Raw genomic sequence first — 144,179 nt, 5'->3', positions numbered from 1 at the left:
GAACGGATTCTGCAACTCTTTCAGAACTTTTAATCCATATTATAATTGGGAGGGTGAATACTTGGCTTCTTAAGCTGTAACATGCTGTTAGAGCTTTACTTCCAAAGTAGTTACAACCTTATTAAAATACTCTAAAACAGTTTTTAAAACCAAAGTAAGTGTATTTATTGTGTGGTCTGATGGGTTTTCTAATGTGGTTTTGCATTAGCTGGTTTCAGGGTCAGAGAAATATTACAGACATGATTGACTAACAGCAATGTTCGTGTTAACTGCAGTTATGAATTGTAACCATGTTTGTTCGTCATAAATGTTGATCCTTTCTCAAAGGACATATTTTATCTAAAGTCAGGTTTAGAGGTATTGTATCCTCACCGATTGATGGATTTCTTTAGTGATTAAGAACTGAGTCTGTTGATTCCTTTTTACCTGATGAGGTGCCAATTTGACTTTTAACATTGCATTTAGATTGCAGCAAGTCGAGTGAGAAATATTGGAGACAGTAATAGTTTTCTTGAACTCAGCATCTGGATCAGATAAATGTTTGTACAATGTGCTGTATTTTGAAACTGGTATTGAAGCCAAGAAATGTCCCCATTAACCTTCCTAACATAATCCCCCCCTTTTCTATAATACGTGATTGTCATTGTGCTTCATACATTGGCAATAAATGCAGCTTTGAAACTACCGTTCATGCAGAACAGAAGACTGAGTTACAAATAAAAGGTATATTGAAGGTTCCATATGAGCACAAGATTTAGCATTTCTGTGTTAATACTAGAAGATGAAAACTAATTTCATTAAATAAAAAAAATATGCAAAAGAATTTATAGACAGTTAATAAAATGACTTGAAACAGAGTTAAATTGGTGTGGAGTCTTGTAGACTGCACCATCAGGGATATTGTGTAATACATGTCCAAAATGAGAGAGTCTGGAAAGTGTGTGGAAGTGGAGTGAATGGAACCTTGTAAGTTAATGACTAGTTTTGAAATCATTGTGTCGGAGCTCATTCATTCTCCAAAGACAAACGCCTCCTTTGTTTTGTAAGTCAGAGACAGTTTCATTGGCTTAAAAATACAGACTGTAAAAACAATCTAATGGTCCAATTACCTCAAATACAGCAACATTTTATTTTGAATTAATGATTTGCAATTTTATGTCTTTTATATATTTTGCTTTTACTGCCAGAGTTAGGTAAAACCTATTTGTCTATATGTATTGTGACAATCAAAAACAGTGCGTACTAGTATGAGTATTAGCAGCCTAATTGGTGTTGTGGTGGTTAGTTGTGATATATATTTACAGTCTCAGAGTCTTCCTTCTGGGATATGCCACATAATATGCCAAGAGAGAGGTTTTAATTATGATCTCACCAGTATGCTGCATGTGTCTTGTGTTGGCTCTGATTAGTGCTTAGGGAATCAAGGCTGTAATTGTTTGTGCTAAGCGAAGTGTGTGCACGTGTGTGCGCGTCTCAGTGACGAGAGTGGTTGGTCACCCTTAAGGCTTATGTTTCTACTCTGAACAGAGGAGAAGTGATTTATTTGCTCAGGGCCACACTGTGCATCCAATCAGCATCAAGCACCCTAGGGTGACACCATCATGGTCGTCTCTTCTGCAGGAAATGATGCAAGCTCTACTGAATTACATAGGGTGTGAGACCAATAAAATGGGGCCTATTCTTGTCACAGCATCAGATAAGGACTGGCTGCTGGATGCATTGCAGCAATTACTGCAGGCCTGCGCTCCTCGGCTGTGGAATTGGGAAATGATCATCTGTGAAGCACAGCAGAGTACAACCGCCTCCAGCACAATAACTCAACATGTCCACTTGGCTATGTCAGTTCTGCATGAAGAAAGAATGTGAGGGATACATGGAGAGAAAGAGGAGATTACAAGGGGGTGAAGAAAGACAGAAAAAGGTTAATGATTGTAAAATAAAACGTATGTAACATAGTATATTTCATTCTAAATCATTGGTCTACTAAACATTAAAGAAAGCATCACTTTTTTTGCAAAGCACTGTGCCCCTTTAAATGTTTTTTCCATTTGAATACCCAAAAATGAGGCCAGCGTATTCTGTTGCCATGATTACTCTAAACAAGCTGTGTTGTAAAATTGAAAAGAATCAGTGTTTGTGACGTTAGAAATGGACATGCACGTGTATAGATGGACATACATTTCAATTCAGATCAATTTAAAAGAAAGCAGGCAGTAAAGTAATGTGTAAGAACATGTCCTGGATCGGGATGGAGCTAATGTGAAGGGATGATAAGGTCTTTTATTGAATATCCACGTTTAGCTCGAATCAGTAATTCCTTTCCGGTAAACCTACTCTCTCATGGTGACTTCTATCTTGGTCAGCAGGGTGTTCTCTGGTTGCTTTTGCTTAGATTGTGTAACATAAAGCAGAGAGCAGAGACAGAATAGGAAAATAAAAGTGGCTTTCAAAAAGTGAGAAAAATGTCAGAAGAAGTTACAGCCACTAGAATAGAGCAGATACATTTTGAAGAGCTGGGCTAATGAGGTAGATGTCTATTTGTATCACTCGAGACAGGGTGGCCAGCCATCTGCAATTCACCCTCTTTATTGCTGCATATTGGTTCATGCCAATATGATCTCATCTCCCAGCGGAAAGGTAGGCGTAGTGTTTCTGACGGGCTGACATCCTCCCTGTTCGAGAGGGTCGGTGGGAGCACAAAGGGAGGCGCAGTCGGAGAAGGTCTAAGGTCAATGACTGTATTAGACACACTGATTGATCCTGTGGAGAAAGGTGCTATCACACCTAATTAATGAGCGAGAGAGACGATTCGGTGGAGTGGCCCTCTTTCGCTGACCCGGAAAGTAAGACGTGGGGGAAGAACACTATTGCATAATGTGAGAGAGAGAAAGACTAATGATCTGATTATGCATTTATTTAGCATGTTGAATAAGCATGGTATTATATTATAGCAATTTAACTTGTAAGTACATAAGTGCATGAATATGTGGCCATTGACCTGTGGAAGGAGGGCACGGGAAGCTGTTATGACTATAGACACTTTAATGTTAGTGTGACCTATTTAACAACAGGGGCTCCACTCTATACAGAAATCTGCTATACAAGGGCTTATTAGGTTGTATCAACCGTTTAGACTTTGAAAATAAATAAAATTAAGTATCAATTCCAAGTGCAATATCACCCTGTCCAGTGACATTCATGTCCATTACTCTTACGCTAGTAAATTCACTTTCAAGTCTGCAAAACTCCTTGAGCCTGATATGTTTTTTTAGTGTATAATACTGTATACATACTAAAAAAATAAAATGGTATTCATTCAGCTGCAAAGTTAAATGCTGTCTCCACCAAGACTATAACACATCTCTTTTTAAGATTTCATGAAGTGGTGTCTCTGATGGTTTGCAATACCTCTGAATAATTTCACTTTTCAAGTCTGCTTCGCATCTAGTGAGCGAGACTATCTGGGCCGGATATGTTTGGTCGACCTTGGCAATCTGGCTGCGTGTGGGCACTGATGGCATTTATGTGTACATTTTCAGGATATGTTAGGGAAACCTAGCAGAAAGATGTTCTGGTACAGACAGAAATGGAGCTTTCTCAAGGATTCGGGAGAGATGGATAACTGATTGGACAGGAGAGAGGGAATGAGGAAACAGTGGAGACGGCACAGTCTAACCTCTCGTAGTTGATCAGACATTGTTGTTCAAGATTAAAAGTCACCATTTGAAACAATAGAGAATACAAGATATAAACAAATGTGTGCTTTGGAGGAGAAAACCAGGATAAACATTAAAGTCATAACTCAATATGTCGATAGTAAATGTACACTCCAGTTTGTGGATCCCCTTTGTAGTAATAGTGTATAATTTTAACTCTGCATCCATAGTGTTTTTTTTAATCAAGTCTTAATATGAATTATGTTCATACAGGATCATTTTTGTGAACACATTTCATATCCAATACATCTGTGAAAAGTAGTAGTACCTCTGACTTTAATGGGAGACATCAGAGTTTGTGTTCTGTCTTACATTAACAATGAATGTAACTTTGCTTTATTAAAATGTAATCATGGCATCCATAACCCAAACCACGTGCTTTCAGTTGCCTATGCTTAACCACACTTTAGTTGTTATGTATGTTGACTACAGAAATAATTAACGTGGTTGGCAAATCGTGTTGACAAACATATCTCTTGAACAGAACTGAATTGTGTGATTGCTCCTTTACAGCATGTGGCCTTGTTGGGATGTCTTCAAGTAATGACACTGCGCACCTAGATGATCAGTTCGGGCCATCATTACTGTCTGATGTGATGCCATTTTACACAGCAAGTAAGTACAGAAGGCGCAAACAGAGGGAAAAAAAGCAGCATATTCTCAGGTCGGATATCTCTGAGTCCCAGTTTGATGGCCTGACTCCTCATTCATAACAGATATCTGTTATATATATATATATATATATATATATATATATATAAACATAAATCCCATCAGTGCTCAACAGCGCAGGTAGTGAGCAGAGAAAACAGCTGCCCATCACCCCAGAGACCAACTTCAATTCCCTCGCCTCACAGTTTTAACTGTCAGAGATGGTTTTCTCTTTTTTATCTCCTGCTTCTCTTCTTTTTACGCCTGGATCATTTGTCGAAGATTGATCTTTGCTTTTGCTCCTCATTTCTCCTAAGGGGTTTAGGGGGTAGGGGAGAGGGTTAAGACAAACTACTTGGAATTCAGTAATCTCAAAATAAGAATATTATTCATTTTCTCAGGAGAAAAAAACAATTGTGAACTCCAAGTTATCCTCTGGGCACTCAAAGCAATAATGGCCTGAGTTATAAATTCGGAATTATTTTAATGCCACCATTTTTTTTTGTACTGTACTCTGTACACTGTGTTTATTTGTGGCTTTATCTTACTCCTAATATAGAAGATGTTTTACAGTGTGTTTATGACCAGCTGACAGAAATGGGGATCCTAGCTGCTCTATCACCACCTGCTCTTGCTTGCCTACGTGTGGTTATTTGTTACGTGAGTATCACAACGTCCAGCCGATACAGCTCACACATTTGAGACCTATTTGTTCATGATGTCAAAGGTCAAATCAAGAGCAGGAAGAGTTGCAGGTAATTTTGTAGGGCAAGCATCGAAGTAAAACTCAATGTGATTAACATTTTCAGATGTTTTTTTTTTTTTTTAACCAAGTTATGTTAAAACAGTAAATATTTCTTACTGAATTCCAAAATTATATATTTTAAAATCACTTCTCGGGGATCCTCTTCTCCCTACTGGGCAGGTGAAAGGTGACATGCTTGTGATATCCTGCTGGGACAGTCTCTCATTAATGCCTATGGAGGGACCTTGCAGATAACCTCACACTGCAATTAATCAAACCAGCCTTAATTATCTCATTATGAAAGCCAATTAATTCTTTACTCTGCCTGTCATGGACAAGGAGCAACAGAAAAAAAAAGCCTAGATCGCTGGTAAAACCAAAGTGAAAGATGGAGAATTTGTTTTAATAATCCCAAAAACGATGATAAAAAAATATGTTTTCTTTCGTTCTGTATTCGGCGGTGTGTTTTTCTCTTTTCTCTCTCTCCCTCCTACCTGGTTGGTTCTCCCGCTGACAGGAACTGTCGAGTGAGAGATCTCTCCAGTAGCAGACGGCGGTGACGCCTCATCAGGCTTCTAGCAAGCCCTGTGGCCCCTGATGGCGCCACAGCTGGGTGGATGGACATGATCACTCACTCACAGACAGGATTAACCCCCCCAACTGCATTAGTCTTTGCTGTCCTGTTTCTAATCTCTGTCTCCTGGCCTCTGTCTGTCTTCCCGCTTCAGCTTGTCTCTATCCCACAGAGCTCATGTATATGTCACAGGGGTGTTAAGTCTAGACAAAGTAGCCCAAGTTCTTAAGACCACTATTTACTGAGCAGGATTTCACAGTATTGAAGGATTGTGTCGGTAAGAATATAACTGTGCTGTAAGAAGACTGCTAAGAGTATTATAGCAGTGTAAAACTCTTCTGTGTAATTGTAACCATTTGGAACTCATTAACTGCCACTTTTATTTTAAGAATAAAGTTATGATTTATTGCATTATAGAACATATAAGAGAAAAAAAAGACTAAGACGAAGCTCAAACAGTCCTTATACTCCATTCATATCTTAATGATAAGGCTTTATAATTATTATTGTGACATATATACATGATCAAAGTTTCTGGGCTTTCTTTTGTCAGAAAGAGAGAAGATTATCATTTGACTTTTACGCCATTAAAAACAGGTCCCATTATAAACCCTCAGATCAGACAGTTATCTGAGCTGTTACTGAAAATGCGATCGTTAATTTCAATGTCTATTCGCAGCATCTGAATCACACTGCTGTACCAAAATCTGAGTGATCTTTCCTTACCTAACATCACATAGAAATTAACTGCATCTGAAAGACCTTTAATCTGATTTAAGTATTCTTATATAAACGGCTCTTTCCTTTGATTTTTTTTTTTCCTAATCAGATTTTAGATGCATTTTGGCTCCGTTGATCTCTAATGATTGTCCTTGTTACTGTGCCTTAACGTGACATTAAAAAACTCCCTCAACACTTTATGCAAAATGGAAAAAAAACTTTAAGACTACACACTGCACAGCTTTATTTAGCGTCAAAAGAGACACACACGGAGACAGAGTAATAATTACTGTTATCAATGCCATCTCAAGCAAAAAGGTTACTATTAAAAACTCTTAAATGTAAGGTGACAGCAGAATGCAATTATGCTTTAAAAAAATAACAACATTTAAAATCTTTTGGTTTGTGAAAAATATGCAAGATAAAAATTAATTTAAATCACTCATCTGATAACCGAATGTAAAATGAGCTGAAAAATAAATACAAAAACAAATTATAGATCCATTATGAATGCATGGAAACACAGAGAGAATCTTTAAAATAATTCCAACATAATATGCAGCGTTATCTTCAAAGCTTGTTCAGTTCATTGCCATGGTTGTTTAACTTCCAGCGACACGAGGCTCTCGCCACCCCACTGACATGCGTTTCATCTTGTTCTGTAACACACCAGCCCCGCCCACTCTGGCTGCACTATTCACACCATCTAAAGCTTTTAGGGTCCCAATGGACTCATGGAACAGTGTCATGCTGAGCTGCTATGATAGAGACAGCTTACGTTTATCACAAGCAAAAAATAAAAAAATAAAAAAATAGGGTGGGGGCCCGGAGCAATGGAGTTGACAAAACTCGACACCAAAGCGGTACCAGAATAGTTACTCACATATGACCCAGTGGTTTGTTCTCTCACTCATGCATGCACAGAGCTATTCATGTGTACGACTCACATGCATGTTATGGGTACATGTACAATGTGATATGTTCCCTCATCACTCCCCCAGAGAGTAGCTGTTCTGTCGCTCTTTCTGCCCTTTTGCTCTTATTAATGACCACCGTGCAACAAAAAAGCTCTATGGATATATCGTAACCCATAAAGCCTGTATTTGTTGCAGAAATATTTGTATGATATATATAATTTATAGCAAAGAATTGCGGGGAAAAAATATTACATTTATATTGTATCTGTGGTATTGCATTTTAAGTCACTTCTGCATTGCCTTTGCCTTTCAAACCCAAAAATGGCATCCAGTTTTATGTACAGTCTGTGGAAATAATCTGTTGTATCCAATGAGTTGGTTTTTATTTGTACAGAGACAAAGTGCATGGTTGTTCAAGTTGGAGGATTTGTTGTCCTTCCATCGTGTCTGAGCATTTATTGTTCATGTATCATCTTTTAAAATACATAGTTTGAATCATGAGCAGATATGTTAAGAGTTGGAATATTAAAAGTTAAAAATGTCACAGCTTTCAGACTGATTATCTTTATTGTAAAGCCCAACATAAGCAGCAAACATTTGCATCCCTTGGGAAACATTTCCTTCCAGGAGTGGACCACCTGTTTGTCTTCACTTATCAAACATTTCCCACATAATACAGGAACTAATTGGCCATGAATGTGACAAACCAAAAAGCATCTGTGCAACACACACCTGTCACAATTGACCCAAACTGATAAAATGAATGAGCAATCTTCAAAAAATGTTAATCATATTTCTAGAATGTAATTTACGTTTTAAGATCGAAGTAATATTTTTGTGAAAAAAACAAACTTGCTTTCTGCATATGATTCTACAAAATGATTTGTGTAGATCAAATTGTGCAGTTGTACATCGAATCGGTTTTCATAAAAAAGAACATTTTCTGTCTTTGCGCATAGATACAATTTTGTAATGAGAAATTTGAAGAGATTGTGCCAAAAAATTGCGACTGTTCAAAAGGAGAAACCACACAAATTTGGACAAAGTGGCTGTATCAATGCTGACAGTAATAGCTGGAAATAGACGGATGCAACGGTATCAATGGTTACACCTGAGCGTATTAAAAAGAGGATATGTTGTAGCACAAGACACAATAGGACAATTGATCAAGTTGTTTGATCTTGAAGATGTAGCGCTCAGGCGAGGCGTCTGAGGCGCCGGCAGCATCACAACAGAGGTCCAGAAGTCAAATTGTTTCTCAATAACTGTCTCTCAACAATTTGACTTCATTCTCAAAATAGAGTATCTACTTTATTTTCAAAATGTTTACTTTATTCTCAAAATATAATCTCACTTTTAATCTCAACACTTTAAATTAATCTTGACATTTCAACTTTTTTCTCGACATTTCCACTTCATTGTCAAAATTTCAAAAAAATAAAAAATCGTCCTCTTCTAATATTTATTATCTAAGCGTGACCTTAATACTCCTTCATAGCAGAGGCTATGCAAATAATTAAGTTCACTTTGAGTCCATGGAGTTCATCATTGTCTGACCTAACCTTTCTCAGTGATGGCACGATACACTGACCTGAAGTCTTCCTTCAATAAGCTGTGAGCCTCAAAACAGAAGTTATTTCATCAAACAAGCAGCCCTGGTAATATAACTCGCAGGAACCTGTCATCCAACCCTCTTCCTGCTGCCTTTCTGTGAGCCCAAAACAAATAAAATATTTGAGGTGTGAATATTGAGTATAGATTACATAGGATTTATGTGTTCTAAACAAAATATTGCAGCATCAAATATTCATAGTCATCTGTGATCAGCAATGCATACACAGCCATTGATCCATATGGAGAATGCAGCTGCCGGTAACACAGACCTGATCCCTCAGCGGCAGCGAAAATAAGAATGAAGGATGCGGAGTGCAGGAGGAATTTGCAATCACATGCAGAAAATACATGAATTTCCTGGAGTGGAGTGTGAAGGTGAAAGATGTTGCACCTACATGAAATTGGAAGCAGACACAACTCTTACATAAATATGATCCTTAGACAAGTGGCTTTCTCCATCCTGACAGCTTAAATTCTGGACAGATTGAGCGATGTCTCAATGGGTGTGACAGGAAGAGAGGGGCTGACTGTGGTTTTCTTTTTTTTCCCCAGATGCTATGAGGACCAGAGAAGCCTTTTTGCAGAGAGGATTGAGAGGGAAAGAGAGGATATGTTAAGTGATGGAGAGAGGTTTTCTGATTGAAAGAGATTCTTATAGAAAAAAGTATTTTGGAAAGAGTGACACTAAAATGAGAGTGGAAGTAAAAAGAAGGACATTAAAGGTTGGCTACAAGTTACAAGAATCCTCTCCAGTTTGGCACCAGTTTCTTTTATACAAAAGGTTTGAATCAGATGTCTTAGCTGTGTGCTGTCAGCACCTCCAGTACTATGAGTTATTATCATTCATTTACCAGCAATAACGAATTACCAAAAAAAGAAGAAAAAAATTGCATTTATAAATATAAATGCAATTTTTCCAGTCATATTACATGTATAGAAATTTACGCTTTAACAATTTACACTTGACCTTGAGTGAGCCAGTTTCCAATAGCCCTGAAACACTGTTCAACAATATTAATAGTTTGTCTCAGATGGTGCATTTATATATTTGTTGGCTCTCTTTCAAAACACTTGAGGTCCCTACATAGCAGTAACTAAAAGCATCAAGCCATCTGACAAATTGTTAAAAGCAAGATAGATAAATGTTAAAGACAGCAGGGCATCTGCCACCGTAAATGGCAGCCGCACAGAAACATCACAGAAGTCAACAAGACAGAGAGAAACGTCATCACAGTGAATATAGGCCAGCTTAAACTTGCCTGCTTTGGGGCAAATTCTAATGTTCTTATACTGTTTGAAAAAAAAAAAAAAAAAAGAGGAGTTTCAGATCTTGGATGCAGTGCAGTTAAATGCCTTAGCCAAGCATTAAAGTAAAACGAAGGATTTAATGTCAACCAGGTGTTGGAGCCAGGACAGCTGTGTGATGTGGTGACTGTGACAGTGAGGTGGTCGCATGTCTCTGTTCATCCATTACAAATAAATAACAAAATAATGAGCTGCCGAACAGGGCATTCCCTTCATCTGCTATTACACAGATGGAATATTGAAATATGGGGATTGCATTGTATTGTTAGGAGTTGAATCACTGAATACTAGCATGTAATATATGTGAATTGAGAGATTAAATTAGATGTGATGAGATACTTGTGGTTTCCTGTAGTTGTGCTGGATGAGGATATGCGTGAGACTTCTATATTGTGTATATGAAGGGACATTTACTGTATTTCTCTGAAGATATGTGACTTAATTCACTCTCTTTATTTTATCTTTTTTTATATATATCTTGGTAGAGTAAGTGTTGCTAGATATTTTGGTGCAATGGTATTTAGTATGTTCCTATAGGTTGTATCAGATGGTAATGACACATTTTATTTACAGTAGAGTTCTGGTTGGAGGACTTGTTGATCTGAAAATAATTTCTCATTTAAGGTTTTACTAGCTAGTTGCAATTTGCACGACAGCATCATATATTGTTGATGGTTTATGTCACATACTAATATCTTCAGAGGATTTTAGTCGTCAATGGAATGATTTCATATAACACCCAAATCAATATTGAGAGATACCATGGGTCAACCCTCTTGGGAAAACACCTGCTTATGTCCTCAGTTTAAACCAGACCCAGCTGCATATTTTAAATTGTGCTGCCTGTCGATGCTAAAATCTCTCTTCCACTGGCTCAAAGATGTTGTCTGCATATTGATCTTTGGGGGGGAAAAGTAACCTTTGCCGTGCATTGTCTGGCTTTATTTCAAATGAATGCAGGACAGTCTTTTAAGCTTTCAGTGAGAAGTTGCTATTGACGTTTACTTTTCACATTATCTTGATGTTTACTATCTGGATGAGCAATGAGATAATTTTTAATGCAGAACAAACCAAGCAATCATACATTTTAATAAACAATTCTGTCAAATGCATGGTTTGAGAAGAATGCCTTTGAAACTGCAGATATGCATCAAGGGAAAATATGACCAAGCCAGCAGCCTAACACAGTGTTGCTGAAACAGGAAAAAATACCCTGTCAGTAATTTAGAATGTGAGCAGTTTGTTAGAATCTGAAAATGATGGCAGTAGAATAATTATTTCTGACAAGTCGATTGATAGAGTGTTAGGCTGTTGACAAATTGCAATAACAAAATCCGGTTTCTGTCAGCCACTTTTGTGTGTTACTATTTCCTTTCATATAAATACAACATTTTTAACATAAAAATTGACATCACAAGTGATACAATCTGTCACTCACAATATACTTCATATTTCTTTATCAAATTTTGAGATCTGCGCATATGGCAGAAATGTCAGTTTTATATAGAAATGGTCGATAATATGAATGTCACTGTCATGGCTTTAAGCAAGAAAAATGGACTCTGGTGTGTGACAACTGCCTTGACTTTCCAGCAGTTCTAGAGCGAACACAGACTGTCTATCTGCAAAAAGTGTCAAACCCTCACTGTACTCTCAAATGCAATATTTTCACAATTTCAGCAGTTTACCAGTTACTACAAACAACTGCTTCCATTTGTGGCCCAAACAATTTAGTTGATGACCAGCCTTAATGACCTGTGATGTTTTTTTCCAATTGAGTGAGGCTTTAAAACCAACCCGAAAAAACACATTATTTCTTGGGGGAAAGTCCTGTTCAAACACTCTCAACCTTTTTCTCTACTCCAACTCTACCACTTTTGAACTTCTTCAAGTGACATTTGTACCATGGCCTTTATTAAATGACCTTCTTCTGGTCATATGTTTGTGGACTTTTCACCTTAACCCTAATCCTAACCGCTTTGGCGGGATACTGTTCTAAGAATGTTTTGAACATGTGGTATTTTTGCACAACAGCAATCTGTACGAAAATAAAAAATACAAAGGCACGTAGTTCTAATAAATTCAGAATAATTAATTACATTACAGTTTAAGAAGGTATGGGGCCTTAATGAGATAAAGTTTCCAGTTTGTGTCAGTGAGATTTGACTCCAGAGTGTAAAGTAATATCTGAACAGTGTGTCCATTAGTCTCAGGGCATTTGAGCTTTCATCTCTGTGCTTGGAAAGGGGAAGGCAGATGAGCACATTCAAACATCTTGAGAGATCGGCCAAGAATAATTCAGCACAGTCTCCACTGAACTCATTAGGCAAGTAAGTCAATGTCTAGTTGTCTTTCTTTCTTAAAAAATTTTGTTCTCACAATTTCAGTCAACAAAACTGAGAAAGCATTTGTTAAATGTTTATTTTGAGAAATAACCTTTAAAAAAAGAGAATGACTCAAATAAGAGCCCTTGATAAATACATCAGAACATTTTTAAATTTCTAAATGCTCCTAAAATGTTTCTGCAAAATAACAACACTAGATTACAAAGTGTTCTCATAATGAGAACCTGAGCACTCCCAAAGGGACAATTAGGTACAATGAGAGAGTTCTGCTGACATCGCTGATCTGTAGAATAATTAACACCTCTGCCCTTTGAGTCGTCCCTGAGGAGAGACCTTCTCAACCACAGTAGTGCACATGGCTGATGGAAACTTTTACACGGCTGTAATAAACACATGCGCAGTCATGCATATATTGTAGGACATTTTTAACCAAAGACACACCATAGACAACCAAGTCTTTAAGATTAGTTATCTGTTAAATAACATACAGATTATTAAGTGGGAAATACTAAACGTGTTGAAAGATTTTGTTCCAGTAAAAAAACAGCTGCTTTCTCAGTGTAAAATGATGCTCTCAGGGTGTTGTCACACCTAACCTGTTTGGTTTGGTTCATAGATGCTCCGCTCCGATGCCCAATTACTGCAGTTAATGTGGGCAGGTGAGAAAGTTCCCAGTCAAAACCTAGCAACACTAAATACACTGAGACAATACGGTCTCTGTCCAGTTCCAGGCAGACTCTGGTATGGTTTGTTGGTATGGTTTGTTTGCGGTCTAAAAGCAAATGGAACAAACACAGCATTTTGTCATAGTAGATGTGTTATTTTGGCTTAAATCAAAAGCTACACTACTAATAATCCATATCCTGTCATGAGCGGTTCAGGAAGCAGTCTTATCTGTATAACAAATGTTGTAGAACATGTGTAACCCTGGTAACATGTATGTGTGTCAGCATGTAACTGCAGGGATTTCACCCTGATCGATTCAAATCTGATCAGTAATAAGCCATTTAAACTGTGGTCTGTTGTGTTTGTTTGCTCTGTCAGTACATAAAGTCCATTAAAAAGACGATCCCACAGAAGTATGTTTATGCTCAAGACACCACATTTTTGTTTTTTATCACCTCCTGTTTGACAATATTCATAACGTGATTCATTCACAGCCTCCTGTAAAAACCTACTAATAATGTTCATAATTGTTTATTTATTTGTGAGCTGTCTTTGCCACCAGAGAGCAGAAATAAATAGATAGGAAGTATTAAAATGCAGACTGACATGTTACCAGTCATCAAAATATGACATCTTGACAGTCCAATCAGTAAATCGTTCTGTGTTGCTTCATACAGACAGGTGTTTAATTTAGTTCATCGACCTTATCAGGTTATTACGACTAACATTTACATTTTAAAGTCAAGAAACGTTCTAGTGGTTGTATAAATAAATGAAGTTTTTACATAAGTTCAAAAAGGAAGATCTCTAACCTGCGTCAAGGTATTAATTCCACCTCTGTGAATTAATCCTGCTGCGCCATATTCCGCGTCACTTCCACTTTCCCACGCTCTCAAATCACATATTCATATTCTTGTTGTCACCTTATTTGGCCAATGATCTCTCTGCCCGTCCTTTTGAGCCAATCAGTCGTCATCCCTGTTCTTTAAATATCATCATAATCCTGTCATTCTGCCTTTCAGACCTCCTGATGCGCAACCCTCCTCCTCCCCATCACCACCTGACATGTCTGGTTTCCCTGTGAATCTCCACTGAAGTACCCATCAGTCATCTCTGATCTCCCCAGCCGGTCGAGGCAGATGACCGCTCACCTCTGAGCCTGGTTCTGTTGCAGGTTTCTTCCTGTGAAAGGGAGTTTTTTTTCCATCATGCTGTAGGAGGTTTTCTTCCTTTAAAAGGGAGTTTTTTTTCCTCCCAGCTGCCGCTCATGTGGGATTTGTTAGGTTCCTTAATATGTGTCATGTTATCGTTTTCCGTTACATTAACACAGATTTCTAAATCTGCATACTCCACTCCACCACCTCTAGCGTCTAGGCTCCGGGGGGTCCTGTCCCATCTCCTACATCCATCTGGGACATCGCTCTACAAAGTGACTACTCATCGTTGGAGTCTAACCGCCAAAACGTATAAGTCAAACTGTCATTATTTCAAGAAATCATTTTCCACTCCTAATGATCTCTCCTGATTGAAATCCTGATATCCAGGAGAAGTGTCTCGGTTCAGATGATGTAGCCATGTGATGTAACATGAGTTCTTTAAATGCGAGGAAGCATCTTGGGTGGATGTTTAGATGTAGCAGCGACACTTAAATGCAGGAGACTGCTTTAAGCTTCCTATTTCCAATTGTTAGTTTGGACGTTTTTTTGAAACCATATTTACTGTTGCCATGACACTGAAGGTTACATAACTTTAAGGAAGTACTAACTGTTAATGTGGTTCTTGAGCTTCCACCTAACCAGGGGCAATAATTATAGGTTGGAAGACTTGTTGTCATTTATTTTACTGTTAATTGGTTGGCGGTTTTTGAGTTTCGCTCAAATCGTAGAAAGTATAAATAATTTACCATTAATATATTATTTTTCAGTTACTTTTAGTTATTCTCTCCCATCTGTCATTGTCTGTTAAAGCCGCATCAATTCACCTACATTTGGTAAAAGTTAGATGTGCACTTTCTAATCAATATGGAAAATGCTTGAGGGGTTGAAGTTCAGACTCCACCATGTCTGAAGACTCTTCGCCTCCAGTTCAGTCATTGCTGACTCCCCCCAGGCAGTTCGATAAATAATAAGTCATAGTGTAAGGTGACTAAGTAATGAAAACTATTTCAAGACCGTTAGATTAAACCTATTTCAAGACTATTAAATTAAAGTTGACTGTTTGAAGGCATTAAATATATTTGCATGAGATACTGGATGATTGAAAGGTCACAAACACAGTTTGCCTCCAGCAAAGTTAGTTGCTTAAAGCAGTCAGCACACTCTACATCTTGAACCTCTTATAATGCTTAGAAATGAATGCACTCTGTTCATACATTATTTTCCTATTCATCACTTAGGTGACATTTTTGATTGAATTTATTTAAAATGTTGTTGACTGAAGTTTTTTTTTTCCAAAGAACAAACATGCAGATATTGTCATTTGAATTATATTTTCACTTTTTGAAGGTAATTGCTACCTATCTTTTTTTGTAATATTTATGTTTTTGACAGATATTGAAAGATGCATGTGGGCAAAATGGGAGCTACCCCTGGTGTGGTAAACAAATTACTGTCATACATTTTCTAATTTTCCCCAATACAATTTTCCTAATACGCAATCTGTCACAATGCTCAATTTGTCTGTCATTTAATTTTTGTTTAAAATTTTATTTAAGAAAGGTGATTTCTTTTCAGGTCCTTAAAGCAGAAATAATTGGAGAACTTTAAAACAGAAGACATCTTTTCTTTAAGTAACAGTTAGTGTCAGCCACAAAAATAGGCCAGAATGGTATGATAATTTTCACAACAGAAAAGAACAGCTTCTGTTCCCCCAGGTACCCAATGACTCCTCATCAATTTAGCTAATTATATTCCATTATTTTCTTTTCATTCCACTTATTAGAATGGTTGGGAAATTAATGAGGGATATATCCGCCATACAAATTTGCTGTGTCGCACTGTTCTTTTTCCCTGTACTAATCACATTCCTCTTGAAGGATATCGTGACAAACAGGGGGAATAGGAGAGAGAGATTCAGAAGAGGGTGTGTGTTGGGGAGGGGGCTGCAAAGGGAAAGGTTGCGGGGTGAGTTAAGAGGACCCTTGGCAGCAGCTTTAAGAGTCATAGATAAAAGTGAGGAGGTAATGTGACGAGGCTGAGCAGGTGAGGAGCACTGAGATCAGCCCAGAGGAGAGATAATTACACAGAAGCACAGGGATTACCATGATTCTAGATGAAGTGGAAAAGCCATGCAAAGCATATTATTATGATGAGAGGAAGTCGAACTAGATCTGTATATAATTCATCCTCTGTGGCAGCAGGAGAGGGGAGGATTGAGGAACTTATTTATCCCTGTAGGAATTCAAGGTATTTAGGCCTAAATAACAACCAGAGAGACATCAAAGGGTGTCAGCCCAAAGAAAGAACTTCAGTCTTGCCAAATAACCATGATTGCGTCGACATCAGTAAACAGATCTAATAAACAGCAAGATCACTGATTCTATATATGTATATATTTTTTTTTTTCTTCTGCATTATCAAAAGAGTTATTTTACTCCACAGGCTCATGTCGGTCAGTCTTGATAACCACGAGGTTATGCTTACTAATCACTTCCAGCTATACAGAATGCAGATAGATCAAACATTCATACTGTATATAATCAAATATGCATACAGGACTTCATATGTATTATGTGTTTAAATATTCATGTGATTCAACCCAGGATCCCAGCAATTGTGGTTTCACACATTAACAGCAAAAAAACAACAACGTTATGGTGGTATGAGACTTTGTTCACCTCTTTTGAGCAAAAGTATTCTTCAGTCCTTCACTCCTGTATCACATTCTCAAATTGTGGTCTAATTTACACGTCATGCCATTTTTATCTCCAGATGCCTGGCTCTATAATAGAGCATTAATGTCCCTTAACGCATTTCTGCCAGCTGTGTTTTTGTCGACAAGTAATTAGCCATAGTAGGTTATGAATTAGTCTCAGAGGAGTGTGTTCTGTTCATGCCCTGTCATGATGTAACATAAACTTGTACACAGAGTTTTCAGATTTTCCATTTGTGGTGATGATATGGCCTTAATTATGATAATTGTACAGTTATTTAATATGGTCGTATCCCTTGGGTCCCTTGTTTAAATCTCCTTCTCCATCTCAAATATGATTTTTAAGATATAGTCACATCAGGCTACTTGACTTCACATTACAGAGGAAACACATGGAAAATACTTATTGAGTACCTGAATTAAAAATATTTAACATATAGAAAATATCCTGTAGATGTATGTTCTGACTTATCCTTATCTACACATTAAAGAGGGCAGAATAATGTGGTATGAGAGAAGGAAGAAGCAGAAACACCTGCAGATATTGAGTTTTAGTTACACTAAAAGAATATGCTGGAACTGTGTTTGTTGTTATATGACTGAGATGATCTTCGATGGGTTCCTACTATGGTGAAAATCACACTGATAAAGAGTGCTCTAATATATTTTGTCACTGTTTTACAACCTCTGAGATTGCAGAGATAATTTTTACTGTGCTCTGATTGTTGCCAATAGATAGGTCACAAAAATTTAAATGTAATGGGTACATTACATTTGGGTTGTTGTGCAGCAGATTGTGTATGAGTCATCATCATTGTTGAGGGCCCGTGGGCAGACAGGACACCTCATGTCAGCGTAGCATGGGGTATTTTCAAGCTTAAGTTGAAATAAAGTCTGGTGGTTGAAAATGTCCGGGGCTGGGCCTTTCTGTGTGGAGTTTGCATGTTCTCTCTGTGCCTGCGTGGGTTCTCTCCAGCTTCCTCCCACCATCCAAAAACATGCACCTCAGGTTAATTGGTGAGTCTAAAAATTGCCCTTAGGTGTGAATGAGAGCGTGAATGGTCTTTGTTTCCGTCTGTCTCTATGTGGCCCTGTGATGGACTGGCGACCTGTCCAGGGTCCCCGCCTTTGCCCAATGTGAGCTGGGATAGGCTCCAGCCCCCCCAGTGACCCTGTTCAGGATAAAGCGGGTATAGATAATGGATGGATGGATGGATAGTTGAAACTGTGTGATTTTCTTTCAAATTCTTCCTTTTTCTTTTTTTCTTTGTTTTGTGTATGTAGTATGTGTGTGCATGTGTGTGTATTTATTCATTCATTGCTTATTTTTTCCTAAAATAATAATTTTTTTTATCTATCTTATTTCTTATATCTTATACATATTTCTACAATTTTCTCATTGTGTGCACCTTTTTTGATTTGTTTTTATGCTGCTGTGACAACTAAATTGCCTCACTGTGGGATTAATAAAGTCTAAATCTGATCTAATCTAATTATATGGTTTCAACAACAACAACAAAAAAAGGGAGACAGGCTTATTGATGAATGATTAGAAGAGTAACTCTCAATAAATTCCATTACTCAACAGAAGCTCAGCCTGTGGAGTGAAATAGTGTTGCAGTGGCTTTAATAACATTTCACATAAGGAAAACATTGAGGGTCAGCAGCTTGGGTAAGCATCCAATGGTCTAACAAGCCGGGTCAATTGTGTCTCTTTGGCCTTATAGAGTTCAATGAAACCAATTATCAGCAGCAGGACCTATGAGACGGTAGACCACTTCCAGTTCCAGCAGTTACTCATTCTCCGTCATCCGGTCAAGTCAGGAGATCCTCAGCTTCAACCTATAATCCTCTGGGTGAGTGTCCATCCCTTCACACTTTTAAGTGAGTCCATTACTCTGTCGCTGTTGTTGTTTCAAGCTGTGGGAAGATGAGACTGGTCTTCTCCTATAGTGACAGGACATCACTGTATGGTAGTTTGCGCATCCGTTTTCAAAGTTCAACCAAGGATTTTCCGAGGCAGTGATTGTCAATTTTATTTTGATGAGATTGGTGGGCGTATTTCCTGTGTTGGTTCAATACTTTGTCAGTTTTTCTGTTATATTCCCTGAGCATCACCCTGAAACATCACCCTGTCCTGCCCACAGAAGAGTGCAGAGTCAGTTAGCACAGCTTATTTCATTCACAACAATAGATCTGACATCAGAAGAATCTTTTTGTCAAACTAAAAGTCTTTTGATCAGTGTTTTAGGCTGCATGGCAGTGTTAATGCCAGCAGCCTTAATATTTTTGGATGATAACTTTTCTTCCATGTTTTTTTTTTTTGCTTTTGCTTATTTTGACTGTCATACATCTGTGGCAATAAAAATAAACAAACAGGATCAAAATTACACATTTACAGGCAATTGTTCAGTCAGGAACAAAAACAGTTTCTTAAATTAGAATGAAACAGCCAAAAGTCAAGTACTCTCCACAAGCACACAAACCTGTTAAAAGAGAGCTCAAGCTACTCTTGTGTTTATGTATTTCAAGAGCAGACATGCACACAGTAGTACACTGTATGTAACATATTGGTACGCAATTCATCTGCAGCTCTGTGTCACTTCACTTTGAGGAATGTGCTGAAGAGTTAACTTCACACAGCAGCACTGTTTTCATATAACCTGCAGTGTTCTGTCTCCCCATATCACTGCATTTTGTTTGACATTATTTTCATTAATATGTAACCAATAAAATAAGAAAACGGAACTTAAAGAAATAACCCATTTGTGTAAATTTTCTGTCTCAGATATGTATAGCACTCACGGGATATATTGTTGACAGAGATAAATCATGAATAAATACATTTCCATCCATCCATTTTCTTCTGATTATCCAGTATCGGGTCGCGGTGGCAGCAGGCCGAGCAAGTTGGACCAGACTTCCCTCTCTCCTCCAACATTTTCCAGCTCATGCTGGGGGATCCAGAGGCGTTCCCAGGCCGGCTGGGAGATATAATCCATCCAGCGTGTTCTGGGTCTTCCCCGGGGTCTCCTGCCAGTTGGGCGTGCCCGGAAAACCTCCAGAGGGCGGCGCCCAGGAGGATCCTGATCAGATGCCCGAACCACCTCAGCTGACTCCTTTCAACTCGAAGGAGTAGCGCCTCAACTCCAAGTTCCCTCCTGATGTCCGAACTCCTTACCCGATCCCTAAGGCTGAGCCCGGCCACATTACGGAGGAAACTCATTTCGGCCACTTGTAGCCGTGATCTCGTTCTTTCGGTCACGACCCAGAGCTCCTGACCGTCGGTGAGGATCGGAACGTAGATCGCCCGGTAAACTGAGAGCTTTGCCTTTCGGCTCAGCTCCCTTTTCACCAACACGGTCCGGTGCAGCGCCTGTTGTACTGCTGCAGCCGCACCGATACATCGGTCGATCTCCCGCTTCATCCTCCCCTCTCTCGTGAACAAGACCCTGAGATACTTAAACTCCTTCGCTTAAGGCAGGAACTCCGTCCCCACCTGAAGGGAACAATCCACCGGTTTCCAGCAGAGAACCATGGCCTCAGATTTGGAGGTGCTAACCCTCATCCCCGCCGCTGCAAACCGCCCCAGTGAGTGCTGGAGGTCACGGTCTGAAGAGGCCAACAGGACCACATCATCTGCAAACAGCAGAGAGGCGATCCTGAGACCCCCAAACCTGACGTTCTCCTCCCCCCGGCTGTGCTTAGATATCCTGTCCATGAAGGTCACAAACAGGAATATATATAATAGATAATATATATATATATATATATATATATATATATTATAGTGTGGTAGGTACGAATTACATGATGTTTCACAAAGTCTCGTGCTCTGCTGCTTCCAATACTTAGTAAGGCAAGTAGATCAAAAGGTCTCCACAAAGTTCCATATCAGGTAGAAAGTTTTGGTTATACCTTAATAAAAGCTCCATGACACTGATGTTTTTGAAATATTCTGATTCCCTCAACATGTCACCAAAGTCCTGAGCTCTCCATCCTAAACAGGGCTTGTGAGGTGGATAAATATGCTTTCATTTTTCATCCTGTCCTTCTAAGGCGAGCAAACTATCTTCCATTTGCTAAGGTCTTTGCCAATAAAGACATAAATTTGATATCTTAAGATAACAGAAATGATATTACCCAGAAGCCATAACTGAGTCCTGTCAGAGAGGAGACGGAGTGAGTGATTGCCCCCAGTTATGCAAGAGCTGATTTATCCCATTAGGCTTTGGTGTAGGCGAAAGCCCAGAGCTTGTGCCACTGAGGCTCACTAGCAGTTATTGCCTGACATGAAAATTCTTCTTCAAGCGTAAAGTGTCAGAAAGTAGGATTGATGCCTCTGCTCATTATTGCTTCTGCATTTTGGGATGAGAAAGGTAATATTAGCTTGGAAAAAATATGAAATGCAAAGCCATGTGATTGATATTTCTAAGGACTTTGTGGCAGTTGTGACTTGAACTAATAGAAATGAAAGGGGACCAGAATAAACTGAAAATGTAAAAAAAACTTCTTATGAAAGAGCATAACATGTAAAGACAGCCTTTGCATCTGCAAAACTATGCATAGTTAACACAGGCACAGGACATAATCATGCACTGTAAATGGTGGCCGACTTTTGGGTTCTCTCAGAAGTGCTATGTCCAATTCATTAACTTAATGTGGGCCATCCTTTGTTGCCTTGATTGGGTCATGTTTTAGAGGACACAGTTTCAGCTCTACCTGAAAAGTGTTTGTGTTTTGGAGTCTGTTTCTGTTGGATTTAACAGTAGGAAGTGTTACAGAGAGGTGGCAGACTAGAAATGTCCCACATAAGACCTTTCAGGGGAAATACATTTACACTTACCAAAGTAATAATACTACAAATAAGAAATATCAGTCATATACATAATACACAGCTCGAACCTTATATTTATTGTTGCTGGTGTGACATTCCACCTCATTTTATATATAATATACAGTGGATTGAAGTGCCTTTCTTGAAAAAGTAATCAAGCTAGGTCTCTGCAATAGCACAAGAGCAGACTGCATGTGTCATGAATTCTGGATTGCTGCTGACTTTTTCAAATGTGATTTTTTTTTTTCGCCTTTTCTTTTTTACCATTGCGGTTCAATTTATTGCAGTGACGGCAGACATCTACCACAGACATCTTCAGCCATTGCCAAATCAGACGGAAACAATTTGGATGGAGAGATAGTATTCCCGGTATGAGAGCAAGTATGACCATTAAAATAAGTTAGCTCAGACTAAATTCTGGGAGCTACCAGTATGTTTCAGACCATTTAACCTAATATTTTTAAAATGTGTTTTTAACAAACTCTAGTGTGAGTACATAATAGATTTAGGCCTTTTTGAAGAGGAAAGCTGAAGATCCTCAGCAACAGTACATCCAATTCACATGAGTTTGAAATGACCTAGTGTAATACATACAGACATACAGTATTCACAGTAAGACACATTCAGTGCACACATATAGTACTTCCTCATTTCACTCCATTTGATTCAGGTGATTAATGTAAGCCTGATCAGGACCAGAGTAATTTACATTTCAATGTGTAATTAAACTCTGAACCACTGAAATAGTATTTGGATAAAAAAAAAAAAAAAAAAAAAGATCTTGCCTAATAGCAACATAGTTAAGGTGAAATCTAAACTTTAAAGTAGATTGGAACGTGAGAGTTATCGAAGAAAATCCAGTTCAGGGATGAAACTAGATAATTTAAACTTAAAGAACAGCCACAGAGTGCGTTTGAAATACAAGATATTTCAAAAATCCTCTAAAGACACGTTTAAAGACTAAAACCAAAACTTTGTGTCTGGAATTTCTTTTCAATAAATTCGTCACGTGTTCTGTATTTCCTGACTATAAAAAAATGTACTCTATGACTATACAAATGCATTTAATTCCAATATGTGAACCCAACAAGCCACATTTTACAGTTGTAAATGCCTCAGCAGCATCTAAATCAGCATTGTAGCAGCATGATGATAACAAATTATATTAACAAAAATATGGTGTTGTTGGATGAAGACCATTTTAAAAGAAGAGGTTGGCTGGCAGCAATACATTAAGAGCCTCAAACACACCATCGAACAACATTTGTGTTAAATTAATAGGACAAAGCAACACATCAACCTACTGCAGAAGGAGCTCACTATCTATACACTAGTCAGCGAGAGTAATAATGCTGACAGGTTCATGGAATGAGTTCTAAAGAAAACAGTTAAATCAAAATCTACAATGAAAAACCACCACCAAAAACACACCCACACAATCACACAAACACCAATGCAGTGGCTCACTGGCTACAAACAAAACATTATTAACCCCATACAAACATTCCCCACAAAACGAGCAAATCAAAGAGAAAACATACTCAAAACCCACCGGCTATTGAACAGATCCCTGGTTAGATTTTATCAAGTGATTTTTGCTCACAAATGCACCATGAGCTTTATAACAAACAGATATGCATTGCATGCAGAAAATGCAAAATACTATAATGATAACCATCCAAACATAATCATGTGTATTTCACAAAGACAGTCCATCAGCATCCACCAAGGTAAGGATGCCTCCCAGACAGTGTGCTCTTCTATATGAACAAATGTCTACATTTAATACATATGTATATGTGTATACATTAATTTCCTTTACAGTCAGCATTAGCACACACAAATCGTGCTAGTCTATGATGTTTTTTTTTTTTTTTTTTTTTTAATGCTGATCAATTACCTGCGAGATAAAGGCCTGAACCCACAAACAACTAAATTCAGTTTACTGTTATTAGTGGCTTGTTTAATATGCTACGTGCCAGCCTCAACACAGAAGGCCTTTTATTGTGGTGACACTTGCACATACAAGAATCTCAAAGTCCACTGAGGCAACACTGTTGTACTGTACAATAAAAACATCTAGGCAAATCAAACTTCAGAAAAACTGGCAGCGACAAATTTTATTTTTAAACTCTGACACCAAATTTTAACTTCCCAATTGAATTATGTCACAAAACAGGGCTTGCTGAGATGGGACTTTTCTCCCCTGGATGACGACAGCTGTTAACCAGTTAGACATCTCGGCTACGAGTTTCTGAGATGACCTACTGTGCTCTCCCAGCAGGTGAGTCCTCACATCTCCTAAACACTGAAGCAATTTTTGAATTGCCATTAGTTTGGATAAACTAAGCACATATTCAAAATCTAAATGTTTACTTTCTGACTTTTCATAACAGAAGTCCTAGAACAAAAATTATATAACAGCTTTAAATATGGGGTCAAATCTCAGACATTACTGCAAGTTGGTAGAAAATGCAGTCTTGATACTTAGCTCGCCCAAGTCCACACAAGTCAGCCATCAAAACATTCTCAATAAAACAGGTGAAGCAAAAACACTTCTGGTCATCTGGTCTGTACTTGGCTAAAGGCAAACTTTAAATTGGAACAGTACTTACCTCTATACTGATGTTTTACAAGTCTCCAAGAACAAAAGCACAAAATCATTGTCAGTGCAACAAACTACTGATCCGGCCAGGCCTAATGCTCCCAACATGCTCCACCATAGCTACAAGTTGTTAAATACAAGAAGTCTTCTCTAAAAAAAAAACTGTTTTTATTTTATGTGCACTGGAGGCTTTGAGCTTTAAATCAAACTTGTATAAGATGCATATTGGACCACAGTTGGCTTTCAAACTGTAATTTCACAAAATCATACTGATGCATATATATAAATAATAACTAGACCCTCAAATTCTGCTCTTTTAATTCAATTCAATTTCAATTCAATTTTATTTATATAGCACCAAATCACAACATAGGTTATTTCATGTCACTTAACACATTAAAGTCCTTGCAGCAGTACTTTACAACATTATACAGAGAAACCCAACAATTCAACAATTCCCACATAAGCTAGGATGGAAAAAAAACTCCTCTTTAAGGGAGAAAAACCTCCAACAGAGGGAAGAAAAAACTCCCTCTGAACAGGAAGAAACCTCCAACAGAACCAGGCTCAGAGGTGGGCGGCCATTTGCCTCCACCGGCTGGGGTGAGAGGAGAGCAGAGAAAGAAAAGGACATAATAGAAATCCAAAACATGAACTGTTGGTGGAGATGACAATCACAGAGCAGAGACGTGCAGCTCAATGGCCGGGACATCTGCAAAAGAAAGAACAGAAACTAACGGAGCGAGGGAACTGAATGGAGAGGCAATAGACAAAAGCAAAAACTATGGGAGAGTATATTTGTGAGTTAAAGAGTGAGAGGAAAGAAGTTCAGTGCATAACGAGGTCCCCCAGCAGCCTTGGCCTATAACAACATAACTAAGGGATGGTTCAGGTCCACCTGAGCAGTTCTAACTATAAGCTTTATCAAAAAGGAAAGTTTTCAGTCTAATCTTAAAGCTAGAGAGGGTTTCTGCTCTTGAACACAAACTGGGAGCTGCTTCCACAGGAGAGGAGCCTGAAAACTGAAGACTCAGCCTCCCATTCTACTTTTGGAAACTCTGGAAACCACAAGCATTCTGAGAGAGAAGATCTCTGTTTCAGGATGATTTGGTTTTATAAGATCTGTCAGGATGATGTGGTTCTATAAGATCTGTCAGGATGATGTGGTTCTATAAGATCTCTGAGATATGATGGAGCCTGGTCATGAAGAGCTTTGTAAATCAGCAGGAGAATTTTAAATTCTATTCTTGATTTAACAGGAAGCCAATGAAAAGAAGCTAAAACAGGAGAAATATGATCTCTCTTGCTAAATCCCGTCAGTACTCTTTCTACAGCATTTTGGATCAACTGAAGGGTTTTTAACAAGTAATTTGGACATCCTAACAACAAGGAATTACAATAATCCAGCCTGGAAGTAACAAATGCATGAATAAACTTTTCTGCATCACGCTGAGGAAGGATTTTCCTGATTTTATTGATATTATTTAGATGGAAGAAGGCGGTCCTGGAAACTTGCTTTATATTGTGTTAAAAGGATAAAGTCTCATCAAGATGACTCCAAGGTTCCTCACAGTGGTGCTGGAAGCCAAGGTTCCTCACAGTGGTGCTGGAAGCCAAGAACAATGTCATCTAGAGTGCAGCATTCGACACGGTCAACCATGACATACTACTAGACAGACTAAAAATCTGGGTGGGACTTTCTGGCACAGCACTAAACTAGTTTGAATCCTACTTGAAGGACCGAGAATATTTTGTGTCTGTAGCTAATTACACATCAGAGTGGACTAAAATGGCATGTGGTGTTCCCCAAGGTTCAATTCTGGGGCCTCTTCTGTTCAACATCTACATGCTTCCACTAGCGCAGGTTATGGAAAGAAACAAAGTGTGTTATCATAATTATGCAGATGACACAAATCTACATAACTATATCGCCAGGGAACTATAATCCCATATAAGGGCTGTAAATGCATTGAACAAATCAACAACTGGATGTGCCAGAAGTTCCGTCGACTAATCAAAGATAAAACAGAAGTAATTGTTTTTGGGGCCAAGGATGAAATATTGAAAGTCAGCGCTCAGCATCAATCGCTGATGTTAAAAACCACAAACCAAGCCAGAAATCTAGTTGTAGTTATGGATTCAGACCTCAATCTGAACAGACATATCAAGACAATTACAAAATCAGCCTACTATCACCTGAAGAATATATCAAGGATTAGAGGATTTATGTCTCAACAGGATTTGGAAAAACTTGTCCATGCATTCATCTTCAGTAGACTGGACTACTGTAACGGTGTGTTCACAGGTCTCTGTAAAAAGTCAGTCAGACAGCTGCAGCTGATTCAGAACGCTGCAGCTCGAGTCCTCACTAAGACTAAGAAAGTGGATCACATCACTCCAGTTCTGAAGTCTTTACAGTGGCTTCCTGTCCAACAAAGAATCCACTTTAAAATCCTGCTGTTGGATAATAAATCACTGAATGGTTTAGGGCCAAAATACACTTCTGATCTGCTGCGACCTTATGAACCCTCCAGACCCCTCAGGTCATCTGGGACAGGTCTCCTTTCTGTCCCCAGAGTCAGAACTAAACATGGAGAAGCAGTGTTCAGTTTTTATGCTCCACATATCTGGAACAAAGTCCTAGAAAGCTGCAGGTCTGCTGAGACTCTCAGCTGCTTCAAATCAAGATTGAAGACTTTTCTGTTTGCTGCTGCCTTTAATTGAACCAGACTCAAGGATGTTGATCAATTTCCTGCATTGTATTACTGTATTTTATTTATTAAACTGCTCTGCAACTTTTATTCTATTTTTAGCTTGTTTAATATTTTAATGACTGTTTTTATTGTTTTAATCACCGTTCTTAATTGTTTTTAAATGTCCTTTTCTTTTGCCTTATGTTTTGATGCTTTTAATGGTTTTATGCGAAGCACCTTGAATTGCCTTGTTGTTGAAATGTGCTATACAAATAAACTTGCCTTGCCTAGAGTAACTATGTGATTAGAGAAAGAGTTTCTGAGGTGTTTAGGACCAAGTACAATAACTTCCATTTTGTCTGAATTTAGAAGCAGAAAATTGTTGGTCATCCAGGTTTTTATGTCTTTTAGACATTCTTTGAGTTTTATTAACTGATTTGTTTCGTATGGTTTTATAGAAAGATATAGCTGCGTGTCATCTGCATAACAATGGAAGTTGATGCAGTGCTTCCTGATGATATCTCCTTATGGAAGAATGTACAAAGTGAAAATAATTGTGCCGAACACTGAGCTTTGTGGAACTCCATAGCTAACTTATGTTTGTCTGGAAGACTCATTGTTGATATGAACAAACTGAAATCAATCTGATAAGTACGATTTGAACCAGTCTAATACAGGTCCTGTGATCCTCACAACACCTTCCAGTCTCTGTAATAATGTATTGTGTAACCTAGTTTGGCTATACTATGCCAAAATCTCCCGACCAGCCCAGTGCCCTTCCTGTTGGTCTGTCCTGTGTCCGCTGACCCTGTGTGTGAAAACACTATCCAGCCACAAGGTCCCACCACCCACAGTTGTTGCTCCCTCACTCCTCTGTTGTATGCTGCTGTTAGTCAACTACTGAAGGGAAAAATGTCTCTGTGCTCTTCTCAAAGGTCAACTAAACCGTCAAATTCAACTAGAACTCTGTGTAGCTACGCATACATCATTCTGCTCAGCAAGGTCGAACATCTAACTGAGTTAACTAAGGAAAAACACATTTTGAGAGGAGGGAGACTTCAAAATACTACTCATTAAAACTTATATCAGTGTAAAATAGGTTTTGAAAATAAAATGAATTGACAATAACGATTAGATATTAGAAAGAAATAGCGCATAACTTGATTTGCAAATTTAGCTCTGTAGTGTGAGAATCTCTTAGCAGCACCTATTTTCGATGAGTCTGTCTGTCAATCTATCCATCAGTAACAGCCACATGTGTGAATACATTCTGGTGACTTTTTTTAAACCAAACCATCAGTAGTCTTGACATTATTCAGACACCGTTGGAGCCACATGCTGTCTACTAATCAAAGACAACAAAGACAGATGGCAGGTGGAAGGAAGCCCCAGGGAAAAGGCCTTATGTCTCAGTTTCACTGCAACAATGGAGCACGTGCTCTCGGTTTTGTTGCTATTGTTCGCTCACACAGTGTGCATCAGCTGACCAGAAAACTACATCACATCCTGCCTCAGAGCCATTGCTCTTGAGTTACAGGGCCTCACAGTATTTTAACGGATGAAGGGATTTCCCTGGCAGTCATCTGCTGTGAGAGGGGCCCCAGCAACCCGGGCATCTGGCAGCTGCATCATTCAAACAGAAACAGGAAAGTGATGCTTGCCTTTCCACCAATCACATCATGACATTTCACAGTATTTTGCTGTTTCAGCCAATCAGATATCTGTGCATCAATTAACTTAGATTTTTTTTTCCTCCCTTTCTTTTTTCCCTTAATGACATACAACCCTTTCTGTCGTTAACTGCCTGAAAATGATGCTTTTAGGAAATAACGTTGAAATGGAGGGGGAGGGGGGGTGAGGTGGGACGGTAGGTGATTTGTAGTGAAATTTGATTAAAGAGAATTCTCCAACAAACGGGAAATACACAGCCTATATTTACACACACACACACACACACACACACACACACACACACACACACACACACACACACACACACACACACACACACACACACAAAAGCCTACATGTTGCTTCACTAAATTGAAAATGTCATCTAACAAAGCATCAAAATCTCAGTATAAAGCATTAATTTGACCAAGGCTGCTTGTTTGCATTTCAAAATCTAGTTTTCATTTATAATACTCGCTCCCCTCTTTTTGATGTCTTGGGTGATGGTCAAGGCAGTTAGTTTTTAATTTCTCAATTGAAATTGTATAGGTGGTTTCAAAAGGCAGACAGCTGAGTTAAATAACAAAAAAGAAGTAGCTTGGGTATTGAGGAAGCTAATGAAGGAACTCCCTCTGAATAGGAGGGGTTGGGCAGACTTCTGGAGTGTTGTTCAAACAAAAACACAGGCACGGGCCAGAGGGTGGTGTCAATAGACTTATTGGGGGATGGGCCGTTTCCACTCTTACATTTTCAACGGCAATTACTTTCTGAAAGGGTTGTCACATGTACTTCTTTCAAGGAGGGGGTTGGGTGTTCATTAAAATGAGTTAATTTCCGTTGGTTGAAGGGAAAGTTTCATTGGAATTTGACATGTGGGCTGAAAATCTTTTTGGAACAACAAATAACAATGAACAGTGGAATTTGGATTTCACCTCGAATATGGGGAAAAACTAACATGTTGTATTTGTCATAAGTCCAAAAACAGTAACAGTCCAACAAAATGACTGAGCAGCTGTGTGTGTGTCTGTCTGTAAATAAATACATCTGTCTGTGAAGTATTTAACAACTTTCTTTTCAAAAAGATTTCTGTTTAAAATGTAATATTTGTGACTAATAAATCTAAGGTATCAAAAGTCGATAGTAACACTAACAAAAGGCCATCCAAAATGCATTCGATTTGAATTCAAATAATGCTAGATCCTGATTGGTGCTCGGAAGTTACATCACCTTTTCCCCTACTGAGGACCACCTACTTCAAACGAATGAGACCAAGCACAAAGCTCTCCCACACTGTTAGTATAGCACCATCCTCAGGAGCTGCGTTAGACAAGCCCACAATGACCCATCCGAGATATAGGTGCCCATTCCCTTTAGCCATAAATACATACATACATACATACATATATACATACACACATACACACATCAGTGTACTTAAAGTGCCTTCCACATCAAGGCAGTTAGCTGATTGCACTCGCAATGTTCCAAAAAGACATGCACATGTTTAGAATGGACTTGATGGCTTTTCTTGGGAACCAAAAATTAGAAGAGAGCCTTTTCTTCCTGTGCCCATCAGGAACTATTAAACATGTTGACTTGAATCCAGAAAGATTCAGAAACTGCAGCTCTTCTCCACAGTGGAGTCAGGTCAATCAGCCTCGTTCATGCAACAGAGTGCCTGTCAATGTTTTAACCAGTTAGCTGTATTTGTAGCCAACATTACTATGTATAACTGACCTAGCGAGCAGCACAACAGTTCGCTGGGACAATAAAGACTGATATGCTTAGAGCGTAATATTTGGAAATATATTATTTGTTATATTATTGTATATTTGGAAAGAAGTGAGTGATTTAAGCCACATGTTTCAGTATGGATTGTTTTTATTATAGCCATATGCAGTCATAATTCTGGTGTAATTCTGGATCACTCAGGAGTCCAGAGCTGCCACAACCCATTGCACCCCCTGGAATTTAGCGGTGCTCCTGCCTGGAGTTGTTTGTTGTTCTTGAAAGAAAAGAGAATTGTAATGTCTGCAGGAGGGCTTTAGAGGCAACACAATGGCAAAATGTATGTCCACCAAAATACTTCTAATAAAATGATTTCACTTCATCGTGAATTGCATCAAACATAAGTTGAAGAGCTTGTGGTGGAGAAGCTGTTTGGGGATTCTGTCCTTGTGTCCGTGCGATGGCGTTTACTTGTTGCTTTGGATGTCTGTTTTCATGGGGGAATAAAATGAACATCTGAGTGTGTTATGCCCTTCAAGTGAAGGTTCTTGCTGGCAGGAGAAATGGAGCAGCTGGCAGCATAATGCACATCAGAGAACATACTGTATCCTATATTCCAGCTGCAGTGAAGAACTGAACACTTCAAAAGTATAATTAAAGTGGAGGGTAAATCAATGAAATGAATATCTTTAATTGAATTGTGTGAACAGTGCTCACTGCCATGTTGACTGGCCTTCACAGGAAACTTTTTTTTTTTTTTTTTTTTTTTGGATGAGAAACTAATAACTAATGATACAATTTGTTTGTGTTGGTTACATTTTGTTTCATTTTTTATAAAGGTGTTGTAAGCAATACATTTTTGTTGAAGTTTTAAATAGCTTTCCATTTCGACAGCCTTCACTGAGATAATATTTGGTTAGGAACACTGGTCTTCCAGTCACTCCCCTTTGCAGTGAACAGAATAAAATGTTCTGGTATTCTGTTCACACTTTATCCAATCAGGACAGATAAAAATCCTCTTTTCATGTTCTCGTACAAGTGTCAGAATTTCAATGTGTACTAACCATGGTGGAACAAGGGAAGCTGCTTATTCCACAGCTCCAATGAACGGCTTATGAAACCAAATACACAAAGCAAATGAAGACGGCTAGATAAAAAAAGAGTCATGCAAGACTAGCAATTATGTTGGTGCAACCTTCGATTGGTGGAAAAGCCGAAAAGTTATGAAAGGTTTGAAAAGCATCCAAAACTAGCATTTCTGCTTACGGACAGGTAAAAGCTGAATAATAGTCAAATAGTTCTGAGTGATTACTGAACAGTATTTTTGCTTGAAATGCCCATTGCTAGTAGAAAGGGTCAGTCTTGGTTTTATAACATCCATGTAAGTACTGTCCTGCTCCTACTAATGAGAGCTGATAACTGCGGCTTATCAAGGACAGATGACTGCAGCTGCACCGCTCTCTGTAGGCTGATATTTCGAGCATGTTCCAGTTCTGGACACACCCGAATCAGTGATGTCAAAGCCGTTAAAAGCTGATTGAAAACACCTGCATGCATTATCAGCCATTATGCTAGTGGGCTTGCGCACTAAATGGGCTGAATCTGAGGCTATTGCAATAGGCTAATTGTTATTATACAAATTTCTCTGCAAAATTCAGATGGCCAAGTAAACCAGGAGCAACCCAGTAGATTTCAAAGCCATTAGCCACCCTGCTCAATAATCAGCTTCATTTGCTAAGAAAACAAACTGGTGCCAGATGGCGGAGCTGATGAGTGTTCATCGATCTGGGCTCCCTCTTGCATACTTGCTTAATTTTGGAAATGGAGGGGATGGACCTCTGAAGGGTGAGGAGAGAAACTCTGGGGCAGATGTGACTTCCCTCCTCAATGAGCACAACACTCAATATGTGAGTGCTATAAGAGCTTTCGAGCAGTCCTTGAAGTTTTAAACAGATCAACAAGTGAGCCTAAGTTCACTTATAACTATCTTGTTTGTTTTTTTTACCCGCTGCCAGTTGGATGGCTAAGTCGGTGTGAAATAAGACTTCTTATCAGAATATGAAATGAACATTTTAAGAATAACCTACGCTTTAGTGCACTTTGAGATTATTAAAACATTATGTTTTAATAGCCTCAATGACATATTTGATAAGGCACACCTGCTAATTAAAATAGTGTTTGATGAGCTCTTATATTTTAGGTAGAGGAGACTGATCCTTCATCTAATCTGATAGTGTGATTATTCAAGTAACATTTAACCTACAGTTTGTGGTAATCTTACCCCTGGAACTCTAATGTTTGCATTTTATAAAATAAATGTGCAGCCTGTTAAATAGTGTTAAAAGTAAATATTTCAACCCTAATACAAGTTTAATTTGAGCAAAAAGTGTGTTTCATAATATAGTCATTACCTTGGTACTGTAATACCACAGAAAAGGTCTTAATATTTAAATCTTTTTTTTTTTTCCCCTTTCATGTTTCAATAGATACTGAAGATTTCCGAATTAAAAGTGAGCAGCAATTTCATCTGAATTTGACCTATGTGACCCTCCTACTTAGGCTGAGATATTAGTCCCACATTCTTGAGAGAGGCAGCTTATTAAAAACAACCCTTCATTACCATAAGACATAGCAAAGCAGTTGGCTTGCTAATCTTTGGAAGCTCCAGATGAATATCTTTCCATGACCCAAAAGCTGTTATGAACAGTGAGGCAGAATGCAGCATTTGCCTGACAGAAAAAAAAACTGGTGGTTGCTGTTGATTTTTAGCTGTTGTGGCCAAATAGCTGTTGTCTCTGTGAAATCTTGTTTAGTCATGCTATCATTGTCCCTTATTGGCAGGGACATGGTTGTTGCATATTGGTGACTGTGAGTGGAAGAGGCAAAGCAGAAAGCGGAGACAAACAGATGGCGTCAGGATCAGGAATGCACACATTTAGTTCAAGTTAACACAGACACTAGCACAGAAATGCTTTGGAGACAGAGGAGGGAACATTAAGTTGTTCCTTAAGCTAATTTTAAAGGATGAAACAGATATTAAGAATCTGATTATGACCAGATGACCAAATGACCAAGGGCAAGGGAGAAGCTGAATCAATGCCAGGGTTTGACAAATGCAGGAAGGCAATGAGAGATGCTTGGTGGAATACTAATTGATCTGGATACAATGATGGCGAGTGCCATCTAGAAAAGCTGGCAAGCGTGGCCTCAACTCTACCGGTAGCAAAGGACTATGAAATAGATTGAGATCATTATGCTGCTGATTATGTCAGCAGGAAAAGAGACAAGCAGCACTGATGGCAATAGAGGGAGACAACTGACTTATGTCATAACTAAATCCAATGCTTGTCCAGAAAAGGAGTCTGAAATCTGATTATGCACCTCATTTAATTTTGGTAAAATAACAGACTAAACATTGTGGATTAATCTGAGGATATTGTTTTATATATTTTCACACTTATATTTTTTTCATATATTGTGATATATATATTCTACCTTGTTGCTTTTGTAAACTTTTTTTAATATACCATGGAACAATTTATTTACACTAACCCCCACCCAACTATATTTTTGCTATTTATTTGTTGTTTTTCAATTATCTATAGACACCACTTTGTACTTTCAAGTATTGATCTCAACATATCCTGTAATGTGAGATTTACGTATAATTTGCAATGTGATACAGAATAGCCACTGAGTCATTAAAGATAGCCTGACGCCAAAAGTACATCAGCCAGCAAAAATGACAGTCTTGAAAAGTCATTGAGTTGTGGTCTTTGCAAATGGGGTGTGTAGGCCAACTCGGTTTTAGTGTTAAAAGCTCATGTCTTTTAATAGTTAGGTGCAATTTTCTTCTAAATTAACAGATTTATCACTAAGCACAAACATAATCCTTGCCATCAAGTCTTCCATTCACAAGCACATAACTATGAGGGTAAAGTAGCATAAAGAAGCCTATTAATTCTTTTATGTGTCTTCATTAATTTACCAGTGGCGCCAAATAAAACCAAACACAATGTAAGTATCCATTAACTGCATGCTGCATAACTACAAAGACAACGTGTGCATACTGTGGGTGTATAAATATATTTGAAAAACATTTGGTAAATGTCTAAAACAAATAATTTGAGAAATGCGAATTATTTCAGGGTTCCAATGAATAAAATGATGGAATTAAATAAGTTGCATTATGATCCTGTGTCTCCATAGAACCAATATATCCATTTCAGTGTAAAGCAGTCCAATGAACAGTTCAATTTGGCATCTTAGTGTCATCATTCTGCAGTAACACTGGGTGAACAGAAGTCACAAGGCTCTTTTTTTCCCCTCCAAACATTTTGTTTTGAATTGATTTGATGAGCCTTTGTCACACTGCAGAACACCTCAAAGTAGTATGAAAGACTTTCATTAAGTAAAGAAGAGAGGAGAAGTCATCTGAGCAATGTTGGCCTGGTATTTTTTTTTTTTTTTTTTTCAATGGATTCAGTCATTTACAGCTAGTCTTTTGTATACCACAGCAGACCGTCTTTTGAGGGGAAACGGAATTGTTCCTGTGACAGTTTTCTGCTGTATTGAATGTTTTCAGGCAGACTTTCCTTATCTCCCCATCACTTCACAATTTGGCAGTAGATTAAGATAACTGGCAAATCTGTTCAATTTATATTCATCATAAAATGCACCTACACCTACTACAGCCCACCCATGAGTGAGTTTCTGAAAAAGAAACACTTATGAAATTGCTTGGTTTCCCTTACAGAGCTGTTACAGAGAACTGAAATTGGGTTATTTTGCCAAGTTTTCCTGAATGTAAATGATGTGGAAATTTAGCTTCATGAAATTGTGTTGACAATGTCTTTGAGAAGGAGACTGTTCAGAAGCACATGCTCTAATGAGATGCTGTTTTGCTTTCTTTAAAGTCCTCAACAATGTCAACCTGACTGCATTCAGATTATGATCAGAGTTAATGTGAAATATACATATCTATTTGTAGTTTCAGCTTCATCAATTTGCATTAAAAACAAATGGATACGCCGAACACTGAGTGAACAAAGCTCCGACATCTGGCCTTGTGTGAAGGGGGGGGGGAAACAAAAACAATGCCTCCCATTTCACAGTCTTGTTTTCTTGTGTTCAGTCTCTCTTTACACAGAGCACAGTATGTAAGTTGGCCACCATACGAGTTGTGAGCTGCTTTTAATCCATTTCTTCTAGGTGTGCTGGTGTGGATTGCTGCTGAATCAGAGGTGGGCAATAGAAAGGCTAAGGCTTCAACAGAGAACACAGGGTTTTTCCTGTTCTTCTTCTCCCAGCATTAATGGCTGGAGCATTCCTATTACCTGCTCTCAGCCCTGAAGATGGGATTCCTGTGGCGCAGGCCGGGAGCTGCTCTGCTGCACTGCATTGTGATGAGTTCTCCACTGATGTTTTCCTGCTCTCACTCCTTTCAACTCTGCCAGTTCTACTTTTCTCTCCCACCTGTCTTCAACCATGGTGTAGTTTCTCAATATGTCTAGTCCTTTTGTGCTTCTTTTTTTCTCTCCTCTTGCTGAATTTATGTGCACTCTTTTTGCACTTCTTTTCTTACTATGCTGCATCTGATCTTACTGTTCCTGTGACCAAGCTCTGGATGTCAGTATAATAATATCACATTTACCATTTTCAGGTGGCCTATGAATACAGGTAACATGTTTTAGGGTGTCAACCTCTGATCTGGCCAAAAAACAGACATAATGTAATCATTACAATCAAGACATCATGTAATTTATGGTAACAACATAATCTTTGTTGTACAATTTGATAATATAATGTATCTAATTTAATTTGAAACTATATACAGAATAATGTAATATAATTATTGCTTAGTAAAAAGTATATGACCTGCTAGTGGCTATTAAGCTATCCGTTGTCATTAACTTCTTAGAAAAAAAGGACTAATATTTATTTTTCTGCATGTTTTATTTAAATGTATCCCTGTGTACATATGTACAATCTCCAAAAGCAGGTGCAAAGTATTCCTATTTTAAGATGAACCACAGCTTTAGGGTCATCCGTGGTCCTGCATTTTATTCAGCTGGTTAACAATCTCATTTTCTGTATCGATATTCAATGTAACCAATAATGTAATACTAATACCTTGCAGCAGACTCTGTCTGCAAAAGTTCAATCTTAAATATGTAAAATGCCTCATGGATTTTTTTTTGTTGTTGTTGTTTTTTAACAGTTGAATTCTAAGTTCATATTTAAACCCAACCCAAGCCAGTGCCAGCTTCAATTGTATAAACTGCATCGTCAAAGAAAGAAATGATAAGTAACATTGTTTCTCTTAATAAGGGGATATTTTATAATGATGGATTATGCTTTAAATCAGCAGACTATTTGAAGCAGATTTACAGTCATTATGTAGCTAAAAGCAACAGAAGATATAAATCCATACATTATATTTGCCACATGTGCAGTGACAAAGATGGTGATTTTATTCTCAGAGAAAGGGACAGAAATTGCAGTCTCTTCGGCACATGCTGTCAGTTTCTTGCCTTATTTGAAACTTCTGTCCTCTTCCCCCATTTCCCTCTTTCTACTAATGCTTCTCTGTGTTGTCACTTCACGTCCTGCTATCAGACACCATCATTGTCTCATCTGTTCATACTCTCTTGGGAGCCCTGTTTGTCTCCTTATTCCCTCTACATCCCCCTCTCCTACCCTCCTACTTTCTCTTTCTTCCCCAGGAGTCTCTTGTCACTTTCTGTGCTCCCAATGGTACATCTTGGAACAAACAATCCAGAGACAGAAATGTAATATGGACAGAGTTAAAAGGAATATAGACACTGGAGGATCAAGAAATGTTGCATTGACAATGAAGTGCTTCAGTAGTATGTGCAGGGATGCATCTCCAATACTCTTCTAATTAAAACCCAGTGCAGTAGCAACAAGGAACATGCACGTACACGCTTGTGTGTGTCTGAATGTGTCTCTGTGCATTTAAAATATCTGTTCACAGATGGACTTGATAAAGCAGATATGAAGTTTATAATCCCCCGACAACCTCTCACCATTTCTCCAGGCTCCTGCCCCTCCTACTTCCCCACCCGTCTTTAGGGTAGTTCTGACATGGGACCCTCTTTTGCTATGGGGTTGACAGGAACCAACATCTTCCCCATCTGAGCCTGCACAAAGTCTGGGTCTCTCGTCACAGAACTGGCTGCCTGACAGCTCATCCATTCAGCCCGGCCCCACTAGGCTTTGCCCCAGTGCTCACTGCTTTGACTGGGGCTCCATAACAAACCTCTTCGCCGTGTTAACGGTGGAACGCATAGGGCCATGGAGCTGAAACTGGGCAGCCTGTATGGTGCTCAGGTCTCAGGGGCTGTGAGGTGGTTGAAATAGAAGGGGTGGAGGAAGAAGGGCTCAGGGAGAGACACAAGTAAAATTAAGTAAGGCAGAATGAAGAGAGATGCTACAGTCAATAAGTAACTTAATACAGCAGTGGTGGGCAGACCAGGCATTTCTCTCCTCAGTCCCTTGTGGTTAGCAATGTGAGCAATTTTTCAAGTTAAAAGAAGGATTTGGGTTAGATGGGAAGGCCCAAGAGAGTCAATGTGGCATTTGCACTATGTATTGGGTACCAGCTGAAGGAACACTGTAGAGCAAATAACAATTTGTCAGTGTTCTGGACAGAACAAGACAACAACAAAAATCCCCAAAAGAAAACCTCTTTAATGAGTGAAAATAGTTTTTAGAGTTTCATAAAAGACAAAAGAATGTCAAGTAACAATTTAAAAACACCTTCATTGAGAAGAATATGGGCGTATGCCACTGTTTTAATCACTTAGACCTAGATACTGAAGAGCTCAACCAAAATAGCTCTGTGTTCCGCCCCGCTTATTCCCTCACGTCTGAGTGGGTGCACCATTGCTGAATAACCTCCTCCACACTCTGATGGTGGCCAGCTTCTACTACAGATGGAGGGAAATTGGATGGATAGAAAAAGAAATAGAAATAGGACAAGCTAAGCCTGAAGCAAATAAAACAGAAGTGAGTATCAATTTTATCATCCAATTATCATTTTGGCCTGACCCCTGTGCACTCAATATTACTAGTTTCAGTAATGGATTTAAAAGTGCTTTATCTAGTTTTTAATTAGAGTTAGTATATAAAGTACAGATGGACATCTTATTAAGTCACTGAACATTATGCTGCATGTGTTTATAAAGGTTGTCACATACTGAAATTGGACGCACACATATCCACATGTTCATGAAAGTTAATATTAACAGTAATTCTTTTTTTAACCACTCAGAATCTACATATTTTATTTATTAAAAATGAAATATAACAACGAACTCAACGTAAAGCCAACCAGTGAGCCAGAATTATTAATCACGCTGAGAAATTGTTCAACTGTCCTTGGCTACTGTTGGGAAAGATTTATTTTGTCTGAATGTGCAGACAGTATCGTGCCAAAAGAGTTGATCTTCACACAGCAATTTGCATAACGTGTTAGTTTAAATGCTACCTGACATCATAGAGCATCCCCAGCTAGATATTTCCATTTGACTTATTTTAATCTCTAGATGCAAGAAGTGATTAGGGGGGAAATGTAGGGTAGCATTTATCAAACTGTCAGAGAATCAAACTTTAAAAAAAGAATGTGGAGAAGTGCTGACACAGCTTCACAAGTCCAATAGGAATTCATTGTACAGATATAACTAATGCAGTGTATGTTCTTGGTGGGCATAAGTTACGTGAAATGATATCATATTTTCCAGGTTTAAATCAAATCAGTGACAATAGATAGTATTTTATGCATATTTCCCTGTTATCTGATATGGGTGCAGCTTTGCAGTTTGGGCTGTTAATTTGACACCTTCCTCCCTTTTAATGTGTTGGCAAATTCCTAAAAAGAATTAGCTAATACAATCATTTGATTGGGGTTATTTTAGCATATTGATACTTACTAGATATTTAAACATGTTCTTTAAACTGCTAAGGACAACAACAATATAGGTAAACTCTTCTGTTTATGATTTGTTGCATTGTTTTGGTGAGCAACTGCATGTGAAAAATGCATGCTGAAGATATTAGTATGGTTTTGGTATATACTGTGAGGTGTCGTTTCAATGCTTTTATAATTTCTTATCACCAATAATGGAAAGTTTCCACACAATTTATTCATCTTTTTTGTTTTTTACTGTAGGCTTTCTTCTTGACAGTGGCTTGTTGCCAGATTGTCATAGGTAAACACTAAGGGATACTGGATTCTTCATGAGTATATTAATCGTCACAGCTTGTAGTTAACTATAAATATTACTTCATTCTAGAGTTAAGATAATTTTAACCGTTATAGGAGGTTAGAATTAAATGGACACTTTATTTTGTGATGACAGTCCGACATCAAATTTGCAGATACTTTAACTAGTCATTAACTAATCAGAAACAAACTCCAACCACACAAATATATATATTGTATTTCAGTATTACATTTTCCATCAGGGATTTTGAGAAAACAGGAGTAGAGGCAAGACAGAGGAAAACTTTCACATCCCAAAAAAAAATCCCTCAGAGGACATTTAAAACAACAGATATATACAAAAGTACTTCAGTTCCCTGTAGCAGAATGTGCAGACACCAAGCGTATTTGTTGAAAAGCACGAGTCACTGACCTTTAGCCCATATGAACTATTGGGTGCTGTGAAGGCCTGCTTATGTGCCCTGTGTTTGCGTCCATCACCCCTGCACACTCCAGTGGCAGCCAACAATGACCTCTGCCAGCATGTCACAGACCTGAGCTGCTCTCGGGATAATAGACAAATTATGCAAGGAGCTGAACAAATAGAATGAACAATAAGCCTCTTCTTAGCCCATACTTTGCCCCATTCACGTTGCAGATGTTATTCCAGTTCAAAACTGAGAAAATGTGACTTTTCGAATTTTAAGTCTCATGTCTGTATTTCTCATACAAGAGTTTAAATTTGGAAAATGGCACTTTGATTAAATGCATATTAAGACCTTTAGTGCGTCGAAGGGTGAACTCAACCCTCTAGTCTCAAACTTCTGAGACATGCAAAGCAAAGCATGCTTACAGTGCAAACACCATAGCAATGAGACCCATCACTATATGAACAATGTTGTAAGATACATTTTATTATCACCCACTCAATCAGAAGAAGAAAACGTAAAGTCATGCATTTACAGACCGTAAAGTTGAATCCAAATGCACTTTGTATTTTTACAGATACAATGTGTCATTATCAAACAACTGCATGAAGAAATAATTATGGCCATGAAAGAAATCCTAACATGAAAGACACAACAAATATAATTGTAATAATGAGTCTATTTAGTTCAATAAACAGTTTTATTTTGTAACAAAAAATAAAATAAAAAAGGTTATTTCTTTCTAAGGACTTTAATTTTATAATTCCATATTTCATTATTTTGGGGGACTTTTATTTCATAATGCCCCATTTATTTCCCTGGTCTTTTTATGTCCGTCTGTTATTTTCAAATGTGTAGGAAAATAATAAGAAAAGGAAAATAAGAAAATAAAGAGCTGGGACATATGTATATGTAGAGTCCCCTGAAATAAATCAAAGTAGCGATACTTGTACCTCTAGGATGGCATTTATTAATTTAGCTAAATTGATTATAGTCGAGGCCCTCAAGTAAATAAGGGACTCTCAGCCACTTCTTTTACTTATATTGGATATATTGCATCTGTTTGTTTTGATGGTGACATTGCCACTACTAAAATTGATGTAATTATCTTAAGTGTGCCAGAGGAGACACTGTGCACAGATGCAGGCCAACATAATGTGGCTGAGGTTAGTAATAAAACTCAAAGTAATTGCAGTAGTTGCCGTAGAGACTGATAGTAATCCGTATGGGAACCTTGCAGAGATTAAAGCTTTTGACCTTAAGGCCAACAAAGTTTAATTTAGCTGGATAAATGACACTGGAAAGAAGCTGATTCAACTAAAAGTGATGTCTCACTTAAAAAGACCAAAAAAAAGGAGAAAAAAGCCACCTTATTTTTGAGAGAATGGATTCATTGTGCTTGAGATTGTTTGAGATGTTTGTCTCAAGATGTCTACTTCTGAAAAAGTCCCTCAATGCACGGAAGGCTTCGTGTTTTTGTTCCATAATACACTTAAGGTGCATAGACTAGAAGATAACTTTGGCCAAGTACAGTCGAACATGTTGGTCAGTTAAAGAAAACAGCAAACAAAAAAAACAACTGATGTGTTGCGAAGGCCAAACATTCTGCAACATTCTGGAGGCCAAATCACGCAGGCGCCAAGCTGCATCACATGGCATGTGTCAAAACAGGCGCTCATATTATTCTCTATCTGAATCCCCACACCAGCAGCAGCTACATGCGTGATGCCCAGCGAAACCAGGGGGCTTTTTTTTTGTACTCCGGGGCCCCCACAGCATTTCATCTTCACTACAAATCTTCTGATACACGCAACTATTGCTCTGCAGCTGGGCTGCTTCCGTATCAGTTTATCTTCTACTCTGTTCCTGTTGCAGCTTGATTTCCTCAACTGTCTCTGTTGCAGTCTCACAGTGGATGAGGTGAGAAGAGTTAAAAAGGTTGAGAAATACGTACATACGACCTGCAATGCGGCCGTTACCATGACAACGGGCAACTTATCCATCATATTGAGCCTCATTCACTAACAAATCTATGCTTAAACCGTGCGTACGAACATTTGATGCACAAATCTGGGATCCATCAATATTTTCGCAGAGTGTGAACAAGTTCAGGATGACTTCAGACCATGCGTACAAACAAATGATGACTGCCTGGCTGTCTTAGAAAATGAAAACACACACCTTTTAGCATATCAAAACTTCATTCATTAAAAAAGGATTTAATAAATGACAATATTGAAAACCATTAATTTATTAATGCACTGACCAAATGGATTAAATAGGCTAACTATTAAATTGACGGCGTTTAATCCGTATCAATTATTCTCTTAATTACAATATTCATATAATCACAGATAATTGCAAATATCCTATTCATTCTGAAATAAATTACCTGTGGCTACTCTTGCTGGATGTCATCACTTTCACCCTCATTTCTCGGACATATTCCACTTATGTTGGATGTTAATATAATGTTTAATGATTGCTGCCACTGTCTCATCCTGGTCCGTCAGATCAGGTGGTTCTGGTCCTGCACCTGTTTTTGTTCTTTTGGTCTGTGATGCATGTCTTTGCGTCAACTACTTTTTCAGGGTAATTGCACTACCTTCACTTTTAAGCTCATCTATTGGTCATTGTTGGGGCTAATCATTCAGCATACGCTCCTGTGATATTGGCTAATACATCAGTTGTAGTGTAGGGCCATGAATACGTTGTTATTATTATTTTCTTTCAGACAAAGTGGGATGTAATTTCAGCCCTACGCTATATCGGATATCAGCTTTATCTCTCAATGATGAATACTCACTGTGCTATTGCATTCTCCGGGTTCTTCGGCTTCACCTGTGCCACGATGCACACAGAGGGCACAGCAGCCTCAGTAACAGCAGCCTACGGCTCATTTTTTTTTTTTTTTAACCACAGTTACTCTTGAGGAAACACTTTTGAAACGTGTGTCTCTTCTCTCTTCCATCTCAGAAACTATTGTTTCAATTTCCGCTGTTGTGGAATTTTTAAACTTTTTAATTTTTGTTGCCATCTCTGTCAACTTCTCTTCACTCACTTCACCGCTTTCTTCATGAAGCTGCAGACAAACCGGTGTCCTTATATGGAGAAATGGGGGCGTGTCAGTACGCTAATTGAAGAGTGCGGACACTCGGCTGTCAATTTAGAAGGATTGTGATTCACTAACGTACGCAAGGTGATGAGAACAAAATTGGCCGGTACGCACGTGTCGTGAATCGCACAATTTTGCGTGCGCTCTAAATTTGTGCCCAAAGTAAGAACATTTCTACGCACATATTAGTGAATGAGGCCTAATGTTTTTTCTGTGCTGTATGTGGCTCTCATGCGTTGCTGCATGCTGCATCCTTTTAGTGCGAGCAGTGGCAGTTAACGTGCGACGCTGCTGCGCCTGTGTGTTTTAAGCTTGACTTTCCCACGTTGGATTTTTTTTTTTACCTTTATTTTCCAACATTCTCCACCTGTGCACCAGAGGCTCTTCTCCTTCCAGGCCTGTTTACCTGACTCCTTACAAATTGCTTGCTCACCTGTTTCTCATTCCGCTCTCAGCTTCACCACTGCTCTCCCTCACTCCCTCCCTCTTTGTAGGATTGTCTTGTTTGCCATGTTGCCTTTGTTTTGTTCTTGAGCTCTCAACATCCTGTCAGCTATTTGTTCCCATGTCCTTGTATGTGCCTGCCTGCTGTCATTTTCATCTAACCTAAGAGACAAAGGCTGCGTCCTAAATCGTGTACTCACCCTTGCAATTCTCGATGCATTTAAGTGTGTGCATGCTGTCAAGATTGGAAACCTGCCGTGTACTATGAGGACCCAGATGGTACGCATACTGGTCCAAAAATGTGAAGAAGAAAAAAGGGAAACGGTGGACACTGTTCACCCTTAATGGTCACCATCATAATTTATAGCAGAAAGGGAAGGGCAAACCTATGTTTAAACTGTGGCAGCGGAACGCTGCACTATATAAATTAAATTGTACTATGAAAGAACAAACAAATAAAGTGCCACAAACTATTGAAATGCATCAGTCAGTGAGGTGGTTGGGGTGGATGGTGGGCATACAATGCTCTCACAGACTGAAGTTAATCCAGACTTTCATTTGTGGTTAGGTTTAGGCAACAAAATAACTTTCATTAAGTTTAGGAAAATATTTTCATATATATTAAAGGTAATTTGATGTTTTCACAAGCCAACTGTCTTTTTTTTTTTTTTAAGATGCCAAAAGCTTTCTCTAACCTGTTAGTAGTTTCAGTGCTTCAAGCAAAACCATGAATTCTAGATTAGTTGATTTGACAGATTATGTCACTCAGAGGCTGATCCCTAGAAACTGTTTTTTACCATCTAGATCACCGCTTCATTTTTCCTTTTTGACATGCATGAATTGTCTTAATGAATTCTTGAGTAATGGCCATCTCTTTTTGTGAGGTCACAATAACTTTGACCTTTGACTGCCAAATTTTAAAATCAGTTCAGTTTTAGTCCAAGCGAAAACATTTGTGCCACATTTGAAAAAAATCCCTCATGGGGTTCCTAAAATGCCGTATCGACAAGAATCGAAAAGATGAACGTAAATTTGGAAATTAAAAACACAAAACAACCCCCCCCCCCCACCACCACACCACACACATACTCCTATATGCTCTTTTGCAAATAGGAGTACATACTTTGCTATTTTAGAAAAATTAATATACATGCACAATACACTTGTGCTTGATTACTTAATGTTGTGTAAATGTTTGTGTGTAAATATCAGTCCGGTCATCTGGCACTTGAAATAGCCAGAAAGTGGTCAACTCAAAGAAAGCCAATATATAAAGAGACCAAGAAACAGGGAGAGATTGATAGACAGAGCAAGTGCAGCATGCATCCATCACTCCAGACAAAAAGATAATGTCTGAGACAATAAATATACCCTTTCCAACTGAGGAACATGCTCTGGAAGTCCACACAATTCTTATTTAGTGACATAATTTTTGATGCAGAATTTTTGTGTTCTGCATCAAAGACATATTAATTCATATTTACACCAGAAGTAAGTACCTAAAAAAAAAAAAAAAATCCTACTATGGTATGGCAGCAAATATCAACATATAGAATTCGGGGGGGGGGGCACAGACTGCACTGCCGATATGTCTTCAGTCAGTGAGTGCTAATTGATTCATTCAATGGCTCTGAACCCATTTTGTTTTTTGTTTACACTCAAGATACTAAAGTCCGACAGCAGCGCTCACGACCCAGTCTGATGTCTTGATGACAGAGTTTTCAGTCCCCAGTATAAAACAATCACTCCCACACAGGTTCTGCCGGGAAACTTGAGGTAAGGCCTCGTGAGTGAAAAGAGAAATTGAAAAAAGAAGCAGAAATAACATTTCCAACCTTTGACAGGCTGAGATGTAGTTTTGCATTCATAATTAACACCAGGATTTCTTTTGAGTTCACAAAAGGGACTTAAATGTCAAGAAATTACTCCTTTGATATGTGGTTCTTTTTTGTAAAGTTTTGAAGGATTTACTGTTAAAGACCTGTCTTTTTGTTACTGTATCACAACAGTGAAATAATAATTTTAGCTGAGACGGGTCTGAAATAAAAACCTTGAGAAGAATTTTTATTTTGTTCATTTTCAATGTTCCTCTTACAACAAAATGTTTTTCCAAAGTGTTTTGTGCAAAAATGTTGTAGTGCAGTAATAGGAAATTAAAACATTGCCTCAGAGCATGGAGATGAGTAAGAATTCCTGTTTGAAGTTTCTGTTTCAAGGATGAGAGCAGTTGTGTATTATATAGTGAGCTCCAAAAATATTTAAACGGTGATGCATTTAAACTCCATACTCATATTTTAAGTGTGAAACAAAGAAAACAGTATTAGGGTGCTTTTTATGTGTTGTCACAACCTGGCTCAAGACTAGACAAATAAGGGAAACCCACACACGAGTTGTTACTAGAAGGGAAATAAACATGCAGCCAACCTAAACACAACCAAACATGGCAGAAACCAGTGGAGAGAGTAGGACTGGCTCACTGCCAGCGCTCTTTTGGAGCCAGACTAGGTGAACTAAATCTCCCTGATGACCCAGCTCCGCTCACCAGGCTCCTGCAGGGAGATGCTTGCTTTATTGAAACAGTGTCAATCAGCAAATATATAACTCAAAAGAATTATCATTTTAATATGTTGCTAATCCCAAATGATGAAATGAATGATCTCAAATCAAATTGTGTAAAGTTTGAGAATTAGCTACCAAAATTGCCAGTGTATTCAATCCGATTTTAAACATGTTTCAATCTTATAAAACATTAAATTATTAATCATCAACCGACTGTTGGTGTAGACAGGCTTTGAACTTTTGGAAGAAATGTGGCTCAGCATGGCAAAACAATGACCCTGGCATAACCAGAATGAAAAAAGCTTGAAGGTGAGAAAACATTTTCAGCACACAGATTTGGAGAGGTTCAGTAATGGCCCATCACACATGCTCCTCTTTATTCCCTTTAAAAGAGTCAGACAATTTCTAATGGGCATGAAAAATAGTCTTGGCCAGCTTCTTGTGAAATAAAACTAAGCTAACAAGGCACGAAGATACAAGTCTTCAAAATGTTGCCAGGGGCAGATGAGGTCCTAGCCAAATTTATGAGTTCTGCTCTAACCCCCTGTTACTATGATGCCTGTGTTTAATCTTTATTTTAAAGCACCCTTGCTTTTAGTTTTAAAATCAGAATTGTGTAGCTTTGTATTAGAGGTTAAACAACACAGAAATGTAACATGGGTTCAGTTATATGAATGGCCCATACAGTAACCAACATAATCTAAATCATTTCTCTAGGCAAAGGTAAAATGCGTCCAGTAACAGAGTGCTGTCTCCCTTTCTCTCTACTACACTTAATACCAGTGTGAGCATTATATCACTTTCCTCTTGGTCAATTCCAGGCATTGACGGGAGATCAATAAGACATGCTGTTCTCCTCTCATGGTGTTTGGAGATCATGTCAGGGTGGAGTGATGAATGGCAGAAGAACACGCTCAGCAGTGGAGAAAAATGAGCTGGACAGGGAACAGGGGGTCAAGCAGGTTAATGATGTTGGCCGTGATTATTTGCAGGTGTGAATGATCTGAGATTAATCATTTAGGAGAAAAGCATGAATGACAGGAGATGAGAAATATCAGTGAGGTTGAACAACAAGATGAAGCAAGGGCAAATAATGCAGCTGTCCACTCTCCGCTGTGTTTGTCAGGACAAATGCTGAAGTCCGGGACACATACTGTCGAATGTCTATCGTAGCTTAACATAGCACACACAAATAGCCCTGAAATCTGTCAGAAATAATGTCAAACATAAATGTTTTGTAGTGACTAAGAGTTGTCGTCTAGAGTAGTGGTCTCCAACCTTTTTTCCTCTGAGAGCTACTTTGACAAAATGAATAAGGACTCAAAAACGGGTGCTACACTAAACGCGAGCTACATGTTTGAGACCCTTGGTCTGGAGAGTATTGGTTGTGAACAAAAAGCAATTCAATTGTGTCTGTAACGCAGGTCACAACATTATTTGACTTCAGTACCCCTGTAGTTGCAAAACAAGGAACTACCTAAGATTTACATTAGAATTTGTAATAACCAACAATATCTTTAAAATTCTTTGCATTCACTAGCCGGTGGTTTATAAAAAAAAAAACATGTTACAATTCCTCCATTTTATTTGTAACAGATCTACTGCATGCAAAATTATGATTTACAATAATTTTTACAATGAACCAAAGACATGACTTTCAGGGGCATTTGTTGAGCCAGTTTCATGGCACAAACAGATGTATCCGCATATTTTCCTTGCCCCCAAATACACTGACACACATCAGCTGCAGTCACACGGCACTACACTCTCAGTAACATGTCAAACACGTGCTCAATTGCCAGCCCGGACCAAAGCAGATTACCTGAGGCTCTGTCAAGAGGAGATACATATATGTTTTTAAGACACACTTGAGAGCCCCAGAAAGCAGCTGATATAGATTTATTTGCTCTGTTTAAAATGCATCGGCACGTACATCTACACCAGCTGTCTGTGTGGTGCAATCAGCAGCACAGTTCTGGGAATACTGTTGCAACAAGGAGAATGTGTGGGTACAGTTCCAGAAGGGAAGACTCTGATATTGCAATATATATCTGAATATGTATATTTATATAATAAATGTGTGAGTGTCAATGCTCTTTTTGCATTTCTCTATTTGACAACACTAAAGTTGAAACACTGAGAGAAAGGACATGTTAGGAAAAACAGCACTTGAGTTTAAATTATCTCTTTAAAAGTTGTCACTTTCACAGTTTCATGTGCTCTGGGCCAAGGAAGACAATAAAGACACATGGTTGCCTTTTTATTCTGATCCATTTTATGCTCACATTGTTTAATTAGGAGAAATATTTATTGATAAGGGATGTCAGTGGGTTTTTTAGTATCAAAATACAATCATTGAAGTGCATGTAAACAGCAAGAGAAGGAAGAAGGTCAGAGATTGAGTGTTTATGTAAGGAAACAAGCATGTATACACACCCACTCATATGTAGAAGCATATGGTATGCTGCCATAATTTGAACATGCGCAAACATACATGTTTCCCATAATAGCACTTGAAAGTTGCGTTGTAATATGCTGTGTAAAGCAACATCTGGCATTTAATCTAATGGAGATTATTCACGACTAGTGGACCAAAAGTCCATTACAGTCAAAAGGTAAGTATGTATACTACTTAAGCAATACATTCATTTTGCTAGACTTATTTTTTTTTTTTTTAAATAACACAATTTGTCACGAGTATTGTAGGTGGTCTTCTACTGTGCAGAAAGAGAGGCATACTTTTTCTGCCAATAGCCTGTCAATGGGGTAGAAGCACACAGCATGAGTCTTGAGCTAATCAATGAAGTGACCTCCCACTGAGCTGTTTATGTCTTACGCATCTGACACATAATCGATTGATAAAAGTGGAATTATGAAGTTAAACCAGTCAAATGTTTCATTCAGAGTCGCGAGCAGTTCCTACATGAGCTGCATGACTGAGCAACATACTGGTAGGTAGGAAACTGAATCAGGTGACAGCATGAAGGCCACATCCAGTTTAAAGCTGTGAAGGCACTGGTGTACATGTAGACATGTAAATGTTGGAGATGAAGAAATTATTCACTAACTATAACAGTATTAAATGGCTCTCATCATATATTATTTCATAGACAGTCTAGACGTAATGTTTTGGTCTCAATGGCAATATTGAATTGATTGGCTAGTTGTTAATCTCCACAGTTTGGACACTGAGCTTCACTGACTCATGGCATTTAGGAAACCGGTAGCATTGATAAATAGAGCTTTAAGCAGTGGTTTAGTATATCGTTAAAAGTGTGGCTGGGCTCAGACGACCTCTGACAGTGCCCACTACCAGGATGTGATCCAACAGTGGACAGTTGTCTGCAACAAAATGTTCATCTCATTCCTGATGATGATAAGGTGTCAGAGTTTAGATTACTTTCCCACTTGATTTGTCAGTGCAGCTGAAATTAACGAGGTGACATTCTGAATATAACACGTTTTTTTTTTTGTTTTTTTTTTACACTGTAACAAAGTATGTTCATACTGTAGACGACATTTCAATAATAATAATAATAATAATAATAATAATAATAATAATAATAAAAAACATACACTGCTTATTAGATCAAAGCACTTTATAACTGGAAAATCAATCCATATAGCCCTTATCAGTTATGTCTAGATAGATAGATAGATAGATAGATAGATAGATAGATAGATAGATAGATAGATAGATAGATTCATTAATTGATAGATACTTTATTAATCCTGCAAGAGGACATTTTTTTAATGTCTCCATCCTATGTCTACAGTCCATCAGAGAAGTGCCTGATGTGGTCTGGTCTATAAACATTGACTTTTTATGATGGAATCCTAAAAAATATGACAGAGACTTGTGTGCTGTCATGGTTCTGCCTTTTAGTTTTTTGTATTGTGTTGTGGTTCACTTAATTTCCTGCCCTCGTGTGTTTCCCATTTGTGTAATTGTCTGCTCCGCCCTGATTGGGTTTATCTGTGCCTCGTTGTTGTCCTCTCCTTGATGTATTAAGTATGTGTTCCCTTCTTTTGTTGTCAGTTTATCTGGTCAGTCTCCTCATCCATGTCTGCTCACTTGTCTGTTCCTGTGCCGTTTCAGTCCCAAACTTGTTTTTGAGCTTTGCTCCTGCTTCGAGTATTTTCTCTCCTCCATTTTTGGACAGGCTTGTAATTAATCCTGTTCCAGTGTTTTGATTGAGCAGAGCATCTAAATTAGCCTGTTTTGCCACCCTGCTTCAGTTCTTTCATGAAGGCTTTTGTTTGGTTAACACCTCCTTCCTCCATTTGTGTTGCATGCCGTTCCCCTCACTGTGTTCTCTGTTGCCTCTGAATAGTAAAATACAGTGGGTACGGAAAGTATTCAGACCCCTTTAAATTTTTCACTCTTTGTTTCATTGCAGCCATTTGCTAAAATCAAAAAAGTTCATTTTATTTCTCGTTAATGTACACTCAGCACCCCATCTTGACAGAAAAAAAACGGAAATGTAGAAATTTGTGCAAATTTATTAAAAAAGAAAAACTGAAATATCACATGGTCATAAGTATTCAGACCCTTTGCTGTGACACTCATATTTAACTCACATGCTGTCCATTTCTTCTGATCCTTCTTGAGATGGTTCTACTCCTTCATTGGAGTCCAGCTGTGTTTAATTAAACTGATTGGACTTGATTAGGAAAGGCACACACCTGTCTATATAAGACCTTACAGCTCACAGTGCATGTCAGAGCAAATGAGAATCATGAGGTCGAAGGAACTGTCCAAGGAGCTCAGAGACAGAATTGTGGCAAGGCACAGATCTGGCCAAGGTTACAAAATAATTTCTGTAGCACTCAAGGTTCCTAAGAGCACAGTGGCCTCCATAATCCTTAAATGGAAGAAGTTTGGGACGACCAGAACTCTTCCTAGACCTGGCCGTCCAGCCAAACTGAGCAATCGTGGGAGAAGAGCCTTGGTGAGAGAGGTAAAGAAGAACCCAAAGATCACTGTGGCTGAGCTCCAGAGATGCAGTAGGGAGATGGGAGAAAGTTCCACAAAGTCAACTATCACTGCAGCCCTCCACCAGTCGGGGCTTTATGGCAGAGTGGCCTGACGGAAGCCTCTCCTCAGTGCAAGACATATGAAAGCCTGCATAGAGTTTGCCAAAAAACACATGAAGGACTCCCAGACTATGAGAAATAAGATTCTCTGGTCTGATGAGACCAAGATTGAACTTTTTGGCGTTAATTCTAAGCGGTATGTGTGGAGAAAACCAGGCACTGCTCATCACCTGCCCAATACAATCCCAACAGTGAAACATGGTGGTGGCAGCATCATGCTATGGGGGTGTTTTTCAGCTGCAGGGACAGGACGACTGGTTGCAATTGAAGGAAAGATGAATGTGGCCAAGTACAGAGATATCCTGGAAGAAAACCTCTTCCAGAGTGGTCTGGACCTCAGACTGGGCCGAAGGTTCACCTTCCAACAAGACAATGACCCTAAGCACACAGCTAAAATAACAAAGGAGTGGCTTCGGAACAACTCTGTGACCATTCTTGACTGGCCCAGCCAGAGCCCTGACCTAAACCCAATTGAGCATCTCTGGAGAGACCTGAAAATGGCTGTCCACCAACGTTCACCATCCAACCTGACGGAACTGGAGAGGATCTGCAAGGAAGAATGGCAGAGGATCCCCAAATCCAGGTGTGAAAAGCTTGTTGCATCATTCCCAAGAAGACTCATGGCTGTACTAGCTCAAAAGGGTGCTTCTACTCAATACTGAGCAAAGGGTCTGAATACTTATGACCATGTGATATTTCAGTTTTTCTTTTTTAATAAATTTGCACAAATTTCTACATTTCTGTTTTTTTCTGTCAAGATGGGGTGCTGAGTGTACATTAATGAGAAATAAAATGAACTTTTTTGATTTTAGCAAATGGCTGCAATGAAACAAAGAGTGAAAAATTTAAAGGGGTCTGAATACTTTCCGTACCCACTGTATGCTTTCGACTCATACAACCCTGTTACCAAAAAAAGTTCCAACCAAGCAGCAACTAACAGTGATGTCCCCCATTGGTTTGTGGAAGGTCGTTATGAAGCCTCAAGTTCGGATTTTGGCCGGCGCCATCTTGCTCAGTTCTAGTGGTCTGGAAAACGTATAAGCTGGAGTGTCCTTAGCTACCAAAACTGAAGTAACTCATGGAAATTTATTTTTAAAATGGAGCCGGTGGCTTTTTGGAGCCAACCTCCAGTGGCACCCGGTGGTATTGCAGCTTAAGGCACTCCTGCATCTGCCTAATTTTTCAGACCTGGAAGCTACGTCCACTTTTATATACAGTCAATGGTTGGGACACTGTAAAATGTAAATAAAAACTGAATGTGATGATTGGCAAATCATTTGAACCAGAGTTTAATTGAAAATAAAACAAAAAAGAACATTGTAATATTCAGAGTATTCATTTAAATATTGAAACTGCGAAATTGAATACATGCTCATTTTGAAATTGATGCTGGTAACGCATTTCAAAAAAGTTGGGACAGGGGTAGCAAAAGACTAGAAAAGTTATGTAATGCTAAAAAAAACAAACACCTGGTGGAACGTCTCAACTAATTCAGCTAATTGGCATCAGATCAGTATGATGATAATGGAGAGGGGTTCACCACTCTGTGAAAGTCTGTATAGGTAATTGGAGCAATTATTTAAGAATAATGTTCCTCAACATAAAATTGCAAAGAATTTGGGTATTTTGTCATTGACGGTACATAATATCATGAAAAGTTTCAGAGAATCTGGAGAAATCTCTGTACCCAAGGGACAAGGCCGAAAACCAATGTTGGGTGGCCGGGATTTTCGGGCCCTCGGACGGGACAGCATTAAAAAGAGACATGAATCTGTATAGGAGATTTCTGCACGGGCTCTGGAGCACTTCTGAAAACAATTTTCTGTGAACACAGTTCGTCTCTGCTTTCACAAATGCAGGTCAAAACCCTACCTCGCAAACAACACACCATATACATAAACATGATCCAGAAATGCAGCCGCCTTCTCTGGGCATGAGTTAATTTAAGATGGACTGAGGTAAAGTGGAAAACTGTCCTGTTGTCTGCTCCATAAAATTTTGAAATTCTTTTCGGAAATCATGGGTGTTGTGTCCTCCAGGCTAAAGATGAGAGGGACCGTCCAGCTTTCAATCAGCACAGAGTTCAAAGGACATCATCCGTGATGGTATAGGGATGCATTAGTGCACATGGTGTGGGTACTTTGCACATCTGAGAAGGCACCATTAATGCTGAACAATACAGGGTTTGGAGCAACATATGCTGCTATCCAGATTACATATTTTTCAGGGAAGGCCTTGCTTATTTCAGCAAAACAATGCCAAACCACATTCTGCATGTATCACAAAAGCATGGCTCGGTAGAAGAAGAGACCGGGTGCAAAACTGGCCTGCCTCCACTCCAGACCTGTCACCCATTTAACAAATTTGGCGCATTATGAAATAAAAGATTTGACAAGGAAGATCCCAAACTGTCTAGCAGCTAAAATCCTATATCTAACAATAATCTTCTGAGTTCCCAGATGTTTATAGAGTTGTTTTAAATAAAGAAATGCTAAACTTGTGTTGCTGGCATCAAATTGAAAATAAGCATACATTTTCCCCAAAAACAAGAACATTTAAAATTTTCAACATCTGATATATTTTCTTATTTTCTAGTTTCAATTTAATGTGGGTTTAAATGATGTGCAAAATTTTTTTTTTTTTTTTTTTTTTTTTTTTTTTTTTTACACTGTGCCAACTTTTAAAATAAAACAGGGTTCTACAATTGACCTTTTATATAAATCATAAGTTGCATACCACTTGTGATGACTATTAGAGAGCCCTTCTAGTTTTAAAATAGATTCCGGTCTGAAAGCTTCAACCCCCAAAATGTAAAAGCATCATCACCCACACCCCCGTGGCTTTGGTTTGAAACAATATTGAGGTAACAGGTAGTCTCATTAATTTCAGTGCAGGTTACATGTGCTTTGAAACACTACATCCCTCAGAGGACCTGAGATATTTCAGAACTGTACTGAGACAAGGTCAAAAAGTTATCTTGTGAAATGAGAACTGGCTTCTTTGAAAATGCATCTGTCCTGAGAATCCAACATCTCAGGTATCGGTTGCCCTGAATAAATTTTGCAGGCAGATGCACACTGGTTGTGTTTCTGAGAGTTCCAGGATCAGAGGCACAGTTTAACACTGGGTGGAGATTAGGAGGAATACATTATTAGTGGGTGTAGAAGACTGACATCAGCATTCGCCTAATTCACCTGTTTTCATTCCCAATGAAATCAGAGAGCAGAATGATTCCATTACAGACGGTTTTCTCAATACATGTGGACATGCCCTGACTGAATATACTGCAACTTGATTAATGAGCTTGCAAGGGTGACCACGCATTTGGTTCATCTGTTTATATTGTCCATGGTGAAGCCTATCTCGAACACTGTTTACTGCTGTGAAGTGGCTCTAAAGTAATGATTGGCACTAGCCTGCTGAACATTTTGTTCCATCAGAGCACACCACAAGTAGAAATGAATGAGGGTTGATGCAAAAACAATTTGGAGCTGCATGAGACAAACCATCGTCCAATTAATGGCAAAGTAAAAAAACCTAAAAACAAACAGGATGTCTATGTGCAAGGGGTCATGTCTGCACGCTCCACATTTTTCATCTCCTGTTTCATTTGATGCATTCATTCATTTATCTCCTTCTGTCTCTTCCATAATCTCTGGGGCTGAAACGCCCCAACACAGACTTCCTCAAATGGCCACTTGAGATTGGCTCCAGAAGCAAGTGAATATTTATAGACCCACATGTTAAAAAGCCAAGTTTACAGACTGGTACAAAACATGGTTTTAGTCTCCTCAGTTTATCTATCCCTTCATGACAACTGTAGATGAGGTTAATTTTTATATTATTTAATATTTACTTTATTAAGGCTTGAAGTTATCTATAGTTAGGGGCTATGCTGCTTTTAGTGACAGGATGGTGCTGTGACAGTTGGCGAGCTGCCTGCAGGTTTCAGCAACCAGGCTTCATTCGGCCGTCTCAGCTCCGCCCACGTAGCATGTTTTTGCCCATTTTATGATTAGCCGGGAGCAAGGCAGAGTCAGGCAGTGCCAAGACGATGGCCAGAGCCCCTGGAATTGAGCTTTAAAACTACTTATTAGGAAACCTCCATGTGACATGAAGGAGGCTACACCCATTTTATTTTATATCCACTCTATGGTCATTTCACAGTCCGCAATTCCTACCTTTTGTGTATTTCCCACCATTGTGATTGCCTGCCACGCCCTGATTTGTTCCACCGTTGTTGCATTGTCTCTCCTCCTTCAGTGTATTTAGTCTCAAACTGATTCTTAGTGTTGGACTTCATAGTTGTTTTTATTTGTTTTATTTTCCTGCTCAGTTTCCCTGGATTTGGCCTCTGCCTGTTCTTTTTTGGATTGTTTGCTTGTCGCTGCCTCAAGACCTGTGCATTGAACTCATCAATAAAGACTACTGTTTTATGTGGCCTCTCTGCTTTCCAGTCATGTAGTCCAGTCAGTTCCTCTACCCTTGTCACATTTACAAAGCCTCCACTTCATCAAAAAACGCTTATAGGTAAACAATTAAACTGTTGGTTTGATTCATTAGTCCCAGGAAAAGAGCTTCAGTCAAGGAAGTTAAGCCTGTGTACCCGTCTCTGAAACAAACAAACAAAAAAAAAAAAATCAAAAAAGATATACAGTCTGTGATGGTACAGTATAAATGGTGAACAACATCAATCCTAACATGTCAGGACAAATTGTTTTTGTGTTATTTGGTTTGTCAAATGCTCTTAAGTAGCCTAGAAGATACACACTACAAAATGTTTCTGAGTAATTATTGTAATTATTATGGTACAAAACAGGACACTGTTGTTTTTGTATTACGCTTTCTTTATCTTAAATTCTTAAAGCTAAAATTGGCTATCACACAAAACCTTGTATAACAAATATATTAAAGAGCCATTTTTCTTTTCAGATATTACGTAAAGTGCATCATGCCCAGAAAATTATAATAACATTGCTCATAATTATAATTGGTCTAAATTCTAAAAGACAATTCAAGTGATTTGTGGAAAAATAAACACTCCACACAAAGCTCCAAAGAGCTGCTATCAATTAGTGTTTGTTCAATCTCTTTTTGGCTTACCAACAAAGTCCTTGATACCAAACAATCCGAATGGTTTCTGTACTACCTTTTGGGACTTTGGTTATCCCACACTGAGAGAGAAATAAAAGTAAATTGTTGAAAAAGATGGTGCAACCAACCAACCAAACTGGTTCTGAATGAAAATAGAATGTGCTCCTGAAATGGTAAAAACAGTACATGTTAAGTTCATAAATCAACGATAAGCTGAAAAACCAAAAAATGCTACTGTGGTTTTCTGCAGTTGTTGAAAATGACTTGAAATGTCTTCCTGCCTTGGTGTCACCAGCTGAATTAATAAAAATAAACCCTGACCTCTCACCTAACTTGAATCCTCTCCTCTCATAGTCACCACTTCCTCCTATTGTACAAAACTGAGACATTTTGGCCTTACTTCAGGGGAGCTGTCATGACTTCCGTCTTTATATATAGTCTATGGTTCTTCTGTGTAATTAAATGTAAAGCTAATGGTAACAAAACCCAATCCTTGCAAATTTTAATACTCTTTCAGACTATACATCTCCTTGACAACAAGCTTCACACAAATACTTTATAAAGCTTCAGCAAAAGATGATAACATTTGTTGCAGCGTGGGTATTCCTAAGATCTCTTTCCTCCTGAATAGCTTTAAAGGTATACAATTTCCAGACTGATGTTTTGTTTTTAGCAGAGCTCTTTGACAAATCATGAAAAGTTTTCCATAAGAAAGCTTTCATAAAATGGTAAGTGCCCTTTGCTAACATATGGTCCCACAGAATAGAGATAAACAATTTTCTAAAGTGCTCTTTTAAAGGCTATTTAGCGCAGAACAAAAATGGACAGTAACAGAATGAAAGTTTGCCCAGCTGGCCTCAAAGAAGAAGCTTTGAGAACAGGCAAGTCGCAAGGACATTTTCCAAAGGACAAACAATTGAACGTTCCTCAATAATGTTCAGTATGAATAACAATGAGGCTGATTGATGGACATTTAAAAAGTCTGAAAACCTCTACATCTGTCCATGAAAATCTGGCAGTCATGGAAACTCTAAAATAAAATATTACCTTAAGGAGCAACACAATATAAAACCTACTAATTCATTCCAGAGGGAGTGCCAGGGTTACGGGCAGGCTCACACTCCCTCCCCTCCTCCTCCCCACTCTAACTAATGAGAAGCTGTAAATGAGGAGGTTTGGATAGTGTTTATCTATGTGGCACTGAGGGGGCCAAGGTGCCCTCACACACAGCAGTGTGTAGAGAGGGCGACTGCTGGGCATAATACTTCACACATCAGCTGCCTCTCACATATGGCTGTCCTCGTCTGGCCCTGGCTCCTGCCCCATCTGGCCTCCCACCTCAGTCCCCAAAGTTTGTTTTTCCAACCAAGTGATTGGCTGCCTCTGAGTCCTTATTGTGTTGCCACATCGCCCCTGAAGCCAGACGTTGTAGATTTCAGTGCCCTCTTCTTGACTGTCAAGTGCACATAACAAATTTGCCCTTCTCCACTCAACAAAAGCCCATGTTACCCTCCTACCTCTATAACCTTCCCTCCATCCATCCCCTTCCTGAATCAACGCCTTCATCCTGCCAAGCTTGGCGCAGAGTCACATCTGGAATGGATAATTATTGCCGCCCCATCCCGGCCCTCCCTTCCATCTACTCACAGATGGCCTGTTGATTTTAAGTTCTCTACTGTACAGTGACCGCAGCATGTTGGCATACAGATGATGAGTAATGTGGAGGGAAGCCTGTCGAGGACTGCAATGCTTAAGTTGTTTGTGGAAAACAGATGCAGGGATTAACACCAAACATTTCACACTTGCAATTTAGACCAAATTAATGACGTGCTTAGATGGCCATGGGAAGTGGCCTGGTGCTTAGTGAGGCCAGGCAGTAACACGCTGATATGTTAGATAACTGAGCAGGACCAATCTACGATGGTTTGGACTGAAGCAGAATACAACCTGTTACAGCAGAGCTGCATGAGTTTAAACCCGTTGACTTTCTCAAATAATAATGATTCACTGCAATTTACTTTGAATACTTATGAAAATGTTTATTTGGATTTTCACATTGCACTGTACAGAAGTAGCTATATTTAAATTAGGTGTTGTATAACAGAGATGCGGCATTGATCCCCATATATTACTCTGCAGTTAATGTTGACTGTGGTATGGAATAAATACTACTTATACAAATGAACGTATGCACCAGTAGTGTTTGCAGATAATCTCTGCACTATAGGGTGGGGGACGTTATCAATTAATCTACAGGGTTTTGTGTAAATGCTCATGTAAATATTGTTTTACATTCATTATCTGCGCTAAATTAATGTAAACAGTGTATTCTATCAATTCTATGAGTTTTGCCTTTATGTTAAAAGACCCCGGGGCTGTTATTTTGAAGCCAGTCATGTGCACAGTAATCTATGAACAGCTGCTGGATGCTTTCAGTTGAGGAAGGTGTTGGCGTGTACACTGGTGTGGTATTTGATTAAAAACAAAAGCCACAAGTAGATTGGTATCTTTGTTTCATGCCTCTTTAACAGTGGATTTTCATTTACTAAAGATTAGATTAGACACTGATTCTATTATTTAAAATATCAGAGTTTCTGATACAATTTATAAAAAGAGTTTAATTGTGTTTGCAATCAATAGTTATGTATTATACTTTACTGTACAAATGTTCTAGGAGAGAAAACAGCATTTGTCTTTGTTATTTGATATGTTCTGTATTTTTTTTTAATAGAAATTATAGATTTTCCAACATTCCTTTGACAAACTGGGAATATTCCAGAGAGACATTTGTATGCTGTTAAAGAAAGTAACAGAGCAATTTTCAAATACAAAATTTTAGGAATTCAGGAATGTAGCCCAGTGAATGAGTAAACACTTTGACCTAACAGATGCCAATGAACAACAGAAATGCTGTGGTACGCCAAGGAAACTGAGTGCAGTAGATGAACACACACACACACACACACACACACACACACACACACACACACACACACACACACACACACACACACACACACACACACACAAATAGTATACCTACAGTCTGGCCAAGCCGGGTAAAAAAACCCAAAAAGGCATTTCTGGAAAACTTGCAGGCAAAAAGCCATCTCTCCCAAAACAAGAAATAGGATGCAGGAAAATGTCTGCAGGCGCTCTGGAATCATGCGTTACAATTTGAAATATTTGGCTTCAGCAGTGCAGTTTTTTCACTGAAGGGTTGGATCGGACTACCACTATTAGCTTCTGCAGGCAACAGTGATTCATGGCACACGTGCCTCACAGGTTTGTGCAAAAAGAGATGCAAATTTAGTCATAATTAAGGGTTTCCTCAATGCTGAGAGGTACAGACAGATTCTTGTCCATCCGGCAGTACCACAAGGGAGGCATCTGTTATCTGATTGGTCTGGTTGTTTATTGAACATAATGTTCTGAAGTTAATTGATTAATACAATCTATTGATGGATGGATTTTCAGATGGATAAAACTGGGAAACAAAACACAATATTGTTTTTCTTGCTATAGTTTTAAAATATGATATTACAATATCCAAAGCATGTGTGAAGTATTATTTTACAGAATATACATTTTAACAGTTTGTGTTTATTATACAGTGCTGTTGTGCTATATGCTCCTCATAAATTGCAACATAAATGTTATTTAGGATTTTGACATAATTTGTCATTGTCTTGCTGTGGCATGTGCCCATAAATATGAGAGAAATCCATCTGAAAATGTACCTGCACCATATGCCCCTTTACACATCTGTAGCCAAAAACCTATTACTTTGAAACGTCTTACAGCTGTTCTTTCTCAGGAGTTTGGCAAATGCACCCTGTCAACACCAACACACCGTCTAAACCCAGAGGGGTAATAGTGAAGCCAAAGAATCACTTCCAAAATTTGGGCAGTCTTTCTATCAGCTCCTTATCTGCTTGGCCAACACAGTAAAGGAAGATTTCTTTATCTGAGAGAACTCCAACTTTCACAAAGTGATAGACTATCGCTGTTCAGCCAAATAAACAAACCAAAGTCACTGCTGTGACGTAAACTGGGCGACACAGTTTGTCAATCTGGAAATATTAATTGCAGATCTAGAAGTTGAATCCAGACAACAAATATATTCAGCGTAACCTCCATTAATAGGCTTGATGAATAATATAATCCTAAACAATATAAGTCTGCTCCAATACTAATCTCTTGTGATGCTGATAATTCAAACTATGTAATGTGTACCATCATACCACTATCCAGATTGAAAGAAAGAACAGCTTGTTGTCTGTCAGCATTACAAGGTTGTCTTACGTTTCAGCACAGCTTGGTTTTACTTAACATAACTATGTCACTTGCTGTGCTTTCCCACAGAGACCGGCAACATTGTCCTCATGCTAGTTAAAAACACAGTTAGTTCAGTATTGTGTAATGACTTTGTAGATTCAGACTTAAAGTAGAACATGGGAACGCTGGGAATAAGCCTCAACAACAAAGGTAAAAAATACAGTTATACAAGGAATGTTGGTTGTTTATAGTGTTAAAATAGTAAAAAACAAAACAAAAAAAAAAACAGTTTTTTTCATACATGGACACAAAGAGACAGGCTAGTTATTCTGTTACTTCCCATCCAAACAGAGGCAACGTGGCACACAGGAGGTACAGTACATTAATAATAGATTTAAAAACACAAGATGTCAAATGAAGGGAAATATTGCAAAGTGGAGGGCAGTTCAGCGTTTCCATTAAGCCATTGCAACTTGATTCATCTGCTGCAGCCTTTTGTGCACTTTAAATCCAAACAGTTGGCCTAGTGTATTTCCGTCTGAAATCGCATTTGGCAAGCTTCCCTTAAACACCTCTTTCCCCTGATAGCTCTCTGCTGGTAGAAACAGCACAGATCTATCTATATTTAGCATCAGTGATTATCTTAGTATTACCGGCAGATGCTTTATGATGCAACATGTGTAATATATTCAAAAGATACGAAAATAGAGGGTAATCTTTTAACATTGACTTGTACCTTGTTTTGCCCTCCCATCAGGCTTAGTTAACTGCAGTGCAGATGGTAGAAGGTGATTATAATGGCAAACATGCAGGTTTATGGCAAACATGCAGGTTTATGGTGACTCCTATTCGTATACTTAGACTGACTGTATACAATCTCAAAAGTGGAATATTTATTCAATCTCCATCCAATACAATCTTATTTTTTGTCATTTTTGTCATATTTTACGAATGTCAGAGAGAAGAGAAAATCTTTTTTTCCCTGTTTTTCTGCTTTAGGCGTGTCAGAGGAGCCGGTATGGTCTTTGAGCATGACACCATAGTACCTCAAAGACGTTTAAACAAGTTGGATTTGAGTGGCTTCCAGTCACAGGGTCCTGAAACTAGGCCCTGCAGTTGAAGGATGGTGTCCCCGCTTACCCCAGCCTGCTGCTTATTTAATGGGATCTACTGACAGGGAAGGCAGCAGTGTGCTGTGTTTGTCATGTTTTGGGGCCCGTTCCTGACCAAACGTAGCCTTGTGGTATGTGACATTATCATGCTATAAAAATGAGAGATGGATTCATTACTGCAGTTAAGGAATGCACCAGCATGGCAGTGATTGCAATCCCTGCTTACCACAGTCACCATAGAGACCTTAGCCTGGACTCAATGGAACTATTTTAGGATCTCCACCCTTTTCTCCTCTAAAACAAATCAGCCGCAAATTGTTTTATAAAATGATTATTTATATGGATTTAAATGAAATAAATACAATAATATTGCCTTTCAATCTTAAAATGACATGGCTTGAAGTACAATCAGTTGTTCTTTCAGATTCTTCCTTTGTTCTCATTTCACTGTCGGTTACAGGCAGTATATTGTAAGCTGTCCTTGTTTCACAAAGACCCCATTTTCTGCAAATGGCTGTGGTTGTTGTATTCTGCAGCAGGAAACGTTTTGAGTGGGCACATGAAATTTTGGCGTTAAACAACTAAAAAAATTTCTTTTTATTTACGTTTATTTTTAACAGCTAATTGGGAAAAAATTTGAAATTGTAAAAGTAGGACTCTGTTTGATTCCCGAGGAATTTTCTCTGTTTGATGATTGATATTCTTTAAAGAATTTAATAATTTATATGTCATTATAAATTGTTAATATTAGGAAGGTTGCAAATGTTTGTAGACGCCAGTGCTGCTGAAATATTAGAGACTAAAATGGGCCTTTTGTTTCCGTGATTTTTCACAGCCGTGCTTGACAGACAAGTCAGTCTGGGAGGATGTTGCAGGGGAAACATGTGACAAGAATAGAAGCACAAGAGGGAAAAAAAATCTAATTATATCAAATGCAATAACAATACGGTGCCAGCGAACAGATCTGTTGGGCAGGGTTTCTCTACACCAGCAGTGGGTGAACTAATCTGGCATTACTCTGCATCCTGCCTCCAAACAAAGGGAAACATTTTCAAAACAGGCTTTGATGGTTTTCTAGGATTGTGCACACTTGACTCCTGTCGTAGCCTAGAGGTTAGAGAAGCAGCATTCTGACAGAAAATTTGCCAGATCTGGACCGACTACAAATAACTGAGTGAATACCACTCTTACACTCAACAGCTACCATCAAAGTGCAGTTGAGCAAGGCACTGAATCATCAGTTGTTCCAAGGATACTGCACAGTTGCCAAACGAGAAAAAAAAACCATGATGATCCTGGGCAAGTGTGAGAGTAAAACCCTGAGTGGGTGTCAGGCTCTCCATCTTTTAGCTGCCTGCTGTAGCAGTTACATCAACTTCAAATCAGTTAAACAAAACAACAACACTATGCTCTCCTTAGGTAATACACTGTATGAAAGTACATTTTATTATTCATAGCATCACCTCTCCTGATTTTTTTTTTTTTGCATCATTGTGAGAATGGCAGAAGATGTGAGCAGACTACTGATTTGCCTTCATTTTGCATTTGAAAGTCACAGCGATTTGTGTTATTACGGCTCTGTCAGGCTGATGGAGGCGGGATTGATGGGACCGCTGAGCTGTTGCCGAATGCTCATACGAGAATAGAGGTTACAGTCTTTTTCTCATCAACACCTATGACACTGTGATGAGTGGAGGCTTGTAGTTTTGACTGACAACTAAATACGGAGGCCTGCTACATACTTATATTTGGATAAGAGGCAGCATGTGACTGTAATTTCAGCAAAACACTGCAATACGTGGAGCACAGCAAGATGTGGCTATGGAGTTGTATGAAGAAGAGAAATATGAAGGAAGAGGGAGGTGAGAGAAATAAGAGAGGAGTGAAAAGTTCACAGGAGTTTCAAATCAAGAGGGGTAGAGGAAAAGATAATGAAAAGGGGAGCAAAAATAGGAAGGAAGGAAACTGGGATCTGCTTGTAGCATCAGCAGTATGGCGCATAACTTTATTAGCTTACTGGTGTATGGCCTGCCTCATTTCGTACAACAGCAGCCAGAGGTCTAGACAGAGACAAACAAAAGCCTGTTCGGCAAAAGCAGGCACAGAAAAACGCTCATAAAACTCGTAGGATCCCCGATTGACCCTAAACAATAGAAGAGGTGAACAAAACCAGGTGCAGGAAAAGGTTTTGTCTGTAAGAACTGAGAAGTGACGACTGGCACAGCAGTTGGCATCAGGTAGGGGAAATTGGACTTTAGCTGCACAAAGGGGAGCTTAATTTGGTCCAAGTACAGAACCAGAGGTTGTTTTTCCTGTTTTTCCTTTCTCCTACAGACAAAAAAGAAAACATTCAATCTACAAATAAAAACAATAATAACAAATTACAATGTAAATCACTACATTGGCAGTTAGCCTTGCTGGTCAAAAGTTATTGCCAAAAAGGGGCCAACATAAATTGACCTATTGAATGTCATGTTGTTCATCTGCTCTAGCATCTGTTCACGAGCAAAACAACAAATAGAGGAACAAGAATTAGGACTTGTGAGGATGACTGGTTGATTATCTGCCATCTCTCTCCTTCCCCCGCCGCTTGGTTTACATGGTGGGTTCATGCTGACCTCTAGGATTTTGGTAGAGTGATAAGCTCCTGGCTAGAGGCAGAGGTTACAACAAAAGGCGAGAGGACATATGGTCAACATGATCCTGCCATACATCTCCCCCCTTTAATCCCTTTGCCCATCTCTCATTCGAGTTCAGTCTCTTTTGCATGAGTGCGTGTATCACAGATCCCAGTGCCATCTAAAGCAGACGTCAGTGGGTAGTTTATCTAACTCCTTCTTCACAACAGACTTCCAGCTGTCACAGTAGCATCCATCCAGCCAGCACACTGAGGGGAGAAGAGCTGGAGTCCAACAGCGCTGCGCAGGTTCCTCTCCAACATATCAAGCCCTTCTAGGAAGTAGGAACCAGGAGCAAAGGGAGCTTTTTCTCTGTCCTGTGGCTCACAGTGTGCTAAGATAGTTATTATCAGTAGGAGGAGGCGAGGGAGCACCTTATGAGGCAATGAGGTGCCGAATGGATGGATCTCTTTCTTCTTTTTTCCTTTGTATCTACTCAGCACTGCTTCTTCCTTGCTGTGCTGCTCTTTCACCTTTCCTCTCCCCGAGGCTCCTGTGCTGTTCCTATTCCTCACTACTGACACCAACACAGGTAATTCTGACTAATGTGACAAATAAACTCTTCTAATCTTAACAAAGCGGCTGTTGCGTTCTCCTGTGCATTCATCTGTGTTAAATCAAAGGTTTTATGCAAATAAAGGTTTTTATGGGGAACTTTTCTTCCACATAAGCAGCTATATCAGGTTGTAAGCTGGACAGGTTTGAATTTACTCTGTAAACAAGTGTCAGGCTTCGTGCTGGAATGCAAACCTCCCCAACATTCACCTGTCAAAAGCAGAGTTTTTTCCCCCCTAAATTACACCTTTTCTAACGAAGAAACATCTCCTGCAGAGAGGTTTAAGTTTTTAATCAGGTGTGTCTGGTGTGTGATTCACCTTCTCTGCAATTTGAAACTGCTGTGACCTTAAAGAGCTTAGCACAACATCACCACGTCCACCACAGAGCCGCACTGTATATGCAAAGCTTTACGCTGTCAGCTGTGCAAACTAGATAAATAATGTCGGTAAATGCTGCAATTCCCCAAGTAAAGACGTCAGATTTGTAGGTCTGTGCAGTCTGATCAGTCACATTCCAACTTGTATCTCCAAAAGCTTCATCCACCCAATTTCTTTTTCATTTCTACATCTCATGCTTGTAGGGAAGTACATTACTGTGTTTTTCTTTTTTTTCTTTTTTTTTCTTGGCACGGCAGTAAAAGCATTTAAACATTAACAACAATACATCAGAAATATATGGGAGCTGTCAGGCTGTATGCCGTGTATGGCTGGGAAGCGCATTGTCAAAGCACAGCTGCCTTGTAAGTAAGGGTAGGTTCAGTGCAGCAGAAAGACAAAGTGTCACCCTGCAGTATTTATGAACAGTTTTTAGGGGGAGGTGCTGAGTGCTCTCCTTTGTACTCGCCAGTCTACATATCCTGGCCGGCATAGCCTATGTGTGACAACAAGCAGTCGTCTGTTAAGTGCTGTCTGCTCTCCAAGGGAAAGCCTTGTGTTCCTTGCACACTGGCGGCACCTTGTACCCTGTTTAACGTGCCAAACAACCAATTCTTTGGAATACAGGTGCAAGCGGCGACTAATGTCAGCTCACCTGCATCACAAATAAACATATTTCTCCACCTTTTCCAAATGCTATCTAGCCATGCAGATAGTTGTGGCTGTGTTTGCCAAGTCTTTGTGATCTCTGCCAGGTCGAATTATGCTGTCAACCCAAAACAATTGAGGTCAGTGGGATTTTGATTTAGCTCAAAACACTGGGAGTTAACATTTAAAAAAATAATCAAGCACATGGCTTTCCAGACAGCGAAGATTTTTCTAAGTAGCGATGTATGTCCGACTGATGTGTTTATGATGTTCTTAAGTACCACAGTAGGATGTTTATACACTCTACTGAACGTACAGATGCATATATAAACAGTAGAATATCCGACTTCTAACATAACATTGAGCCAAATTAGGTTTACTGCATGTCTTGCAATATTCTTGGATTTACAAAATAATAATAATAATACAAATTAAATTACTTTCCTTTCTGTTAGACATTTTGTGGGTATAGGACGGTTCTTCTGTTTACTCTGTCAGTCGTCATTGGGCATCAATCTGTGCCCCTGTGGTCCTGGAAGATGCCATCAGGAATGGATGTGGTCTGGATACCACACAGGCTTCTCAGTACCATGCCAGATGCAGCTTGGCCACCCGTGGCACCATCTCAACCTTTTGAAATTTAACGGTTCATATACGTCGGGCTGAGCCATCTGGCCCTCCAAAGCGGTTTTGCATGTCAAAATGACTTTGGAGGGGATGAATGGACAACCTGATATGTGCAAAATATGTAAAAAAAAATTCACTTATATTTTATGCTATGTAACCAGATGGTTAGGTTTGTTTAGTCATAAACTTCAAGACCATTTACAACTCGTTCTCATTACAGTGTCTCAAATATTACTGTTTTGTCACAGCTCATTGGCACAAAATGCCTTCGGGTTATTTACCAAAACCACAAAAATCATCATGTTTGGGTTGAAATAAGCAGTTATTGTACATAAGAAATGCTATATACATCGCTTTAGTCGCATTAATCACATTACGTTAAATACATAAAGTTACGTAAGAACCCTAGTTACACCACTTAAAAAAAAAACACGTGTTGACTTTTGCTTTCTGACACATACACTATCTACTTTCTCTCAAATGTGTAATGTGTATTCCATCCAATACATCAATCAATTGAGATCTACACATGTATTCCAGAAATGAATTCAATCATCTGATCAGATTAATTTGCCAAAGTTCACATCCTTTGATGTGCAATGTGAAACCTTATTACAAACTAGTGTCAGGTACATTGTATTACACTGTGGATTTGAGACAGCACTGTCACTGTCCTTCTGCCACTCAACTGCCACTTGGAAACAGGGTGTTCAGATGTGCACTGGGCTGTGATCTGAGCTGTAATACTAGCCCAGCTGCACGACACATGCAGTTACACACCCACGTCACTCGCTGTGATAGCCTGGGTGGTCCGGAGGAAGAGACAGACAAAAGAGAAAAAGAGCACTATATCTGAACGGTGAAACATTAGAAGGGCATCTCTAATGTTTTCCATTAAGGTAACGGAGATGTGATGCCAGGGATGTTTGACCAGATAAGAACAGAAAGAGACATAAATGGAAATGGACCGCTGTTGTTTCCTGGATAATTTAAGGCTAGCATGATTTAACTGTGACTCCAAATGCTTATCTTGTAGCAGCGCGTCAGTTCTCTTTCAACATAAAGTTATATTACTGCCTCCGATACAGGTAAACTATGTGTCGTGCATAATGTGCAGTGTATTCTAACTGAATATATGCAGCACAGATCTGTGCATTGGCACCTCAAATAGAGACGGGCAGTTGGAAGCTGCAACCATTGTTGAGCCCAAATGACAATCCTTAAAGATAATTTCCCTGCAGTTGGCTAAGTAAATGTCAGATAGCATTCAAACAAATCAAACACCAAAAACCAGGGAGTCTTTGTGTTATGTGGCACACATCTCTAGGGACTGCCTGTTATTTACACCCTCTCATCCTGTCTAGGTCGGCGCTGTGTGGATGCATCACATTCTCACTTTGTTGTAGATCAGCTTTAGACTGCTTTAACTGTCAGCCGCAGCCCTTTAAATCCCTCAAGGCCCATTCTATTTGCACTAGCCATTAGCCGAGGAAAAGGCCTCTGTCTGTCGCCCTGCTTATTTAGCAACTCTTTGTTTGTTTTTCCCTTGCTTATTAGTATTTGATCATTCCATTCCTCACTCCTCATTGATGCGGACTGCGTATTCATTGTGTTTCAGTATATACGTTTGGGGAATATTTGGGGGTGGGGGTTCAAAGCTCCAAAGGACGGTCTAATCATATGCAGGCACACTGTCAGAGACTTTAATCGCCTTTGTCAGCCGTGTCTCTGAGTTCAGACAGGGGGCCGACGTCCCTGCATGATACCCACTGCTGTGTTCGTACTGGAGATTCATAAACTTTGAAAACAAAGGGAGGAAGGCAGAGGCTCAGGGCTTTGATCCGACAAACACTTTCCAGTTGCCATTGTTTTACATACTATACCAAACTAAAGCCAGTAGTTTGACTAAAACGGAGCGTTTGAGAAGGTGCCAGCAGACAAATGTCTCACAGATTTTCACTCGTCAACCGAGTCTCAACGCCAAAGTCTTCAGCAATCAAAGAGAACTATTTTCATGCAAGTAGAGTCTCTGACTCCTAACGTCACTACTGTTGTCAACAAAAAATGTCTTACACAATAATATTACACTTTTTTTGAGATTATACACCATTATTCTAGCCTGGCTCTGGCAGAATATTACTCACAGCTTTAGTTTTCTTCACTGTGATTATAGTCTGGAAACGCAGCTCGGATTAACATTCGCTCAGCCACTCTGAAGCGACCAGTGTCATTTCACCCAAGGTCTACGTCCATTGGGACGCAACAACTGCAAACGATTCCCTGCTGAGCGTAACCAGTCACACATATTCACACAGTGAATTTTGCTCTGGTAACACCAGGCTAGCATAATCTATCTGTTTTTGTCAGAGTAGCAACTGTTTTCTGTAAATATATTTGTGTCGTAAAGGAAATACAATTCTGAAATTTACGACCACGAGAGAATCTCTGGATCTCTTTAATGTTGAGATGTCTTTCTCTACCACAGTGGACATAAGCTGTTTGAGGACAGCAGAACTACTGATGAGAAATACAGAACAGACAGAACTCCTGGCATAGAATCGCATAATTGCTTGGAAATATCATTTATGTTCTTATTTTAACAAAGAGAGTCAATATGGCAGATAAAGAGCGCAAGCTATTAAGGTAAATTGAATTATCTGCGCCACTAATTTATTTTTCCTATCATGAAATGTATCATGCAGCAAAATAAATTGGTGAGTGTGAGGGTATGTTTCTGCATGTCTGTGTCTCTGTATGCATGTCTGCATGCATACTTATTTGAGTGATATCTCAGGTTGTACATATTCTGTTTATTGGGTTGTATTGACCTCAGATTGGATAGTGACTCATCTCTTTAAAGTGTTCTAACTGGAAAATCTCATTCAAAAGCAAAGATCACACTTTCACACACTTCTCTTTTCAAAGAGCATTTAAATATAGACAAAGTGGGTAGTTCAGGATATATCCAAGAAGAACAATGTCAAAATGACATTGTGGTAAAGTTCAGTTAATGATGCCATAGCTAATTGATATTGGAGCAAAGGATCAATGGTGCAGTGCTGCCAAAGGAGAACAGCTTCAGTAGTAAGAAGTTTGTCCCCAAGGTCATATTCTATTACTGTAATATTGACCTTCCTGTTCCCTCCTGACATTCTGTCCAAATCACATCCTGTTGTTATCGTCCAGCCATTTAGGTATCTGTCTTCTCTTTCATCCAATACATCCTTTCTGTGATGGCTTCTGTGACAAGCTATCTACAAGGTCTAGCAACAAACTTATGTAAGTATTAACTGTTAAAATAACTGATTCAGGCATATTGTACTTAAGAACAAAAAACAAAACATTTGCATTTTGCTCCCAGATTTACAAATAATGAGTAATACCATTGTCTTTCAGCAGGATTTGTTTGCCATTTCATTGTTGCTTTTTATTTGTACAAACATTTAAAAAATTACATGTTTAAACATTTGTATTATGAAACCATTGAATTTGGTAATGAACCTGCTAATGCCTGTGGAAATGTATGAAAATATGTGAATAATAGGGAAATAACCTTGATGAAGCACTACAATGGTAAGAAACTCAAAGACCTGAGTCTTCAACTTCACTAGACACACGAAATGTGAAAAAAAAAAATGACCAATGACAGGAAACAAAACAGGTGAATGGAATTGCTTTAAAAGTCTAGGTGGCATTTAGTGAAAGGTCCTCTTAGCACTCGAGTGTCTTACACACAAGACATTGGATATTTATGAATTGATTCAGCAGTGTCAGTCAGTCCTGCACTTTGCCAGGGGCGCTAATCCATGTGATGGAATTCATATGTCTACTTCATATTAAGTTTCCCGTGTTGCTTATTGACCTTTTCATCTAGCATTTTCCTTCACTGATGTGAGCTGGCCCCTTCACAGAAGCTGTCTAGAGCCATTATTTTGCTGTTTTCAATTTTGCTTCGGGTGAGAAATACTTGAACACTTACTGCACTGAGAAGGAGGGCTTGAATGTGAAAGAGAACCAGCAGTCTGAGGTGCTGCAGTCCCAAGTTTCTTGAATGTCTGGAAGTGGTAAACACGTGTTAATTGCTGTTTCTGTGTTTTAGCTCTGAATCCATTCGAGAGCAAAAAAAAATGAAGGAAACAAGTTGTCATTTTCTATAGGTTTCTCTGTCGATCCTGAGCCGTGAAAGTATTTATAGAGTTTGTATTTAGCAGCATCCCAGATGATGGGAGGATATGCCTGGCATGGGTGACATTCTCAGCATTACAGTTGTCACATAGCATATAAACATCACAAAATGACGTTTATATCACACACACATACACACATACATCACTATTTAGTGTCAATATCTGGTGTTGAGTGACATTTGTCCATGAACGCATGATATATGCAAATATTGGAGTTTCTATTTGACTCAGGATAAAGGGAGGTTCTCTTTCATAAAGGACGAATTTCAATAGCGTCCGCATGCACATTTAAGGTGGCTACAGGATATTTGGGCACTTTTTCGGCTTAATTTACCTGTTTTAAAAATTGCATGGTAGATTTTTCAGACTGAATATGGCACTCCAGGATTTTGAACTTTGAAATCTGTGAAAGCAAAAGCAAAGGCATATTAAGCCGAAACCCGCTATAGCCAATGAAAGCGCACTGACCAGGAAGCGTCACCAACCGCAAACAACAAGAAGACAGTAACATTGAAATGGACGGCATCTCAATGTCACGGGAGGGTCATATGATTTATATATATTCTAATGATGACAGGTTTCACACTCCCCCCTTTCTGTGTACAAATAAGAAAATGTGTATTGTATTCAACATTAATTTGTAGTAGTAGCTAGCCAAATAGGAAACAATAATACTAAATTTCTACTCACCTCGAGCTCATGCAGTAAAATCTATAAGCCGGGCTGAATTAATCTTTTCTGTCATGACTTCACTTTATTCTCCTATTTTGTTTCCTGGTTCAAAACACAACACATTCAAGTGCAAACAGCTAATGAGGACAGTCCAAGTAGGTGGATCCGTGGACCCAAAGAACAATACGACACGCCTCCTACATGACACACCCACTAGTGGTCTGAGGCTGTTAGAGGGTGTTTGTATAGGTAAGTGGGTGTGTTATTAAATCGAGTGGGTGTGCCGTGTAGTCTCTAAGACTGCAAATAGACCCTTCTCTGACAATCCCCCTCCATGTTTGTTCTGCTCTGAAGTCATATTTGATCCTGTGCATGGATGTGAACCCCAGTTACTGCTCTGCACACCCATCATCCACCCAGACCTCCTCTGACTGATCCTAATGTAATTCAAAGTTTTAAATTGGGAAAACTGTTAAGTTATGCGGGGACATAATGTCCAGGAGACAGGGTTGTGATATGAGACGTACATTCATATCCCCGATGTTCCTCACATCTCTTTTACCTAACTCATCCACATTCACTCTCCCTGTCACACGCACATGCACGTACTTCAATTTGCAGTATTTCCTGAACACTACCACAAATGAAAGGAGCACCCTTGTCCTTTAACAATAGAATATGATGAATACCTTCTCTTCTTCATGTTGAAAATATCTTCTCTCCATTTGCCCTTTTAGCCAGCTCAATGCAGAACAGTACTTGATTAAATCCCATCAGCACTACTATTTGGATCGAGGACTTTGATTAAAATGCAGAAATATGGGGTTCCTTTCTAGTGTTTGGCTTCAACCTCTAACTAAATTTGCCTGAGACTAAACAACTAGATGAGTAGTAGACTTATTTAGTTGTTTATCCACCAAAAATTATGTAGATTTCCTTGCTTTATGAATTTAACAAATTTAAATGAATGTTGTCATTATCATAATTATTACATATTTTCTGTTGCATGCAATTCTTTTTAACTGATGCATGCTATGAAATATATGTCAGACATTAAAATCAACTTTTTGCTCAGGTATTGTCACAGTATACACTTGTTTCCAACCCCTCGCACACACTTCACCTTATCATTATTACTTCACACTTTGTTGTTCAGTTTCAATAACGAGTTATGTGATCTGTAAAGTTTTGAAAAATTATGATTGAAGGTCACTGGCAGGTATAAGAAGTCAACATGGCATTTGCTTGAATAAAATTCCTGCTACTGGGCCAATCAAGACGGCCCTGCATGTAGCCACTGCAGTCGTAGAAATGATGTTTTTAAGTTAGAGTGCCTCGTCTATCTTTTTAATTAATATCTGCCCAGAGGCGACTAGTTAGATACAAACAGAAAAAGTCTTGATGCATACCAATGGTCTGTAAATCCAGTATGGGGGAAAACATTCTCTCTGTGGTCAAAATGAAAATTAATTTGATCGAGTCCTCTTGAAATAATAAATAATTATATGAATAATTTATCTTGATGTATTTGAATGAGTTCTTTGGGCACTGCGTTTTAGAACACATAAAGCATTAACATTACTGTTGTAGTTCCTTTTAATGATGGTTCTTGAGACAACTACAAACATTATTTATCCATTCATCTAGCACAAACATCTATCAACAAAAATGAATATCAACAACAGTTTATTCATATTTATTCTCTTCAGCACCAAGAAAATATCCTTTTGCAGGTTGTGGGAGGTCTTTGCGTCAATATTTGATATTCCTGTGTTTTTAAAGGGACTGCATTCTGGGAAATTACTAATTTCAATCCTTAGGCAGCAGTATGCTGATTGATGCATGGAGTCACAAAATGAAACAACCACATGTAGCCTATTCTGCAATTAAACAGTGATGATGGAATAGTTTCCTTACATAAATATAACGGTAGCTTAGATGGTCTGTCATGTTGTATTAGGAAACATTGAAAAATACATTAAAAACCCATTTCAAAGCACTAATATTTTAAGCACAAGTCAACGTTAAAAGTTTGTCTGCTCTTCTTCTTTGGAAACTAAACACTCTGAGGAAGGACACACCTGCCAGTATGTTCCATGCTGAGCATCTACTACCTAATAGCCAGAAATTAAAGTACATCTTTTGGCTTTGATTAAACCCCTAAAAACTCGTCTCTAATCATCAAATTAACATATTCAGAAGTTTGGTCAAAGAAAAAAAATCCCATAATGTCATAAAGTAGCTTAGACCCATCCAGTGCATGCTGATCTATGATTATGCAAATAATGCCCACTTCTATCTCAGCCCACCCCTTCGCCACTTGCTTGAAGCTTTAGCTGGCAGCAAGTTGAAATGGAAAGCACCACCCCACCATTTAAGGGGGTTGGGGTTTTTAGGTGTGTGACGTATGAAATCCTGGCTGTCTGAATTTGTGGTTTGGAGACTGTCGACCCTGGTACCTAACCAAATTCTGCCTAAACCTAAGGTAAGGTAAGGTACCTTTTATGGCTAGAAAAGGCAAAACATGACACCGACAGGGTTTCCCCTCGTGGACAGATTGACGTATTACCCAGAGATTTTAGCGGTCATGGGTTTGTCACATCACATGCGTGATGCTGTTTTGTTCCGTCCTGTTTCGTCCTTTATTCCCCATTGGAAGGATTTCAGAAGCAAAGCGATTTGTTGATTTGGTAAATTTTTCTTGTTTTTTGTGCTTCCAATGTGGAAAAGTAGCTGTCTTATTAAATGGTTTCTTTTTTTTTGGTTTTGTTTTGTGGGGTACATGCTGATGCAGTGATTTTTAAATATGATCAAGACGCTGAACAGGGTTTTAAATTCTGAAAATTGACTGCATTCTCTATGCCGTCCCTGTGTCGGACTTCCTGTGCGGCTGAAATGCTCTGTGCAATTTGATTCTGGTTTCTGACTAGGCACGTATTTCTAGCAAAGCGGAGGGACGAGCTGCTTCTAGGATGCTGCACACTTGCCTTGCGCCACGTCTGGTGGAATCATAAGCATTGTCTTCAACAGCAGTGATCATCTCCGGTGGCAGACGGAAGGCAATACAGCCGGTTCCAGCCCTCACATGCTTTGGCATGATACCAGGCTGGACGGTCACACTCACTGCAGTTCCAAAGTGGAAATACTCAGCCACGGTGTTTACTGCTTATTTTGCTCATGATATGTCTGCTAACAAGGATAAAATTTGATTTTCATTGGGGGTTCTTCAGATTTGAGCGAATAGGAAGCGTACAGTATATCTCTATTACCACAGGCCAGTGTTGAAGACACTTCAAATTGGCCTCTGAAAGAAAATCTAGCTCAAGGGTGGAATGCAAAATCTTATCTGAAAGCATTAGTACACATAATTTCAAGCACCAATTTATTTGCCTCTGAGCAATTAGCAAAATGAGCAGTAATCTTTTGTGCGGCGAAAATGTGAACTAATGTGATGAATGGAGAATCGTTTGCCCGAAGCATATGCGTGTGTGTGTGTGTGTGTGTGTGTGTGTGTTTATGTATGCTTTGATAGGAGGTACTTGCATATGTGTATTTACCACCAAAGAATTGAAAATATTTAGAACTTATTTTTATCTTTTCCAAAGTAGGCTGGTACTCGAAAAGTAAACAATGCAATCCCATTTGACAAGAAAAAATTGGCCGTGTAGATGCTCGAGAGAACAAAAATACGGGGTGTGCGAGGTTATCTCTTGGGAGAAGAGAAATTAAATCAAAGCCATGACTAACCATTCCCCAACCAACTCACACAAGGACAGGAGCAAATATTATTAGTAATTGCTTTTTTTATTTGATCTTTTCATCTTTTCATTTTTTTTCAGATAGATCACAATGAACACAGCCTTTAGACAATAGCAGTTGAAATAATCCATACAAATGAATGTCTCTGGCCTTTTCACCAGCTGCCCATTGTAGCATGGAGCCCTATGCTATCAGTGTGGGCCTGGGGGTGAGGGAACAAAACTGACAAACATTGGGTGCCTGTTTTAACTAACGAAAAAGACGTGTTGTCTCTTATGCGTGTGTGAAGCAGTGGCTCCGTGTGCACCTGTGAGTCAGAGACCAGAGGCGGTTAGCCACATTCACAAAGGCCCCGTCCTAATCGCGCGGTAAAACCAACAGTCTTAAGTGGGCAAAAATAACCCACTCTAGATTTGGGTAATGCACTGCCAACAGTGTGTGATGCCAACAGTGTGTAATTAGACAATAATGAGAGGTCTTACATTATGCTCAAGCTCCAACTATGTGTTGACCTCAACAGCAACAGCAAATAGCCTGAGAGAGGGGCCATGGCTTTAAAGAATACCTTCTGTGCACTGGACCCAGCAGATTTCCTCACCCTCAGCTTGGGAGTGTGCAGGCACCGGCCGAGCCCGGCAAACACCATTAGAGGGGACAGCACTTTAAACGTGCCTCAATTGTAACAGTGACTGTTCTCGGCAGCCAGGCTCTGAGTGGGGGAAAAAAACAAAACAAAACGGAATCTTGGGATGACCTCTGCACTTTGTTTTAATTAATGTCTAAATAAAAGAAAGACCACAGCAATGGAGGTTTAATGTGAGTTGGAATTAAATCTATTGAACAGAGGTAATAGAAATGAAAGGAATTGTTTTGTCAAACAATGAGGGCATGAAAGCGAATCAGGCAAATGCGCGCACGCACACACACACACACGGTGTAGAGAATGCTAGTTCTAGCATGAAGACTGAGCACAATGAGATGAAAAGAACATAAATCGTGAAGACAAGTGTGGAAGTGTAACATTTGTCTGGGTAGTATTTGCCCCCTTTTTCAGCCTTTACTTTACATTTAAGGGGCTAAGCATGTAAATGAAAGGCAGTGCTTTGCTGAAGTGCCTTGGTGTTTATGTGTGTAACAGCATTTTTGTTAGGATCATAGTAGTAGTATGCACTTCAAACAGCACACTTTAACTGTTTATATGATGTGAATGTCAGACTTGCTTTATTTATCCAGATATTTGAGAGAGATAACAAAAGAAAATATTTTTTCAAAAGAGCCATACATATTTTCCTCCTCCGTCAAAACCTCCAAGCCATCTCTAAAAACAGCCTCTGCCATCTCCCAGGAAAAGCGCAAGGGTAAGCCGAAACCAAACACTTTACAGACGAAAGAGAGGAGAAAAGGCAACAGGTACTCTGCTCCTCAGAGGCGAGGAAGCAAATGGCTGAAGAGGTGGAAGTAAATGAAATAGTAAAATACAAGAAAAGATGGCAAGCAGGCAAAATGGCAGATTGACAGGAGGATGTCCAAACATGCACCACAATTCAGAAAAGAAGCGAGAACAGAAATACCAAAACACTCAGATGTGATATGTCTACAGGACAGAATGTGTTATATCTGCTGTTTAGATTCCAATTCAGCTCAGATACACTTTCTACAGTAAACACACCCGGAGCCATTTGGATGTAAGTCACTGTTCCCTCTTATGGCTGCATCTTACAAACATTTGGTGATTGTGGTCACATTTTCCAAAACACATATAGTCTAGTAGCCTACTGTTCTGCGTATTTTACTCTCAGACAATATTAGAAAAAGCACCTCCTACTATTATTTCAGAGAGTGGCCGAAATGTGCCAAAATTTTCAAAAATAAATGTCTGTATCATTATTTTTTTAAGAAAGCCTGAATGTGAAGACACCTGGTTATATAAACCATGTACCTAAACAGCTAAGACATCAAATCCAAAGTAACTTCAGATAGAATTTCAGATGTCAAGTTTCTCTGCAAAGTATGAGAATTCTAACATGTATTGAGAAGGAGTACATACATAAACAACACAGACTGCTGAAAAAGAACCTTTTTTGGTCCTTTATAGAAAATGCACATTCTGGTGGACCAGGGCTTTATAAGCAGTCACAAGCTCCACAGATACAACAAGCTCTCTGCAGAGACAGTAAGGCAGTTTTATGATCACCAAGGAAACCACTCCACTTTCCATATGGCAGGTTTCTTTTTTGGAAAGAAAGTAAAAACATAATGAACATAAAGTACGCATACTAGTTATTGTTAAAGAAAATAGCTGCCCTGTAAAAATCTGGTCAGTAAAAATATTCAAACTGTTATCTTGTGGTTGTTGCTTTTTGTTGTTGGTTTGAATTGTATTCTAGATCAGCTGGCTCATGAAGCTTTCAACAGTTATTGTATTTGATCCAGCTGGATCTCAGGGTAAAAAGAGGCGACATCTCAAAAGCACTGAAGCCAGCCTGCAAAGATGCAGAATAGAGATGAAAACAAAACACCAACCAAAACCCAAACTAAAGCAAACTCACAGAGTTCGACAGCTACTAAGGCAACTTTTGCCAAATACAATATAAGCCCATGTATATTGCAACACAACTATATATTAATTTAATAAAATACACAATATAGCTTTTGTACACATAACAATTTGGCTCAAATGCACAGAAATTGCAGTAAAATCAATAAAAAATATGTCAATTTTTTGATGTAAACACATCTAAATTGGATACATTTACACATATAATGATATTATGTATAGTGATAATGTGAAGGGACATTTTCTTATTTATTCATATTTTTGGATATTCGTCTTCGAAACAATGGCAGTGTCCTTCGCAGTTCTTTGAGTTATTACTCCACTCTTGACCTCAACTCCAGGACACTCTTTGTTGAGATTCCTCATTTCTTTTTTTTCTTATAAAATGTATAAATATTTTGTTAATATTTGGACACTATACATGGATTCATACATACAGTCATCTATATATTCATATAGATATCATCTTTTCACAGTTGAGGAAAAATGTCCCTTTTTATACAACTTGTGATTGCCTTAAGGCAGAGTCACACACATGATAATTCACTGTACACAAGGGACTGAAAGCTGATGATGTACATGTATAAGACAATTCCACAGATGGACAGTTGTGTTTAAGCATTGTTGTGTGTTTGTGTGCGTGTTGTGGGCCATCAGTGCGTGTCAGTGTGTCAGCGTATGTATGCGCAAAGTGTAGTGCACATGTGTAAAATTGGTGCGTGCAGCTTCACCGGTCAGCAACATGAACATTTAAATAGAGGTGTGAGACAGACACAGCTTACACATGTAGCTACAAATGACAGGTGAAACATGGTTACACTGTTAATAATTCTCCTTCGGTGGAGCATTTAAGCCGCTCTAACCCCAAGTCCATCACAAACCCCTGGGAACACACCCCTGATTAACAAATCTCTTCACGTTCAGATAGACGATCCATCCAAGATAAGGTTGTTTTGTGTATTTGCGGTCTTACACTGTCCCGAGTAGATCAGACATTGTTTCTCTGTTTCTGCATCGATTGTCATGTCTGACCATAAATAGTCCTTTTTCATTCAGTTTTTATGTCCATCACACGTAACAGAAATCCACCTACACACACTTAGATATGTAGGATTTCACGAGAGACCATGAACAACACACTTATGAGCTGGTGGGCACTTAGATAATAGCTTGCGAGGTGTCAGAGGCATAAACTTCTGCAATTTGCTTAAGAATCCAAAACAAAGAGTTTATAAATTCAGCAGAATTCAGACGTTTGTTACCCAGTTCCTTTTTTTATCGGTCGGGATCTTAACACCAGAACGGGTGCTAAGTGACTGAAATGTTTGTCTGTCCAGTGTTGGTATTTTTCTACAACAAATACAGTGAAAAGAGCTCCTATCATAAGAGCCATTTAACCTTTTCAATTTGTTTTGGTGACAGTTTTGGCTCGAGAGTTTTTGGAATAGCATCCTACTCCTCTCTCTGCCTTCCGACTTGTTTTTGCTGCAGTCCTTTGTGTCACTTCCTGAGTGTGCCAGTGGCCTCACTTCCTCTGCAGTCCTGCAATAGTTTGTCGATGTCTCTGACCACCTGGTCAGCGTCCATTCCGTCACGGTTCCCGTCTGGCTCCACCTGCTCCAGGACACACTCCATTTCACCTGCTGCCTCTTGGCTGATCCTGGAGCGGGCCTCTGCGAGCACCTTGGCCACCGGGTCTGAGGGAGGCAAGGATGGGTAGACCCCCTGTTCTCTGGTTTGTTTGGTTGGTGACAGGTACTGACCATCAGGAGGCCCGTAGTGGCCAGAGCAGGTGGCAGGAGGAGGTTTGCCTTCAGCCCCGTCAGCTGGGCTTTTGACTGAGGAGCAGGGAGACATGGTGGAGCAGCCCTTAGTGGGACTGCTAGAAGCCGAGGGTACCTCTTGGAGAAGTGGGCTGAGAGCACGTTTCGCCTTTAAGTAGGGCTTGACGTTGGCAACCAAGATGGTGTGGTCACGCCTCTCTTTGCCAAAAGTACAGAACGTTTTCTTGCCATTGGGGTTGACAGTCTCGTAGGATTCTGTCTCAGGCACAGTCTCCATGCCGGCTGGCACAAACATATTGTTGCGGTAGTCAACGCCCTCAGCCTGGTTTCCTCCAGCAGGGAACTGGGGCATCCAGCAGCGGTCAGAGTGACCCAGTACTCGGCACTCCTCTGTACAATTCACACAATCCTCATCTGCAGACAAAAAAAAAAAGAAAAAAAAAAGGGGGGGGGGGGGTTTGGATGGAGAAGAAAGTGATATTCACATCAGTAGTGTGCATAGAACAGAGTAAAACCACACAGTGGGATGATAATAAAATCACAGTGCCATTATGCAACTGAATGGAACTGTACAATGAGTTGGAGCCATAACTTAGGGAAGTAGAGCCCAACATAATGAAATGACGTAAAAAGAGGAAGTGCCCTGCGAAAGATGTCCCATCCCAAACACACACATAAATACATGCACATGTTGCCACACGCACACGTTCATGCACCCGGCTTTCCAAGGGGACACCTGCTCGCATTTTCCAAAGCTCTGATCAAGGGGATGGCAGAGCACACAGAAAGGATGGAGAGGGAGCGAGAGAAAAACAACAACAGTTGAGGTTTGGCAAAGGCATAGTGCCGTTATCATAAATTCATGTCAGTGGGCTTTGAAGCCCTCCCTAGACAGAGAGACTGTGCCAAATGGCTTGTGCTTCTTCCCTGTGTGTTTGTGCCTGTTTATTTGTATGCTCCTTGTTGTTGCCGTGTGTGTACGCATGTGTGTATAAGTGTGAATGTGTGTTCCCGTCTTTCATCTCTATTCAGAAGGATGCACACTCTGGCCGATTATGGGAGTGTTCATGACTGTGTTAAACGGATCTAGAACTTGCTTAAAAAAAAAATACTAAATAATAATAATAATAATAATAATAATAATAATAATAATAATAATAATACAAAAATAAGAGAGAGAAGCACTTTTTTTTTTCTCCTCTTGGGTGTGAGGTGAAAAATAGTGGAGAAAAAAACAACAACTGAGCATCTGTTCCACAAATTGAATTTTTCCATTGGCTGGGTGGGATTAAATCAAGAGAAAACATACAAACAGGATTTTACCAGTTGACATAATACAAATGAAATTATTATGACTTTCGTTCCTTGTTTATCATATCTTTCGCTGCTGTAGTTCATCATTCCATTCGTTAAACTTTACATCGTACATGTTAGGCACACGTATAAGAGCTCTCCACTAAAATCTAAAGAATGTTTGAACAGGCTTCTGTAGCTCAGGCTAATTTGCATATTGTTTTTGAGATAAGTGATGCATTTCTGTCTTTGTTTGTGGAACCAAATGCTACAAACAGCATTCTTTGAATTTCTTATGGAAATGAAACACTGCTGACTCTTTTACTGGGCTATACAAACAGAAATCAGACAGCAATATTTGAACCAAAACCTGGTCATATCCACATATCATATATCCTATCCTATCCTATCCTATCCTATCCTATCCTATCCTATCCTATCCTGTTCATTATGGCTTGTTAGCACCGCTTTCACCTCTCCTGCTGAATGTTGGTGGTTTACACCCTGATTCTGCATTAGAAAGCTACATGTTTGTAAACTGAATGTACGGCCAAATCACATTTTGAATCAGAGTAATTTATCTTCCTGTAACAAGCCTGTTGTGGTTTGAACTTTTGCAACTGTTTTCAGAGGCTTTGTTTTAAAGGCAACATTTAATGGAGTTAGAATGAGGCTACTCAGAGCAGCATTTCCACGATTATTCTCAACTAAATGTGAGAAGACCATCACTGTTAGGAGTTGTAAAGTTACCCTATCCGTTCCATTATGCAATGCATGAACTTCTACACGTTGGTTAAAGTGCTGCTTTGAAGACCACAAACTTGGGACTAATACAATCTTTCGTTGATGCGAATGAGCGGGCAGAGTGGATGTGCTTGAGTGCACTTGGCTAGGCTGTCTTTGCTGTGATGCGGGTCAGCAGCCTAGATTGCTGAGAGACTGCCCTCCTAAGCTGTAGAGATGAGCTTAACACTTCACAAATGTTTGAAGAAGCCAAACAGTGCTGGCAAGGAGAGCCTGACATTTCCCATGTCGAGGCAGTCATCTGAAGAAGGTGAGCTGGAAAGCAGACCAGTATGAGATGGACTACATTTAAATGCTGTGGGGCTGAGGGAACGCATCTGCCCACACTCAGAAATATACAGTATGCGTGTGAGCGCCTGTGTCTCTGCAAACGTGATTTGAGATTTGAGAAAGAAAATATGAACAGCATGTCAAAGCGCAAAGATGGATGATTTGGTTGAAAGCTTGCACATTACTGTAATCCATCACCAGGCCCAACAAAAATACATGTAACCACGCTTACCGGTTGACAACCACTGCCTTTCACAGCTTGCCTGAATTCCAGACACAAACAATTAACTTGGCTCCGACGATGTCTTCATGCTCTCAGAGGTGGCTGTCCATTCACCATGTGCATATTAAAGCCTAAATAATCCATGTCCCTCTATTTAGTTGTAGAAAGCCTCAGATAGAGTATTCATGTCTCAGCTGCACGTTCAACCTTGAGGCATTCTCCGCATATCTATGGCTAACGATATGACATACGAGAGCAGGGGTGACATTCATCTCTCTCTTTCTCTCCCTCTGTGTGTCTTCAACATGGCTACACCAGCTCTCTGGGATGGTTAAGAGATGCTTCCACCGAGGACACATTTTGCCTGTGATAATTTGGCTATCAGGGCATGCTCAGCCTCTCCCTCTCCAGTTGGTCTCTCAGCACTGTGCACGGTCCAAGATAAATTACTCTGATAGATGCGCTGAAACGTGCAATCATTGTTCACAATTTGATTCACCTGCGAGCCAAAAATCTGAAATAGTTCAATAAAGAAACAGAATAGTAATCAGCAGAATTTAAGATTTTTCAATATATAGCAATTAATTTAGAGAATCATATTTTAGCTTCATTAGTTTTACACCACTTACACATGCTTATGCCTTTTTAGTTTGTAGACATTTTATAAACTAATTTGTGCTTTTATTTTTTTCAACTGAAGTTTGAAGTATTTGTTGTAATATAAACCCTGAAGATGGCTTGAAACTGAAGTTATCAATCTATGCTTACACACTTCTTTATCTTTCGGCGTTCATTCATTTATCAATTGTAAAATATAGATGCAACGAAATGCAGCAAAAATTTTAGATTGCTCAGATTATGGCAAGACCAAAACATTTTAGACATCAGAAAGAAGAGAAGACGCAAGAGTCAACTTCAGCTTCAAGGAAATCGTGCCACTGAAACTCTGAAGGAAAGAGTGAGGCACAGTTGTTTTGTATCTTTGCAGCCCTATTGTAGACACTTGACCTGAATTCCTGATTGAAATCTGATATTTATTACACCTCTATTGCCAACAAAAAGCTTTAATTAACTCCACATACTCTTTTGTACTTGTGGATGCTTTATTAACAGGAAGCAGAAGAGCTATCTTACTACCAGTGGCAGGGTTAATTGCCTTGCTTTAGGGCAGAATTTCTTGATGGGGTAACAATGACTTAGATAGGACAGCTCTGTGACTGCTAGTTATCTTTAATGCTAAAAGCACATGAAACAGATATAAAAGTAGGCAGAGCTGCTCCAAGGAATCTTTGAGCAACAGCAAAAGGACACCGTGTCAAAGAAACCTCTAAAACCCTTAATTCTACAACACGACGAAGCAAGACGGAAAATAAGTAAATGATCCTGGTTCGCGGTGTAATTTTTTGACATCAGATATTGCTGTGCCTTGTAACAACACCCAGGGTGACAGAGGCCAGTGAAAGTGAAAAGATAGATGAATGAAGGTTAATTACTTTCTGAACCAATGAAGTGCAAATACAAAAATGCAAATATGGGTCCCTACATGTATCCCTTTAAACTGACTTTTTAGTGGCAGACAGATCTTACAGAATAAATTCTGAATAATCTGAGTAAATTATTTAAACTATGGATTTTACCAAAGTAGTGGAGTAGAGCATTTAAAACGTGGTGACTGCCCGATGCATCAACAATAGAAGACGGAGAGGAACAAACATCTATCGTGTATTAAAATTGCATGTTACATGCATGTCTGGATGCATGATAATGAACATTCATGTATCAGTTAATGCTTCTCACCTATAAATCAAACCAAAGAAACAACTCTAACAGCATGATTCACAATTCATCTGTGACCACTCAGTATTTTTATACGTTTGAGTTAAAATGTTGTTCTCTCCGCTCTCAGTTAGCTCAATGACCATGTCTCAAGGACCAAGAGCACCGAGCTTTTGTCGTGTAGTTACGGTGGATTCACAAAAACGGGAAACTATTTTCGCTATCTCATTTTATAATACACCTTGACGAGCACCATGCAGGAGCAGATGTGATGGAAATGACACAAAAAAAAACTGAGGGTAGAGGTGCATATACACACTCACACATAATCACAATATCTATTATCACAACTCCACTTGATATGATTCACAACCAAGTGTCCAGTGTAAAATGTCAAGACGGAATAAAAAAAGGATGAAAAGTTAAAAGTAAAATTGTGTGTCAAGCTGTCGTTTAGCAAGTAATCATCTACAACCAGCCACGTCTTACTGTATCACCCTCTCACATATTGAGTTATCAGCACAAAAACCTCCAGCAGCCATCTCGGCATCACGGCAACAATGAAGTTGTTTCTTCTATGGAGCTGTAAAATGCCTTTCATTACTTTCAAAATTATAGTAATAAGAAAAGCCACTTTTTTTCCTTTCTAAAAAATGATTTTACTAAATTAACACTTCATTAACAAGGGCCAGTCCACATGACATCACACATAAGTAGCTAAGGAGGCACAGTGCTGACTAACAGAAAGCAACTGGTGACATTTCTTGGATTTCGGAGTCGTTCTCCTCGCATTGATTTAATTTTTCAAGCTTTCAGGGCAGAAGCCTTCAGTACAGTGTGTGAATGGTGTGCACCTAAACCTGTGAGTGGAAAAATGTGCTTGTGTATCTGTGTGTGTCATAAAGCATGGTGTGATTTCCCTAAACAGCCTTTTCTCCCTCCAGACGCCTGCCCCCCTGGCCCAACATGCCCATCCCTCCTCGCTTTATTACCCAGCCCTGTGATTAATGTCCCTCTGTCACACGCTGTGGTTCCCAGGGACGGAGGGATGAACCAAGAGAGAGCTGTATTCACAGGCTACTGCGAGCAAAGCAGCAGCAAGTTGAACATTGGTCAAATCCATCGGAAAGTGTTCAACAAGTTCAAAAACAAGGTTTAAAAAAATATCCCAACACAAAGGTGTGATGGTGAATCATTTTACCATCATTCATACCTGGGTAGTCATGAGCTCCATGAGTGGCCTATGAGACTGGAGAATTGTCTGTGATAATGTGTGTGATAATGTGTGTGTGTGTGTGTGTGTGTGTGTGTGTGTGTGTGTGTGTGTGTGTGTGTGTGTGTGTGTGTGTGTGTGTGTGTGTGTGTGTGTGTGCGTGTGCGTGTTGAGGTTGTGTTCTGGTGAATATACCCCAACCCACCTGAGGTGGACAGGAGGAATGGCAGCTGACGAATCGCGCAGAGCATCTGTGACAGAGCATGACTGCACCTGTTCACCTGAGGGAGCTCACAGCGTGCGTTTGTGCGTGCATGTGTGTGTGTGTTATTTTGTTTTTAATCTCCTCGCTGACTGCTATCTCGCCCAGCTGATCCATGCAGCCTCCCTCCCCGCTGTTCGCAGCCAATCAGGGTGACTAAATATTTGAACTGCACAGATGAGAGAGTCTCCACATTGACTGTGCCTAATGTTTAGTAAATATCTTATGACTTCTTCGGTCGCCAGTCTACCAAACAACAGAAGTTCAAGAGAGGATTTCAAACTTCGGGTCTCAGTGGGCAGACTGTGAACCAGAAGTTTTAAATTTAGTTTTATTAGAAAAGGTAAGGCTGGATGGCTGATTTTTGCTTAGGTTACATAAGAAAAAAAATAGAAATAATATCCATTGTTAAGGTTACTGCTGACACTTTTCGAATATGTGAAAATCTAAATCTAAATACATAAAAAAGGTTTTTATTATGAAACTCCCTCCCTCTTATTTAATCGGCTATGAATTTGGTTTTACCTTTACACAGATCCAAAGAAGCCAGACTATTACATTTCACATTACTTTAGATAAAAAAGTTAGTATATATTTCTTTCTCTTTATGCAGCATTGTTGTGGTGAAACTGAGAACAAACTGCATCTGATATTGTTATTATTCTAAAACAGAGCTGCGGCAGGAAAAGGCGGTTGTTTTCTACAGTTGGCCTGTCTGTTTTGCCAACATTATTTCGAGAGGTTGGAATACAATAGTATTTCCATGAAACTGCTGTTTTAGTGTATTCATCACAGTTTGCTGTGGGACCTGCATTTTATGCTGGTCTGCTGCTCAGCTTGAAACCTATAAACTATGGTTAATTGTGCCTGTGATGTGATTTGAAATGGGAATTTGAAGTATGTAGTGGTTTAAAATACACATTTTTCCTTTTTTTGGTAAAGCTCCCATTATTTGTATTACTGTTCCATAAAAAATCAACAATCTATATTATATAAAACATATCTATACATTCATTCAAAGTTCTGCTGTGAGTGTGGTTGTGTGTTGAGGGAGTAGTCTCGGTTGCTTTGTGCAGTGGGTGGCTAAGCACAATAAGAGGGATACTTCTCTCCTGTGTAATAGATTTTATCTCAGTGGGAGGCAAGAGAATACCGATGCATAGATGGAAATGCACGGCAGCAGCAGTGGGGAGCATCGGTGGCTGGCAAAGCAGAGACGGAATCAAGGACGCATATCTTAGGATCAAACACGTCCTCTCTTCAGGCATTCCCTCACAAACTGCAGGCCGTCTCTGTCAGCTAATGCCTGGCTAAGTTGTTCAAAGAACACCCCGAGGAGAGAGTATTTATGCATAGGAGAGAGAGGGATAAAAACCCAAGAGGCGGAGGAAGAGGAGCATAAGCACATATTCAAACAAAAACAAACACACGAAGCCTAATCAATGATGAGCAAGCAGAGCTGTGTGCTGTGGGAGGCAAGGAGGGTCTGTGGGCTGTAGAGATGAGGAGCATCTGTGCAGCCAGGTTAATGTTCTCGAACAGCACTTTCCCGTTCACACACAGAAGCAAAGAAGGCTCTAAAACGTAGGATGTGATCCTTATAGATACAAATTTGTTCGCAAATGACCTACCTGGTTATAGAAAGGCTGCCGCATCTGAGTGCATGTGAGTGCATGTGTGTGTGTGTGTGTGTGTGTGTGTGTGTGTGTGTGTGTGTGTGTGTGTGTGTGTGTGTGCGGATGGGTTTGAGTGTCTGAGTGTAATGCGCACTTAGACTTTTCCTGTGTCAGTGTGTTTGAAACTTCAGGGCATATTGATTATTTTTTAATGAACCTATTTTAAACATACTCTATTCAAATACAGCTTCAGTGGGTTTCGCTACATGCTTTATACTTATCATTCACGGCTAAGCCCCTAGCTTGCCGCTACAATCTTAATCATCACAGATTTCTACCAGCTTTGAGTGTTAGTAAAGGTTGGCTTTGAGACGACTGTGAAAAAAAAGGGGTTTGGGCGAAAGATCCGTTGACAATCAGATTTCAGACGAGAAAAAATAACACCAATCTCAACAAACAGGTTGAACAGTAATGAATGGCCATGGGAACCTTTCCAAGGCCAAAAAGTGCTGAGAACAGGCAAACTGGTGTTAATCTGTAACCACATCTGTGACGTGTGACAGCGTTCGTCAGAAAGTTCCCACTGCTGTGTTTGAGCTGCGTTTTCAGACAAGTTTGAAGTTTTTTCATTGAGGTTTTGTCATTTCTGGCGACATAATAAAAGAGGAAAAAGAAAAGTAACCGCAGAATAAACAAAGAAAAACATCCTCTCTTTCTTATTGTGCACATAGCAGCTCTGAGCCTTCACTGTTCACAGCCGTCAGCGGCACTCAATAAATATTGCAAGGTCAGTCAAGGAAGATCCTTGCTTTAGCCAATCAAAAGCCTGAGCCTCTTTTCCAACCTGTGACTTAAGACCTTGTATAATTCACATTTCCTCTGGCTATAGATCGCTCCTCTTTCTTTCAACCTTTAAGTGTTTTAATGGTGGAGCAATCACAGGAGAGCAGCCACAGGCAAGCTATTAGATATAGATGTCTAAGAAGAACAACCCTTACATTATTCCTGCTGTCATCAAGCTATTTATACTGAGCTAACAATTAACAGGAAAAAGCTATAACATTGAAGCGAAATAGGTATCCATAGTTTAGCAATATATATGGTAATGTAGCATTATGACAACTGTGCACTTACCAGCTACGATTGATGTTGTGTAATATATAGCATACGCTACATTTTACTGCAAAGCTAAATTTAACATGCACATTAAACCCAGTTTAATTTAAATAACTGTTTGTCAATTTAACAAAGGCCAAAATATAAGAAAAATTATTCTGGCACCTGTAACAAAACAACAACTCATTTACATATGATGCCTAAAACTAATTTAATAAAACAGATATTGTTTACTATTCGTATACATATTTTAAAAACTAAAAAATTCAAACACAGCACAATCTACTTACATGTAAAGTCCCTCCTTTTATCCAAAATCTGTTTTTACGTGTGTTATACTGAAAGCATGGAAGGTCTATAGACATTTTAATTTATGTCCACCATCTTGGAGAACTTGCCACAGTTCTGTTCATTTAGTTTTAGTCTGGGATTAAAGACACAGAAGTAACTGAGACTGACGTCATGATCAGGGGAGTCATACCATCTGTTTCATTACATTACATTTCATTTAGCTGACGCTTTTATCCAAAGCGACTCACAATAAGTGCATTTCAACCATGAGGGTACATGTTTCAGGACTTCTTGTTCTTCTAGTTGCTGAAGATAGTTTGTTGTGACTCTGGCTTTATCGTTGGGGTAATTAACATGTTGCAGATCAGATTTGGGACCAGCCAGTTGCCTCTCTGGTGGTATTGCACAATGGATAAGAATGGAAACAAAAATGTGGCTAAAACGTCTGCCCAGCACTGTAAATAAAGCTGTTTTGCTATAAATCAAATATGCTGTATTGTGTATATTGTGTATTCACTGATGAATAGATGGACTTCAGGAGGTACATTTATCAAAAGCTGTTCAACAACAGGCAACAAATAAAAAAATCATATGTTTACCCTATATGATAAAAATTGTACACAGTAATACACAAAACAAGGAATGTACACATAAGAATATGATCTTATGTGTTACTGATGTACACCATCCACATACTAAATGGAAAATAATTAGAAAAGCTAACAAAACAAGACTGCTGCACAGCCTAGTTTTAAAATGGGATTAGGTGTTTACTGAGGCAGGCATGTCAGCAAGAAGGAACAAAGACAGACAGAAAGTCACAGGTCAATAGTATCTTGCTACCTTTACCTGGAGAGAGACATGGAGGGTGGCACAAAGGGTGGCAAGGAGACAAGAAGGGGACTTATTAGAAGATGAGGCGAGAAGCGTGGTGAATCAGTGGCTAATCCTCCGTTTCCTCTAAGCCGGTGTAATTAGGACATGGGGGATTGCACCGTGACAGGGGATGCTTCTGGACCGCCTTGCTTTTTTTCCCCCTCTCTTTTGTTTATTTCTTCCCCCTTTAGCCTGGGTTTATGGCAGTTTGTCATCTAAATATAGCGAGCTTGTGTGCGCCTTGCCTTTATTGTGTGTGCATCGCAGCATGTTCACTCATAAGTAACACAAATAGAAACAGCACGTCTGCACTATTTTGTTTTTGTTTCCACTCACTACTACTTAATGTTTGCAGATGTGAAGAGAGTGCACTCCTTTTTTTAACGCTTGGGTCGCTGCTTGACACTCTTGCATTGTATTTTGGGCATATTTGTGGGAATCACATGGACTGTTTCAGTCGAGCAGCACTTTTTCCATGACACACAACACGTGTGTGAAGGGTGTCTATAGCAGAAGAGCTTGAGGAGAAAGTGAGTACAGTATGGACCATAAACCAGAAAGGTTAAACAGCATCCTTCTTCCTGTTAATACCCTTAATCTAGTTCTTTCTCCCAGTAGATGGCAAAGAAAGTTGCCTTGGCCCATTTAGAGAGACAGCACAAGAAAGAAAGTGAGCAAGACAGAGAGAGAGAGAGAGAGAGAGAAATAAGGGGAAGAAAGAAAAGGAGGGGGCAGGGAATTAAAAAAAATTAAGCCGAGAGAATCTATGACTCACCAGCTCATTACAGAAATCCTGTTTCTATCCAAGGAGAAAACAGGTTTAAAACACCCTATTAAAGAAAGAATGAAGGGAACCCTTTTGTTGCTAATTCACAGAGGGTCGTCTTTTGAAGTGCTTCACTCCACCATATTCTTACATTTTAACCATGCTACTTTAATGATGCTGTTTCCAATGCTCTAGAATTGAGGGATATTTTCTTAAACTGACTGAATTTAGTGCATAGAAATAAGACGCTGTGGCCCTGTCCTGATAACTGGCCTAAAACAGCAAGGATGGTGGAGAACGATGACAACTGTGGCGGCTCTATTCAGACAATCTATACAATAAAAATATCCACCAGACATACAATACTTTCACATTTGCAGAATTAAATCACTTTCTTTTATTGTACCCGTCTCTCTGTCTGCCTCTCTCTGTTTGTCACTCTTTTTTTGAACAAAAGGGTTTGAACAACTCAGGGTGTCATGGCTTTGTGCAAGTAATCGTTCCCATGTGTACTGCTTTAGCAGGATTAGGAAAAGTGCCTCTGATTCTCCGTCTCAACAGAACTATCACTGTAATACAACAACACATGCAACATACTGTAGAATAGCATTGTCTTTACAATTGCAAAAGGGTTGTGCTGTATCAAATGACCTTGATCATTTTTAGCATTGAGGTTTTGTATGCTGTGTGAAACCAAGCTAAATTGCAATGGCAAAATTCATCAAAGTTGTACAAAAGGGAAAAACCAAAGTTCTTTTCACCCTATCCATATTTGTGATGCCCTGTTCATGCTGCCAAACACAATACCTTCGCCTCGGTGGCTAAAACGGGTCAAACTCAATGAAAACAAGGCAGGTAGGTGATACATGAGGAGAAGCTTGACAACCGAGCATAATGCAATCCAAGAAGCGGAAAAAAACGAGATGAATGAATTGGTCATGGCTGGTGCTGACTTGGGGTTGTGAGAAACTGTTTCAGATGTCAAAAACGTGACAAAAAAACCCATCAGAAATGCATGTTTTCATATAACTGAACACCTGGTATGATCTGGAAATTAATGCATAATGGAGAAAAACAAAAGCATATAAATATCAAATTCATAATCCCAGTTCACGCTAAAACACACCTTGAAAATTTCCCAGCTGAGTGATTTGTTTTGTCTTTTATTTTTATTTAGATTAATTTATCGACGACTCTTGTAAGGATCTGTTGTGTACTTATCGTACATTAATTCAGCTAAACTTGCAGAAATCTACAGCTGTGTACAAATATTGTGAATTTAGGCACGTACCTAATATGACACCAGTTAGATGTTTTCAAACAGCCTAATCTGACAGACCAGGCCTGCTTACTAATGTGTGCATCATATTTTCATTTTCCTTCCACTTTGACTCACTAGAGCACATAAAGTCAGGCGTTTTCTCTGCATATATTATTTGTGTGTTATTACAGTTTGTCTAAATTCATTCGGAATTGTGTACTATTTACATGTAATTTTGCCATGTCAACGCTTGAACAAGTTTCTGGCTAAATCAATGAAGACACCATCATCAATATATAATATACAGTAAAGTTCAGATGACTGCCATGTATCAGACTATCAAATCAAATTAAAACAAATAGGATCACTCTCAGCTTGACTGCCTGATAAAGTGTGATGCAGCTGCCACAGGAGAGACGTGCGATGGCACACCACCTGTAAAGCTGCCTGCTATGCCGCATACCACCACACTACTCCAAATTTGTCCCCCAGCTCATGTACTCATGAGACTAATATGTGCAATAAGAAAATTGTACACTGTAGCATGTAGGCATTTGATCAATTGTGCCAATGAACAGCAGTGTAACTCCCCAAAGGATATTGGCGGGTGTTGAACAGAGGCTAAGTGGAAAGGTGGAGAGAGGTAGGTTGAGTCGATGGTGTTGGCTTTCTCAGCCCCGGGGCCTAACACATTTAGAGAGCTAACTGACACACTTTGGATGTATTAGCCACAGTGAGCTCTGCCAACCTCTCCTCTATTTCTGCTGCACCACCTCCTCCTCCTCCTATCGCCGTCAGTCTGTCATTACAATCTCCTCTCTGTGCAAAGCCGAGGATCATGCCTAGTGTTTCAGCAACATCGCTTTAGCATTGATGTTCCTCTGTGCCCCAGCCAAATTGGTGTTTGCCGTCTAGACACTGGTTGCTTATGTCTCTGTATGGATAAATATAAGCACACACTAACGCTCTCACTCATCTGTTTATAAGTGTGATTAGATTAAAAGAAACTGACGGAAATGCAATAACAGTCTATTAGTATACCCGTCAGGGGGGATAATCATTTCAAATAGAAATGTGTTTTCCATGCCACTATCTAATATATACTTTCTTTGCCTCTCCATCTGTTTCACTCCTGAGACTGCTGGGTTATGAGCGGCAGGCTTTAAAATAGGCTGGGTTCAAGCCCAGGCCATTGCAATAAAACAGAAATAAATATAAATATATAGCAATAAATACCTTTCAGACTCAACTCGCAAGAAAGAAAACCCAAAGGCTTGAGGACCCCAGCTCTCTCTGAGAAATGTATGCATTGAATTTGAAGGTGAGAAAAACAACTCTCCTCAATCCACACTGCCCAATTCTATGTGGTGGTTTAAGATTAGGGTCAAAGATTAGAAGGCTTACACGAGATAAGAATGGGATTAAAAGAGCTCAGAGATGTAAAATTACATATCAGAGAACTGGCGAAAACACACCTGAATTGTAAACAAAATCATAACACGGCAGCCACCTGTCCTGCCGGACAAAACCGGCATCATGGGGGTGGGGAGGGGGGGGGGGAACGGGGACAAAACAATGTATTCCTGATGAGAGAAAGGGAAGTGAATATTATGGAAGTAACATCCAATATTCCAGAGAGGGATTCAGCACACATCAAAGGCTGCCTCTGCAGTAAGTCTGTTAGATTTGGGATTAATGGACTCCAGAGGGGCCTGGACACACACGCAGGCGCACGTACTCACAAACACACACACACACACACACACACACACACACACACACACACACACACACACAAACACAAACACAACACACACACACACACACACACACACACACACACACACACACACACACACACACACACAATCCACTACCACAACTCTGCCTGATAAGATTCACAGCCCAGGCTAGCAAAGCACTGCAGTGCAGTGAGTATCTATCCTAGTAACTCTCCACAGTAGGCTCTCTACTGCAGTACAATACAAGGTTACAACATGTTTTAAGTCAGTGAAGGCAGGATGTGTCATTTCTTACACACATTTCTTGTGTCACGATTTCCATGAATGCCGTGCGGGTTCTTCCAGCCATGTTTGTTAGATTGTTTGGACTCCTTCTTTATTTTGCTTGTCAAATTACAAAGCACATGCCCAGGCACAGACGCATGCCTGCACACAACCGTAAGTTTGCCTCCGAGCTCCAATGACTTCATGCAAATTACAAAATGCAAATACGGGTGGGAAGGCTCAGCTGTCCTCTGATGCATTTTGAGGAAAACACAACAAAATGGAAAAAACTCTCAATGAAACCATTTCTTTTAATCTCGACAGACGGAATGACAGCCTAATCCCAACTCTGACTGCCTTTCCACCCCAGTGCCCAGCCTTTCCCCACTCTGCCACCCCCCCCTCCTGCACCCCGTGCCCTCTGGGCTAAAACCACAGGTGCAGGCAAATGCAAACCACTGGGTGGAAAATGCTCGTTGACAGCATTCTGGTGTGCTTGCGATTGGTCAGTGAACAATGAGGGAGTTTCCTGAACCACTTGTCGTGCTGATGGAACAGCTGGACACCAACACCAGACACGGATCAGGGTGGGAAGAGACCATGCGGAACAACAGGGAATTTAAGACCAAAATGAGATTCAGTAAAGCTTAAGCTCACTGTCATTTCAACTGTTTGTGAGTTGCAACGAATGGAAAAATACACAGAGGACAAACAAATCTATGTCAGTTATTTACCAGAAATGTTGTGTTTTGATCACGTTTGAGGCTGATAACTTTTCTGGTAAACAAGGTGTACTAAATGAAGTACAGTACATCTCATGGCTGATAACTTTTCTGGTAAGCAAGGTGTACTAAATGAAGTACAGTACATCTCATGGAAATTGTTGACTTTTTTTAAACTTATTTTTAAAAGTAAACACTTCGGCCGCTTTAAAACAGTGATTATTGATAAAGCTGAAACTTTATACACAAAGAAATGGCAGAGAATATTAAAATGTGTTGGTTATTTCCATAATCTAAAAAGTAAAATAAATTAATGGATAGGTTACATGGAAAACATAAATACACCCCAACATTTAATTACATCTTCAGATCCATAAAATTAGAATCAGGGGTTAGGTGCCAATGATTAGAGGCCCCTAAGGGAACCTGTCTTAGTTAAACGATTCTGACATCTGTGCTCTGGTATTTTATCTTCATGCCAAGATCTGAAGAGCTCTCTGAGGCCTTGAGAGAAACAGTTGAGGATGCTTATAAGTCTGGCAAGGGATTTAAAAAAAAAAAATCTAAACCATGAAAAATAAATCATTCCACTATAATTCCATAGTGGAATTATAGTGGAATCATAATGATTCATCTTCAAGTGGTGAAGATTTCAGCTGCAGCCAGTTTGTCCAGGACTGGCAGCTCTGGTGAATTCAGTACAATAAGAGCGGACCGTTTGACGTAAAAAAAAAAGTCTCCAGGCACCCCAACATTTCAACACAAGATGTGCAAGTAACTCTTGCAGCTGTTACTGTCAAAGTGCATGTGTCTTCAATCAAAAAGAGACTGAACAAATTTCGACCTGCACGGTCTGCCAGGAAAAAGCCTTTGCTGTCCAAAAAGAACATTAGAGCAAAAGGCCTTTTGGAATAATGTGCTCTGGACAGACTAATCAAAGATACAGTTGTTTGGCCACAGTATCAGTAGAAATGTTTGGCGCAGACCAAAGGCAGCTTTTAAGAGAAGAACCTCAAACCAACAGTGGAGAATTGTGGTGGTTTGATTCAGCTGTGAATTCTGCATCATGTCAAAGAGTGCTTGAAGAGGATCTGAGGCCATCTGTCTGATGGTTCCATCAGGATAATGATACAATTGGGAGTATTTTTGCTCAAACAATGACTGAAAAGGCAAATCTTTGCGGTTTTTTTTTTTTTTTTAATGTCAACTACCTTTGTTTGTGGGCACTGTATTAGTGACAATCAGATGTTTGTTTGTCCAAATATGTCAATAAAGTCAAACATTTCCATGGGAATTGCTTATTTTTATAGTAGGATTTGTTCTTTTACATTAATCAATATTTGCATTAGAAGTACTCACAATTTATCATCTAAAAGCTGAAAAAGGAAGATGTTGGCAATCACCTGTCATTCAATGTCTAGAATTCTGATGTGGTTGCCTGGATACAGCAAGAGTGTGTATCTTCCATCAGCCTATGAGTACTAATTCACAGGCTCACTCTGCTATTGTGTGCCTATTCTCTTTTGAGCACTGACACACAGGAACACCAGTTCATGCAAGCACAAACCCACAGCCATGAGCACGCCCAAACCCGCTCTCATCCACATGATCATCCTGAGCAGCATTATCACAATCTAGGGAACTAGATTATCCCCAGGCTCTAAACTTCATCCTCTTTGATCCCCACTTGGGAGGGGATGAGAGGAAGCACAGGGGACCATTACCCAGATTTGCCACTTGTTAATCAAGGCAGATTTTGATCACCTTCAGGGACAGATGGACAAGTATTTTCAAAACACCATTACAGAATGGACACTACGCTATCAAGGAAACATCCTCCAGCAACTCCACGAGGCATCTAAGATCCCATTAGACTTCTGAAAAGAGCCTTTTTTAAAAACTACATTAGTTACAGTATTAGACATTATATAATTTATGATACACTGTGTGGCGACTTTGAAAAAAGTATCCCTTTCTACTTAAAATGTAATAGCATTCGGTTAGAATACATAGTGTCTTGGTGCACTCCATACTTTAGTATTTTAACTTGCCATACTTTATTCCAATTATGGAAACTGTATACATCAGCAAATCTGGTGCAAACCGGTGGGAGTAACATGTATAGGTTGATGAGACAAGTAGAGTTCTTTGTGAAACCATTTACAGAAAAACCCACACATCCGTCTACCTTATCATGGTATGAATTTCAATGAAGTGTGTGTAAACCATGATGTGCATAAACCAAAAGAGGAGGTGCAAACCCCCATAAACACCGTAGGAAGATCCATCCCACTTAGTTGTTTACACTGCAAGCTTTCTAAATCTCCATAAGAGATCTTTGTTGTGGTTTGAGGTGGGCTGGTGAGGTCAGCTGTTAATTGGCTGCTGGTAATTACAGATGCATCTTAAGCTTGCTGACATTGTCCATGGGGCTTTGGAGACCCTTGCAACTAATGCACCGCAGAGACAACCGCAATATGCAGAAAATTACACAACTCTCATTCATGCATACTAAGGCAGCAATTAAAATTCCACATGTTAAGTCTAATTTGATGTTTACCCTGTCACGGAGTAATTCGGTTTTAGATATTATTTATATAATGTATTTAGTGACTTGAATTATGTTTAGGTTGAGAAGGGTACAGTTTCTTACACATATAACATCAGGTCAATCCATATTTGCCCCAACCTTCTTCATTTAAATCTCTATGCATGTCATTCTTCAGCTCTTCTTCATCCCTTGCCAGTAGCCATGGGGGTGTTTTTCCCCCTCATGGCTACTGGGGCTGCTTCCCGAAGAACGGAGGCAACGTAGGGACAATAGCAGCCACCCAATTAAAGCTGTGTTGGCCTCACAATTCCTCAAGGTATTGCCATGTGACAGTTTAATTAACCAAGCCCCTTATCTTAATTTAGCAGAATCAAAAAGTAACAAACTGAGGTTATCAGAGAAAAACACTCCCAGTCGGCATTCTCGCACATTCACGAAGGCACACATACGCATGCTCTAAATCTCTGTCTGTGTGGGAAAGCTATAGTACAGTGTCACACATGCAAGAGTTATTTGATGAAATTCATACAGCTACCTTGTATTGCTATCCACATAGATACCACAAAGCACTATTTATGGTTCCAATGCTTTAACACATATTTATTACATCTGCAGGGGTTGGCCTGATGACAGTGTTTTTATTGCACCATGGTGCATGCCAGTATGCCGTTGAGTGTATGCACATGTGACAGGGTTCAGGTGTGTCTTCGCAGGGTATGTGTTTACTTTGACAGGTTTTTCTTTGAATTTGAACTGATGGCTCAGTGACTGCAGGGAGCCAGGCACCATGCTACTTAAGCCAATCTCCCACAAAGCCTGCCTGCTGTCCCGCCCCTCTTCATCTATCCGTCTATCCATCCATCCATCCGTCCAGCCATCCCCCCGTGAGCTCTTTTTTTTCATCATCTAATCACTTACCAACTGGTTGCCATGTTTTCCTTCCTTTATTGCTGTTTCTTGGATATTTATATGTTTGCATATATTTCCTACATTTAAAACTCACAGTTGTTGCTCTACATACTCTTTCAAATATCCCTTTTTTCCCTCCTCTCACATTTCTGATCATCCCATACACTGTCATCCCGTAAACCACATCTCTTTTTGTTTTAATGTTCCTCTTCTTCAAATACTCCATTACCTATAGCACTGCAGGCAATGGATGAAAGGACATTACTAGTTATGGTTGAACAGAGAAGAAGTCCTGATGCCTTGGACAGGATGGACCTATTTATCTCTCTGGTTCCTGATGCAGTGTAACATGGGGAAACAATGCCCCAGGGCACCACAAATATTCATTCACATCAGCCAAGAAAACAGCCTCGACGGAGGGGCCCTTCGCTGGAATCTTAGAGATTCGGAGCAAGTTATGCTGAATTCCTTGTCTGGAGGAAAATTTCAGCCAGCATTTCATTTTCACATAATCGAAGCTGAATAATATCCCCTGTTTGAAAATGACTGCACAGAATTGATCAAACAATCTGTCAGTTGGTGTTTTTGTAATTAACAATGTTACTCCATTCGATGTAGTATAACTGAGAACAACATAAGTCAAACTGTGCTGTTTGATCCATATATCAGAAAATAATATATTAACTACTCAGCTGGCTGTAGCTGTCCCATCAAATCCATACAAAACAATATTAATATAACAGCATGCCACCTCTGAGCTGGGTCTATGCCACTTCTAATGTTTGTGCATTGAAAATGCTTCACAGCTGTGCGTTACACAACAAATGAAAAGTGTGCCAACCAGTTTGCTAATTCAAATGAGCAATACAGGTATTGGAATTGTGTAATTCACTCTTCAGCTGTTCGTTTTCATCAAAATCTTTTTTGGTATCCCACATAAGCTGAAAAACTGCAGCACTATCTGCTCTCTGTGAATACAGTACCTTAAATCACAGAATAATGCATTAACAAGCAGTGGATTTGAAAGTGAAATGCATATAGTGAGTTCAAAAACAAAGCCATGTGAAAAAAAAAAAAGATCTCTGCAACCCATGACATCACCACCCACAATATCGTTACCAGCTGGCAAAACAATGAACTTCGCTACTGGTGTGAACTGGCAACAGGTTTGAATTTTTCATACGTAATTCATCACTGCTGGAAAATAAAAGCCTTGCTTTTTATAGCCATTATATTGCTTTTATATAATAAAGTAACATTTTGTGGGTGATTCATTTGATGTTTTTAGGTATAAAGTTAGATTAGGAGTAAAGCATAAAATAACCCTCTGCCCATTACAAATACAGAATATACCCAAATCTGGAGAGTTAGAAAGTTCCTTTTTTCAGTATTTCCTGACAGACAAGAACATGTAAAAACAAAAATGATTAATTCATTAATTCTAATTTATCATTCAGTGCATGTACAATGCACTTAACATTACCTGAAGGTACTGCTGCGGGTCACAGAGTCTGATGAGTCACAGAGTGTGGTGTGACGCCGGGAATAAGTTGAGCTGGTGCACTCGTCCTAGTTAAGTTATCGAAATAATTTGTACTGTGATTGTTGCAAATATTTCATTTAGTTCAAATGCATCCACACGCGCCACTCTCATCCACCACTCCGTTGCTCGTCGGCAGTTTGAGCTGGCAGCTCTATGATATTTTCCATATCATAGACCTTCCTCACCAGGATGCCGGGATTGGTTGCTTCCATATGTGAGGTTTGAAACCTTGACTGTCTGAATCTGTCTTTTTGAGATTGTCCGACTATCACTGCAGGTCCAAAGTGGACATTGACTGCTTATTTCGCTCATCAGATGTCTTGTAGCATAAGTTTATGTGAAGTTGCATGTACATAACCATTTCTTTTTTTCTGACTTGCAGATGCCTGTCGCCTCAGAAAGAGGCAGAAGAAGCAGTCATAATGAATGAATGATTTGATGAGGGATTTTATGGCCACAGTGTTTAACAAATCTGGATATTTTACCAAGATTAAACGGCAACTAAAATGGCACTAGCTATCAAAACCCTCTCCCTAAACTGAAAAGAAAAAAACATGACCGATGGCAGTACTGCTGTGTGCTACAGAGGGAAATCTAGAAGACGGTGAAGCTGCAACGACTGTTTATCAATATTTTGTTAATCTTCCATCTATAAAACATTGCAAATGATGACATATGCCAATTAACCTTTCTCATTTGTATCATTGTCTAAAGATAGAAGAGGAGCAATGCAAGCAGGTCTTTGTTTATAAGCAGGAACTTGTATTGTTACTGTTACTCGTACTTTTTCTTAATACATTGCTCTCATACATCAAATCTGAGACCAAGACACATGAGTAAGTGCTGAAAGAGGAGAATGATGATGCATATGACTGAAAAATGATAGGGAGGAAGTAAAAGAGGCTATCAAAGCATATGTAAAAGAGTGTGGTTAATGTCTAGAATTACATCTGACACTCGCACACACTGATACGTACACACATATACAAATGCACAAATGCCCAGCTGCCCATGGACAGAGGACAGATGGCGGCGGAGTGGCTCTGGTCCAGGGAGTGACGATGTTCTGTATCATTATAATCTGCTCCGTAGTATCCTCCCTACCGCTGTGCTGGACAACATGTTTCACCCACTGAGAGCAGATACTGGAACAATTCTGCTGCTGCTCTGCAACACATACTCCTAGAGAGGTGCTGTGACAACAAACCAACATGTATTGTGACGGCTCCTTTGTTTAACACTTAGAAAGTTGAAGCCCATAAAATAATCAATTACTTTTATAATTCAAAGAAAGACATTAGGATTGTCCATATGTTACACATGTTTTGAAGCCCATCTGCTCAGCCTTTTACAAATCAGCATTTCTAAGAGTTATTGCTGGCATTCAGTGTGTGTATCTAACAGACACATATACGAGCACAAGGCTGCAGGCCACTGTTTCCGACTGACCATTCAGTTTGTTTATGGTTTCCAGTAAAGGCTCACTTGGTACCACCCACAAGCTGAAAAAACTGCAGCAATATCTTCCCACTGAATTCAGCACCACAGCCTGTTCAAATATCTTCGCATCAAAAGTTGTGATAACATCCTAATTGTTTGTGCTGTAATCACAAATTTGACTAAGCTTTGCAGTAAGAGGTTAATGCCTTTAAAAAAAAAAAAAAAATGTAGGCTGCACTGCCATGGGGCTGAGGCACACAAGTTAATTAATTTCATTTATAGCAGACACCACATCTACAAGGTTGTTGTTCATGTGATTACAAAGAGAACAACTGGGAGCAGAAACATGTCTGTCTAGATGATGGAGCTGATAAATACACTGGATTGTCTCTCTTGCTGCTGCTGTTTAAGTGTGTGTGGTAAAAACAAGTTTGGCAGAGGCATTTTTTTTTTCAGTTAACTCACAGTACTGTGAAAGCATACACTCTGTAGGATAATAGGTTACCGGTGTGTTTACTGCAAGCAAGTCTGTGTGCATGTATAAACTGTAAACATGAAATATGCAAACTAATCAAACCACCTTGACTCACTATCTAAGTTCTATTACACACAAATGAGGCATTAAAACAAACACATTCAAAATCATCCAGCAGGTGAAGACTCTGACAAGAACAATGACAAAAAGCTACTCTAGCGAAACAGTTCAGCATAAATATTGGGGGTTTAATACTGTGAATGTAAAATATATTTACTGAAAAGCTGAGTATGACTGATGAAAAAAAACAAAACTATAACATTAATATCACTGAGGTTTAATTTGACCTGACAGTGGATGAAGCTTTAACAATATGGTTAAAGAGTGATTACCTTTAAATCTCCATGACTCTGGACTAATCCTTATAGTCAGTGCACCTACATTTTTTAATGCGCTTTGAATAACATTTAATGGCTTTGTGTGTGTGTGTGTGTGTGTGTGTGTGTGTGTGTGTGCGTGTGCGTGTGTGTGCGTGTGTGTGTGTGTGTTTTTGATCTACTATGAGTGAGCACACACTTAGATTAATACCCAGTCATGAACTCATTACAGAGGGGTGTGAGGAGAGGGGTTGGGCATCTGTAAGCATTTAGGGTCAGCAGCCCTTACTGCAGGTGCAAGAGAGAGCATTCTCAACGGGATCTTACGCAGACTTTTTAAATATGAGAAGTCTAATCATGCTACGTTGAGAGGTTATAATGGTGCTTAGAATGAAATAAGACATGTTCTTTACTCACTGCTTCCATAAACATGCCATAATTATTCATTGCAGCTACCAGGGTGAAGGGATAATGTCAGAGATTTACAGCCCAAGTGGTAAGAGTCGGAGATATTCATCAATCCTCTCCAACACTGTGGTGCCACAGTGCTTGAGATAGGCTTCAATAGCTGAATGAGGATCAGGGGGTGATCCGCCATGCAGGCGGGCTGAGGTTTAGAGGTGGAAATCACACCCCACAGCCAGCCCAGCCCCAAACCACACACACTCAGGACGAGAGGAAGGACATAAGAATGGACATTAACCTTCATGAACCACAATCATAAGAATGGAATTTAATAAAACTTTGTGTATTAAAGAAAATAGACTAATCCCTTTAAATCGTCCATAATGAGAGAGAAGAAATCCTAAGACTGTGATATTTCCCCTCCCTTCACCCCACAAGATTTTAGGCTTTCCACAGGATTCTACTAGCTTAGCTGCAAATCGCCTCACTGCTGTGCAATGCCGCCACATCCTCTAAGAATGGGGTGAGCACATGATCTGGCACATGTGTATGGGCACACAAACACTCACAAATCTTATTTGACTTTGAGCTATGCATCCTGGAGAAGTCCAGATTGCCGATGGTCCTTATTTTCGCCACCAGGAAAGTAGCTGGCGATGTTGCCATGAATCAGGCTATCAGCCCAGCCAGGGACAGGCCAAGGAAGGCTGAGGAGATGAGGAGCCGGGGAAGATGAAAGTCTCAGAGACAAATCCGCTCTGCCCAGTGCGATCGCACATGCAGTAGGAAGAAACATGAGCATCTGGCTGCGTGTTTGTCTAAACTACTCCCCAAGGCCATACTACAGACTTTCAGATAGATTCTTTAGTGGTTTGATATTAAAACATGACAGATACTTCGCACGGAGAAGCTAAAGCTGATCTTGATTGTGAAATTAATGATTACTGATGAAAAGAGCTAACAGGCAAAGAAGAGCTGTAGCACATGAAGTCCCGCTCGTGCTGCTATGAGGGTTCACTGGAATGATGCACATACATGCCGGTCTCCATCAGAACAATGGTTGTAAACACAGCCTGATGGCCTCAATTAATCATGTTTAAACAGACAGATGTGATAGCATCACATGAAAGCATGACTCTTCCATATGCTACCTGTTTAGAATAATGTTTGTAAACTGGCTAATTACGATGCTCTCAGATGAAACTTCCCACTCGGCAGATGTTTGGCCATTAACCTGCAGAACAATTATTTTACCATCATGTGAAAAATCTCACATTAGCAATGCCCTCTCTACAGTGGAGAGGCCACCCCGACACAGGCTTCAAACAGCTTTGGTGGGCTGACTTGCTAACAGGAAAACAACAAATTATTTGCTTTTAGCTTTGAAAAACTTGCTGTCTATTCAAGAATAAAGGTTTGTTTGTCAGTCACTTGTATGTATGCATTTACTACAGAGTGGAGGTCATCTATGTAAATTGGCTTGATCACATGACCAAAATTTTATGAAAAATATGAACATCATAATATCGTAGAGCTGCAACATTTAGTTGATCAATCGATTAGCTGATTGACAGAAAATAAATTTTCGGTTGTTTTGATAAACGATCGTTTTGCGTAAAAGACCAAACAGTGAATCGATTAATCAAAAAAAAAATGCTCAATAGATTAACGATAATGATGAATTATTATTTACAGCCATATGATATCATACAAACTGCACACAAATATCAAAATGTAAAGGCTATATTAATGGTAATAGTATAGGTATTAGTAGGAACTGTCTTTTTGCCATAACAGCAGCAACAACGGAAGTTTTCTTTTCATTTTCATCTGATGAATAAATGTCTAAAAGTCATCTTCCCTTACGACTGAATCAAGTTCTGGCTGTTACGCGGTTCCATCACAACTCCACTTTGGATTCAATACCCATTGGAAATGTTTCAGAAGAAGTGCGTGTTGAAGCAGCCTGTCTTTCAGCAGACAGATTTTGTGTTTCTTTGTTCATTTGTTTTTTGAGATTCACTTGCATAGTGTCTGAACTGTTTTTTTTCTCTTTCTCTCTCAGACTGTCTGTCTTTCTCTAGCTTCAACTTAAAACTTTCTTTTTTTTTATGAACAATAATTTGACTCTGAAAGGGAACCCACAGTAAAATGACTAATTATTCTAAAACAAAGAAAGATCTATCAGATTATGAAAAATAATTGTATCCAAATATATGAAAAACTCATGCTCTATATAAAATGCTAACTACAAAGACTAAGAATAAAAGGGTCTCAGTAATATGTGTTGACCCACAATAACAGCACGTTTTCCCTTGAAGTGGAATTCTAGATGTAAATATCTCCCAATTACATAAAGTATACATACATTTTTAATTGCAACCGATATTGTGATACATAATGGACTGAGTGCTCTGTTTGTATCAAAAATGAACATGTCAATGATAAACTCTGAACATGTTGATTGTGCTGCATTTTAAATGCAAATGCAGAAGCATTCAAATTACAGATATAACATGCATCTACCCACCCAATGAAAAACACGTCTGCATTTATCTGTCCATGAAATGTGAATGATTTGAATGGAATGCCCTTTTCCAAGAGTCAGATAAAGGTTTATTGAAGACTAGAGTGAGCAGGATAGAGGTTGCCATGGCTACAAGTGTGAAAAGGGCATCTGATCTGACTTCTGACCAGTCAATTAAGCTTGGAATTGCATTTTTTTTTATTATTTTTTTATCAAAGTTTCTGTCGTGTTTCAAAATTAATTGCTCTGAATAAAAAGAAAAAAAGGAAAGACTGAGATTGTGGGAAATCAAAATGCTTTGGGAAAGAATAGTAATGCCAGAGTCTTAAGATTAAGACTGCCACAAGGGAAGATGGGTGAATATTTAAGATGGATTAAAGTCTGAATATTTAGTTTGTTTGGTCTCAGTGTGGAGTGGGAAAGAAAAACTATTATTCAACAAAATAACTTATAAAGACCTATTTTCTCGTGATTTTACACATGATAAAATGTAAAGTCCTGCCCACGTTTAGCTTCAAAGTGTCAATATGCCATAATGAGGGCTTAAAAACTCACTGCATGAAATCCATTTTTAAAATATGTATCCTATTGTGGTTGTTGTTTAAGCTTGTTGTATTCAGTGGAAAATGCTTATGATGAAAATCCAGTGGTATCTAAAGGTATAAATGGCATATTTAGATGCCTTGAACTTAGATATTTGTTCATTTGTTTTTTGGGATTCACTCGTGTAGTGATATTACCATACTGTACGTAGACATACAGATTTACTGTAAACATATCTGTGCGTGCATTTAGGTCATTATTTCAGTGTGGTTGCACCAATAGTTTGTGTGAGAACAACTAAAGAAATAGGATATTTCCCTTATTTAAACTATTCACAAGCTGAGGGACGATGTGGGGGTGGGGATTTCTATCACGCTGCCACAAATAAGAGAGAAAAGTCAATTTCATCGCCTTCTACCGTGCTGCCATTGGAACACATATCATGCTGTCTCTGCGCACTGTATCTACACTGTCCTTGTAGTATCACATCCTCCTCGCACCCCCGTTCCCCCCTCTTCTGTCCCACTCCTGCCTCCCCTTTTTAAAACAAGGGAGGCGGTTTGATTATCATAATCCAGTCGCAGCTAATTAGGATAGGTCAGCTGGTACAGTCTAACTGTATCCGTCCCTCTCCGTGCTCTTCCTCCTCTCCCCCCATCAGCTCCCTCTCTCCATTTGCTCGGACAGCCCTATCAGTGGGCAACATCTCCCTACACCACTGCCGCCTGTCTGTTCGTGATAGCAACTATGGCAGTCATCTCCACAGAGGCGAGCGATGTGCTGCCAGCCACTCCGCCAGAGCCAGACAAGCCCGTATTAGTGTCTGCTGCAGGCGCATTGGAGCATCAATTAATCGCTGTTTAAAACTGGCAAAAAATGCATTTGATATACTTAAGCTTAATTAATACATTGCTACCAATTTTGCAGGGCTAATTAATCAATTTGAGACTGATCTGTGATGCGAAGATGTCCTGATTATGTTGTCCAGAAGGAAACTGTACTGAAATCAGAGAAGAGAAATTACAAGCATCGTATAAGGGAGTTGTATGTCTGTTCTACTAATGCCTTTAACCAGAGGAGAGCACAAACAGAGAAAGTGAGGGAAAAAGAAGTACAGTATATTAAGATAGAAAAAAAACAGGATGGCAAAATTAGCAACAAAAAAAGAGAAACACAGTTGTGTATACACTGTAGGCTACAACCTAGTGACCATAAAGGCTAAGAACTCAAACAGGGTTGGGGATTGATTGTGACTTGAACTACATGCTTGTAGTTCTGTTTATACTGAGCCAGTGAATGAGGCCGGAGTGTTCTGGCAGGAAAGCAGAGAGCGCTACAGAGAGTAATTGGGAGGACTATGCTTAGAGGGAACCAGAGGACTTAAGATGGGATGAAAGACGGAAAGAGGGGGGACAGAGAGACCTATGAAGTAGACTCTTAAGTGCTGAGATGTGAAGAAAATAAGCCCGCAGGAAAATGACCCCGGGGACAGTGACCAATGACAAGCTCTTCTTTTCTTTTTCTTTTATTAGATAGACATACCTGAGTGCGATCATGAATGCATCACATGCCGCTTTGTTTAAAGCGGAGATAGTGATACCTGAATGTCGAGCAGCCCATTACGACATATTATTTTTATAGGTCATGTTTCAGCTTCCTCTATTTACTTTATTATTTTTAGTAAGCCTCATTAATTAGCTATAAAATTACTAAATGACCTGAACATGAGTGGGTCAGCTTCAAAAGTAGCAGGTGGGTCTATCTTAAAGCCCATCTTAAACAGCAGGAGTACATAAAACATAAAAGTAGAGCGTTCCAACATTTGAGCAAAGGAAGATCACATTATAGTATTGTATTTTCAGTCTAAATCTAACTCAGTTTGAGGCTATTAAGAATTCAACTGGTATTTTTGCAAGTTAATAAAGATGCATTGGAACGGTGCCAGAGTGATGTTCACCACCCCTCACTCTTCATCACTGCTCTTGCACCGGGCCTTGGCCTCCTGCCCTTGCCCTCCCTCACAGCTTAGCTAAACCCACATGTTATTGGCTAAACACAGCCAGCTGCAGCCAGTTAACTGTCTAATCTCACATCAATCGATTTCCCCAAACAAGGAGAGGTAGAGAAGTGGAACGAAAGTCATGGAGCGGGAGGGAAAACACAGCAGAGGGTGAGAATAAAATGGGAGGGCAGCTATGAACGAGAAACAGGTAGGCAGGTTACAGCTTTTCAACGAGTTTGCAGCAACTCTGGATTCGTGTGTGTGTGTGTGTGTGTGGGTGTGTGTATGTGTGTAGCTACGGTGTGAGAATCTCACTGAAGACCAATACTGATCGAAGACGATACACAGAAAGGTGGATGGACAGACTGCCGTTCACACATCCCTCGACAATGTCGTATTGGAACAGGTTTTTCTGACTGACTGCTACCCAACACACTCTTAACTCCGTTTGCCATGAGTCTTATGTGTATAAATGTGATCTTCCCGGTCCCTCATGGACAATTAAATGAGAACATTTTCAAAATGAGAAACATATGGGGCACTTTAATTGGCCAATTTCTCTTGCCAACGTGTGTGGCTTTTTTCATTGTGAAAACCAATGAAAAGGAAAAAAAAAAAAGCTATCTATTCAGACATGCATATTGCAGCACAGAGTGTTGCACAAATTGTCATTGTCCTTCCGCAAGGAGTAAAACAGCCCTTCTGTTCCCTGGATTAATGGCTCCATTACAGAGAATCCATGTTCAGTATACAGGACTGTACTTCTGGATCCAGTCAGTGCAATACATACTTCTCGCTGTACAGACTTTAGTAAATTTGTATTTCTGTGGTAATATATGTTTTGCCAAGCAGGTAATGGCGCACACTGAGGTACATGACAGTGTGAAGCTGCAGTGAGAAATATAGCATATCTCCTATCCCCTTTCTTTTCTCTGAACCTATGTATAATCTTGACTTTCTTGCTTCCTCTGATCCGGCACTAATCATGCGAGGTGGCTCGGGTGAGGGGACTGCAACAACTCATATCTGGGGAGTTATTGTTCTACACATGTCATGTGTAATCTGCCCGACCCACAGCGCTTAGAATAATTATTCATATTTAATCACCACACTACGAAGCTACATCGCTGCCGCTCAGTAAGTCATTTTCCATGTTCCATTATCAAAGTTTCAGAGACGGGTGCTCAGGGATGAGGGACTAAATGGAGAGGCTGAAGTAGTTGGGCTTATAAAAACATAATGGGCTTGTCTGCTTTGATAAACTGAGGACGTGTACAGAATGCACACTTGCTCACACCCCTCCAATACACAGACATACACAAACCACATGGACTTCAAATGAGAAAAGTGCAGAGAACAAAGTAGAGAAGAATAAAGTAGCCAAGTAGAAGTTCAGATTGTGAGCGTTGAGGCAAGTCCAAAGCTCAATCATTAGTACAAATAACTGCAGCACAGAAAAACAGACTGACAGGCTCTTGGTTCGAGTGTGTTTGCTTCCGTGGCGTCTTTCACTTCTCATGCAGTCACATTTGCCAATGAGGGGATTACCTTGTTCCAAAGGTGGAGGTTTGACGCCGGCAGCCTTCAACTTAAGGGCCTCTTTTGCTGACATATCACAGCAGGAGCCTTTGTTGGTGTCCTGATCACTGTCAGCCTGGTCGCTGTCGCCATGACCACTGTCTCTGAGGCTGGCTCGCTCTGGGTCTTTGAACGTTGAACTACTACATAAATGAAAAAACAATAAAGACAAGAGTCAGAGAATGAATAAACAGTGTATGGCTGAGAATTTGTCCTGGATTAAAAAAAAAAAAAAAAGTTTTACAATCAGTAGATGTTTAGAGACAGAATTAAATATTGGTATGCTTCCTTGAATACTAAACAAGAAAAATTATAATAACAGCATTTAAGATTTAATAAAATGCTTCTAAAAATACTGTGCTGGCCTCAATGTCTGCTAAAGACGGAAAAAGAAAGGATTGTGTGTGTGATTATATTGTTTGTATTATAAAGAAAATTGTTAGAGACCACTTTTTAACCTAATTTAATATAAATGCTCTTCCCCTCTGCTATTACTCAGTACAATTAATTATCAGCACAGTGACTGTTGTTATAGTACTGTGCAGGGACTATTGGTGAGTAGAAAACAAAGGGCTGAGATGTAGTGATGGTTATAGATCCCAACTCTTACCTTTGAACAAACTGTTGTCTGCTACCCATATAATTAGGCTCAGTGGGGAAATTGTCCGTCTGTGGAGAAGAGAGGGAGAAGAAAGTATGTAGTAAGCTCTACAGCAATGAGTCCTGCTGTGAAACAAGATTTCCGAGTGACATATGATTAATTATGCAGAAAAAATTAGGCAGAGGACAGAGTAGGGGCAAAAGAAAGTACTGGAAATGTAAGCTCTATACCACCAAAGTCTGAGCATTTGATTAATCACAAGAAACAGGCCAATTAGCCAATGGAGAGTAAAGCATGGAGCTGAACATCAAATCTAGCGGACATGATAAAATCAATAACTGCTCGGGACTACAGACTTGATGAAAATGAAAAACTTTAGTTTCTGTGTTGAAGTGTTGGCCTGACATCTAATAACCAAATTACAGCACAATGTATACAGAAATTAAAATGCAATTCGCTCCTTTTTTTTTTTCTTTTTTTTTTTAAACAACATTTCTGTTAGAAACTGTTGACTCGTTGTGACTTTACACTTTTATTTTTCCCATTTTTACACAGAGAGAAATTGTTTTTCAGGAACCGGAGCTTGTATGTGTTGAAAACTATGTGGTGTTTATTTGATATGGGATACCTAATCATACACAGGGGGCTTCAAGCTATGTGGATCGATGAGTGGGTGCGGGGTGGGGGGGTGGGGGGGGTGGGGGGGACCCACCCCACACGTGCTTGTACACATGCACAAAGATGCACTAACTTATGGCTTAACTTAGGCTTATATATACAGTCACACAAAGAAACAGTATGACATTCATGACAAACTATACAAGTATAATGGAATACTGACACAAACCCGACAGCATAAGCGACACAAACAGTCAGTCCTCAGAGCTGTATGCAGCCCTGCCTTACAAACCGGATCAATCACATTGACACTGGAAAGCACTCGGTCTCTTCCCCCATTTTATCTCACTCTAATGGAAATTAAATCAACATACAAGTATATTAAGTTTTTTAATCATGTCAAAGGAGATAAAAGGTCACAAAGATCATCATGTGCTTTCTGGCATGTAGGGAAAATAGCAACTTTACTGATAATGAAAATAACTTCAAATTTGTAGACTCGAGAGAAAACAGTGTTTATATTTAGTTAAAATTATTACAGGAATAATATCACAGTCCAAAGTCTCTGTTCGGCAGAGGGAGGAATGATTGAAAGCAAATGTCTTCAAGCGAAATAGCTTCCATACTGTTATAGCAGTGTTACAGTAACACAAATAATCACCCTATGTTGTGCACAACTCTTTGTCTTGAGTTCATAGCAGCAAAATGTCATGTTTAGTGAGTAATGTCTCCATGTGCCAGGGTTTTTCACATGCACAGCTTGACTCACAGTCGATAGAGTATTTCAATGTCATCCGGGCTCTGCGGTGGCTCGGTATGAAAAAGGGTGTGTGAAGGTCAGACAGGCCACCTCAGTACTCTGACCTTCCATGCTTTTGCCAACACCTTTATCTCTACCTAAACACTTTATTCCACCTCAGCCTTCACCAATATTAAAAGAAAAACACCCACAGAATATATAAAAGGCTGGAATCTGACCACAAAGTGAGAGAAGAATGAATGTTTGAAATCGTTTGGCATTGAAATGATAACAGCCAGCATTTTTCAAAAAGGGTAGATGGAGGTCTTTATATTGATGTGGACCTTCTGTACTTTTATGACCAGGGAATCAACCTTGGAGATACTTTTCAATCAGCTCGGCCCTGTTAGCACTGAATCGAATCAGGAGGAAAGAGCATTAAGGGAAAATGGTTTTCGTGATTGTTATATGGTTTAATTTACTTCCCGCACCTATGCACAAAGATCAAATGATATCCATCTGTACAGAATTTGTTTTTCTTTATTACAATACACTTAAAAAATGCAATTGTTTGTCATTTATGGAATAACTATAAAATGGCAATGGTGTACTGTACTTAAACATAGCATTAAAAGGAAATATACAATCCCTGAGCATTTCATTCAGGATTCTAGTTTTTTTCTTATCAAAAAGACAAAAATGCATGTAGCATTTAAAGTAGCATACGCTCCACCCACAACAAGCCAATAAAAAGCACATTATGCCACTTCATAGAAACCTCTTTCCTGCCAATTAGAGTCCAGGCTGATCTTAAGCCTCCATCTCTTCCTGTCTGTCTATAATGCCCAGCCCTTTCACTACAATGGGCCACTTTCCAATTAATGGGTCGATAACGGCCAGTATGGGCTGCTTTGTACCGAGCCAGTCAGAGCCCACGATGAATATAGCATAATTTGAGCGGGCGTGATAAATAGTAGATAGATGTCTGGTGGTTATATTATTTTTATTAGAGATGGTCTTACAGTATATAAATGCACTTAGCATTCCAAGTGTCATCCAGAATTCCATGTTTTCTTCATATGGCACTTCTTAAAACAGACTTAACTATAGTAAACTGAACTGAGCTAAAGTAAAGTGACCTACATTTTAACTGACCAAAACTGCAGCATATGTATATTCACCCTTTAAGGTAAAAAATAAAAAATGCAGTCCCACTTATTGACCTTAAACATGAGCCTTTGACCTCAAAGGTTCAGAGAAGCAGTGAACCTATTCAGTACAAGATTAATCCAGCAGTTCTGGGTCAATCTACTTCGTGTAAAAATCAGCAGAGGTTAGGTTGTTGGTTAGCGTGGCTTACAATTGCAAAAGCATGTTCTTAAATTGTGGTGAATGCGATGTATCTAGCCCATGGAGCAAGGCCACAAAGGTCAGAGATACTGAGTACAGTGAGGCTGAGTAAGTGTAAAAAGCTGCACTCTATTCTGTATTCCCATTGAGGCCCTAAGACTGACCGCTCAGACAGCAGGCCGATTGAGACAAATGGGACGAGCATATTGGAGTGCTATTCTACTCTCAGGGCATGTTGGTGCATTTTGGGGCACTGTTCTTCTCTATGGGACTACGTTTGTGTATATCTGTCTTTGTGTGTGTGTGTGCGTGTTTGTGTGTATATTTGATATCTTACGTAGGGTTGGTGAACGAGGACAAATTGCAGCTTCTCTTTCACAGATCATTGGACAGCTCTCTTTTATTCACAGGAACAAGAGTACACCCCCTCCCTCTACCTACCCTGCTCGGTATGATACATGCATTTGTCCTTTACTGTCTTCTACAAAACACATATAACTCTCAATCTGAGTGTATGCGTGTGAGTTCATGCATTTCTTTAGGTCAGACGGTGTGTGCACTTCCTAATCTACCCTTGTCAGTAAGCCGAAAAGATCTAGACTGCAGTTTTGAATTTGATCAACTTTGTATCTCTCTTGTGTTTGTATGTGAGTGACATTAGCACCAAGGGAGATCTAGTTTATTCCTTTTGGAAAACTCTTAAAGTAGTTCAGCAACAGCCAAAAAGGAACAAAGAATAAAACAGAGAGAAACTGACTTTAGAGGACAGAAAATAAGTTGGCGGAGAAAAAAAGTGGTTTGCAAAAAAAGAACAGAAACAAGAAAGCAAAACAGCAAAGTAAGAGGATGATAAAGGAAGTAAGGAAAAAGGGGCGGAGAAACAAGACAATAATTAGACTGCATTGATTATCTAGTGGCTGAGGAGCAATTGTAAGTGATCAGATCTAATTAGCATCGAAACATCTTCCTGGAGATAACAGACTAATCAATGAATGGGCTTAAGTGAACTTAAAGCCATCACAGTCTACTGCCTGCTAAGTATCCTCCACTATCTTCCAAATAACTTAGAGGAGGTCTGGTCCAAATGACTTCCAGACAAGTAAGGCAGTGCTGCTGATGCCAGCAAACGGACATGGAACTGATTTCAACCATACTGCGGTGTTACAGGTCCAGATGGACACCTAAACGAATGATTCTGGACAGTACTTAATGATGAAATAGTCTTTGAAAAAATATGTTTCACATTCAAGGACAATTTTGGATTTCAAGTTCTGTATTGTTTGGACATAGTTTATATCTGGAAGGCAAGTTATGCAGTCCGATAATATGCAGCCACAGCCTTTCCTATATTCCACCATCAGGCAGCAGTGGTTTCTTTTTGACATTTTGATAGTGTACTGCACATGGACTTATATGATTCTTGTCTTCAACCCTAAATTACTTTAAAAATGCCAGTAATTAGGCTGCGACTCACTTGGAGGGTAAATTATTTGGCTAAATTTTGATAATTCACGCACCACAAACTATCCCACAAAGAAAGCCTTGGTAAAACAGGTACCAAAAAAAAGTGCATCTTGTGCAATAATTCTTACAACAAATTATTTTGAAGCATGTCTTCCAAAGAATAACAAGCAAAAAAGAAAAATGAGCTGCTATATTGTCTGCTAGTTGCAACTCCACTACATGTCAGAAACACTCAAACAAAAGCTTCAGCATAATTCCAAGGTTCCCAGGTGAGCTGTTGTTGTTGACAGAGGTTCAAAATAGTAGTTAAACTGGTATCTCCTAAGTGTAAACTGTATGCGACTGTATAAATGGCATGAGGCACAGCTAAAAATCAAGCATGCATGCTGAGCACACCTCCGGATGAATTTAAGACTAAATTAAATTTCTTTTTGCAGGGCAGCCAGTCACCAGCGAGGGGGCATTCACACCCAGTCTGCTGGGTTATTCATCTGAACAACACCACTTGTACTGTGATCCTTTAGATCTGCTAGTTTTAGCTGGAAAAAATATAGTCTATCCTTTTTATTTTACAGTTTTAAAGTGGGTTTTACAGCCCATGAGTTAGGTTGAGTGTTTTTTAAGATAAATTTATACAAATTCTGCATTTTTCTTCTTCAAATGTAAATTTTGTGTTGAGTTACAGTCCTTATTATTTGAGTATGTTGAGATGCAGAATGCCTCAACTCCCGCTGCTTGGTATCTGTGAAGTAACGTTCAGTGGCAGTCTTGACTGACTTCATATGCTTTTTGCCGGTCAGGCCACAGTACGAAATAAGCAAGCCCTTTCAGCAGGGTTTTGTGCAGAATGATTACCGACAGTGACTCACCTGCATAAAGTCAGTTGATTTTCTTCTAAACCACAATGTTTGTCACTGTCATGTGAACATTTGAGATGATATAAGCTTCATGTAACCTGGGTTTAAACAAACTTGATGCATGTACAATAATGTGTCCTTTTTATGCATGTATCCTGAACAGGTTTCAGTTTTTTATGGACAGCTGACACTGATCATTATGCAGCAAGGATTATTTCAGAAATGTCTGCAGGAAAGGAAGGAGCTGTCTCACTAACAAGAGAAAATGCTATGAAATCAGTGCCAGGGTAAAGATAGCATATCACCAGAGACTCTATCAGAATATATTGATTATTTGTCCCATCCCTATAGCGATTAGTCATTTAAAGTATCTCTCTTACTGTCAGTTTATCCTCCCCTCCCCATCTCTAATTGTAATGATCTCAACTTCAGTCCAACAAATCTAACACAACTCAAGGTGCATAAAGTCACCCACATGCATGTGTTAGTTGAAGCAACATTGACAAATTTTGACTTTGTTTTTTTAATAGAACTACTATAGGGCTTTTTGTAAAACTGATGGTTTATTATGAAGCTGGAGATTCAGTCTAACACCTCTAATCAAACTCAATAGTCTCATCGTGTTAATCATAGTTTGCCCGTAATTCATAATTCATAACAGAACTGCATTTCTTTTTAGTCTTTGTGTCAGTGTGTGTTCACATTCATTTGGAGGGAATGAGGCTTATTCCTTCATTAAATAGGGCTAAGTAGCACTTTGGAGGCAGTTGCATAAACAGCATGATCTCTGCCTTGCATATTCATGGCTAACAAGCAAACATATAATATTCATAATTAATATGCAACCACACTCATTGATTGTCTATTATTTTGGTTGACCATAGAGTGTCATTAGAGATACCTATAGGAGCCCAGTGGAAAGCATCAGGTTGCTTTAGTGGCACAACATATTTCATCATCAGTTTCAAAAAAGAAACACATTAAATATAAAGAAAAGAGAACAGAAAGCAATGGAAAGAGTTAACTTCTTATTCAAACTTCATACTGAGCAGACAACTAAAGTCAACGGCAGTTGAAAAGGGAAAAGGAAAGATAGCCTGATACTGTTCATTCATTATTCCTTTTGAAGACGAGCCTGAGCTAGCATACATATAATTTTCCCTTCTGTCTACAAATGAGCACTTCGGTCACATTTCTGAGTTGCCTTATGCACAACTGGGTTTGCTGCATTTGCCTTAAAGAGCTACAGCTACGAAAGAGTCCATCATTTGTAAGAGCTGCTTTTTTGAAACACATTCGTCCATTTATAGAAATGTTTGTCATTTCATTTTGGAGATGAAATTACCTTTAAAGAGCATGAAAAGAACACTCCGAGGGATAAACAGAGCCTGAGTCTGAGAGATGGTCAACAAAGCATTGTTAAACTTACTCTGCAGCCTGTCATTATCATCTTGCGAATCAACTTATATAATTATAATAATAATTATAACAAAATGCTAACCTAGGCAGTGAGTGCATATCCTTGAACTTGTTTGTCTCTCTCTCTCACTTACGCACACATTCCACACACATACTATTACAGGTGCTGGAAATCAAAACGCACTAGCGTATAGTGCATGAAAAAAATAAAATGATGGGGCAAGCTAAATCCTGCATAAACAAAATGTCTCAGAAAGCTTGCCTTAATAAGCATGTAGTAATACAGAATAATCTGTTTACCACAAAAAAGAAATATAATGATCTGTTTTTAACTCCTTTGCATGTAATTGATTTATTAATAGGCTGATTAATCTGTTATTGAATGAATCATCCTAATCTAACTGAAAAGAACATTACCCATAAACTATTATAGTGTTGACCAACATCCCCCCAGGTGAAGATTACAATAAGCTGCCACATTGGAAACACATAACTGAGGCTCTACACTATGGCAAACTGTCAACATCTTTTGTTGCTACATGGAAGTAAATAAAAAACAATTTGATTGTGACCCATTTTACAACCCACCTGTCGTATGAAATCAAATAAATGGAATTCAAGATGAGTGTTTCAGTCGAAAAACCAATACCTCTGTAACAGAATAAAATGACCATATTTTGTAGACAAGCAGACTGATTATACACAGTCATCCAGATCGAGGGAAATGCAAATAAGTATTCATGAATATTGATTGTATAATAAAAAAAAATTGTGTTTCAATATGTTTGAGACACTCCGAAGCTGATGTATACTTCAAGGCTCTTTTACTTCCCTGTTTAAACATGTGTACTGTAACAGTTTTGTATTTGCAGGAGGGAGTAGAGTTGTGGTGTTTGTGACATCATGCGCTTCACATTGCCACTTTCTCTCCGCCCGTACAGAATATAGTGTTTATTGAGGGGTGACAGGACAGTTTTGATATTTCTTTCAACCATGCAAATGACTTTCTTTTGATGCAAATTATATCTAAATAATTCGTTTTTCATTAAATGTGTGTAGTATTGTTTTTAGTCATCTATTCACGTGTCTTTTTAAAAAATAAACATAACATTTAATCCTCTGATTCTTCACATAAAACAAAAATTATAAGCTCTAGGAATACAATGGTGTAAATGTACAGTGCCTGCTCTTACCAGCTGCTGTACATTTGTCTTTAGGCAAGCTGGATGTGAGACCCCCTAAAATGCCATGGGAGTGGGATATTCAAAAAGCAAAATAAATTCTAGTTTCATAAGGGTGGCATTGGCACAATTCATATCGTAACAGGCTGCAAACTAAATTCAAATTGAGTCAGTTCATAGGACTGACCCTGGGGTTTTGGAACTGAGTGAGAAGTCAGCCATAATCCTCTTCTACCACCCCAGGGAATTGGTGTCTACATGTGTGAGGTTATGTGTAAGTATGTGTGTGTGCATGCATGTGTGTGTGTATACTTGTATTATTCATGTTGTGGGGACAAAAATCTGTTTACAGTCACAGTGAGTGGACCCACCTCTCTTATGGGCCCAAAAGCAAGTTTAAATAACATCATATAAATCATAAAATTTTAGGGTAAAGACTTTGTTAAAGGCTAAGGTAAGTTTATAAATGTAATACATATACATAATACATATAAATGTAAGTCAGTGTAATGCCCCCTGAAGTGATGAATGTGTGTGTGTGTGTGTGTGTGTGTGTGTGTGTGTGTGTGTGTGTGTGTGTGTGTGTGTGTGTGTGTGTGTGTGTGTGTGTGGTCCCAGTGAAGAGATGCACTTATTAACTAGCAAGTGAGTCACTTGAATCAACTGAAAGGATGTTATTGTCTTTTGTAATGGCATTCCAAAAAAGCCAAATTACTATACCATATATTTTCACAGGGAGAGCAGAGTGGAATATAGCATGTATATTTAATTACATAAACATAGAGTACATTAATGAACTGGTAGGCTGAGAATGTGTGTGTGTGTGTGTGTGTGTGTGTGTGTGTGTGTGTGTGTGTGTGTGTGTGTATGTATATGTGTGTGTTATTCTCGAGCAAGTATAATGAAGTGCAGTCATACCTGTGTGCAGAGCAATATAATGAGGCAGTCTGTTCTGGCGTTGGCAGTCAACATGGCACCAAACCAAAAAATAATTAAATGGGACCCAGGCATGAAACAAAATTGCTCTAAATCACATAGCCTCTAGAAAAAAAAAGAGTCTGACTGGAAGAGGTTGTGACCCTATTTCTATTTTCAAACAAACCAAAAAACAGGTTTTTTTGGACAAATGTTAAAAGAGCAAGAAGCATTCCTCATTCTAATGTTGCTTAAGAATTACAGAGCTTTTTAAATTTGCAATTATTTTCTGCCATATCATTACTGTATGCCTGTGATTCCTACCAGCATTATCTTTTATAAATATAACAACAGTGACAACAGTTGAGCAGCCAATTCGGTCTCAGCTGCCATCCCTGAAGCTCAGAGGAAACTTTGCTGCTCAGGAAAGGAGGGGCGACACTGTTTGTACTCCTATCAATACAATCCACATCTGTGGCAGTTTAGCCCCAGGAGTAAATGATAAATGTAGCTTTTGGCATAGATATTTTTTCCAACATACAAAAATCCCTAATGCAGCAGTTTGCCAGCTCTCTAAAATAGCAGTGTTGTTGTCCCTCACTACTTGAGACATTTTGTGTCGACACATCGAAGTAGCTGGTCTGGGTAGCTTACAGCTGGGACCAGTCTTATGATTATTGATAAAGGAAAATATGAAAACTTTGGGGGAAAACATTAATGAGCAATGGGAGATAGAGGACTTCACTTGATGTTAAATTTTGTATACACCTTTGAAACTGTGAGGAAAAGCATAAAAAAAAAAGAAAAGAAAGGGTGCAGTATGTGATCTTGGTGTGTAAGCTACAAATCATTCAGTACTGGCTCATCAATAGGTACAATGGCGTTGCGGTTAACTGAAGTCTTGAGTCAGCACTGACCTTCCGTCACCCTCATTAATCCAAAGCCAACTCAGCCCAAAAATCCAAAGCTGTTACACAGGTGACGCACGTAGAGATCGCGCATGTAACTCTGAATAAGAAAAAACACGAATGTAGTATAGCAGTTGAACAACACTTTAGAATAATTCACTTTGAAGCAATGATTTTGACAGTTTGGTAAATTGTTCGATTTCTTTCCGAGTTAGGTCAGAAGATTGGTACCACTTTAACATCTGTACACTAAATATGAACCTTGTGCTGACAACAATATTCCAGTGCCAATCCACATAACAGTCACTATTTCAGTCATGAAATAGTTCAGCACATGAACCCTAGTAAAACTAGTTTTACAATTTAGTTTGTTTTTTGGGATATGATAATTTACTGATTCTGCTTAAAACATGACAATACATGGATTTTGTTATATTTGGACCGAGCCAGGCCAGTTACTTCCACCTGTTTCAGTCTTTATTGTAAGCTAAGCTAACAGATTGCTGGCTGTAGCTTCATATTTACCATCCAGACATGAGAGTGGTATCAATCTTCTCTTCAAACTCATGGCAAGAAAACAAATAAGCATCTTTTCCTAAATGTTAACAAAACTATAATCGCCTATTATGATATATTATAAAAAGATGGATTGTTAGTTTGTCGTACTAAAGGCAACTTTATGGTTAACAAGAGGCTTCTTATTTTTTTTTGTTCAAGTATGTTTTACTTTGCACAAAATCAAAAGAAGACATGACTTAATGCTTTAGTAATTTGGTTTCAGTTATTGCAGCAGTTATGCAAAATTTACTTTAAAGGAAAAAAAAAATCCAATGCTTTTGTTATATCTTTAATGTTTTCCATCTTCAGATGATGGGGATTCATACATTAGAAATAATCAGAGATCGGAAAATAATGATTAAATAAACTAAAATACAAAAATCCATCACCCAAAAGTCTATATCCACCAGTGTTTGGAGGAATAACTAAATCATCATGCTTGTGATTTATAGTAAGCCAGTCTTTGACTTTACCTTCACCATAGCATTTTCAAACAACTATTGATAAGGCCTCTTATCTTGTACTTGTATCAAATAATGAATAAATAAAACAAGCTTTTTCAAATTTAGCATTGAAACAAACCATACACAAATTGTGGTCTAGGTTGTGGGTTAACAAGACAGAAGCTGAGAGCTTGTGAACAAAGACATTAAAGAACAAAATTATTCCGTTTGAATTGACGTTGGAAGAGCCATTCAGTGGATGAAAGGGATTTGATATTTCCCCAAAGCCCAGAGTAGAGACCAGATATATAAACACACAAATACAGAAGAGGATGCACGCATATGTCTAACATTAATACATGCACGAGTGCGCACACACACACACACACAACACACACACACACACACACACACACACACACACACACACACACACACACACACACACACACACACACACACATATAGCAGATGGACTGTGTTTCACTTCAAGGTGACCTATCTACTGTATATGTATCAGGTCAGGGAGGTATCTTTGCAAAGCATGAGCCAGACAAAGAGGGAATTGAAGACTGGGCGAATACTGTCCATACACCTGGGTAAAAGCTGACAGAAAAGGCTTTAGGATAATGCTTTGTTGTTAGAAGTGTTGGACGCCAGTTCCTCTCTGTCTCTTTTAAGTGTGTCTATGGTGCATTAGGAATCTGTCAGACCAGCTTTAGCATTAATCAGCTAGCCCACAGAAGAAACAATCACACATAATCTCAGGCTCTAAACCCCGCTGACCTTCTCTTCAAATGCATACATAAACTCCCCTTCAAACCTCAGTCATTTAAAGACACACACACAGGCCCTGGCTCCGGCGCTGGTAATTTGTTTCCTCCGCACTCTCTCTCCCTGGCAGTCTATCTGATTGGTTCCTCCCACAGCAGCACCCATGTCTCTCCACCTGGGAGTACATCGACTCAGCATGTCAACGTGACCTCAAAGAGGACACATTTCAGACAACGTGCAGGAGAGGAGAGGAGAGGAGAGGAGAGGAGAGGAGAGGAGAGGAGAGGAGAGGAGAAGAGAGGAGAGGAGAGGAGAGGAGAGGAGAGGAGAGGAGAGGAGAGGAGAGGAGAGGAGAGGAGGTATGGGGAGGAGAGGAGAGGAGAGGAGAGGAGAGGAGAGGAGAGGAGAGGAGAGGAGAGGAGAGGAGAGGAGAGGAGAGGAGAGGAGAGAGGGGCAGCAGAAAAGGAAAAAGTTCCATTCATCATCTCGGTGGTGTTGAGAGTGTATAAATAGCGAGATCTGTTCAGAGTTATCATTGAACCAACGCTTCCATCGTGGTACTTCATTTATTAGGCCTGTGCGCAGATCAATACAGGAGACATATACACCCTGTACTGTTGACAAGATAATCTCATCATTATGAATTTGGCTTGGGTCGTCAGTAGCATGAGCAATTGCAACACTTATCTGAGATGACAAGAGCAGAGAGAAAGACGGGGGAATCCAAAACGGAGAGTCAGAGCAAGATCCGGGGAAAGTCGGGAAGAGGGAGCAAGCGCTAGTTCTTTTTTTTTAACTAAACAATGCTCAGAGCACTAGATAATGAAAAACAGTATTTCAGGACCAAACAGAGCAAAAATCAATACGAAACGGAGCAAACCAGCAATTGATCTGAATGCTAAAGGCCCCAAAAAGATTTCTTGCTAAGGCATAAACCCGGTGAGGGGCCAATTGAGTACATCGGTGTGGTATAATAGAAAAAGATGAGACCAGTCAGATATAGCATTTTCGATACACCATTAGCACTCTGTGTCGCCAGTGCTACCCCAAAGAGCCGACACAGTCGACATTTGACGACAAATCTTGTGTGCCCACCACTTAGTGGGCCTTTTGTTTAGGCAATAACATGTGAGAGTGCCGACTCATTCACTCATGTTGCCACAAACACACGAGAGCCACAGCAAAACACAGTGGCTGTCAATTCTCTTCAGACACACACTGGGCTTTTGGACATGGGAGTCAGATTTCAAACTGTGCTTCCAAGACCAGCGGGGACAGTGGGATCTCACCCATTAGAGTGTCAGAGTTTCTCGTACCATGTGCACACAAACATACACAGGCAGGGTTACACTGTTTAGAAAAATACTACTCAAATTGCAGGGCAATTGTAATTTCTTGAATGGGCGAATGTAATGCACTCTGGTGATTGTACGAGGGAGAAGAAGTTGTTTTATAACAGCTTGTTTTGACATGTAGTTAGGTGAAATTAAAGCAAATGAGATGGTATTCATCGTATATCCCTCCAATCAATTAATCACATTACTGATGTAGCTGAGGAAGTGCTGAACTGTAAAAGGCAAGGACAAGGAGAGAGAGATTCAGGCAGAGAGGGATAAATCATTTCTCTTATACTAATGAGATAGAAGGTGAGAACAGATTCACATAACTCATTCTTTGAGCTGCGTGTTGTTTCCACAGCACATGCCTAGGGGGCACAGTGAAGGAAGATGTGGCAGAAATAAAAGCTCTCTAAGGTTGGACCGTAGCCAAGACACAGCAGAGCCGGTTCTACTTTGTTTGACTTTGAAAGTGTTTGATTTACAGCAAGGAGACCCAGCTGCTGGCAGTTCAAAGAATACATTGCCATGCCATGTATACATATGCCGGCTTCTGTCTGCTGTGCATTTTGCTGCACGTTACTGTGTGGTCACTCCTATCTATACCTATCTGTTGATGCTGAGGCACCCTGCTGCATAAAACGTTAAGTCCACAGACCCCAGGAGAGATCTAAGAGCCTTCAGGGGGCAGGCGGCCCCTACGGGGAGGCCCATTTCAATCTGAGGGAACCAGCAAGACGGGTGCTTCAGAGCGCAGTTGGTGGTAGCTCACGTGCATGTGCTCGTGCACATACGTACACACGCGCGTACACACACACGGCAGCAGAATCTTGGATTCCTCCACTGTGAAGGTTATGTTTTGTTCTCGTGTTTTTGTGACTTCTGTTGATGCTACGTTTGCTCCTTGTGCCTGACTTGTTTTAGCACAATGCCAGCAGCATCAATGTAACTGGGGGATGTCCAGATATGATTTTTTTTTTTTGTCATGTTCTTCTTTTTCCTATATGAAATATCATGAATTGAAGAGCTTGATATTTAAAACAGGATACATCTACATAACAGTTGAAGGACTGTCCTAAAACAAACACAAAAATCCATCCGGAGTAGGCATGCACCTGCAGTGCAATAGAAATAGGCCGTCTGAGAGGGGTCAGGTAAACAAAACACACCGTCATACAAGAAAACAGCCTCAAAGTTGCATAGGAATTGGTAGACTGCCTATGAAAAGTGAAGCAAGTAAATCAACAGCACTTACTGCTCAACAGAATGACCCAATAGTCCGAATCTCCGGTGTCAGTGACTTAGGCAAAAGAGTCCTGATCATCCAACGTCCCCTTTATCTCACACAGACTCAGGCATACGCAAACACACAATAACTTGAGAGTGAATGTCTACTGACAAGCCACAGTGTTATTATCATGCCTATGTCATCTCAAATAGGCTGCTTCCTACTGAACCAAGCAAATTGGTTTAATATGTCCGGCCAATCTGGCCATCATAGAGGTTAACTTGTGTTCTCATATCCTGCCTCGTTTTTCTACACTTTCAAAAACTAAAATTCCTTTGTTGCCCTGCATTAACAGCTGGGGAGGTCTGTTCAGATAATGAAGTTATGCAGCACAGATTAATGCCGTGTCCATCTGAATGCTCAACAGCTGGCTGACAGCCTATTTAGTGGCTGACCAATAAGACCAATGTACTGTTTACGCATATCATTGTCTTCTAAATATTTATTTCTGTCTGCAGTTTGATTCCACTGGAGTTTGTCTTAAGTTACAAGGGGAAATTGTGGGTAGTGGTGAGCGTAGTCAGGGGCCTATATTTCAATTATTAAGCAGGGTTACTTGGATTTTTGAAAACTTGCAATAAATAAAACATTCACTTCCATAGCTGCCTTAAACCTCAAGCACATTTCCTGGGTACTCATAATATCTATATATGTAATGAACAAGTTATTGCGTAACAATTGCAAAGTACAGTTTTTAGCCTCAGTCTATTGGAAATATTAGTCAAAGAAAACATTCAAAGTGAGTGGGAAGATTAAGACATTACTACCAGATGACATGTTCTCAGTTTTTATCTTTTAAAAAACGTGAAAATGTCATTGCCACACAGGAGAGTGAAAAACAACAACATATATGAGGTCACTACCGTCATCTCTACTTTCTTTCAGGAAAGGAAAAGACCCAAGAAAAGTTAATGAATGTTAAAATTCTGCTCATATCAGAAAGTAACTAACGCCTGTTTCCCAATTACCTTGTGTTCTGCCCTCCTCTTCCACCATGTTCACAAATTTGTAGCCAGAGACCTCCGATGTTTATCGTGACATCTTCCGCTTCCCTTTGATTTGTTAAACATAATGATTTATTAATGAAAGAGGATGCAAATATAGCTGCTGTTTTGTGCTGCGCTTTAGAGAGCTGCTACAGCTTCAAGACATTGTGATGCATGTGTTTTGAAGAAGCAACTCTGCAAATGAAATAGATGAAATAGCAGTCATGGCTGCTAAACATTCAGTGACAAAATTTCTATATTTGGGTTAAATAGAAATAACATAATTTTATCTTGTTCCCTCGAGCAAAACTCTGTGGTCTGACTGCACTTCCTCTCAATTGTATCTATCATGAGCTTTGGGGGAGAGGAAGAAAAATAAAACTGCCTATTAATAATTCAGAATTTCAGCATGTAGTGTTATGTACAGTAGCAGCAGGTTTATTTGAGGAAATGTGAAGATATACCCTGAGGCAAGCTGATATTATTTTATGTTCTGGTAACCTCAAATAAAACAAAATCTGGCCTAGTGACTCACAAGCTCAACTCAGGGACAAATGTACACAAATTACAAATGGTTTCTTGAACTGTTGCTTATTCCTATAAATGTGTATTTGTGCATCTAGCTGGTGAGTTGTTCTATCCTGTCTGCATGCAGGTCTCAATATGTACTGGTTTACCAAACTTGTTCCATAGAAAGCTCCAGAGGAAAGCAGTTATCTAAAGATGAAGGCAGAGAAATGAAATAAAGAGTGCTTTTCTATTCACGGCCTCAGTGGCCACTGAAGTGTGGGAGCAATTTCAATACAATATACAGTGGAGGCTTGGATAAGACTTTTCGGTGGAATCCTCAAAAACAGCCCAAGTCCGGTTACATGTGCATCAGTGTGTTTGTGTGCACAAGTGAGTGTGTTTCTTGGAGGAAGGGTGTTTCAAGGTTCGGACAAATGCAAGATTGTCGCGCTCATAAAAGAGAGGGGCTCTGTCACGGAGCCTGCCAGCTAAAGGCTTAAATCACATGCCTGGAATACAAAATGACGTTACACCCACACGCGCATGCACACACAGACACACACGCATACACAATCTCCCTAAATTATGCAGAGTAAGACCATTCCTTGAAGCATCCATTTTCAACATCTGCTCTAGCTACATTGTTGGCATGCAAATGCTCAACCTAAACAGATCAAAGGAGGGAAAATTGTATCTCCTGTATAGTAGACACGTTGCTTAAATGATCACAGTCACATGTCTTAACAGCTTTTTTCACCAATCTTTGAATTCACTGAATAGCATTATGTCTCAACTCATTTTGACAAAACCATTTAGTTTACTATAAGTTGTTCTAATTTCATTTTCTGAACTTATATGTGGTAAAATTAAGCAAATTTCAAACATCATGGTTCCACTGTGGGTATAAATTCAGAGACAGTTATTCAAAACATTTGTAGTAAAATACTGTGAAACAGGCAAGTCCAGAAAATATAGTACAATATATATTATATATGCATGTCTGGCATTTTTGATTAGGGCAGTAGGAGACTTTCTTACCAAGTGACAATGTTAACTCAGCAGTGACTGGAGCCCCTTTTGTCCTTGCCACCCTCATCTCAGTGCCACACACAAGGCAGAATGCCGCCACCTAAAGGCAGTTTGCAGAGCCTTTCTGTCACCCCCTTTGCTTTTGTACCACTTGCGCTTTATTAACTTAGATTGTCTCCCACTGAGACAGGATTCTTTTTAATTATAGGTTGATGGCGAATCCAATTACTGTCAAAAACCTATCCAAACAAATCAATATGATAAATTATGGGCCATTTAAAAGTAATAACATAGGAGACATTGAATGTTTGGCCGCAGTGAGGTTCAAAAAGGTAACAGAAACAACAGACTGACTTGTGAACCAGTCAGTGAGCCACAACTTGGCACAGCTGCCGAAGCTAACCACAATGTGCAACAAAATCCTAAAACATATTCAAGACAGAGTGGGCACGGGCGAACTCTGTGTAGCGAATTACTGCAATCCCTTCCTCCTGAGCACAGAGGAATTCTGCTGCCGATTGGTTTTAACCTTTATTCCACACTAAGTAATTCCCTTCAACGCCTTAAGCGGAATTAGGCATCATTACGTATCATCCATCTCCTTATCCCAGGAATTCTCTTCACAAATGAAATGAAGCTCTCCACTGGGCCGGGTGCTGGCACGGTGGTGACAATGATAAGGCCAGCAGAGCTCAGCTGATGTGTTCATATTATTCCCCTCTCCCAGCCTGTCTGCCTGTGCACCCCTATAAAACATCATTAGAGGCCAGCAGCAGTATGGGGAAAGCCTGGAGGTTACAGACAGCTACAGTACAGTGGCTCTACTAGGTGCTGATGAAGACAACAGCACTAAGGTGCCCTTGTAAAACTGACTGAGCAGACAATATGCTCTCGCACTTTGTCCATCTCTTTATTTATTTTTCCTATTTAGCCTTTTGTCCGTGGCAACTGTAGTGACAGATGGGCTGAGAGGCCTTGGGATCGATGGAAGGGGAATTCTGTCTTTGTTTCCTGACATTTTTCCCATAGCCACTCTCCTGACTCAGGTTACTTACTGTCCACGCGAGCAGAGAGGAGGATGTAGTAGGGAGGAGGGAGGAAAGTGATACGCTCCTGTACAGCTTCTGAAGAAACTTAATGCCTCAGGCCATCTCCCTCTACACAGGTTTCTGTTGAATAATACAATAGAGCACCCTGCACGCCTGATGCATCCAGGGGACCCTCTGTAAACAAGACACTAAGGAATGTGTTGTTGCTGCTCCTGCTTGTTTTCCCTTTGACAGTCTGAAGGGAGAGAGAAAAGGAAGTTCACAAAATGGGAGTGCGACAGCCTCACGCAGTCCAATTCATCATCACTACATTAGCAGAGAAACAGACTGCAGAATGGACTAGCAATTATTCTGTCGCTGTGATTAGGAAGACTTAACGGTCTTTGTGCTGACCCTTGCCCTATGCAGCTGGTTCATAATAGAAGCTGGGCTGAGACTGAGAGTGAGAACAACAGACAGTGGCCTTCCTCCCTGGTGGGAACATGTCACATTTGATCACAGTCATTGTCACATCCACATCCACTGAAAAGAGTGGAATACAAAAGGCAGCAGAGAGCTTCATGTAGACACTAATAGGTAAAGTTCATCAAAAGGTACTTGGGAATATTGTCACTCTATAATATTGCAGAATGGGTAGAACATAATAATAATAATAATAAACCTCACTGCAGTCATCATTTCTATCAAATTATAATACGAACATAATTTTTTTGTCTGTTAATTCAATTCAATTTTATTTCTATGTTGCCAAATGAGGCACTTCACATAGCAAGGTCACAACATTACAGAACTATCAAGAGAAACCCAACAATTGCCCGATTAAGAAGCACTTTGCGGCAGTAAAAACTAACAGGCAGAAACATCGGACAGAACCAGAATCACGGTGGGCGGCCGTCTGCCTCGACCAAAACATTAGGTAAACACGGGAACAATGGTTAACTTTGTTACGACTGCCCATTATCCCCAGAGTTACATCCCACTGTCTTAAGCTGGCTTTAATCCTCGTCTGACACGACAGACTTTTAATGGGTTTATGGCTAAAGACACAGAGAAGTTATCACGTTAGAGGCTTATGCACCCAAGTACTCCACACAAAAACGTATAAAGTAGCCGTGAAAATAAGTACAATCTCGTAATCTCTAGGAATTAAAATCACTCGAATAAACCACGAGAGATATGGAATTTCATGACGCACCGAACATACCTCAGTCACTGCTTGCAGTAACTTTACACGCATAATAAGACCTCCCAGCTTTTACGATTACAGTGTAGATGTATATAAATACAATATACAGAGAAGTAAATTAAAAAAAGAAACAATTTAAATCTAATTATTGGATTAATGCGAGAAGACGTTAATGCAATAATGGCGACGTTTAAACTGGCATTGGTCCTAAAAAGAACATATACTTGTTGTAACTCTGCGACAGGCTAAACTCTTTATTCCACAGGGATGAAATGACAGTGATTGAGTGATTAATGACAAATTTCTACATAAAAACTGATTTCAAAAGCCTGCCGTGACGGATTTCGAGCACAACTGATTTGTGTTGATGTTGCTGGCTCTGTTCTAAGAGAGCACCAGAATGACTGTTTAATCCTTCTAATGCTCAGCCCTCCCTTTCTTCTCTTTCTCTCAGTGCTCCTGGGCCTCTTTGCCTCTGCCTGTCCTTGTCTTCCTTTTCTTTCATTTTACAAAACAAGGGGCAAATACTGATATAGGAAATGGGAGCTTTTTTGTGACGTGGAAACGGTGGCACTACAGTGAGGGAGAAGAGTGCAATTTCTCTTACCTGTATGATGGACATGCGGTTAGTAGGTGTGTCTGTAGTGCTGGTGACTGGGCCTGTGAAGCTGGTGTGGCATCCCACGTGGCCTTGGGGCACGCTGAGGTTATTGGCAGTGGGCTTGAGGTACATGACCTCTGACCTTGGTGAGCTGAGTGGCAGGCGTGTCTGGTAGTCAAAGTACATGGGAGAGGTGGCCAAGGAAGGGCTGCTTACCACATTCATCACATTCATGGCATCCCGCTCCTCCACCTCGCTCTGCACCAGCATGATGTCGTTCTTGTTAATCTTCTTCTTCTTGCCTTTCCCCAGCTGAGGGTGCGAGTACTCTGCAATGCGACAATTATAAGTTCGGATCTCCTTGTTTTCCCGCTTGCACTTGATAGCTATGGTCACCATGGCAGCCAGAAGCATGATAGATATGATGCTTAGAGTCACAATAAGAGGCAGAGACATGTCCCAGTTCTGATTGTCTTTCATGTGCGGGAGTCCATCAGGAGGACGTCCGTTGGAGGCCTTGATGATGAGTCTGGCGGCAGCAGTTAGAGTTGGCTTGCCGTGGTCCGACACTCGGATGATCAGCTCCACAATGGGGCTCACGTCGTCCCAGAATGGGTGGGCTGTTCGCACCTCCCCAGTCACCGGATCGATCTCAAAGAGGTGCTCCTCATTGCCATCAGAGATCTCATATGTGAGCCTCCCACTCTCACCATAGTCATTGTCCACCGCCCTCACTGTGGTAACAATGTAGCCAACACCAACATTACGTGGAACATGGATTTCAGCCGTGTCATTTTGGAGAAGCGGCAAAACTATGACTGGGATGTTGTCGTTGACATCCAGAACACTGATCCGCACCGTAGCGTTGCTCTCTAGGTGTGGAGATCCTGCATCTTTAGCAAGAACCTTAAAGTCAAAGTACTTTATTTGCTCATAGTTAAACGATCTCACAGCATAGATGGCTCCATTAGCAGCATTCACGTTAACATAGGTGTTGACATCACCCCCACTCACATTGGAGTTGATTATGCTGTAGTACACTGTGCCATTCTGGCCAAGGTCTGGGTCGTGAGCCAGAACTGAGCCCAGGTACTCTCCAGGGATGTTGTTCTCAGGGATCTGAAGAAGGTAGACTGACTTTGTAAAGCGAGGAACATTGTCATTCTCGTCCAGAATCTTTACAGTGAAGGATTTTGTAGAATTCAGAGGAGGTATGCCATTATCTTTGGCCACAATGGTGACATTGAACTCATCCTGCATCTCCCTGTCCAAGGGCCTGTCTGTCACCACTGTGTAGAAGTTATCATAGTTCTCCTCAAGTTTAAAAGGGACATTACCCAGCACTCTGCACTGAAGCTGCCCGTTCCTGCCTGAGTCCTTGTCTGTGACACGGACAAGAGCAATGACAGTGCCTGGAGGTGCTGCCTCACTGATGGCTCCCTGTCGCACAGACACAAAGCCTATAGATGGCCAGTTATCATTCCTGTCAAGTACTTTAACAGTGACTTTACAATGGCCTGGGATTGGATTGGGACCCAGATCTTTTGCCTGGATGTCAATCTCAATAACTGGGCTCTCTTCGTAGTCAATTTCACCCTGAATCTTTATGACCCCTGTTCTAGAGTCTATGGAGAAGAGCTCCCGGATTCTCTCTGGGGCATAGCCACTAAAAGAATAGACTACTTGTCCATTGTTGCCCTCATCAGGATCGGTGGCGTTTAAATCAATCAAGACTTTACCAGGGGGTGAATTTTCAGGAATTTCCACAACATACGAGGGCTGATCAAACACAGGGCTGTTATCATTGGAATCGATGACTTTGACATTTATCTGCATGGTACCTGACCTAGGATATTCTCCCCCATCAGTCGCTGACAAAATAAGTGTGTGATGGCTTCGTTCTTCTCGGTCCAGTGGTCGTTGAATAACTAATTCTGGGAATTTAGTCCCGTCCCCACGGGATTTTACCTCCAAGGAAAAGAGATTGTAATCATCGCGTGTTATTTGATAGGTTTTCAGGCCGTTTTCCCCTGCGTCTGGGTCATGCGCACTGGTCAGGGGAAAGCGTGTCCCTGGCACTGCATTTTCAGAAATGTCAATATCAATCTGATCTGAAGGAAAAATAGGCGAGTTGTCATTAATGTCCTGAATATCTATTTTGATCATACAAATCTCCTTGTCATTGGCGAACACCTCCATGGAGAGTTGGCACTTGGGGTTTCTCTTACACAAGGTTTCCCTGTCGATGCGCTGCTTTGTGTACAGCAGTCCGCTTTGGGGATCCACGTCAATAAGATGCGGGGCAGAGTTCTCCAGCACCCTGAAGTTGGCTTTCTTACCCTGTCCTCCCGGCCCAATCTGTTCGAGACCAAGTCTGGCATCTTTGGCAATGTTCCCAATTACCGTCCCCGGACCCTGTTCCTCCGGGACAGAGTAATTCAAGTTTTTCAATGTCAGGGCTTGAGCCCACAATAGGAGGAAAAAGAAAATAGAAAGATACATCTCCACTCAGTAAAAGCTGCTATAATCTGTGTTGTGTTCACGCTTCCTTTGACCTGTTGATATTTTCTTCAAATTTGGTATTTCTATTATTCGAGATCAAAAAAAGAGTTCTGTTCATCATGTGAATCCTTGACATTTGTTTTTGTAGATTGTCTTTGCTCTGTCGCTCTCTTCCTCTGCGAGCAATCTGTGGTGCTGAACACCTAATTTATATTCAGCTGAGCACCCAGACTCATCTCAGCAATAATCGCGATCCAGTCTCCAAACAGAATTGTCATTGTAAGTGTTCACTCATTACACCTAAGAAGAAAAACAGAAAAAAAAAATGTGTTATAAATATATGTGACTATTAATCACTCAAATAAGAAGCAGATCGAGCTACACTAACCATTCTGCCAGTAAGAAATCAGATCCACTGCCAAGCCAAAAATGAAACAGGACTCATGTGTAATTCATCTCCACAATTATGGGGGAAGCTTGTCAATTAGTTAACCTTGGGAAGACACTCGGCGCAGCCCAGATACACAGGCGAATAATGATTCTCCTTGTTGCTTATTTACTACGTGCATTATTATAAATACACGATTCTGAATGCAGTTTTTTTAATCTATATCCAATGTGTAATGCCCTACCTGACCTTAACGGGATAATGGTCCATTCACACATTATGAGAATGCTGACTGAAACTGTAATAGGGCAACTTTAATAACGTGGTAACACTGCGGGCGTTCAACCGAAGATGGCCTATTGTGGCGGCTATTTGAATAAGTGTGTATAAAATGAGCCTCTTACACGCATTAACAAATCCGCATAATCCGGATATTTAAAATGAGCCTTATGAAAATTCAAAAATGAGCTGCCAACATCTCAGCACAGCCGTGTAATTCTCTCACTGATGCTCTCTGTCTCTCTGTAAGATTCAAACGGTGCCTGGGAGAAGCTGTTGCATCCGCATGCATAGGGATGGTTGTGAAATAAGAATCGTTTGGAAATGAGCAACAGCCAGGGTTTCAGATGGGACATTGCACAAACAGAAAAGCTTTTTTTTTTTTTTTTTTTTTTTTTTTTTTTTTAAGTATAAAATGTAAACTTACCAAATGAAACTGCTCAAACGGTCCAAAAATATGTGTAAAAATCAAAACAGTCAGTTCCAGCAGGGTTCAGAGAGAGTTTTATCCCCTAACCACTTCAGCTGGTTCCACCCGTATCCTCCTTCCCCTCTCTGTGGAGGAGAAAAAGCCACAAGCCTCTGATGCACACGCAGGCTACAGTGCAGCGCAGTGGAAATAAAAAAAATAAAAAAAAAGTGCTCCAGAAAAGTATGACTGTAATGTCAATGAGCTGAAGTCCTCTCCGCTGTCTGATTAGGATGCAGCGGCTCGCCTTCTGCCTGCAGTGAGTCACCGTTCTTCAGGAAGGAAAACTGTTCAGAGAAATACTCTATGGAGAGCAGACAAACAAAACAAAACAAAAAAAAATTCCAGATGTGTAGTAAGGTAGATCCAAAGTGGATATTTAAAAGGCTATCAGTGTTTTTCTCCCCCGTCCGAGACAGCGCGGAGTTACTGATTCCTGTAGTGGCATTTTGCCCTTGTCCGTCGTCCCCGTCAAAGTCCACACCGAGAGACAGATGCTGAGGAGGTGGTCAGCAACATCGCCGCATTCTGCCACAAGTCTCTCCGTAAACTGTCAGAAAATGGGTGGTTTTCTCGAATACACACGAACAGTCGTTATTTACTAGTTTGTGCACGTAGCACAGCCCCGAGCACATAGAGCGCTTCCTCTCACTGACTGAACTCCGGACACCGCATGGTGCATTAAACATTGTCGCTACTCCTCTGGCAGCCAATGAATTTGAAGAGGTGGGAAGAGAAGGAGGGATTCAAAAGCCGCTTTGGGTGCAGACTACAAATGATTGGTGGCTCGTAGTTCACCGGTGGCGGATCTGTTTTTTTTCAAACATCACACTTCATTGTTGTTTACAATGAAGCCAACAGATGTGTTGGGGGGCCAGGCCGAAGTGGTTTTGAAATTTCAGTTAGAGCAACGAAAACAGATGACAAATTTAAATTCTGTGGAAATGCATTTATTGATCTAACAACTGACTTTAGGATCTCCACCTTTTATTTTGAAAGCCATTGAAATGTGTTCAGAGCAGAGACAAAAACAGTCTAAAGTGATAAAAGAGGACAACTAGGTATATAACTGGAGTTAGATAATGACTGATTGGACAAAGTATGTTTTTAGCAAACATAATTTCGTGAGTTTTTCTCTTTCAGTGTTTCATTTAGTGGTGTTTGATTGTGGCACTTAGCAGCCAAGAATCGAGGTACTTTAGAAACTTCTATACAAACTAAAAGTTTACGGTTAAAATGTATTTATTTATCAGCAAAAAATTAAAATCAAATTCAATTTACCACTGCCTGGGTAAAGTACCTTCGAAACTATCCTCCAACAGCTTGTTTAAGAAGCAGTGTAATCTAATCTAATTGTGTTAAAAACACTTTTCTATGTCATTAAAAGTGCTAAATACTTTGGAAATTGTGTGATGGATAATTATGAGAGATATGGAATGGATGGATTTCATAGCACTAAAAAATTATAGTTTTAAAACTTTAACTGGACACTATTTGTGGTGTCTGCATTAAGAAGAGCATAAACTAAACCATAAAGAAAGTTATTTTTCATCTGAAATGTTCAGTCAATTGACAACTTTCTACCAATTTGGCAGCTGTCTTGATAATTTAGGGTTTTCAAAATATAGCCTCAGGCTTGGTATTTTCGGCTTTACTTTTCCTATGTAATATTAAATTGAATATATGAATGTTGAAATGTGTTTCACAAAAAAAATAATTCAACTTTAAAAGTTGTGATAGACATTTCTTTGTTAACTGAGGCAATGTTTGAATTATTTAATAATAGAAATACTCTTTAATTGGGGGCCCATAGGAAAACTGACTGCAGAGACTGCCAGTGCATCACAATCAATGAGAGAATATGGAAAATATGTATATTATTTAGTATTTAAAATCTGATTACACATAGAAATGCCCGATCACAAGCCCCGAAACTTTCCTGAAGTTATCGAGCTGCAGTTTTGTTTATACTGCAGTTTAACAAAACCTTTCATTTAGTGTTGCTATTTCTAGATGTCAGCTTTGTTCAGTATAATCATGTATAAACATGGGTCTCAACCTCTTTGACTTTCCCACTGACCTTTCTCTCTGACAAGAGGGAATGACAAGAGTGTCAGATTCGTTCAGTCAGACGGCGACCAAAGCTCATTATTAAACAGCAGGTTTGATGTACTAATGTCAAGATGTTGATAACTGATGAAGGTAAATGTCACATCACTGTCTCTATCTGTGCAGAGTGTATGTGTGTGTGTGTGTCTGTGTGTGTGTGTGTGTGTGTGTGTGTGTGTGTGTGTGTGTGTGTGTGTGTGTGTGTGTGTGTGTGTGTCAATTTAAATGAGATGCAGATATTGTTCAGTCAGTGTACCTTCCTCCAAACTCTTGGTCATGAGGGTGTTCCCAAACTGACCAAGTGAAATGTTTTGTTTTTTTAAAAAAGGTGGTTTTCCAAGTAGGACACCTGAGAAAAAAAAACATGAAAATAATTAAGTCTACTCTTGAATGAAGCAGAATTAGTCATTTTCTTCAAGACCAGAAATTGTTCCTGCCAACACTTTTTATAATTTGCCCAAATAACATGTTTTTTTTTTTTTTTCCCCTCTTCAACTATGAAATGCTACAAACTGGGCTTAAACAATGTGGGGGAAATCACCTGCCTTGATGAAATGTCACCAGTGCTGCCAGAGATAAACCCAGCCATTAGCAGCTTTCTTCATTAGCCCAATTAAATGGCCCTCAGGAAATGCACTGACAGAAAGCGTATTTGGAATGGGTTGCTGGTGAACAGCTGCATTAAAACCCTATTTCGTAAATTAAATTTCAATCTAATGGCAATGGCCTTTCTTCAGGTGGTAATAAGAGAGAGAAGGCCTCTTCCTGCCTCCACTATTCAATCCATTTTTGAATTCTCTTTTCCTCCCTTTCTTGCACTGATTTCTCTCTTTTGTCCCGTCCCGTCCCCCGGCAACAAAAAAATTTTACACTCTTCTACCACAAAGAAGTTTAAGAATGACAATGGAACATGAGGAGCCTGCAGTGTCCTTATTCTCTATATTAATGTAATAAAAAATACAAAATAAGGGCTGACTATTATACATGGAGAGTTTTTTCCAGCAGCAAACCATCTCCTCTTTCACCACTATTTACTTGTTTGTCTTACACAAGTTTTTCCTTATTGCCATCTGAATCTGTTCCTGCCTTCTTCTTTACACTGTTCAACTGATGTTAGAGGGAGCGGGGTGTAGTACCTTATTGTTTACTTCACCTTGCTGTGGTTCAGCAGGCGAGAAAAGCCTGTTTCCAATGCAGCACCTGCTTTTAATGTTATCTGCCCACTATAAATGGCTGAATTTTGGTATGAGTAACTCTGTCTTTGCTTGTGATTGTATGAAAACTGAGACCCTGGCACGGATGATATTTTTAATGAAACGTGACCCATTCTTCAAAGCTGTCTCTGCACTGTACATTATAGCTACAGCACTCACAACAGTATAATGCAGTCAAACTGCATGCTACTAATATTAATCTCTTTCCTACAGGTTACCTGCTCATGATCCTCTTTACTGAAAGTTGGTTCAAACTGCATTTTACCCTGTGAGCTGTATATTTTGCAGGTGAATCCCTGATTGTCCAAAAGGAACTGCTGAGGCTTTAGGCTCCTGCAATTTAATGGTAACCCATACAATAAATCTGAGATATTAAAAAAAACAAAAAAATACATTACATAGAACAAGACCGAAATAAAGTTAACTTTAAGTTTATTTTGCTCTCTTTTAGCTGCTTATCGGGGCCTCCTCTCTTGACGTCTCTTGTTTGAAACCTCCTTTTTACACCTGTCATGACGTAAGTAAAGGTGAATGCTTCAAATGAATGAGTAAGTGTAAAGGCAAGTGTTGGCCACAATGAAAAAAGGAGTTACAAGTCCTTATCAAAGAAAAATACATCAGGAATGTCAAAATGTCCATGTCCGTGCACAGATTTTAAACAGTTTGTACACCACAGTAAATAAAAAGTTCATTTCAGGCACAAAATCTGAGCAGTTCCCAACATTCATTTAAACAACCAGGTCAGGAGGAGAGTTTGAAGCCAAGTCAGATGTCAATGTATTGATCCATTCAGAAAGACCGCAGATGCAGGTTTAACCCACAGTTTGAGCAGTAGGAATCTATCCATCTGGTATATATGTTTACTATGCAGCTGCTTGTTTATTCTAGCAGTATTTGCAACAGAACAGCTCTCGACCTGGTGTTGCAGTGTCATCAAGACTCAAACAATGCAAGACAAGATAACTTTAAAAGGCTTTTATTTGTTTTGTAAGACGTTCATAAGTTGATTTGCTAGTAGACAGCATTGAAAATAATTAGTTAAATCATTTTTCACAGGTAAATACTATGGGCAGCCTGAACTTTTGCATGTCTTAAATAACGTAGCTGACTTGCATGCATACTTTAATGCTCTTAGCATGAGCTTAAAAGAATAATGTTCTTGCCATCGGCCGAAAAATGCGATAGAAATTAATTGCATTTACCTCCTATCTCTTCTTTGCATCACCTATTGCTCATTGAGCCAATTCATTCTTGGCCAGCTGAGACTGGACGAAATATATTGGTACAGTAATGAGAGGCATGCCAACGGTAGGTACTGGATAACATCTTAAGAATGATTTTTATTCACCCTGAGATGCAAATAATTATCTCTCCTCTCACCTGCAGAGCCAGATGCCATGCTGAGACAACGAGATGAGGCCAACCATGCCCCAGGCGCGCTTTTAAATGTTAGCCTAACATCAAATGATACAAGATCCATAACACCGTGTTTAATCTCCATCGACTGCATTAAAATTGTCCATCAATTGTGTCTTATCTTCAGGTGTCCTTCTGCCAGTAACAATCAGGCATCTTAAGAGTCCTGCATCTTTACATCTTTAGTTTCCAACATTATTTTTTTTTATTAAATGATGCAGAAAGTTGCAAATATTTCATTTTTAATACAACACCTCGGTGAAGAAATAAAACTGGGTCATGATTAGTATTAACACAACAGCGTACACTTTCCCCTTGAAAGCTTTGTTTTGCTTATTAATATTACAGAGATTAATTAAAGCAACAAACAGGTGTTTATTAGACAGCATAAAAGAATTACCAAAGTGACAGAGGAGGCCCCTGAGTAACAATACACAGACAAAGGCTTTTCATCAATGCTTATTAACAGAATATTATGTCTTTTTTTTTCTGAGGCTAACAATATTAAACTGCTCGGAGATTAATTTTGTTCACGTTCTTTTTGCAGACATGCTTCTCACAATGTCTGAAGATAGTGATAACAACATGCATGACTTGAATGTTTCCAACTAATGGCCCGCTAAATAAAAGAATCTGACAAACAATATATAAAAATGGTCTCAACAGGGTGGTAAAACCTTAAACTTGTTTAACAAAGACAACTTTAAGCTGAAGTAAAATCTGCTAATGATATCCATAGCCTTGTGCCAACCTCACACCCAAACCATAAAATGTCTCCAATGAAGCCCAAAACAACATATAAGACAATTTCCAGCGCCCTCTATAGTGCCAATATATCCTCACACCTAAAAAAAAGAACTGTTACGCAAGGTAACATACGTACATATTTTAACTTATGTACGTATCTAAGCCAGCGTTAATGTTTGCTCCCACATGGAACACAAACAGAGGTCTCCTCTGTGAAAGTCCTGTGTTTTATCCATCCAACCAGCCCGGACCTCCAACCTACATGGACTTTTCCTCTTTATGCGACATCCCTTCACTTCCTCTTTTGCTCCCGTCATAACTAACACTGCCAAAAGAGGTTACAATAATTGAAAATATGGGTCGTATTCAGCTGCTTGAGGGGAGAACGTCCTCGCAGACCATGTCTCTCCCTACAGACAGACATTATCTCACTCTACCATCTGCCCCGTTCACAATGTGGATGAGTTCAAGCAGTGCAAGCACTCCAAAAATACTCAATATCAAACTAACAGTTATTCAAGGTGATCTTAAGATACATATTGGTGGCATTTAAATTTAGCTATGTGAATAAAACTTTTGGAGAACACATTAGTCCTTCAATAACATTTGAATGCCTCATTAAGATACGACGATGCACGTCTGTTTTCAGTATCATTGAATTAACAGATGATCTGCTCCACCACAAACACAGCTGAAACAAGCTTGTGCTCTGTTATTTGTATAACAGATTAGTTGTACTGAAACAGCAAACTGAAATTTGTGATTTAATACTTTAATAACATTTTCAATGTTGAAGAACTGGGCCCAATACAATTGAAAGAAGCAGTTATTTCACATTTGAAGGTGCAACACAAAGTTATCTTATGTTTAAAGCAACAAATAACCTCTAAATCTAACCTTAAAATAATTATTATTCTTACAATAACAACAACAATAATCCTCTTTTTGAATAGTGTCACTTTGGTAGACTCTTACATACAGTGGAAAGTATCACAATCTTTTTTTGGAACGACAGTGAATAATGTCCACACTGTACAAGCATATGTCCAGACACGTTCCTCTTTTTCATCTAATTCATTTTAATGCTAAAGGACAGAAATAAGAACATGGACTACTTTACATCAAAATAGGTCAAAGTGATTTCCTACAGAGGAGAAAGAATCATATGGGTCACTGCATTATTTCTGGAAATTCAGAAAGAACAAGTGTTGTAGGATTGTTGAAAATTACCAACCAATTTTTATATAGGTGACCTAGTGGAGTGTCTATATTTGTCTAGCATTGGGTTTACTGTATGTGGAGGAAGTGGATTTGTCTCTCTCTGTACTTCACATCTCTTCTCACTTTATCAGGACTTTATAATCTTAGCTCTCTCCCGCTGTACACGGCTGCCAGTCTGTGTAGCTGCTGGTGTCAGTCAAAGCTGAACTGCTACAAATCCACTGTAAGTTTTAATTTTGAAAACAAGCCACATCTCATATTTTGATGTCATAGCTCAAGGTGATGAGTTTTGGGTATAATAATTCTCAATCGGGCCTGATATATTAAAACAAATCTAATATTAAGATTACCCCACAGATCTCAATTCTTCTATTTTATTCAACAACTCTTCGGAGCAGCATTGTCATCTTGATTTCAAGACATTGCAGATTTGAAAACAGTTTTCCTCTTTGATGTTTGTCTTGACTTGGACTCAACTAGGCCAGCTCAATTTGTCTTGTCTAAGGCGATTTTGACTCTAGGGCTGGTCACAGTCTCACCCTCTGTAGCTAAGCGTGTCTGTCTCTTCCTCTTTATCTCTCTGTCCCCTATTCCCAACTGCTATCTCCTTCTTTCTGTCTGTGCAGTCTACCAACCACTCCTCCTTCTCCTTCCCTCTCTGCGACCTCTGTCTCAGTCACCCTGTAGTGAACAGGTGTATCTGTCTCTCTCCTGATGAGTTTATTACTCTGAAGTGTCTCCATAGTCCCCGTGGACCCCCTGCCTCCTAATACGCTTAGCCCTCACAGCTTATGTCAGCCAGAGTGGGTGGTCTGATAACGCTCCACTTGATCAAGCCATCCACATCAGGGTCCATCTGGTCCACAGTCACTTCGGTCAGCTTGCGTGTCAGGAAGTTGACACACAGACAGACAAACACCCATACAAAGTAACCTTCTCCCACCCTTTTAAGGAGATGAGAGTGACACTGCAGTGTGGTATCAGTGACCAGCTTTCCAGACCTTGGGAACATTTCTAGACATCTTTTTTTGTCAGGGAACTGGTATGGAGATTAATGCAGAGTGACTCAGCTTGGTTCCTCCATCACACCGAGCTGCTGTGCACTCAAGAGGAATCAGAAAGAATTCCATTACATATAAAGCAGCTAAAGGAATACATTCTGAAGGAATTTGCTTATCAAATCAGTAGGGCAATTTCACGATTGTAAGACTTTTTGTCCAATTGGGTTGTTTTAAACACAATACTGATGTGTCAACCATTATTAAATTCAAAAGTCAAACTAACTTGTTTCGCAAATGTGTGCAAGTACGACTCATACCAGAACTGATACCTTAACTTCGATACTGGCTCCTCAACTATGCTTATTTGATCCTAATTCCATAAAATGTATTTAAAAAAAAAAGAAATTACATTATACTTTCTGGAATCATTTTTTGTTTTCATATTTTCTGTAGCTACTATTTACACGAATATTTTAAACATCTCATGACTTAACACTATAATTAACTGGTGTTGCCGAAATGCCCCGCATACCAGCTATCGGGAGAAGCTATACTTTGCCAATGTTCCCAAATATCTCACACGCTATCAATAAATGCTAGCTACCTGACTACGTACAGAGAAGCCTCCGGTCAACTCACTGACTTAAAGCGAAAAAACATTATTCGAAAGAATTCAATTCCATAAAAGTGCCATAAAAGTTTCAAATTTAGCCAATCTCATTAATGAGACATCCCACAAATCCAGACCAACATCATAGTCATTTTGAGTTGTGTTTCTGGCCACGAGATGAATTCAAGTCCAATATTCACTCTGTTTTTCGTTCTTGTTTGGTCTCCACCAACTCCTTGGGGAAGGCAATGGCTCTTAGCTGCTAGACACTTCCTTACATTGACAAGCTCTGACGTTTGGTGCGAGAGAGGCGTTAGTGTATAGTTAGTTTATTACAGCTGTTTCCTTATAAACCGCCACCTGCTCGCTGCATATGAACTGAGGGCCTGGAAGTAAAACAGTGAGTTGAAACATACTAAAATGCTGGGGGATCATTTTTGGGGGCTTCACTACAAGGGATTATTTTCACATTACCCAGAGCCTTTTGAAACATCGTTTATATAAAACCAATTGATTGTGACTATTTTGAACAAAAGGCAAATAGGAAAAAAAACAATAGAAACAACGTGGCACAGGACAAACTACTGCACTGCAGCGATCAGGATTACATGTCACAAGAGGCTATTACAAGGTCTCAAGATTCATAATGTGGTTTCACTGGCAGAGTTAAATGTTCTGTATCTACAGTAATTGGGAGAAACAAGACTGCATCTTCTTTCATTCATGATCTCACCCTTCACTGTTTCTTATTCACAGCACAGTATATAAATAACAGCCAGCTGACACATGTACCAAGTAATCCATAGTGACTCCACACTATGATCCTGGACAGCAGAGGATAAACAGGAGGTAAATGTTTTGCTTCACATCAACAAACAAATGATGCCACCCTATCCCACCTTGTCTCCCTTGCTTTCTCTTTCGCTCTCTCACTTCTGTATTTTTTTCTCCATCTCCTACTTGCAAACGCCTGCCCCCCTACCTTCCCACCAGGCGATATCAAAGGGCTCGAAAGCAAAACAAAGACTCCAACCCATCCCCGTAGAGCAGTACAGTGCCTGCGCTTAGATGTGTATCATGCTGAAGTGAAAGTGCAACACCTGATTTCCTCAGAACTGCTGCAAATCTCTGTAGATTTTTAAGGCCTTCAAGTATGCATATGAGCTGTGTTCATCAGTACATGTAGAAGACAGCAGGAGACAACCTTTTGACTCTTTAAAGAGCCTACAGGTGTTACTCATCTGTCACATGCAAAATTGCCCAAGCTGCGGTGCGTACATTCAGAGCATTTCCCAAAAGCATCCGAGTTATTTACAGTGTGATTTGCTAAACCAAAGCTGCTTTGCACTCCCAGAAGATGAATGGACAGAGTAGCAACAGCTTATTTGCAGTGATATGTTGTATTCAATTCGTGCTGTTTGCATTATCCATTCACAGTGTTTTCTATATCCATACAACCCTTGTCAGCTGGGGGGGGAGCATTAACTTTGCACTTTAACTTTAATGTCTGGTTGTCCATAGCAACCACACACTCCCTTTTTTTCCTCCTTCTGTGATGCACACAGTTCATACATACCTTCAACAAAATATCTGTTTGTTCTTTTTCCAACACAGTAGGACATTCATCTAAGACATTTTAAATGACAATTTTGAAGTAATGTGTTTAACCTTTACAGCTCACGTGTTGCACATGGCATCCATACTGAGCTGGGAGGAATGGGGTGCAAACACATTACCACCATCTAGTGGTAAGTTTAGATGAGCCTCTGTTACATTGCAGGATCTGACATGTACAGTATACTATATACATCTTAGATTTACTTAAATGCCATAAATAATTCTTTCTATCTATCTATCTATCTATCTATCTATCTATCTATCTATCTATCTATCTATCTATCTATCTATCTATCTATCTATCTATCTATCTATCTATCTATCTATCTATCTATCTATCTATCTATCTATCTATCTATCTATCTATCTATCTATCTATCTACTTCCATGAAAATTAATTGAATTGTATATTCTGACACTTCCATCATGCCTTGCAGATCGAGTGCTCTGATTAAGAGAATTCTCAAACTGGAGCTAATTAGCCAGAAAATAAAGAATTCTGAATGTCAAGTAAATTATGAATTCACTTCCAGCCTGTTCAGGCAATTATCTTCAAATGTGTCCTTTTTAAAATCCCTCTCCCTCTTTACCTGTTTGAAACTGCCAGTACTCAATGTTTATATAATAGACCAACCCATTTGCCAGGGCATTTAGAGACTCCTAATAAGCTGTGCTCATAAATGTCACAAATCCATCTTCAAACCGTCAAAGGCATCAATGCGTATAACCAGCCTTTCTGTGCATATGCCACGGTATTCTCCCCCTGTGATTTGTAGGGATTTTCTGATTTGTGTCACTCATGATGATGTGGATATTTGTTTCTTTGTCTATAACGGGAGTCTAATTCCATTTGAGAGGTCCACGATTTAGCTTGGTTGTGTATCTGTGAGGGTTGGATGGTACCATTAGACTGAAGTTCAGCAAGGTAAACATTTAATCAGTCTGAGATCATTTTAAACCACAGTCTCCCTGTTTTTGCATTTCACTACACATGCAATGTGCACCTCACCCAGCAAAATTAGCACCTGTTAATTAAGGTAGAAGACTTAATGTCAAATCCAAATGAGGACTTCCTCATTTTAACAATAATGTGTCATTTATCTAAGAGAGTTAATTATTGTAGTCATAGTTTGATATGACTGAAACTTGTTATGGTATGCGGCTTTGTGCAATGAGATATTAACAATTATACATTTGAGATGAATACATTCTATTGTTTAATTATATATGTAATGCTCCAGGTTATTTTTCATAGTCTGGTCAGGGTTTAAGGAAGAGACATATACTTTAAAATATCAGGTAAATGTGCAGAATACCGTGCATCAGACTGAGTTGAATACGAGGGTGGATCAAAGAACTCCGGGACTGCTGCTGTTGGGCTTGAATGGAGTGCAGCACAATGATGTGCACCAAGCAGGGGAAATATGAGTGGACTGCTAGGCAAGTTACACTACAAGATATACCTTCCAATTTTACTGTTATTATACTTCTATTTAAAAATTATTCAGAGCAATAGGCAACTGAATGCAATGGGGCAAATTACCACCTGCTTAAAATGTTTTCAGCCCATTAAATGTCTGTTATCAGTTGTTATCTGGACCATAGATTTGGTTAGTAGGACCCTCCTTCAACGCCTAGTCGGCTCACAAGGCCAGTGTCAATGACATATATGTCAAGTATAAGCAATAGGGGTACACATGCCTTAAGTTGCAATACCACGAGTGCTGCTCGAGATTGGCTCCAAAAAGCCTCCGGCTCCACAGACCACGCAACCATTCTCATGGAATTTTAAGTCAATACAAATTTTCGATTTGTTTTGCCAGCTAAAGTCACTCCTTCTATTTAGTTTTCTGGCTCTCCATCTAACAACAAAAACCTAAGAAAGCATGTTTTTGTTGGCATGTCTGTTTGACCTGTGGTGCCTGTCAATCAAACTTATCTAACTTATGTTAGTTACGTCAGGTGATGTACGTTACAGAAGTTCAATATGTTTTGTAAGTTAAGGGCTGGTTACATTTTCATCGGGTGCACCCTCCAAACATTTTAGCATTATGTTGACGTTAGTGAATTGCCATCCTTGATACACCTCACGCC

The 144,179-nt window shown here is 39.5% G+C and overlaps 1 protein-coding gene across 2 annotated transcripts; it reads right to left on the bottom strand.

Moving 5' to 3' along the window:
• Positions 1-75,539: 75,539 nt before the first annotated feature.
• Positions 75,540-132,811, bottom strand: pcdh17 (protocadherin 17). 2 transcript variants are annotated; one of them, XM_069173525.1, is made up of 5 exons: positions 132,109-132,811; positions 128,519-131,314; positions 109,310-109,368; positions 108,670-108,842; positions 75,540-80,268 (listed from the first exon to the last, which is right to left on the bottom strand). In XM_069173525.1, the coding sequence occupies exons 2-5, from the start codon at positions 131,012-131,014 to the stop codon at positions 79,571-79,573; spliced, it is 3,426 nt and encodes a 1,141-aa protein (XP_069029626.1). In that variant the 5' UTR covers positions 131,015-131,314; positions 132,109-132,811; the 3' UTR covers positions 75,540-79,570. The 2 variants fall into 2 exon arrangements, with proteins under 2 accessions (XP_069029626.1, XP_069029627.1); XM_069173526.1 differs by having other exon boundaries at positions 128,729-131,314.
• Between the last annotated feature and the right edge of the window lie 11,368 nt (positions 132,812-144,179).

The sequence above is a fragment of the Embiotoca jacksoni genome, unplaced genomic scaffold, assembly GCF_022577435.1.
Source record: "Embiotoca jacksoni isolate LCO1_2020_lvr unplaced genomic scaffold, fEmbJac1.0.p SCAF_6, whole genome shotgun sequence".
NCBI classification, from domain to species: domain Eukaryota; kingdom Metazoa; phylum Chordata; class Actinopteri; family Embiotocidae; genus Embiotoca; species Embiotoca jacksoni.
This window is presented reverse-complemented; position numbering and strand designations above follow the sequence as displayed.

Coding starts and splice junctions, on each gene's coding strand:
- pcdh17 (XM_069173525.1), bottom strand. CDS start 131,014: ATGTATCTTTCTATTTTCTTTTTCCTCCTATTGTGGGCTCAAGCCCTG. Junction 108,843..109,309: donor AGACAACAGTTTGTTCAAAG/GTAAGAGTTGGG, acceptor TCATTTATGTAG/TAGTTCAACGTTCAAAGACC. Junction 80,269..108,669: donor ACCTCCACCTTTGGAACAAG/GTAATCCCCTCA, acceptor TTTTGTCTGCAG/ATGAGGATTGTGTGAATTGT.